This window comes from Siniperca chuatsi, linkage group LG16, assembly GCF_020085105.1.
Source record: "Siniperca chuatsi isolate FFG_IHB_CAS linkage group LG16, ASM2008510v1, whole genome shotgun sequence".
Lineage (NCBI taxonomy): Eukaryota > Metazoa > Chordata > Actinopteri > Centrarchiformes > Sinipercidae > Siniperca > Siniperca chuatsi.
Genome location: NC_058057.1, coordinates 20,971,775 through 21,115,953, shown reverse-complemented (window position 1 = coordinate 21,115,953; position 144,179 = coordinate 20,971,775). Strand labels below are relative to the sequence as shown.

At 39.5% G+C, this 144,179-nt stretch overlaps 3 protein-coding genes and 2 long non-coding RNA genes across 7 annotated transcripts; 1 reads left to right on the top strand and 4 right to left on the bottom strand.

Moving 5' to 3' along the window:
• Nucleotides 1-44,144: 44,144 nt before the first annotated feature.
• On the top strand, nt 44,145-56,929 carry thbs1b (thrombospondin 1b). The gene is made up of 23 exons (XM_044169311.1): nt 44,145-44,382; nt 44,564-44,648; nt 44,844-45,403; nt 45,641-45,716; nt 46,077-46,160; nt 46,360-46,469; nt 47,320-47,445; nt 48,389-48,485; nt 49,364-49,537; nt 49,735-49,911; nt 50,009-50,182; nt 50,443-50,570; nt 50,670-50,822; nt 51,094-51,312; nt 51,436-51,543; nt 51,947-52,106; nt 52,231-52,349; nt 53,412-53,646; nt 53,774-54,001; nt 54,151-54,422; nt 54,531-54,628; nt 54,713-54,852; nt 54,981-56,929. Exons 2-23 carry the CDS (start codon nt 44,585-44,587, stop codon nt 54,986-54,988), a joined length of 3,510 nt encoding a protein of 1,169 aa, XP_044025246.1. The 5' UTR covers nt 44,145-44,382; nt 44,564-44,584; the 3' UTR covers nt 54,989-56,929.
• An 8,177-nt stretch (nt 56,930-65,106) lies between these two features.
• On the bottom strand, nt 65,107-96,021 carry LOC122863145. Its single transcript, XR_006374928.1, has 2 exons — nt 95,560-96,021; nt 65,107-66,540 (listed from the first exon to the last, which is right to left on the bottom strand). It is a non-coding gene; the product is annotated as an uncharacterized LOC122863145 (long non-coding RNA).
• A 4,184-nt stretch (nt 96,022-100,205) lies between these two features.
• LOC122863143 lies at nt 100,206-112,377 on the bottom strand. Of its 2 annotated transcripts, XR_006374925.1 has the most exons (3): nt 112,288-112,375; nt 101,532-101,589; nt 100,206-101,143 (listed from the first exon to the last, which is right to left on the bottom strand). It is a non-coding gene; the product is annotated as an uncharacterized LOC122863143 (long non-coding RNA). The 2 variants fall into 2 exon arrangements; XR_006374926.1 differs by lacking the exon at nt 101,532-101,589 and having other exon boundaries at nt 112,288-112,377.
• A 10,758-nt stretch (nt 112,378-123,135) lies between these two features.
• On the bottom strand, nt 123,136-138,628 carry gpr176 (G protein-coupled receptor 176). Its single transcript, XM_044169694.1, has 3 exons — nt 137,339-138,628; nt 130,163-130,415; nt 123,136-126,074 (listed from the first exon to the last, which is right to left on the bottom strand). The coding sequence occupies exons 1-3, from the start codon at nt 137,565-137,567 to the stop codon at nt 124,838-124,840; spliced, it is 1,719 nt and encodes a 572-aa protein (XP_044025629.1). The 5' UTR covers nt 137,568-138,628; the 3' UTR covers nt 123,136-124,837.
• A 137-nt stretch (nt 138,629-138,765) lies between these two features.
• Nucleotides 138,766-143,579, bottom strand: acot20 (acyl-CoA thioesterase 20). Of its 2 annotated transcripts, none has more exons than XM_044169695.1 (4): nt 143,437-143,579; nt 142,007-142,561; nt 141,683-141,885; nt 138,766-140,952 (listed from the first exon to the last, which is right to left on the bottom strand). In XM_044169695.1, exons 2-4 carry the CDS (start codon nt 142,461-142,463, stop codon nt 140,362-140,364), a joined length of 1,251 nt encoding a protein of 416 aa, XP_044025630.1. In that variant the 5' UTR covers nt 142,464-142,561; nt 143,437-143,579; the 3' UTR covers nt 138,766-140,361. The 2 variants fall into 2 exon arrangements, with proteins under 2 accessions (XP_044025630.1, XP_044025631.1); XM_044169696.1 differs by lacking the exon at nt 143,437-143,579 and adding an exon at nt 143,300-143,429.
• Between the last annotated feature and the right edge of the window lie 600 nt (nt 143,580-144,179).

Below are 144,179 nucleotides of genomic sequence, written 5' to 3'. Positions count from 1 at the left end.
TCACTGCCCATGTAGACTTCAATACTGAAATTTAAACAAGAGGCTACAGAGAAGCTAATGGTTCTGCAGGTCTGTACTTAGGCAAAGAAGTCATTTGAGCTAAATGCTATCATCACCATGCTAACCAATCTTACGATGACAATGCTAACATGCTCATGCTAAGCAGGTGTAATGTTTACCATGTTCATCATCTAGGTTTAGTGCGTTAGCACGCTAACATTTGCTAATTAACACTAAACACATAGTACAGCTGAGGCTGATGGGAATCTCATTAGTTTTGCAGGTATTTGGTCATAAACCAAATATTGGACAAATAAAAGGAAAAGTCAGTAGGCTTCATACTTGTGGTCCATGAATGTCTGTACCAAGTTTCATGGCAATCCACCCAATGGTTGTTGAGAAATTTCGGTCTGGACTAGGAATGCATGATATATCAGTGGCCAATATATTATTGGGTTAAATATATTGGCAAGAAACCCCGCGTCTACAGCAAGAAAATTCAATTATTGTTATTGCTCCGATATAGGAATGTCGCTGATAATTATATTCGATAATGCAAAGGCTTGGTTGTGGACTAGGATGCCATTCGAAACCCGGTTCTGAATGGGGATTTTTGCCTGTCTGCCTCTCTTTCCTCTGCTCTGCTTTCTGTGTCGCTGCCTATTTGCACGAGGGCTGAGCTATACACACAGACAGCAGGGCAGCGAGGCCACAGTGGAGAGAATGAAATGGAATTCAGGTTGTATTTTACTCGAGTCAACGCCAACTCTGCCCGTTATCCATAAGTGCAACAAAATCCGTCTGGAAGGCAGACATAAACTTGCAGAAATGGGACATCTTTGAATGCTATGCTCGCTCTTAATCCACAGCTGGTACATTTTACACAGCCATACAGAGCTTGTTCTGTTAATAGCGAATTGTTATAAACAAGCTAGAAGTGAATGCTAATTGTAACGGTTGAGCCTAATTACCTATGTATTTGAAAATTTGTTGAATTCTTGTAAACCCTTGACATCAGCAGCAGAGGGAGGATGAATGATGCCACAGGGCTGTTAGACAGTTTATTGTAAAAGGCCTGCACCCTTTCTAAAGAGTGGAGTCCAATAGCTTCAGCTAACCATTAATCAGTCCAACAGTATGTAAAGTTATTCTAATTGAGTTTGTAGCCAATAATTGCTTGTCAAAAAGGAGACAATTAGTCTACATATTAAAATAATAGATGATGGTTATTACAAACAAGTTTACAATAAATGAATGTACTCTTTATTCCAAGCATGGTGAGAGCTCTCTAAACATTGGTGTTGTATTAGAAAAATAATCTTGTCAATCTAAAAATATATACTTTCCTCTTCATATTTTTGCATTTATATACATATACATTAGATTAATTTAATTGGTTATCCAATTGGTATGCATGGCTAAAAAACTTTCATGTACATTTTGTTGTTAGTTGTGATTAGAAGACATCCATCCAGCTGCTTGGGAAACTTCTGCAATTGCAAAAATGTAACACTAAACTGTTTCGCAGATGAAAATAAATATCCATCTTCATCCCCAAGTTGTGTCTGCTGTCAAATGTTTTCCTTCCTGCCAAGAAGGTTGTGCTCTGTCTTCTGGCCCTCTGCATGCCTCAACCCCTTGACCTCAAACATGGCCATGGTTTTCATCCTCTTCTTCTTTCCTCTCCTCTATTAGATATACATAGCTGGTCGGGTGGTTAATGACATGCTGTCATGTCACTAAAAACTGAAGCGTGGACATGTCTTGTTTGGACACATACAAAAATGCATTCTGCATTTCTGTCTTTATCATAAGACATTTTACAGCATTTAATTAAACTGTGAAATAAATGTAAAACAATATTTGCATCCAAGGATTGAGTGAAAGAGAGTACACATTTCAATCTGAGTAAAAAGCAGCGACTTAGGTTTGGGAATGTCATTAATTTCCTGCCAGTGTTGTCGGACTCGGTCAGATTTCTGTTCTGGAGTGTATAGTTTGGCTGAAGCCCTCTGAGATGATAGAGGGCAGCCGCTCGCCTCAACATCTCTTATTTCTCATCAGAGAGCAGCAGGAGGATGACAGATACTCTCACATGGCTAATAAAACAGTTGGAAAGCACTTGATTTCCTGCTACTGATTCTTGTGAATGGAAGGATCCTACTGAGGCGTTGTTTGGTCTGTGGTGAACTGTGGCTGACAGAAATGGGACTTAGATATATAGTTATATCAGTCAGTAATCAGAGAACATACTTTCTGTCTGTGTGAGTGTCTGTCCATGCAGCATATGTGTATGTAGTTAAGTGCTGTACATGTAGACATTTTCTGATGGAAAACATAGTATATTGTGCTCATTGTCAAAATAGATCCCATAATCACTTCTTGCTGGCTCTAGCACTACAACAATAGGGCAATATGGACAAAATTAATGTTAAATAATCACAGCAGTATGTCAAGAACAAAATATTATTACAACTATATTGCTATATTATGTATTATTTTCCCAAGGCGACACTACACAAATCCCTTCCAATGTTTTCACACTGATCGACTGTTCAACAGTTGGTGGCAGTAATAGACCATGAAATGTAGCAATGCGCCAAAAACGGCACGCAAGACGAAGATTATCAGCTAGCTGTGGCAGAAATTTGGGGGTGACTAAAGGGGCTTATGGGTGTAATAGAATTTATGACACTTTGACTAAAGTATAGTTTCACAAAGGAGGCCTCAGGCCCTGTGATTATGTTGTTTTGGGGTTATGTGGCACTAGATGTTCATAAGATAGAAGTGTCCCAGAAGTCTCTGTTCCTCTTGTACTGATAACTTAGGACAGAGGCAGTCTCTTTCTTTGTCTTATCTTTAGATGATGTAACCTGTAAACCACCACCCACCGTTCTGGTACAAGAAGTGTACTTTTTGGGTGTAAAGTTAAGTATTGTGTTGGCTTGGCCCATGTGTACAAGCTGCCACATTGCTCCTCTGTCGACAGATTTGTTTGTAATAAATACATATATTCATGTAACGACAACTGGGGCTCAACAAGTTATTCAGTCATTCAACTGAGGACATCTCTTCAGTGCACGTTTTTCATCAACACTAGCAAACATGTATGTACACAATGCTGGTTCTAAAATATCCCCCAAAAAATCGGGTTTCAGGAGGGAGAAAAAACATTCAACCTGTTTGTTAGACACACAATGTGTTCAGAAACACTGAAATCAAACTTTATTTACAAGAAAACTTGAGAAGGTATCTTTAAAGGAAGTGCGGGAGGTGTTTATGGGTTTAGGAAGGGTTGACTGAGAAACAAATCTCAAAGAAAACATCTTAACACACACAGTCACGCACATTCAAACCTATGAGCTGCGACACCTCTGTTCTCTACTGTTGACAGCTGATGGTGGTGAGTGTGCGTTCAAACCAGCATCTTACTCTACCAAACTCAACAGTATGTATTAATCAATCAAGTCTATTGGTATATTTAACGAGTTGTTTGAATAAAATCAAACCATATAGTATACACATAAACATCTATGGTGCTCACACAGACCCACACATATTTACACAGATTTTTGGCATAGCTACGTCTCCTGTCACAGGTCTCTTGGGATGGCAAACACTTCATCTCACAGCTGAGCTCCTGTTCCAAACACATCCTCCGTCCCGTCACAACACGCCTTCTTCAATCAGCTCACATTTATTTCCCTCCTCTGCTCCTCAATGGGCCTTTATGGACCATTTTCATCACACAAAACCCACCTTTGTCCACCACAGCCCCTTTCTTGAAAAGTCAATCTACATTTTTTTTGCAAAGAAAGTCTTTGATGTGTGGATGTTTCCACTGGAATCAACGTAGTTCAGGAAAGCCAAATAACTCTTCATGTGAGCGGGGTCACAGGTCCTCTGCTGTTTTGTATATTATGTAATTCAGCCTGTCAGCTGGGGAAAATAGATGGGAGCAAGATATTCAAAAGTAATAAATCAAACAAAAGTGAGATAACCTGTGTTTAATCCCAGCGTCGTAACCCACCACTGACACTTCCTCTTTGTGGAAGTAGAAAAATACTCGCACAGCTGGTAACGAGGGGCTTCTGTTCTGGGTTTCACAACACCAGCTGTAATTGATACAGCAAGCAAACACTAAGCAAATTAGGGACTAGCCAAACAATGCTTTGAAGCCTCTTTTAATCATCACCATTCCCCACTGAGTACAAATGTATAAATTTGAAAGTAACTGAGCAGTTAAACAAAAAAAAACAGCTTCCCTCCGCTGTGGGACCCACCGCAGTGAACAAGGTTAATGTTATGTTTACTTGAAAGCAAAGCCACTGTGGGGAGAGGCTCACTAAGGCGAGGGGTGGAGGTGAAGATGCCCAGAGGACACTCTTAGAGATAAAACTGTCTCACAAAAACAATGATTGGCATGACCTCGGCCATCAATCTTTTATACTTAACTGCCTACTTAGGCTATATAGAGTATGCAAGTTGCCTTGGAATGAGAGAATGTACAGTTTATGGTTACTTTAGTGCGCCACCATTGGCTCAGTGTCTTTTTATAAGTGGCTTGCAGGTGAATCATTTCTCAGTTTTCATGCATGGACTAGAAGAAGACAAGAAAACAGCTGGATTGAGTTACTGGCAACTGTGCCCATTAAAGCTGCACACAAAGACTAAAAAACGAACTCACGGAAACACTGCCCTGATGTACCACCTCCTTATAGAGTTATGTTAGCAAACAGTTGCCTACTCACACATCTAGCAGACACAGAGCATCTACCAACATCCCATTGGAGCTGTTTTCTCTCTCAGGATGATCTGAGCCTTTAACTTGTTAGATGAAGGGTTTTCTTAACCAAACACTTGTTTACTTTGGCTCTCTGCATTTATGTGCCGGACAGGTAGCATACAGCCAGCTTTTGTGAGCATATTTGCTGTAAATGGTTGCCTACATTTTAGTATAAGCAGTAAAACCAGTTCTAGCAGACCTTTCACATTATATGGAGTTATGTTATACGTTCACTGTTAATACCAGAATATTTCTTGATGAACCTTTAAAACAGCATAAATGTTTTTTTTGGCAAGTTGGGGGCAGCAGAGCAAGCTGTACACACAACAGTGACATATTACCTTATATGGTTGATATGGTAAACATGTTCGCAAACTGTTGTCTATTTACACATCAAGTGAAATTGACCAACAACCAGGATTCACTTTCCTTTATTTACTGAGGAAAATATCTGGTTCTTCAAATGCTTGATGTCATTTGTTCAACTGTTTGTTGGTGGCCAGGTAGCGTACAGTGGACATATCAGAGCTTTTTTCACTGAAAACAGCTGCCCGCCAAAGTGCGATGAGAGTAAACCGAAACAGTAAAGTTGTAGGCTGTAAAACTAAAAAAATGAGCTGAAAGATATTCAAATGCTCCATAGAGCTGAGGGGAGCTGTAGAGTCAGATGATAATTCTCTTTGGATTTGTCATTACAAGCGACCCCTTTCTCACTACACATCATTTGACCCATTGTTTCCAAAATTTCACATCTTTTTAGGGAGTTTGTCCCATTTGTCACATTCTCAATAGGATCTGTAGAGTCGTGGCACCAACAGCCTTTATCCAGAAGATAACTGCATCCAGTACATTTAGCTGTCAGTATGTTGAGTAACCAGTGAACTCACAAACAGCTGCACAATCCTTTAAAACGTATGTACATTAAGCTGCAAAAAGGAGAAGAAAGTTATACAAAGGCATTAAGTGTATGCATGCAAGTGGCTTGATAACAGTCAGAAAAATAATGCAAAGAGTGGCCAGTATAGAAATGTGAAAACCTCAAAGGAGATTTATTTCATCCTACTGTCTCCCTCTTCTTGAAGTCATTAATCTATAGATCAGAATCAGGTTTATTGCCAAGTAGGTTTTCACATTCAAGGAATTTGCCTTGCTATATTGGTGCACAACACTAAACATAGTAAGTAGAAAATATAAATAAAGATGAAAGCAAGTCAAGAAGCATAAATATAAAATTGACAATAAAATATGAAAAAATATTATAAAAACAACATGTACAATATGGCTGTTGTACAGTATGGCACATGAAGGGTCATTTGAGACAGTGACAGAAGGAGGCAAGGAACTGAGATAAAGGCAGATTGTACAAGTTAATTAAAGTCCATTCCAGGCATAACTGGGTTTGGTGAACGGGCAGTGTCAGCTAGCACCTGGGATCCTTGAAGCATGCAAGAAATGCAGTATGTGATCAAGTGCTGCGAGGGCACCGCCTCATTCGTGCTGTGGGGCCTGTATGACAAAGCAGGTTTAACTCAGTCAGGCTCTTTTTGGGTTATCTGGCTTCACTAAATTTAGCATTGGAGATAACTGGTGTCCTAAATCTGGTTACAGACTGGCTCTGTTGACCCGGGGTTTTCAAATTCAGCCATGAGTGCGTTCACATGGTGTTTGTAATTATAAGCCAGTCACATGCTCCATCAACACAATGAGTTGAGAAAGGTGAGCATTTAATATGAGGCAGAAAGTGATAAAGAAAGAATAGAAATCTGCAGAAATAGTAGAAATAATACAATGACCAAATACTCAATGTATTTAATAAGTGTGATTATTATTATATAGCCTAGGCCTTGTGAAATACATGATATGATATTTTCAACATGTTGTAGTAGTGTAGAGTGAATATGTGAAATCAGTGTTTTACTGATATTTTTGCTCTTATGTCTAAAGATGAACAAACATTTACTTCGTTTACATACACTAAAAAAAAGTGAGAAATCAGGTTACGCTAGTAAGTAGTAAGTACTACATCTGTAGTAACCTAGTTACCATAAATATGTGCATACACACAGCAGGTCAGTAATCAGATTTCTGACCTCAACCTTATTTTGGAAGCATTTCTTACTTATTTTAACTGTACTAGTGATAAAATATATGATGCATCCCGATTTTGGCATTAGTAAAAAATACAAGAACGCATCGCTAAGTGTAATGATCTTTCCTTTCATCCCACTGTTTTGTGCAGGACAGGGTTTTCTTGCATGCTCACATGTAAGTCGATTACTAACCCAGTTACGCATTTACATGGCCAAGAAATCAGTGTTCTTCAAGAGGAATCTAGCTAGGGAAGTCAGGTTTCTCCCATACCCCGATTATGGAAAAAAGGGTTTCTCGTTTACATTACGTTTAAGAAATCAGCTTACTGGAGAAAACTGACTTTAACTAGGTTACTTAATTGCATGTAAACGCACTGATTAATAAACATCAGAAATACAGTTTATAATAGTTCAAAGAATGCTGTTACTGCTGCTAAATTTAGAGAGGGAAATCAGAAACAGTCTAGCTAAGCAAATTAAATTGCTTAAAGAAAATGAGTTAATGTTTGATAAGGCCTATCTGAAATGCTCTGTGTATAATTTACTGGGCTCTATTTAACAGTTTGTGAATTAGTTTCACCACATTTTCTGTAATGTTTCTGTGTTAAAAATGACTAAAAAACTATCACTCAATATTGTGTGAGCAAATGTGTTAATAACAGGAGTCAAACTCATCTGCTTAGAACACATGGATGATTATGTTTTGTGTGCTTTTCCTTTATTTCTTTGTCCCCTTTGGCTTTTATTATGCTGTATGATTGCTGTTTCTCTCTAAGTTATTCAGAACCTCATAAAATGATTGAGATTGTTTTTTGTTGGTTGCCTTTGACGTGGTGATGAACCTCACAGATAACTTAGCCATGATAAATCAGGGAAAATGTCGGGAATTTAAATTCTTTGTAAACATGTACGAGAATCCCATTGTTAACAAATGTTTGAATGGTTACATTTTTCCTTTGATTCTGCACAAAATTTAATGGCCTCTCCAGATTAAATCTCTGGACCACACCAGGATGTCACCAAACAACAATTCAACAACAAATATTTGTCTACTGTCAAACCCCACTGTAAACTGTGGGGGCTTCTGTGGTGTGCTAATGGTCTAATGGTAAAAAACTGGGAAGGAACACATACACACACTCACATAAAACACATCACTTCATCACTCCCTGTGTCTGTCATATATTGCAGGAATCTGGATGCCTGGTCCAGTCTCATCCCTTCCAGCTTCAAGATCTAAGATTACTGCTAAAGTACCACAGACTTCCAGGGCAGAGAAGATATAAACTTTGGCTTGAAATTTCTCGCCAGCTGTATAACTTCTCAAAAGAAGTTATTTGATGGCTCTAAGACAATACATTTGCAGGGGAAATAATTACGTGTCTGGGGATTTTGAGCAAACAAAACTCTCTATTTCTCTGTACTTGCTTATGATTTTATCTTGAGGCTGGATTACAGGAGAACAATGTCCCTCTTTAGTCCATTTAAATGGATATAAAGCAGTGTTCTTTGTGTAACCCACTGGACAACAAGCATAAAAGCTGGTCCCTTATAATCTCCCTATCAAAGCTCCTGAGCCAGTAGACCTGCACTGCTCCCAGAGTGAAAGGTGTAGAGGGACCTTGAATACGTGTACGGTTGGCTGGGTATCGGTGTGGGTTTGTTAATTGATAACTCGACCCCCCACAAAGACTCTAATTGTTTAAACACTTACGGTTATGCAAGAGTGCCCTTGCTGCCACAACATTTTGTGACAAAGTTCACTTGCCTGTCACGGTTGCTTTTAAACCCTTGCAGTGATCCCTGCTTCCTAACTGTTTTTCTGCACAGTATTTTTCAGAAAACACTTCAGACAGAGTGGATGGTAGCGTGTTGACTTGTCCCTTGGACTTCCTTTGTTCTTTCTTCAGCCATGTAGGCTATCACTACTCATGCTAACAGCCCATAAAGCAAAAATGCCATCGATTGTTCCAGGACAGACTTTTCAGTACCTGAAATCCAGTGTTAGGAGCAGCAAGTGGACCTGCTGTGACAAACTGGATATAGGTCAACTGGAAAACGTATACTTGAACATTTATCTATACAAAATTGTGACTTTCTCTTACCTGTTAGCAACTAGCTGAACATAGTGGAGCATCTAGCAGCTAAAGCTTCTCAGGAGTTGGTGGAGACCAAAACAGAGCTATAAGGAGAATAAAAATAATACTTAAGCCCTTGTCACAACAGAAAGGCACAACAAAGTTCATCTGCATGTCCTTGCAAAATACATGGTACTAGAAGATTGGTGACGTACTGTAGTGACTTCATGCAGGGCTAGTTTCCAAACTACTGTAGCTTGCAAGCTATCTGTTAACATGTTAGCCGGCTGGGGATATGCTTGTACCAGTCAGTCACAATAGCTCTTTGAGCTAGGTAGCTTGCTGACTAGCTTGCTAACTGCCAGTTAATAGGGTATGATAGCGTCCTCTGTTTTTGTACTCTCCATTCCCTTAAAGGTCAGCACTGTCAGGACAGTTTGCTTTCTCACCAATTGCTGGTAGTTCACTAAAGCTGAACTTGACGCAAAAGATTTACATGGATTTACTTTACTGAATCTGCTAACCATGGCTATTCTGTTGAAATGCACAGATGTTACCGTGAAATTCTGCCATTTTAAATGCTGGTGTAAGACAAATTTCCAGAAATATGACTCCAAATGAACCCCAACACAAGTATTCAGTATTGTGTAATGGATTATACTTTGGAAGTATCCATCTCCACCTCATATAACAAAAGGTTGTAATGGAAGCTTTGCAAAGACTGGTTCGAGCAAAAAAAAAAAGTGTATGGGGGCAGGTGGTTGGCTTGGCATTGCCACAGTAGAAATTAATTTATCATGTGGGTGGTCAGAGGAATTAGCAGCTGCATGGCCTGATCCCATTATGATAATATTATACTGAGGTATTTCATCATGCAGTCTGTAATGACCTTTGTAAGTTTTGTTACTTGTGAGTTTTTTTCTTATTCCTCTCTCTCTTTCTGCTTTATAGTGGCTGACAGGACGTCATGGCCTCTTTTGAAGATTCCCAAAAGGTTTAAAAGTGTTGAAAAAAGAGGAAGTTGCCCTTTATCTCCTCTCCTCTCCAACATTTACTCTGTTTTTTCCTCTGCTCTGAAAAGTGATGGAGCCGCTGCCGTTGTCTCTAAGCACAACCTGTCATTGTGGTCCACATTTTCCCAAGGATTACTGTCATTGGCCTCTTCCTTTTGGCCAATCATGGCATCACTCACACTGTCCTTGATTACAGTGGCTGGCAGGTCAACATGGAGGTAGGCTAGGCTATTCACTTTCTAATCCCTATTCTCATATTTGAGAGAAAGACAGCTCAGTGGATCTTCTCACCCCCCATCACTCCTCTCACTTCTTCTCACTTTCTTTTATTTCTGTCTGTTCTCTCTCCCATGCCGGTCAGCTGCACAACAGGTCCATTCTCCTCCCTGTCCCTCTCCCAGTTAAATGCTTGGACAGGCCATTAAGTGCTTTAATGACGCACGGAGGCGTGAATGATTTCAAAGAGAAGCAATGTCACCTTTGAGACTTGTGAATGAGTTTAATCACAGATTTAAGGTATTAAAATCGCTCTGATGACAATATTAAAGTTGAATCAAAGGTAAACTGTATTCTTACATAAAACTCTTAGTGGGATCAAAAGTGTGCGGCCGTGGGAGTAAAAATGAATGTATTATCAAAGCTCTGATCTCATTCCAAGGCTTCTGTTTCTGTGATTACAACTCCATGAGACATGGAAAACAAACATGTTAAGAAATTTTGTAGAGCATGACCAGCAAACATGAGTTACATGATGACTAGTGGCTCAACAGTACCCATGTAAAAATTACACTAATAAGTTACCACTTTATTAGATACAACTGTGCAGTCTAATGCCATCCAACACAGCAACATAGCCCTGCAAAAATCATATCTTTGCAAAAATGTATAATGTTAGTATTTTAGCCTTTTAGCAACGATTAGTCAATTAATCAATTAGCTGATCATCAGAAAATTAATCAACACCAATTTTCATCATCGATTAATAATAGTTTTAGTCGTTTTTTAAGCAAAATATTTGCTGGTTCCACCTTCTTAAATTTATTTGATGCTTTTCTTTGTCTTACATGATAGTAAACTGAATATCTCTGAGTTTTTGACTGTTGGTCAGGCAAAACAAGACATTTGAAGACTTCACCTTGGGCTGGGAGAAATTATAAAGAGCATTTTTAATTTTATAGACACACACGATGAATCGATTAATCAACAAAATAATCAGCAGATTATTCGATAATGAAAATGAAGGTTAGTTGCAGCCCTAATTGTGTTCTCCAAAAAAGTATTTTCCTTTGTCTTTATAAGAATATTTTGTTTAATCTTTTGACGAAAGGTTTCAATTTAACCCATATTAAATTTGAGCTGTAACAACACAAAATATTTAAAAAGTCCAAGAGGTTGAATGCTCTCTGAAGGCGCTGTAGATACTTGAGAAGTTTGTCTACAAGACAAGGAGAAAAAGATGATTTGTCTTGACCAAATATTAAAATACTGGTTTGTCTCCTCTGAAGTGTTGGTTTCATAATGGAAATGTTTTTGTTTTTACTTTTTAGGTAGGAACAGGTCTTTAACCAGATTTACTGAGCAGCCAAAAACAATTCCTGAGCTGTGTTAAATAGCATATTTATAGATGGATTTTTATATTTAGCTTTTATTTATCAAACTTAGTTTGGTTGATAATTTTCCAGAGATGATTTATCAGATTCAACCATTTAACTTTGTTAATATGAGAGAGATCGTATCTGTTCAGTCTGTGCTGATAGAAACTGCATGTTGGGTCTCTCAGAGCAGAGTGGAAACAAGGTCAGGTCAGCTCCTGTCAGTGGAGGATTCACACACACACACACACACACACACATGCATTACACAAACACAAAACTGATTTTAGGTCAGCATTGCACCTTTACTGTTTTACAGTTGACACAATGGAATTTTTGGATTAACCTTATCTCCACACTCTAAGTACAATTACAAGCATCTACACACACACACACAGAGCTATCAGTGGAGCCTTTCAGACCTTTAGGAGGTCAGGAGGTGAGGAGGCAGTGATCAGCCTGTCAGCTCCCCTCTTCTCTTCAAGAGCCGACACACCAAGTGCACCCTTGAGACAAAATCCTCTGCACAGCCTGAGACAGGCGAGACTCATCTGTCTCCACACACAGACGCTGTAATGTCAAGTACTCAGCCTGTAGCACCTGTCAAGCCTGTGGCACCTGTTAATAGCTTCCTCCAATAGCTTCTAATAACCCTCCACTCAGCTGGAAACACACACACACACGCACACACACACACACACACACACACACACACACACACACACATGCTGCACATGCACACATAAGTACATTCAGGCAAAGCTGGTTGTTCACATACTGTAAAATACAGTAGTATGTATATACACAGTATACAAAGACTTGCACACAAGTTTTTACCAATGTTTACTGAGAAATACACAGGTTTTTTGTTTTTAAAGGATCAGATTTATTTATACCGACTTTCACACAGATTTTATGCTTTTGCACATCCAAAAGCTGTTGTGTTTCCTGGTGCAGGAAGACACTGATTGCTTTATAGTAAACAATGGACTTGCTCAGAAAATGCTTTAGGGATATAGGAAATGAAGAGAAATGTTGTCAAAAGCTGCTCATTATGCACTAGAGTCCCTCTAAGTAATTAAAAGAAAACAAGCAGCTAAACTATGGAGTGTTTCACTGCAAATGGTATGGTAGTGCAAATTTTTGGAAGTAATACAAATCTAAAAAAAAAGGAATAAAAAATTTAAAAAGAAAATAAGCCTGAAGTATCATGTATGCAAACTCATACATACACATCTGCCCCCAATATTTAACTCTTGACAAATTGACAAAATAAATCATACTGACATCATTTGGATCATCATTAGACACCAAAACATTGTATTCAAATGTTTGAGGAAGAAGCAAAAAAACCCATCATGAATCCTAGTGCTGGATCTGATGAAGACTGGTAATCATGGTCCTAATGAGACATTTATACTGTACTATGTAATAAACATATAAAGACTTGAATGTGTGAGAGGGGAAACACATGCATAATGGAGCGCAGACGTGGCAAAGACAAACCTTGAATATTAAGCTGATGTTTAAGAGTGTGTTTGTGTGTGAGTGAGTGTGCTCGGTAAATCTGAAAAAGCGATAGTCAGAAAGGCCCCCGGGTTGTGTTCGTCTCTCTGTTTGAGCATGTGTCTGTGTGTTATTGGTGTATTTGACTGTGTGAACAAGTGAAATCAATGGGAAAACCGCTTACAGCTAGTACAACATCTGTCTGTCTTCCAGATGTAATCCTCTGCTCTTCATATTCAGTGTCTCTATTTCCCACTGAATCTTTTTCATCCCTAGAGGGAAACACATGCTTCAGACTGCTTAACCTACTACTTGGTGATTAGTATCTCACACTGTGCTTGCATCTAGTAATTTAGCAAACATGCTGCTATATAATATGCTATGTGTTGGAATGATGGCATGCACCAAGGTTGCAAGCGCCAAAAAGTTCAGAATTTGAGCTCAAATTCCCCCCCCCCCCCGGTGCTGTAGTATTCAGTAAAAATTGTGTGGCTTTGACCATGAACACGACCTGTTAAATGCTTGCTGGGACCTTATTTTGGGAAAGATTCCTTATCTCTAAAAATGACTCATATGTGGCAGATCAGTCAGTTTCTACTCTTCACTTTCATAGTAAATTTTAGGCCAAAAATAAAATACATGGTTACAGTTATAGAAAGATCATGGTCATGGTTTAGGTTAGAAAAAACATCACCATCATTTTTAAAAGAAAACAATCTTGACTGTTGGTAGGATGCAAACTGCCCTTGTCGAAGTCACACCCTTTGTACAAAGTCGAAGTCATCCACCATGACCTCCTCCCAACAACAACAACAAGCAACTTTCTCCCATTGCTACTGAAGATTTACCACAAGAGCTCAAGGAACACAAACATAGGTCATTTTAAGATTTTGAACTAATGCTTTTCTGGTGAGGACAGTCTCATGATAGAATAAGCAGCACATCAGGAATTTAGTTTTGTGCAAAACTTTTTTTGTGACCAGAGTGAAATCGGCATTGCTGCTAAAACGTTTTAGCCCTTTTACAGAGAGGCATACCTTTGCATTTCTACAATTACATGATCATGTTGTGTCCTTTATTAAAATGGGTACCACCACCTCTCTCTGCAAGTCCAAGGGGATATTTCCCAAAAAGCATTCAACACTGGAGCGATGTGTGAACCACAACAGCCAACAGTATCAAAAGTAGGGTTGGGGTTCAATAGCATTTTATAGAATATCTGTATTGAATCTGAATCCTTTCATATGTATTATCAAACCTAATTAGTTGAAGCTATTAACATTTGCCCAATGCACTTGCACTAATCATCTAGGGCAGACAACAGCCAAAGTTTAACTTTGACCATTATGGAATGAATATTAATTAGTTTCAGCAGATAAAATTTGCCATTTGTCATTTGTTGCCTTTGTTACATCAGGATGAAGGTCATCCACCCTCAGCGTCTTACCACTAAAAAGGTTTCTAGCTACCACATAGACCTCTTATATGGAAACGCACTCTTATCTTGTCAAATATTTTAGTGGTATTTCCTGTGTGGAAGACATGTCTGTTAAATTTAGGAGCTCATCAAAGTTCTCCTTCCACATTCCAACAATATCTGCAGATGAACTCAGTGTTTGCCTCACCTTACTGTGAACAATTTGGGCAATATTCTGCATTAACCCTAGTCCACAACTTTGAAGGCCATTCAAACGTCATCCTTCATACAGGAGCCTCTCTAAATTTCTCGTACTCTAGGCTTTCACTTCTGCAAGTACCACAGCTGTACAATTCTGGCCTGCCAGTACCTCTGTGCTCAGCCTGGACTCACTCATTCCAACTAGGTTTGGGAGGTCTCTTTCTTTAGCATGGCCACCACCAGGTTCTTGGGTTGCTGCCATGACAAGCAATGACCACCCTCTGGCCACAGATCCGTGCATCTGTTTTCATGATGGAAGTTTTGAATAGGGTCCACTCTGATGTCATGTCCCCAACCTCCCTCTAAAACACAAGACAAGTTTGCTCAGAGGTGAAACAGAGGTGTAACTAGGAGAGATTAACACATTTGGGTCTACTGACTCTACTGAGTCTGGCAACCTCCAGTTATGTTTGATCCAACTCACCATCAGATGGTGATCACTCTCATTTGATTGTCCAGAACATCAACTTTTGGCTGAGGGCTCCTTCTACACTCCTGATATTCCAGTCCATAACAGGAGCCAGTGAGTGTATTTCCATGGCCCAATTTGTCTCCATTTTAAAGCTATTTCCAATGGAGCACTGATGTCCACTATCTCCGCAGTGTCTACATGTTTATTGGCCAAAACTACAACAATAAGACCAGTTCTTGATCTGTGCTACTAAGCTGGTTCTGTTGTGTCCAAGATAATCATAGACAAAAGTTGTAGTCACGGTATAGTAGCTGCAATGTGCCAATCTGGGTAGCGAATGTGATAAAATAGCTGCTTTTCTGCAGTGTTGACACAATACAGCTGTGGGTATTTTGACACATGTTGCATACAGCAAGTGATGTAAGAGTTGCACACTAATTTGTACAATCAAGGTTGAAAACACCAGAGTCATGAGTCAATTTGCACTGCCAGGGGCGAATTCATGTCTAGTTGCTTCTTTGACTTTGTATGGAATTGTGCTGCCCATAAAATTTGCTCTGCGTTCACCTTGACAACAAATTGTGGAAGAAACTTATTATACAATATTTGGCATGAAAATTAAATATAAAGATTATGAAATCCTGTGTGTGTGTGTGGAGGGGAGGGGGGGCTCATACTAAAACTATATAAGCATCAGTATCAGCGTCACCCTTAAAGACCCATACCAGTGGATCCCTTGTATGTTCATGTTAAAAAGCAAAACTGTCTCACAAGCGTATCCGTCATTGCATCCTGTTCTGACTTGCTCTACTGTTGCACCCACACTGGTCAAATGTTGTGCAGTCCTCCTATCCATGAGCAGATTCCAGCTCTGGATACATATAGAGTGGATGGCCCCATGTATGAAATGGTATTAGGGTTTATTAAACTAGTGCTGCTGTGCTCTGGAAGCCCCCTCTGATATACGATCAAGATTCAACATTCCAGTCTTTGATCTCGGTGCTAGTTTACTCCGAGAAAACTATATGGGGAGGAAGGGAAAAACAAGCCCGACATAATTATGGGAGAACTCATTTCTCCTGACTTCCTGTTATTGAGAACATGCTGCAAATAGGCTGACGGCACGGTATCAGCGTGTTTCCTCTGACTGGGTGACTGCCCCTTTGATCTGCTGAGAAATAGTCACACAAACTGCCAGTTCTGCAAGAAATAAAGATAGAGAGAGAGATGGGTATAGAGTGAGGGAGGCAGAGAGCTAAATACTAGAAAGAGAGAGAAGAAAAAGGAGAGGGAGATGCAGAGACAAAAGACTTAATTCATTAAAGAGTCTGACCTGAGAAATATCTGAATGACATTGAAACTTTGCTGACAGGCCTTATCATCTTTAATCACAATGTATGTCTGCAACGGGGAGAGTGACCCATTACCAGTTCACGATAAATTCAATTTTGGTCACTAAAGGTTAGTGCTGAAACGAAAATCTAAATTCACAGTATATACGTGAATAATCATCACGCCAGGAGTGGAATGTAATGTGTGGAAGCATTTTGGATTCAACACCATAGATGGAAAAATCATCGATAAAGGGAATGCCAGAAAAGTGTCACAGGGAAGTTCATCCTTGCGTTTGTGTGAAATAGGTGGTGCTTGAAGCTTGGTGATGTAGGCTAACCGCTAACATGCTAGCCAGCAGGGAAAATGCTGGCCCTAGTTGGTCTAGCTTGCTGTCAGTTAGCAAGTCAACAAGCTATTGACTCCTGTCTCATAACTATTGAAAACCGTGTCTCTTTAGTGGAGCAGGTTGCACTCCAGCAGAGAAAGGTTAAAGGACATTGGATCATTATGGGGAACACGCTTGTTCGCTTTCTTGCAGTGTTAGATAAGAAGATTGATACCACTTTCATATCTGTCTGCCAAATATGAACCTACAGCCAGGAGACAGGAGTTATTTTAGCTTAGCGTAAAGACTGGAAGCAGGAAACAGCTAGCCTGGCTCGGTCCAAAAAACCCCACCTTTCAGCACCTCTAAAGCTGTCTAATTTACATGTTATATTTCATTTGTTTAGAGGTATCATTTGGTATACTCCAATCGGCCTTGGAGGTCCTGCACTTATTTACAACATCAAGCAAAGTCATTGAATACAGCATAAATGATACCAAACATGCATGGGCTCTAAATTCTCTATAGCCACTAAACTAGAGGTGTACAGTGAGATGCTACTCTCAAACACACTGAGTTTTGATGATTTGTTTTTATGACATGCTTGGTCACAGAGTCTATAGGCAATACTTTAAAGCAATCTCTTCAGCTCTTCATGGAAACAACTGTGCCATGGTGTGGTACTGAACTCCAAACAATGCAACCAAAATGAGACTGAGACATTTACTGCAGCTGGTAATCTGTGGCTGACATCTTAAATGGAAAATGATAGATGCCACACAAAAATTAAGTGAAAAATAAAAGGAAAAGGCGTACCCAAATATTTATATTTAATCCCAAATTGATATGTTTGTGTATAACATTTCCCCAGAACTTGTGGTTTCCCACTGCTCCCTGGAGCGAGTTAGAAACGATGATCCAATGCTGTAGCGGCACGCAAGCTGTAATTTAAATGCAAACACAATTATAAAAGTGGGAACCTCCACTATCATTAGTGGTGAGAGTCTGAAAGACAGCAACGGACGCAGTACTGTATGTAGATGACATTACATTGCAGGCAGAATGAGTTGTAGTTGTAGAGTTGTCTCATCTGAGACTTGGAGACTGTTTGGGGCTGCTATGGTTTCAGTAAGCCAATCATCCCCAACATCCTGGAAGTCAAAGAAAGAATGAGCAGGAAAAATTTTTACAAAAATGCTAGACAACTTTGAAACCCTAAACTAGCCAAATTAAATAAGACCTCAGTACCAAACCAAGTTTAAGAAAACATGACGCTTTGGTGCAGTTCAGCCTCTGACCATCTGATATACTTGTGGTGTGTGAAGTCTTGATTTCTGCTGAAGTGTGGCATCTTCAGGCATAACAGACGTTATCATTTTTACGCTCTGGCAACACAAAACCTCAAACAAGGATACCGGTAATCCAAAACTCATTAGAGGCTGCAGGTTTAGGGCAGGTACAGACACCACGAGACACATTTATCATTACACAGAATATCATGTAATAACACTAAATAACAAAATGCTAAATATTTTATTCAGGAGAGAAACTAAAAGTATCTGGGTGGTTTGGTAGACATGGACATGTGCTCAGTTAGTTAGCGAATTTACTGCAGTAGAAGCATGCAAAGTTACCTAGTGTACCTTTACAATACATTTCTGTAGCATGTTCTTTGTCCACCAGGTCTATTGCTGAACCTTCTGCACTGGGTGTTGTTTTCCCTTTTCTAAAACTAATCAAGCAGACAGACTACTAGTCAAAGCATGAACCAATTATGACTCACAGACAACTTGTTATTAAAATTGTAATCAGAATCAGAAATACTAATATTGATCCCTGAGGGGAAACTCTTTTGTTACGTCAATGCACACTTGAGAATAGAAGGAATAGAAGTACTAAGCAAATCAAAATATAATACACTATAATACAAGTAAGATAAATTAAGTACAAGTGGATATAAAGTATAAAAGCTAAAATAAGTGTAAGTACCAAAGTGGATTTAGAGGTTGATAAGTATGTACAGTATAATAAAATGTAATAATATAAGTAATAAGTAATAGTGCAATAATGAGTACTGTCAAGTTAAGTGTAGCTTATTAGATGATTATGAGACGGTGGATATTGCACTGTAGTAATAGAAGCATGAATAAATATCAATAAATAAACTGAAAACAGAATAAATTGCACCAGAGTATTAAACAGAGAATATTGCACAATTATTTCAAGTATTACGGTGATGTTAATGATCCAATGTCCAGTTTAGTGACCTAGGGTCATACAGACTAACACTTAGAGGGAGGAGTTGAAAAGTTTGATGGCCACAGGCAGGAATGACTTCCTGTTGCATTCTGTGGTGCATTTTGGGGGGATGAGTCTTTCGCTGAAGGTGCTCCTTTGTTTGACCAGCACATCATGAAGTGGGTGGGAGACACTGTCCATAATCATAGATTTCCACCATCTCTTTTATGCCTGTAGTCTCAACTAGTCTATTATCTATTTTATCTAAGTCTATTACTCAAATATACATTACTCTCACCCATCATCACTTTTCAGCCCCAAACTGAGAGATGATGCATCTTTTCTGTCATGCTGACCAAGGGATCCCAAGTCATCCCCATCAGGTACATGTCAGTCTGGCACTTTTACTATGTGATAGGAGCTGCAGGGGAGACAAAATGGAGTACAGTGTAACAGCTAAACCTTGGCTCTGCCTCATCTCAGAGCCCCTTAAAGCTAATACCAGTTGGAAGAAGCGACGACCAATGAAAATGTCTCAGCTTCTACAACTAGGACAAGTAGAAAGGTAGTTGAGGCTGCTACATTGTGTGGCCATTTTGCTTTTCTTCTGGTTTATTATGGAAATGAAGATGAGAGGTGCAGCTGCATCTTGGACAGTGGGTGCAATTGATTAAATCTCAAATTTGGGTGTATTCACATATGTTCTTGAAGATTTTGCTGTGCTGTACATGTTTTGCAACAGAATACAAGTGATTCAGATATTCTGACATTCATTCAGTTTCCAGCTTTCAGTTCATGAGCCAAGAGCTTGGATTGCAAATTTTAAGTTGGAAAATATACCTTAAGTATTAAGAAAAAAGACAGCATAACATATTTGATACAATGCATAGCAACTATAGCTACAACAAGACATAAAACTGACATAAATGAATGAACCAATAGTTGTTGATTCACTAATGCATGCACTAAAGCCCTCTTCCTCTTTACTGTATCAGCTTGGGAATGTTCAGAATTCTCCCAGAAACGAGCAGGAGAGTCATTCCCAGCAGGTCATATCAGGACTGAAGTTCTGGTCTTAGGATGGCCACTGATCTTTGATCCTGTCTGCCAGGCTCTCTTCACAGTAGTCACGCATACCACAAACAGGAGTCATCAACAGTGAACTACACTCACTATTTTCTCCCTCTCTGTGTCTAACTTTCTCTCTTTCCATTTCTGTTTCTCTCTCTCCTTCTATTTTTCTTCTTACTTTTGATCTCATTATTGACCTGTTGTCAGCATAGTATTTTGCACAGCAACTGTGAGGGTATCTTTAGTGAACTTTCTCAGGGATTTAATGCAATTCCCAATATATGCCAAGTCTGAGAACAAAGTGAGTCATTTAAATAAAGTGGGTGCAAAGCTATTTGCATTCCAACTCCTGCTAAATTGACTGCATGCTTCAAAATAAGCTTCAATGTGGAGCAAAACGCTTAGTCACAAGGCCAGCAACGTGACCAGGGTGCATGGATCATGCCTTGAAAAAAAGGAAAACAGGAATGTTATAGGGATCTCATCCAATTAAAACAAGGTACGTATTTAAATTTGAATAAGTCACTTTTCATCAGCAGCAGAAATAAGAGACCTAAATGATAAGTGCTATTCTGCTCTAAAGTTAAATTCAAAGTAAAATCTGCCAACATTTTGGTCAATGAGTCCACTCCTGTGATGTCTTCTGGACTGTTTTTGTTGATGAAGTGTGAGTTTCTGTAGATAGAGCTCTTTTCTTTTTTAGCCACTGTGGCTACCACTGCTTATGTTAATTGTAGTTCTTGTCCTGTTTATTTCAAACCACTGCTGCTGCTGCTGGAAACACAAAATGCATCACTTCCTGTGTGACAGAGGGCCCAGATGGCCTGGATCTGCAAATGTAAAAGCTTTAAGAAGAACAAAATAGACAATTATTTACATGAAAATTAGATTAGTGTTTCAATTGGCTGAATTTCTCATAGTCTTGAGGTAAAATGTACTTCTTACAGTTCATTGTAGTCAGAATACTATGGGAAAAACTAAGCCAAGCCAAACCTTAAACATTTAGACACTGGTTTAAGTTTGAAGCTCTGCTCACATCAGCATCTCTGTTCTGATTCACTGTTCTAACCATAACTGTGACTGTTTTCAGGGCATCTTTTAATTTGAACCATGCATGCCAGTTGCTAAATTATGACACGAGGTGAATGAGGCCAACTGTATTTTGGAAAGCAAGGACCGCAGAGTCTTGGTGAGGATCAGGGGGCACCATTATATGCTCCAAGCACCAGGTAGTTCAAGGAGGTTGACTGAACAAATGAGGGAGTCAGTCTACGTTTGGGTTCACTGAGTTCATCTTCATGTGAGCCTAATTTATCGGTTCGAAAGACATCCCATCCTCTGCAGACAAAACATCCTGACCAATGTATCACGGGGGATTGCTGCATGTATATTTTGCAAGTCTTTCCACAGCCTTCACAGTAATAACCTCCCAACACTTTCTGTACTACATGGCATTTAAAAGTGTCAGGATAAGTCTCAACCAGATTATGGAGAAGTTTTCAAATTACGTTTTACACAAGGAGGACTGGAAACTGGGCACTTGACAAGAGGCCAAATGCAAAATATGGGCTAGATACAGTCTTCACTTATTAAAATAAAGGATATCCAGGTATTATTTAGTTTAACATTGATCATCATGTTAAATGGTCACAAATCATACAAAGCAGAGTAGGTGAAGTAAATTGCTATTCTGCACAGTTCTAGATTTAACCCTATTTCCCCAGATGGGGTCACTCCTATGTTCCCCAGATTTATATGGCACATAATGGAAACATGACAGACATTTTCAGCAGAAATGCACTACAAAACACAAGTCAAAGCGTTCAACTGTCTTTGAATTTGACTGCAATTTCAAAAATGACACCTCGTTTTGTTTTGGGGTGGGTATGATTGGCTAGCTGCTTCATTGTAATGCAACACAAAATTAAATAACACTAAGAGTCTAAAGCCATGCTAGCGGCTCTGTGAGGCTGTACTTAGGCACATCGTTGCTTTGAGCTCAGCATGCCAACATGCTCACAATGACAAAACTAACTTGCTGATGAAAACCAGGTATTATGTTTACCATATTTTACTGATATTTTCAACCTGTCCCTTGCCCAAGCAGCTGTGCCAGCATGCTTTAAATCCACCTCCATTGTTCCAGCGCCGAAACACTATAGTCCAACATGCCTGAACGACTACCTCCCGGTAGCACTCACACCTATTGTTATGAAGTGCTTTGAGCGGCTGGTCCTGGCACACCTAAAGGACTTCCTCCCATCCACACTGGACCCATACCAGTTTGCCTACCGCAGCAATAGGAGCACAGAGGATGCAGTCTCCATGGCACTGCACTCACATACTTGGACAATAAGAACACCTCCATTTGCAATTGGATTTTGGACTTCCTGACAAACAGACCTCAGCTTGTTAGGTCAGACCACAACTGCTCCACCACCATCACACTCAACACTGGCATACCATAGGGCTGTGTGCTGAGCTCCTTCCTTTACTCCCTCTTCACACTCGACTGCAGGCCTGTGCATGGATCTAACGCCAAATTCCTGGGGACCCATATTTCAGAGAACCTGTCCTGGACCACCAACACCTCCTGTCTGCTCAAGAAGGCTCACCAGCGCCTCTTCTTCCTGAGGACACTGAAGAAGAACCAACTGTCCTCAGCTATCCTGGTGAACTTCTATCGCTGCACAGTAGAGAGCATCCTAACCAACTGTGTCACAGTCTGGTATGGGAACTGCTCTGCTGCAGAGCGCAAGGCACTGGAGCGGGTGGTGAAAACTGCCCGGTGCATCACAGGGACTCCACTTCCAGCCATTGAGGACATCCAGAGGAAACGCTGTCTGTGTCGAGCCCGCAGCATTCTTAAGGACTCCTCTCACCCCGCCCAGAGACTGTTTTCTCCCCTGCCTTCCAGCAGGCGCCTCAGGTGCCTCCGGACAATGACCAGCAGACTGAGAAACAGCTTTTTTCCCAGATCTGTCTTCCTACTGAATTCTGCCCCCCACTGATTCCACTGTCCCCTCATATACCTTAACTTAAATGCTGCTATATTGATATTGTTTTTGCTACATGTACCACATGTTCATTTGCACTACCGGACTATTTATTTATACATATATTGCATCATTTGCACTGCAGTACTATGTACTGAATACTGCTATGGCACTATTTCCATAAATTGCACTACTTTATATTCATTGCACTACTGTTCTGCCCAGTCCAATTCATAATGCCATCTGTATATCCATAGTACCACTTGTAAAATATTTTCATAATACTGCTCTATAGACCTACATTGCTTTTATTTGCCTTGTACTTGTACATGTGCAATGACAATAAAGTTGAATCTAATCTAATCTAAAATGATCACAAGCTTAGTTTAGGATGTTAGCATGCTAACATTAGCTAATTAGAACAAAATGCAGCTGAGACTGATGGGAATGTCATTAGTTTTGCAGGTATTTGATGGTATTAGAGAAAAGGCATCAAGATTCATTAGGATTCATCCTCTGGGAACCATGGTACTTAATTTCATGGCAATCCATTTAATAGTTATCAATGTATTTCACTAAAATCCAAAAATTTCAACCTGCTGGTGGCGCTAGAGAACAAGTCAGAGGATCAGGATTCATCCTCTGAAGACCATGAATGTCTGTGCTTAACAGTTTAACAGCAATCCATCCAGTAGTTGTTAAGAGATGTCAGTCTGGACCAGGAGTGGTGAACTGACCAACAGACAGACTGACTGACCAACATTTCCATCCTAGCTCTGGAAGGTACAACTATGCTAACGTGAGATTTTGGCAAAAAATTATCAGCACTGTCTGTGTGGGACATATTAATTCCCATCTCATACATGCAATGGATATTTTATTTTATTTAATCCGTAAAGGGACATAGAAAGATAGGGATTCCCAGCATCCATCCTCTGAAATGGAGACTGTTTCAAAGGTTGCCTGGGACACATTTTATGAGCACCTTTCATTCAGGGACAAACTCAGACAGCAGACATTCTTTGCATTCCTGCTCCATTCCAGTAAACACCAGTTGGGTGTTCAAAGTGGCGTTTGATTTCTGCTCTGACTTTTTCTGCCAGCAGCCTCATGCGTCTAATGAGTCATATGTCCATTGTTTGTCTGGGCTGCTGCATCTTTCATGTGCTGCTCTGTATGCAAATCCACACAACAAGAGGCTGGAGCTTGGAGACACATGTGAGCCACATGCGCTCTGAATTTCATTATTTTGCTCTATCTTCCCCTCTTTTTTTCTGCCTGTTTTCTGGCCACAGTTACACAATTGGCTTCTCATTTTATGTAATCACTTCTCCAGTGAAAAACCACTGGAGTTTCCCAAATGTTTGCTTTTCACTGTGTGGAGAAGTGTCTCTTGTCCATACACTTGCTACACCTACTCACAGTAAATCATGCCCAGCATTCTTCAGAAGTCGGAACATATGCAAGTCATTCAATGTTGGCACATTCCTCAAAATTTAGTCTTTACATGCTCCATCATTGTGACAAATATCCTGCATACCTGTGGGGCTTATCCACCTGGGGTGTAAATGGCAGGTTGGAGAGAAATAGGCTTACCTGCACATAAAATAACAGGGCTGAAGGCATTGTAGTAAATCATTGGGGTCCGATGGCTTAGAAAAACTTCCCTGGTAACAGCAACGTACAGACCCCACTGGCACAAAGCTACTGCTGCTGAGTTCCTGACATTTATTAAAAAAGTTTCCCAGAACTTTACAGTAAAATTAATAATGGCTGACTTCCAGTTAGCTGCTTCAGTTTCAGGGTCTTGGTATTGTGCATGCTGGCTTATTGTCACACTGTCATGGTTTACTGTACTGGGACACTTGAATAGAACATACCCACCACTAATGTTATTAGTATCTATGCTTTTCCTACTATGAAAAGTCAAAATGAAGAGAAATACACCTCTGATTGTTTCCATGCTTAAAGTCATAATCAGAGACTTTAGACTAGTCCTCTGTTTCACGTTCCTGCTTGATCTTACAGTTCAAAACAGCTATGAAACTTGCAAGGATTCTGGTATAACAGCATGTGCAACAGCTCAGGAATTACTCATGTCTTTGAGCGGATTCTTTTTTTGATGCTGAACAGATTCAAAGGCATTATGATTCTTTGAACTGTCCTGATGGCATCCTCAGTCAATTAATATGCACAATAATAATAAGAATAACAAGTTTATTGCACAATGCGATGACTTTTGGAATCATATCCATGTGACAAAGTATTTTATGGTAGAACAGGCTAACGCAAATTTTATGAGCAACTTAATATTAATTAGCAAAAATCTAGCACAATCCTCAGCAAATTATCAATAACCTGCTTGTAATCTATATTTATTACTAATGGAATGTGTTGGATATAAATAATAATGTTTTACATAAAATAGACATAATGTATTAGAGGCCTTTTGGTATCCCAAGGTGCCTCAATAAAAAAAAACCTGTTTTGAATGATGAAAAGGTACAAACAAGAGATGCCAGAGGACAACTCCATATCAACATTAAAAACAATCTGAACAGCTGGGGCACATGTGTGTTGGTTATGCAATAAGGTATCTATCAGTAAAGGTATTGCTGGTGTGTGCTTTTCAAAGCCAAGTAGTGCAAAAGAGATGGTGATTCAAGATGTTGGACTTAGTCTTAAAGCCAAATGGCACTGGACATGACCTAGCAGTTAGCACATAGAGTAGGTTTTTCTTTAGATGGTCCAATAAAGGCAGAGACAGGAGAAATTGAACCCATATTGTGTCGTTGTCTCATGGCCCTGACCAGCTCATGCAGGGTGAATGCTGTCTCATCACACAAAAGCACATGGATGAGAAAGTGAAAAAATTGAGAGGAAGTTAGAAAGAATGAGCGAATGAGGTTGATTTCAATTTGTGCTATTGGCAAATTATCTTAAAATAACCTTAAACTTAACCACACATGTCGATCACGGAGGGCAGCAAACATGCCTTCTATTTCCTACATCGTACATTTGTTTACAGAGCAGCCAATCAAACCATGAGCGGATTCATCGCCGCATTGTTTTTATATTTAAAAAAAAGTCAACTATTTGTCTTTACCATCATGCCGTGAGTAACCAGGATCTCATGCTGTGTGAATTGCACGAGTAGTTTCCCACACAACAGCAGTTGTTGACTTTTATGACATCAGCAAAGAGATACAATTACAAACAGTAACACTGGACTCATGCATAATTTCCTATGAATTCCTTCTGCACGTGATGGCATTTTGAAGCCTGCACGGGAATGGCGGTCCCCACCAGTAATAATGAAAACTACTACACAGAGAGGCAATTACTGAATGTAAATAAATTGAATGGTTGTTGCAGAATAAATGCAGACCATAAATAGCATCGAATTTGAGAAATAATGAGAAATCCACCACACCAAAACTTAGCTTTCATAATCACTAAATATCAACAATTTAAGTGATACCAGAGCTTTGGTTGACAATGTCTGTAACTGTACACAGCGTTGAATGTGCTAGGCAGATGGTAGCATACTAAATATAAGCAAGCTTTAATGAGTAAAGAAAGCGCTTGTATTGACAGTGTTAAGGTATGTTTTCTAAGGGGCCACCAGTACCAAAAATATACCAAAGTAAAACATCCACAAAACGGGAAATTTAAAGCTTAAGTCAGATTTGCATCTACAGGTCTTAGAGGTGGAAATTCAATCCTAGCTAAATCCCTCCATAGATGCTGGTGAAAAACAAGACACTTTTAACCATGAAGTATTAAGATTTGCTATCTTTTCCATCAGGGCCAGTGTAACCTGATATAATACCCAGGACTGTGTAAATAATCATATCTCAGCAGGGTTTCCTATTCTCAGAGTCAACAAGCATTCCTTAGCGTTGACCGTGACACACTTTCACAGAGATCAGGATGGCTCCCGGGGCCAAACACAGCTCCATCCCAAACAAACAATGGCTTTAACTGATGCAGGAAAGCAGATTGGAAGGTGGGGCTGTGATAAGGGCCTTATCTGAGGTGTATCAAAACAGCCGAAACACCTGCAAAAGGTATGAATTTAGGATTCATATGGCATTCCTCTGGTTTTACACAGCGGGGTGGGAGTAGAAGGAGGTGGATAGAGGTGAAAGCATTGACTTCAGGTGTAAGCAAAGGTCATAGTGTGTGAACAAATACTGATGTTTACTTTACTCTGGTTTAAACGCCATTACTAACAATATAAATACGTCCTCACCTCAGAACACTGCAAATGTGACATTGAAATAAACAGCTGGCGATCAGGTAGACTTAGATAGGAAGTGTGTAGCCAGTTGGCCAGTAAGGCTAAATTCAGGTCTTCAGGTTCAATACTGACTTGCTTCCCCATATATCCCATGTTTGTAAAAAACATTTTTATATAATCAATAATAATAATAATAATAACACAATCTTGATATGATCACTTGATGATAGATGTTTTCAAAAACAAGTTACAAAGTGCTTTACAACAAAGCCATATGGAAAAACATACAAGACACAGAATAACAATAACAGATATCACACTCATTTTTATACGTATTCTTGTCACATTAGAGTTATGTTGCTTCTTTGACTGAACTGGTGTCTCCACAAACACCAATCAAGACACCCGTTTCTGTCTCTTAACATTATTGTGCCTTATATTCCTCATTGAAGTATTCCACTCATAATTTGGGCTGGTAAGTGGTATGCATCTAGACCACTTAAACACCAGGACACCCACCGATTTAAGCATTAAAATACAAGTTGCATGCCTAAGCTCTGAATCGGGACCATGTATTCATGTGATAGACTGGATCAGGGCTAGAATTGGAACAGCACAACACCATGCAGCACTTGCTGTTGATAGCCAAGTAAGGAAGTCTGAATTAGGACACTGCCAACCTCCATGACATCTTGGCGCTTGTCATATCACAATGTCGGTACATCCTGGAACACGCTATCCAACGTGCGTGACAAGGATATGATTCTGATGTGAGTTTCTGACAGGATCGTCCTTGTCAAAGCTCAGCTTACTTTATCTGAAGAAGTGAAACTAGAAAAGAAATTCCCCCCATATTTGACAGTAATTGGCCCAAAACCTCTCAGAAATTATTAGTGGGTAGATAGAATAAAGAAGATTTCACTTAACACAAAATTACATGTTAAATATTTTAGTAATTCCAGAAAAGTTACTTCTGTTTAGCTACTAGAAATATCTGAATGGTTTTGGGTCAATTACTTTCTAATTTGGGGTACATTTCTGGCCTGTAATTTACAGGGTTACCAAAACTTTTAATGTTTTTCATGTTCTTTACATCATCACTTGAGGAATGTGTGATCAACAGACTGTTTCAGTACAGTCAACAGAGTCTATCAGCCACTTGTGTTTTAACTCAATCTGCCTCTGTATTACTGCAAGGTCAAGCTATTCCAGCTCTATTGTTTCTCCTCGGGGCAAGATTATGGTTTGTTCATTTTGACATTTCCATGGAGAAACAAAAAAAATGACTGATTAGAGGAATTCAAATAGTACTTGTAGTGGGGATCATTTCAGCCTTCAGTGTTTCCAAACACGTCATACTGTCCTCACGTCAGGGACACTGACTGGTCTCGAGATATTTACTTTGAAAGACTTATTCCAAGTTTTTTATAAATGTTATTTGATCATTTCCATAACCAAAATCAAAATCATGGAATGAATAAAATCAAATTTAAACCTTAAATTGAGCACACTTTGGAAGGAAAACATTAAAAAAATGTTTTGAATAAGGAAATAATTTGCCAGACAAATAAATAAATCTTTGATTTGCAAGTAATGTCATGTCAAGAGCCTTCAAAAGCTCAAATTGATAATAACCGTAACATTTAATCAGATTACTTCACAACAACACAACTACACTTTTTTTTTGCATGCCAGTTGAAAACATCTTCCTCATATTTCATAATTATTTACAATATTTACATTGGTTTTCATACTCATATGGTATAACATTGCAGTGTCAGGCTGCATCATTATTTCACAAAGGGTTAAAACTACTTCAAATTGATTTAGATTCAGTAAGAGTGCTTTAAGAATTACAGTGCTCATGGGCGTGATACATTTGCTGCCTTTGACAGATGACTCCCCCATAATGAAAAATAACAAACACTAAATTACCTTTTCATTTACAGCACTACTAAAAATAACTTCCTGCCCTGTTAAGGAGGCTTGACAAAAAGCAACAGGGAGCCTGGCAGAAACAAATTCAACCTGCACCCTGTGTCACACCCTCTGGATCAAAGCGAAGACTTGACTGCTATTGTGCCGTAAATCCTGTTGATATCCATACAAGCATGACCCCCCTCTGACTCCCACAGCACAGAGGCAGGGCCATAAACCTCTCTGCAGACATTTCCATTCAAGATTCTGCTACTGGTGGGGCCGGGCCAGAGCACCATGAAGAGTGACTATTTTGCAGCTATTTCTCAGGAGACCCCGATAGAGACGGTGAAATTGGTTGGACGCCAAAGAAGCTGCAGAGAATGGTGCACAGTTGTTTTGTCAGTTGTTAGGTCACTCAGCAAAAAATATTAAATAAACAGCTCAAGTGTGCAAAATGGGGATAATGTGCCAAACTTTTTGTCACCTATTAGCATGTGAAAAATGTAAATAACATAGTTAATTAGTTACTTTAAACAATTTAAAAATCATTCCATCTGCTCTGGTACAGTATGTCATGTCCATGAATGTAAACACATCTCGTTCTGTTTAACAGTGATGAATCCAAATATGCTACATTACATTGATCAGCCCAGTATTTGCAAGACTTATGCTGCGTTCATGTCATATCAGAATTGTAAATAGCATTCATGACAACATCCAAGTTGTAATTACGTAATTATGTTTTCTTAAAGCTCTGATATCTCCAACTTGGTGCTTAATAATAATAATAATAATACGAAAGTGCCTGAAAACCAAACAAACATGGTCGTTCAAATTTTAAAAAATTAATAAACCTGCTGTATTGTCATGGCACAGTATTTTTTGGTCTCACATGACCTACAACCATCTTTAGTTGACCAGTGATGTGAATGCTTGCAAGTTGTTAAATGGGAATCTTTCTCATCTCTGCCATCCATCCCATTTGAAGTGAACGCGGCATTACGTCCATGTTTGCGGTTTACCAGTACCAGTGTCCAGTGGCAATACAGGAAGTGCTGTGTACTTTATGTAGCATGGGGGAAAGTAAAGGTGAGGAGGTCAGGGTGGTGGATGGGCATGTAGCGTGTCTGACTTTCAAGAATGCAGTTAGGTCTGTGTCAGACCTGCAGTTAATAAGGTTATAAGGTTTTCCGAACCTTAACCAAGTGTTTGGTTGCCAAACCCCAGGCATACTTTTACTGTAGTTTATTTGCCATAACCACAATCTTTCCCTAACTTAAACCATACTGTAGTTGCAATATGCTATAGAAAGCGAGAATTTTAAAAATGTTGACATTGAATGAAGTCAGGGGTTTTGCAAAATCGTCCAACATTGATGTTCTTGTCTGGCCATTATGATTGCATGTCAGTGTGTTTATCTGCTGCATCCTCTGTTTTATCAGGCAAAACAGATTCAAGATCTTATCTAAAACATCTTTTTGCCAGCCACGTAGAACCAGTAGCATTATTACAGTGACATAAAAAAAGGATGAATTAATCAAGACTGTAGTGTTGGGTCCACTGGGTGGTTTCCAAGAGTGAGTCTCAGAAAGATTAGCAAAGTCTGAGCCTAAAAAGTTAAACAGACAAAATGCTTTCAAGGAAAATTGAGGAAAAAAGTTGAAAAAGAGTAAAAACAGTTAACAAACACTTTATGGTGAAGCAATGTCCTTTCGAAAGAAACACTTGGTTCCAAAGGCTGTAAAATGTGTTGCTCAAAGCCACGTCCACTCCAGCGGCAATTAATGAGTTTCTGATTTGTTTTATTTGTTTCTATGTGAAAGTTCAAAGTCGTATTAGAGCCACTCCACCCAGTCATATTTCCTAATGACTTTCCTCAGGAATGTAAAACAGAGGAACCCAACAAAAGAACATAACAACACGCCGACAACTTAATGGCACAACACAAAGACGTTTACATAGCTTAATACATGTCTCTCTTTAACAACAACACTTTGTTTTATAAACCACAATCTTAATTAGGTCACATGTAGCTTAGGGGGTTTAGCACTGGCCAATAATTTGTCTTTATGAAAAGTCATTATGAAAATTGTTAAATGACTGAGCTTTTGTGCTTATTGTACGAGTCGTTGAAGTAGTAATATGCAACATGTAGAAGCTGTTAATTAAATAAACTGCGTTAAAATCGCAAGGAGCTACAGATACTGATGAATACGATGAATAAGAGGGTCACAGTTTGAGTAATGGATCCATGACTTTGAAGGCTTATCATATGCCAACACTACATCGGGGTGAACAGGATTTTATAACTTTGTAAAGTTATCCCAAATCAATAATTTTCTCCTCTCTTTGAATGACTTTAAAGTAAACAGTAGAAATAGTAAATGAGCAAAGTAAGTAATTTACCAGGAATGCCTGCTTGCACGCACGTATTTGGCTAACGCAGTGCGTTGATGAATGGCGATGCATTGCATGGCTGTTGTTTATGGCTCAACAACACTGTGTACTTTTCTGGGTTGGCACCCCCACTGGGCCGATGTAATGGTCTCATTGAGATGATTGAGGAGGGTGTGTTGTTTGACACTAATGTTAATCTGAACATAGCCTAACTCTCATCCACTGTGTGAGAGGAGGATCCTCTGAGTCTCTGCTGAACATCTGCTGGTGAATAAATAAAACCATCCCACCAAAACACAAAAAAAAGACTCTCTTCTAACAAGCATTTGCCCACTTTTCCCTTTTTTTACCCCATGTTCTATCCTGGTTGCTCTCAGCATCTGGGTACACAGTTGTGTTCTCGTTGTGCTGCAGGAGCACAAGTGTTGACATGAAATTACCTTTTCTGGTTTCACCCTTCATAGTGCCGAGTCTGGCACACTGAACTCATGACCTCAAGAAACGTGAGGCTGGCCTGCAGAAATGTTGAGATGGGTTGAAAGATAGAAAATGCAACCAAGACAGGTGGTGTTTCTTTGTGCTTCACACGAGAGGTCAGAGCATTGCTAGCGGCTGTGTCAAGATGGGCTGAGCGTAGAGAGTGGATAAGAACCAAAAAGGGTTTCAACTCTAGTTTTTCATGCATTTTTTAAAAAAGAATGTTGCAAGAACTGATAAATTAAACAAGTACTTTAAAAGATTTACGGCCTTTAAAACTGATTTTGAAGACTCCCCATGTCACGGTCAGGCGAGTACTTGTGAAAACAGTGTCAACAGAAACATCCATCTTGGTGTCACAATGAATCCTCAGGAGGGGTTGCAGAAGATGAAAGTAAAATGTCAGCTTACCTGACATGTTCTCAGTGAACTAGATATGTTAAGGAGCTTAAAAGTGGACGGTCGACAACATCTGAGCTCTGAAGTTCACTCACATGCTCAAGAAGAAATATTGCTGTCAAGAGTGAATGTTGTTTAATGGTTTATTTTCTTAAATTAATCAAGTAATTGTTTCTTCTATGAAATGTGAAAAATGCTTATTAGTACACAAGGTGACATCTAAAGACTGCTTATTTTATCTAACCAACAATGCAAAATCGAAAGCTATTTGATTTGCAATGATATAAAATTAAGAAAAGCATTAAATCCTCATATTTGAGAAGCTGGATAAAGGATCTCAACGTGAGAGATTATGAAAAATGTTCAAATAATTTAGGCTAAACACTACAACCAGTGCCTTTTTTGGTTTTTATTAAGTCTCACCCCTTAAAATGTGTGTATGTTTAGAAGATTTGGGGGAAAACAGCTTTAAACACTGAAACATACCAGACCAGCATAGCATTCATGTCAGTAAAATAGCAAATCTTAACTTTTACAATGCATTTTCCAAACAGACAGTATCAATTAGAACTTCGAGTAGAGTTTAACTGTGGAGTTTACAGAGTTCAAGCTCAAACTGTTTTATAATCCTTGGGACAACTGTGTACATGTATGTCAACATCTCAACCTATCGCTGTAGGTTTGTGACCTTTTCTTTGGGGTTATAATCCTGAAACAGCTCCCTGTGTTACCCTGAAGCCCGTCGCACTCCCTCCCTGTTGCTCGGCAACCTCATCAACATACAAGCCTGGTTTGTATCAACTGTGACTCAAGAGGAGGAAAACAATTAGACATTTTGGGAATCATGTAACATTTTTCCAAAATAAGCAGCTATTTATTGGGATACATGGTTTTAAGAGACATTACTGTAATAGCATTTCACCACTGTTGATGAAGTATTGGACTGGTTAAGCACAGAACCAGTTTAATATTTCCTGTAGGATTTATTATACAATCACTGTCCCACAAAGCTTAACATGAAGATGTTAAATCAAACTTAACTGAGTCAGGATGAAGTGAGAGATAAACATCAATGTGTAATTTAGTTGGAAGCGTCAGAAAAAGCTAGCACGAAGACCTTGAGTTAGGATTGTTTTGTAGAAATTATACTTGTATGTATGTATGTATGTATGTATATATGTACGTATGTATAATAGTTGTAATGTTCAAATCTGACATTTTTAAAGTAGCTATTAATCTCTTATTGCATTCTTAATACCTTTGTAGTCGTGTAGGTTTGATATGTGTATATGTATATGAATAGATGCATGTATATTTGACTATGTACTGTATATTTGTGTGTGTGTGTGTGTATGGGTATGTATGATCAGGTCACATCTGATTTGTGTTTGCATGCATACTTGTTCTATATAACATATTTTGTTCATGTTTTTCGCCAATGATTTAAATATGGACTTAGGAGACTAGATTTGGGGCTAAAAGAAAACAAAATCAACAACAAAAAGTAGTTTTTTAGATGACACCCCGAGCTAAACCTACAACAGAGAGGCAAAGAGAAGGATACTGAAGTGTGTTAAACCTTTGGGTAGCTGCAGAGCCTTTCACATATGTTAAAAAGCATCAACTTGTGTAAAACATATATGAAAATAGTAAGGGGAATCTGAAGGGTCACTTAGAATGGATCATTTAGTTCTGGCACCAAAAGAACCTGAAGCAGCACCTGGGTAAGTGGACTGTGGTGTTTATTGAGCCCTGCAGTAGTAGCTCTGGAAGTCATGTCATGCACTAATTCCAAAAACTGACTTACCAACATAATGAGAAACTTCCTTTTGTTTAAAGTTGAGCATTTCTACATGACGTCAAGCTGTTTCCATGCAGAGGCATTATCACAATCTACTACCCCACTACCATACTCCACAGGCAGTTTGGTAAATTTAATAATCTTACAAGCCTTTAAATAAGACGGTGCAGGTTTCTCTAAATGTTATGGGAGACCTCAGATAAATCCTTTTACCTTAAGCCTGGATGTTAGCCAGCATGACAGTTTTTGTTCAATTTTCAGTGTTGTCTGGCAGTCACAGATGTGAAAAAGAATAGCTGCTTCCAATGTGTGTCAAAATCTTTAAAACTGACTTTACAGAGCCCTGCTTTTCCGTTTTGTGCCTGAATAAGTCTAGGACAAAAACAACAACTTTGGAAACAGGTCGCCTATATCGAGCACAGTTTTAATGCTAAAGCCGGAGGATAAAATACCAAACATGAAACTACAAATGGGGAAGCTTTAAGTAAACACTTCAATGAATGTCTGCATGACATCTGTTTTGTCTGACGAATTTAATAAACAAAAGATTTCTCCCTCTGAGACCAAACACACTGAGAGGTTCTCAGCGTCAGAAACCCGCCTTACATAAGCCTTCAGCAAAGACATTAGACTCCAGAACATGTACACATAACCTCAAATATCCCACTAAATCTCCAATCCCACTGATAACATGAAGTAACATGACACTCAGGATGTTGCCTCCAGCTAGCAAACATCTTGATATTGAATGGAAGGTGACACTTTGCACGTATGTTGACAAAGTAGAAATACAGCACTAAAATAAAAGCTGAGACATAGCATATTTGTCTGGTATTGGGACTAAAAGATTATTTGCATATCAGCATGTTCGGGATGAAATTAAACTTACATGCCATATAAATAAGTTTGGACATGATCTCTTGTTGCACATTGCCATCACTCGACACTCACTTCGACCCTAACCATTTACAGTACGGTGTTATAGGAGGTTAAAAAAACAATACATTAAACACATATTATTAGATATTACTTCAAAATAGTTTTATATCTTATAATACCTTTCCAAAATGATGTAGGTAGCAGCTAGGGGTGGACAATAAAACAATATGTCAACTAAAGTCCCAGAACATGTATCATATTACAATTTATATTGCATTGATATCACAATATAACAATACCATGAAATATTTTATCCATATCACCCGACAACAGTGGCAGCCATTTGCTTTTCTTTTCAACATCTTATCAACATTTGTTCAATGTCAGAATGACTCAGACTGTTCTCACAAGCATTACCAGCAGCATTAGTCATTTGTTTAAATGCCTAAAATGACCTATGGACATAATAATAGTGTGAATTATTACCCTTGTCAGTCAGAAACAAACAAACCACACAACACATACACATACAGTAAGTGTGTGACTTTTACATGTTTCACATCCCATTTCCCACCAACAGTCAACGTTTCCCAAGTCCTTTTTTTTAACCAAAACTATGATCTTTCCCGAATCTTAACCAAGCACTTTGTTCACCTAAACCCAACCAGACATATCAGACAAAAGTCATATGAATGAACGAACAGCTTTGGGAGGCAAACAAATTGTGTATTTCGTCGTTCACTTTGGAGGATTTGATGGAATGTCTGCTGGGACACTAATGTCTTACAATGAGCAGCTCCTGAGTGAGCAGGTGGTAAGAGGATTCATTGAACCGTCAGTTGTTCACTCATGCACTAAAGGTTGCTGAAAGATGTCTCATTCAGAGGTTGGTGGTTGTGACCCTCAGTAGAGGTCACATAGGGGTCAAAGGAAAGGTTGTAAAAAAATTGTGCTAAATAATAGGAAAAATATAGGGTGGTACAAATTAATTAGAGGTGAAGAAGGTGCAGGACTTTAAGTACTTAGGGTCAACGGTTCAGAGCAATGGAGACTGTGGAAAAGAGGTGAAGAGGCGAGTGCAAGCAGGTTGGAACGGGTGGAGAAAAGTGTCAGGTGTGTTGTGTGATAAAAGAGTATCAGCAAGAATGAAAGGAAAGGTGTTCAAGATGGTGGTGAGACCAGCGATGTTGTACAGTTTTCATTTCTCTGTAGGAAAGGAAACAGAAGATGATGGTTGAGATGTCGTGACGAAGTCTTTGATTCAGAACCATATCAGTTTAATGAGTTTGTCAAACAAGTCTTTTGTTGATTTTCAATATAAAAAAAAGATCAATGAAAAGCACTGAGAATTTTAACAAATGTGAATGAAAATATTAAAATCACGCCAAAATGGCCGAAGATATTGCAAAAAAGGACAAGAACTGCAAGTGAAGCTGGTCCCTGAACATGAAGTGCACAGTCTGAGGGCCTGGGGCCATTAAAATGATCTCAGTCATCCAGGCAGAACCAACCACTTAAGGCTGGGTTCGCTACACACTGTCAGGCAGGAGCTATGACAGATTTGACTGTGAGACACTTGAGGTGTGGTATATATCCTTCAGTAAAACCATTACAGCTGGTGTAAACAATTTGAGGCTGCAAGGATGAGAAGACAGTACCTTGCCAGGCTGTGGAGTGTCCATACCTGCAAGCAGTGTGCAAACAAGGCCTCACTAAGAGGCTGTTTTTTGTCTTTGCGTGTCCCTGCCAGGTCCTGATCCACGCCTGTTCTCCGTAACTGCTGGCATCTGAGACACTCATCTAATTGTGTGTGCAGGTCTGGGCCGATCCTCCCTTTTGTCCATGCCCCTGTGTTTCTGTTTCAAAACTGTGGGGGTTTTTGGGGTTTTTTTTTTAACTCTCTCTGGGACAGAGCTTCAGGGACACAGTAACATTTACATTGCTCCAAATTGTGCAGGAAAAACACAGTTGAAAGTTGTTGCTAAGCAAAACCATGTAACTATGCTGCTTCTGAATGTGACAGGCTTTTTATACAAAGTCCATCAGAATCAGCTTTGTGAAAACATCCTTGATGAGCTCAGATATGCTTTCACTGATGACGCAGGACAAGGAGAGCTATTGTAGTGCCGCTTGTTGTGTTGAGTGAGCTGAGAGGCAATCAGAGTGATTCCTGTCCAGCTCTTAGACAGATTAACAGGCAGGGCATATGGAACAAGGCTCCCAGGATATGAATGTACGCTAAAGAGGTATGTCAGGAATGTGGACGTGGCAGGTGACCTCTCTATATCTCCAAATAAGGCTGGCTGACAGTTGTTTATTGCTGCTTTTGCCCAGTTCACCACAGTTTGTGTTTGTTTACCGGAGGAATGTGTTTGGAGCTGTAATTCCCCAAAAATGATGTGTGTGTGTGTGTGTGTGTGTGTGTATGAGGAGGGTGGGTGAATGCATTATATACACAAGTATTGAACCTGAGGATAACTCTAGCAGAGTTTCAGGAGCAGGACCACACCTCAAACATGCCCCTTCCAGCACTTCCATAAATACCCACCTAACCCATCTCCTCCTCTTCGCTCTCGTATTCAGCACCCCCAGTTGTAAGGTGTACAACTAATTTATTCAAATAATTGATTCAATTTAAATAAATTTACTATTCCTGATCCTGCTAGCATGCTGACATTAGACACAGTGGTGCTTCGAGCTAAATGCTAAGTACATCGTCACATAGCTGCTAGCATGGCTGTAGACTCTTCAGCCGGGTACGGCTCTTAAACGTCGCGTCTGCAAGCTGCTTTAGTTTCATCCTCCAAGCCTTCATACCCTTTCAGAAGCCGAGCGGTTGGTTCTGGACTTGATTTGGTCCTTTTTACTTGACTTCTACCATGGGTAAGTAGGCTACGTAGTTAAATGGTTTCTATTTTTATCTGTTTTGTTTTTTGTTTAGTCTTGATTTTTTTGGTTAGCCTTGTTAAAACAATGGAAGGTGGTATGGTGGGCTATGGTGTGTATCTAAAGCAATAGATACAAGCCACCAATTAATATCCTCTAAACTTGTGTGAAAGCTTCAAACTCCTTTTGTAAACTGTCTGCTCCTGTTTAACAGCATCTCCTCCTTAAGGATAGATTTAATACGGGAAATAATTTAGTAATGAGTGAAATCAATAAGGGTTGTGGATTCACAACATCACTGCATTGATTAAATGAGCATGTGTGCCTAATATTTAATGGATTCAGTATAAAGCCAATGACAAATGATGACAATGACAATGATTTGCTGCCAGTTTAACTCCACTGTTATGAGTATTTTCTGTAGCAGTAAACAGCTGGTTAACAGCTGCGACATTGCTAATGGTCAAGACAGGCTTCTGTATTAATTTGCCAAATTTGGGGAAAACATTTCACTGTAGACCCCGTTAGAATTAAATAGAATCGGCAGTTACGCTCTCAGCAGCAATTATATCAGATGATTCAGAACACCCAAATGTCTTTTCTCCCCAACCCACTGAGCTCTGGAATGCAAATTACATTGTCCATGGAAGCCCATGAAAAGAAGCTGGCACACCGTGACCTCCTAATAGGCTGGAGATGGAACTGGATCAAATGTACATTCCTAGACACTATTAGATATTTAGAAATCACAGAGTGGCTGAGCCTATGGCAACCAGTGTCTTTTCCCCTGCGCAGGACCCGGCTAATGGTCCTGGCTCGGGCACAGTAATGTCATGGGTGAACACTCCAATGAGTAGTTTATTGGGAATTAGTGGGAGCAGGGAGGGTGCCCAGTGAAAGAGACGCTCAGGTGGTCATCTGTGGGTCGCCATCACCGTAAAATGGATTTTGAGCTCAAGAATGCATCATATTTAATTGCATCTGTCCGATATGGACCGAAACGACAGACGGTCACTTCATTGTTCAGAATTATCAACCAAAACATTCAGTGTTTTCAACCAAAAAGTAACATACATTAAAAATGCCTAGCAAGTTTTTGCATTAACCAGGCATTCATATTAATAAGATTAAGAGCAAGGTTTTTTAAATCTGCCAATGCTGACAAGTGAATGTATACGGGCATAATTTGGCCATTGAAGCTTTGTGTTTGTGTGCTTTGTGTTGGTTAATTGCCGTAAAGAAGCAGAGGGGGTTGGTGCTGTGTGTGTGTGTGTGTGTGTGTGTGTATACAGGTGTCGGTCTGTCTGTCTGTCTGTGTGTTGTGGATGGAACAAAAACACCAGTAATCTCCCATGGGAGTGTGTGATCTCAAGCAGAGTGTGACCCAGCTGAACAACAAACACACACTTCAGCACCTGTGTACAGCTCCATGCACAGCTCCAATTTTCATTATCAATTTATCTAATTAATCTTTTGATGTATCTGATTGATTATTTTGTGTATAAAATGTCAGAAAATAGTACAAAAAAACAAAAAATGCCCCTCACAATTACACCGTGCCCAAGTTGTGTCTTCCTACTGCTTTCCTTCAACCAGTCCAAAACCCAAAGATACAATGATACAAAAGAAGGAAAAGCAGCATACACGTCTGCATACATGGACGTCTTCACATGTTTGTCAGCTTATACAGTCAAAATTTTTGGGCTGTGCGCCAGCTCTCACTGACATGGATAGATGACAAACACTGACATGGATAGATGACAAAATCCATGTTAAGTGGATCCTCACATCCATGTTCATGTGGAAATAATTATTTGGGGTTTTATACACTTAAACAAAATAAGACGGTGTAGTCCCTCATTCGTCCAGGAGTGTTCCATCGTAGAAAAGGTTTCAGTCGTAGTCATCTGGACACTGTTTTCCCGATTGAGAATGACTTCCGGATGGGAGCTGAAACATCATGATTCTGAATACAGTGTCCAGATCACTACGACTGAAACCTTTTCTACGAGTTAAACAAAAGGAGATCTTCAAATCACATCTCTTGCCAGATAAACAGTGCAAAATCCAAAGGCAGTCAACAGTACAAAAGCAACAAATGTTTTCCCTTTTTGCTTAATGAATAAGTTCTACTGAAACTAAAAAAGTGCCCCTCTATGAATATAATTTCTGGACAAAATTTACTTTTACTCCATGCAAAAAGAAAATTATTCCTGTTTTCCTGTTGGCGCTGAGTTCCTGCTCTGCCCTGACACAGAATCTCTGCTCTCTGATGGTGGAGCAGGGAAGAGCAAATGCAGAGTTCATGCCATATTGGATTTACTGTAAATATGAGCTGCTGACAGGGAAAAATTCCCCATGTCATCTTCTTAGTATTAATTGTGAGTAGGGCGTGGGAATAACTTTAGTAGGCTACGATCCCTTCAGGTTGTAGTCACAGATTGTAGAAGTGTGAGAACACAAGCAGCAAACGTGAGAGTCTGGGAAGAAAATTAAGACCTCCAGTTTACTGAAATTTGACGTCATTTGGTTCTTGCTCTAGTTTTTATGTGACATAGTAAAATTATGAACGAGAACATTATCGTCAAAAATGAGTGACCCCTGGGGATACCCAAGAAGGCAAATGACCACACCGTCAGCTTACTGTGTATCTTATAACCAATGATGAGTCTATCCTCTATAATTTCCTGTCCTCTTGAGCAAAGAATTAACAAGCTGACCGCAACACAGTCAATCATTCATTTGTGTGTTTCCAAGCAAGTATGACACAACTTCAAGTGTACATCAAACCCATCAGATCACTGGGAATCTGACAGCTGATTAGGCCATCTTTCTGTCAACTCAGATAATAAAACTGAAACATTTCATCACCTTTCATCCCCAACCCTTGAATCATCAGCTTTCTGACGCTGCATTCTGAGAAAATCTTGGCTGATTTAGAGCCCGGAAGCAGGCCTTGGTTAGGACCTGTCCTGACGCTGAAGCTCAGCAACAAGAGGACAGACAGGGGGTTATGAAAAGTTTTGTCAAAATGTTACTCGATGATTCCCTGTACCCGGATTCAGAGGAAACACAACAGTAAGCTGATTGATTATTCCATTCAGTGATTGGGCTGTGAAATAACTTGTATGTGCAAGTACATACCGTATTTCTCCTCTTTTTGGTTATTCTTTCCTTGTTTCTCCTTTTCTGTCCTATCCTTGTTTCTCACATTATTTCCTTGTTCCTCTTCTCCTCATTTCCCTTCCTTGGTACTCCTGTCCTCTCCTCTGCTCATTACTCCTCTACTTTGCTTATTTCTCCTTTATTTCCTTATTTCTCATTTATTGATCTAGTTTTTCCTCTACCTGTTGCTCCCTTTCTTTCCTTCCTTTCTCCACTCCTCTTTTCTCCTCTACTTCCTTGTCATTTCCTGGTTTACCACTTTTACCTCTCGTTTATTTGTTTTAACCTCCCCTCTGCATTTTCCTGCTTCTTTACTTGTTTCTCCTCTCCTTGTTGTGCTTCTCCTCTCTTTTGCTCATTTCTCCTTTCCTTGTTTCTTGTTTCCTCTCTTTGATTCTCCACTCCTTTTCTTGTTTGAAATCTCTTCATCTTGATTCTCCTGTCCTGTCCGCTCCTCTCCTCGTTACTCCTGTTTGTCTTTCCTCTCCTCTCCTCTCATTTGTCCTTTCATCTCCTTTCCTTGTTCCTCCTCTCCTCTTCTCATTAGTCCTCTTCTTTCCTTGTTTCCTCTCTCTTCTTTTTGTTCCTCTTCTCCTCATCCCCCCACTCCTCTCCTTTTCTTATTTATACTTTCTTTTCTTCTACCTTTTTATTTTCTCTCATTTCCTTGTTTCTCCACTCTTTTCTTCTCCTCTACTCCTTTTGGCCATGTAGCAAAAACAGAAAAGAAATGGAAAGGAAAAAGATGCGTGGTGTGCATGCGCACATGCCTGTTTACTGTACATGCGCACTTCATCACACCAACAGTCTTTAGTGAATGTGTGTGGTAGCATGTGTGTATTCAGACAAATGTTCTCTTGATCCTTTTATTTATATTTTCTCCTGCCAAAAACAGCAGGACATTTTTTCTGCACATATGCTTTCTTCTTCACAGGCTGAGCTTACAAAATAACAACCAAACACTAACATGAGTCTTAAATGAGCTCCCAGATTGTGCATCACTCAAACACAAGTCAGTCCATTTGCTCAATCTGGTTAACGCCTTTCCAAACTTCCAATCTTTATCATCAGTGTATCATCCGCAGGCTGAAACAAGCTACCTACAGTCTCCATCAAGGGTCCTGAACTAAAACAGAGACTCACAGGCACCAGAAGAGTGCAGCTCAGCTCTGACCTCAGGGGAGAGCTTCCATCCCCAGACGCCAAAACTACTTTTCAGCAGACACACCAGTATACGTCTGTTAAACTCATATCTCTGAAACCTGTCGCATTACATATAGGCATATGTCTTATGCATTAAGTAGATAAATTACACTACTACGTACAGCCTGAAGATCTAGAGTTTCTCTGTGTCAGTGAACGGCAAAAGGTACGATTACTTATCTGTCAAAGGTGGATCTGTCTACCGTCACCAGGTAGTCAAAACACTGCATGTTTTTACACAGCACAGGAGAGGGGACACTTGCAACCTGATTGGAAAGTGAATAAAGTGACAGAAATGGCTTGATATTGTGTCAGCTGGTTTACATTTGGCAGACTGATGTTTTTTCGCTGCTTCACTGGAAGTGCATTGCACTAAAGAGAAATAAATTAAAATTAAATCTGTGATTCAGCGATTACATTCATGTCACGCACTGGTAAATAAGAAGGAAATCTTCCCTATAAACTATAAACAGTGATTTTCCTATTCAGTATAAACAGTTTAGATGAGAGTGTTTGGATTAAATGATCCCGCCACATTTGAAGCGACAGTTCATGAAATGTAATGTCTGAAGCTGATAACAACAAACTAAGTCAAGATTGCCAGGAGGAGTTGCCTTACACTGCTTAATCACTGGCTAATACTGATATATTTTTAACTGATGCTGGTGTGAAAATTGTGCTTGATACATGGCGTAACATCATCTGTGCTGTATGTAACCTGAATCTTTAGTAGCATGCAGCACAGGCATTTCCTTTTCCTCAATATATATTATATCTTATATTTTATATATATTTGAATTTATTAGTGAATTTTATCTATTTCCTTATTTATTTCTGATTTTTTTAATTGCAGTGCCATATGCTTCAGTTCCACTATATGTTTTTTCCTGATCCTGTTGAGAAGATTTTTGTAATTTATTTTTCTTCTTCCCCTACCTATTCTTCTTCTTTGGCAGAAAAGAAATGCCTTTCTCAATGACACATAATCAGGAATGATCAGGAGGATGTCCTACCACTTTCATTGTTTTCAGAGACTTAAAATAGGATGCTGCAATACATTATCACCAGTGGAAATAATTTATTTTAGTATTCTTTTGTACAAAAACAGTGAAAATCTGAATGTCAGTTCAGGTGTGCTGCAGCACTACCTTGAACTGCCTCAGGCACCTCTCCAGTGAACTCACGTCGGCTCCTAGCGGTTGGATCTGGAACTGCAACAAGCTAAGGATAATACTGAAACTCACTACTGAAACTCACTACTGTTCAGACCTGATATATGACCTATTTGACATGAAAAAAAAAGCTGTTTTTTCTGAACAGTCTAAACAACAAGAAGTAGTAGTAATTCTGTAGTATATTTAAGGATACATAAGAAAACTGTAAACTATACATATAGTTGCTATAGTGTCTCTTAGGGGAACATTTTAGACAAGTAGCATCATATGAAATAAGATAAAACAATATATGAGTATTGAAAAAAAACGTAAAGATCTCAATGGTCTGGAAGGAAATACTTCTGAGGACTGATGGATGGACTCTCTCTCTCTCTCTCTCTCTCTGAGCTAAGAGGATAAGCTCGTCCCTTTTTCTCCCCTCACCGTGATTGGACGAGGCCACTTCTTAGGAATGGCATCAAACTATTTAAATAGCACTTTGTCCCCCTCGGCTTAAAAGGGAGTTTTTTAGCGGCCGATACCAGCAAGGACAAGTTTTCAATCAAGAAAAAAAAAACAAAAAAAAAACAAGCAAGATTTTATTATTTCTCTTCTTTTCACGGTGGAACGTTTTTCTTTTAAATAATTCGCCATAAATTCATCCTTGAGGATTATTGCTGGATTTCCACATATTTTGCAGGATTTTATTGCTTTTGGTCTGCTGTTTTCGTTAAGCAGGTGAGTAACAAATATTCTAAGGAATGCGACTAGGCTCTTTCTGCAGCTGCACTGGCATCAATTTCTGAGTTTTGACCGACTTTTATTTGCTTTTGCTTTAAACCTGTTGCACACTGACTTTGTTTGACATTAATGTTATAAATGGTTAGATTATTGGGTTTTTTGTCGTCATTTGTCACAGGCAGCAGGTTGGTGTTTCACCATGAAGCTGACAGGGATATTTTTGCTATTGATGCTTTGGACCTGCGAGAGTGCGCGAGTCGCAGGTGAGTTTGGCTTAACTAAGTGATTCAACTTGAATTAAAAAAATATCAGTTCTCTTTTCAGATGGGAAACGATGTATTTTTTTTATTATTATTATGAGAGTCTGGTGTGATTTTGCAGTGTACTGAAACTGAAAACAACAGAAATCCAATGCACTGCCAGACAAAGGCTGACTGCTTATTATTATTCACCCGCAGAGAGTCGAGATGACAATAGCGTGTATGACTTGTTTGAGCTCATCCAAGTCCCCAGGAAGAACCACGGGGTCACTCAGGTGAAAGGAGACGACCCGTACAGCCCCGCCTACAAGATCCTCAATCCGGACCTGATCCCCCCGATCCCCGAGAGCGCCTTTAGGGACCTGATCGATTCCATACAGTCCGAGAGGGGATTCCTCCTCCTGCTCAACTTCAAGCAGTTCAAAAAGACCAGGGGAAGCCTCCTGACCGTGGAGAAGCAGGACGGCTCTGGACCCGTGTTTGAGATCGTCTCCAATGGCAAGGCGAACACCCTGGACATCGTTTTCTCCACCGAGAACAAGCAGCAGGTGGTTTCCTTTGAAGATGTGAATCTGGCTACGGGCCACTGGGAGAATATGACGTTGTTCGTGGAGGAGGACCGGGCGCAGTTGTATGCGGGATGCGAGGAGGTGAACACCGCCGAGTTGGATGCGCCCATCCAGAGCATCCTGACGTTGGAGACCCCCGCCAGCGCGCAGCTCAGGATTGGCAAGGGAGCCGTGAAGGACAGGTTCATGGTGAGAGCACGGACCATTATAGACGGGAGATTGACATTTTATTTCACTTCTCTTTTTAATGTTGACAGCGGAGAGTTTTGTTTAAAACGCAAATGTATAATTATGTCCGAAAGCGCAAAAACGCACATATGACAGGACAGAGTGATTATTTTAATGCTTATAAGGTGATGCGATGATGAGCGGTTTTATTTACTGATGTACCGGATTGTAGACTAAACTGAACTTTGATACTTGCAGGGGGTCCTACAAAACGTGCGGTTTGTGTTTGGAACAACACTGGATGCCATCCTCCGCAACAAAGGATGCCAAAGCTGTGAGTGATAAGACATCTAGTGTGTTTACTCATCACTTATCTGCAAGTCCTTGGAAGTCCTTATCAAAGAAATGTGTACATACTTCATTTCCTTGCTGATTTCTACATAAACCCCTCCCTGGGAAGCTGTTTACCACTTGTCACACAGGAATGCCAGTTTACAAATATCGCAGGGTACTATGGTCTCAAAGAATGTTCTATGGGCTGTGCAGTATTAACTTATTACTTTTCATAATAATTTATAGCAGTGTGGGATGTGTACCATTTTGAGAACAATATCCTTCCTCATTAATAAATCAACCATAACGATGTGTGCAGATACTGTATGTAATTTGATTTATGCTGCTGTTCTTCTTTCAGCCATGACGACTGACAGCATGATGCTGGAGAACCTCAATGGCTCCTCAGCCATCAGAACAGAGTACACTGGACATAAGACTAAAGGTAAACACTACTGCATGTGACTCTGACATGTTGTGGACTTCCCATTAAACCATGTTATACTGGCTCATGTCTAATGATTAGACTCCAGCCTAGAGACTGACCAGACTAGATCAAGAATGAGAAATCTTTTTTTTTTTTTTTTTTTTTACCTTCACTAGCAATTAATGACCTTTCTGCCTGTGTTTTTACCCCGGTGAAGACCTGCAGATGGTCTGTGGCTTCTCCTGTGAGGACCTGCTCCGGATGTTTAAGGAGCTCAAGGGCCTTGGTGTGGTGGTCAAGGAGCTGTCCAATGAACTCCGCCAGCTGGTAAGGAGGAAACCCACCAGACTGTCTGGTGGCAGAGTGCAAGAGACCGTCTGCCTGTCAGCTGCCTGTCAGCTGCCTGTCTGTCTTTGCATGTGTTTGTGTGTTTCTTAGATGTGTCTGGTCTCTGGGTTACCAGGAGGGAGGGAGGCTGTTGACCATCACCACCTGCTGTCCAGCAAACTAACATTAGACACATATTGTATATTCAGCTAAGGGGATGTGGTAACTCTAACATATTTCTCAAGTTTTGCACTGTAAAAGAACATTCATTGTTAGTCAAATGGGGTTAAGAATACTTTTGAGTGCTTAGAAAACAAGGAAGCCTGTTGAGTTATTGTGCATTTTGTAGTGTATAGTGCTATACACTCTGATTTTCAATTTAGTGATGACCTGCACCAACACTGAAATGTGTATAAGCTGCAAAATGAAACTTTAAACGACATCTTTAATTATCCATAACTACTACTTTCTTATTTTAGAAAGTTAAATATCTTTATGGCATCAGTTGAAAATTGTTTCCAAACCTATATAAAGTTCTACTTAGACATATTTTCTCTGTACATCATATAATGTTTTACTTGTTTGGATTAACAATGAACTTGTCTACCTCTTGAATCCTCTTAACTATTTTCTGGGTATAAACACATAAGCAACACTAAACTCATGCTCTTATTTCTTTACAGTTTTATTTACTGAATGCGGTGTAAGTTTAAACACATGTTGATTATACAGTAAATTTTAATACGGACCCCAGGAAAAGTAGTTTTGCCAAGGTAACGACTGATTAGGATCCAAATAATCAATAAACAATATTTGTGTTTTGTCTATTTCTCCTGCACCTCCTTCACAGACGGATGAGAACAAGCTGATTAAGAACCACATTGGCATTCACAGAGGCGTCTGCATCCACAACGGCATTGTGCACAAGAACCGAGATGAGTGGACCATCGATGACTGCACCGAGTGCACTTGTCAGGTGAGATACTTAAACACATGTGTGAAGGGGATGCACTCTATGATCTGACTTGTTTGTACTTGCACACACACACACACACACTTAACACCACTCAACTGATCTGGTCAGTAATTAGTAGTGTGAAGACCTGACAGAAGGCCAACAGCCTTTACTGTTGTAATGAGAGGTCTGTTGTCAGAAGTTCAACTCAAGTGTGGCCTAGAGGGACTTTACCAGACATTAAGTGATACATTGCCCATAATTAAGAACAAGACCTTGGCTCTGACAAGTGGAAAGGAGGGATGGGTTCGGGTGCAAAATATTCTTTTACAGATACCGAAGGCTGTATTTCCTGATTTCCTCTTCTACTGATACACTAGTTATTCCCATTTTCCCTTTTCTTCCCTGTCAGTGATCAGATCCAGGAGGGAGAACATTAACATGCATAGTTAGAGGCTGTTATCCCTGAGTCATTCACAGTGCACCCACACAGGTTGTGCTGGCAGGCTGACTTTACTTGTTTGGGGATCAGTGCCAGTCCAGCTCCACGGTGAAACCGACTTCCATTATTAGGACTTTGGCCTCATTCCCACCCTCCCCTGACCCAGTGGGCAGGTTGTCTGCAGGGGTCTCCGTTCTCAGCCAGAATTCTGCTTTTTAGTTCTGGCACAGTAAATCTGTGCAAACTCAGATGCTGAGCAGAGAATTTAATGAGTTGGTTGCACGGACATGGACTAAGACTTGGATAAAAAATTACCCTGCAACACGCACTAATTTAAATAGGTTTACACAACAATCAACTCTACTTAGTGACATGGTTCTGTAGTGTCTCAATTCCATTTGGAAATGGGGATTCAACCCAGCACCTGGACACAATTTGGAGGAAAATTGCAGAAACATTTGGGTGATATCCATATATCTGAGCATGTGTTTAACCATACATTTGATCTCTGTGCTTATTCAGAATTCTGCTACCGTGTGCCGCAAGATCTCCTGCCCACTGATCCCCTGTGCTAATGCTACTGTACCTGATGGAGAGTGCTGCCCACGCTGTGGAACACGTAAGCATTTCTGTTTTATGCCCAACTCATTGTTAGAATCTGCATAGCTATAGGAAAGTACACTGTAATTACAGTTATGTAAACATGCACTATAAGCTACTGTATAAATGGCCCCCGTAAGCTAGAATGCATATGTTTCAACTAAAGTCTTCAAACACTGCCCCATTCACTGAGAGAGCCGTTTCTATGCTATTTGCCATATAAAACAAAAAGCCACAAATATTTCCCTAGATGTAAAGGTTTCTATTCAAGAGAAAACACGTTAATTTTAGAGATGATTTAACTGCAATAACATCCGAGTAAATGAAAGGGCACTTATGTTTTTGGAACATTGGCGCTTTGTGCTCCAAAACTTCTTTGAATCTTCAAGTTAAAATGGCTGTAATTTGCCAAATTGGTTAAAGCAGGACGGAAAATTGGTTGGTTTAGTGAAGCCATCTTCTACATGAGGAGAAGTGACATGTTCTTCATACCTATGCAGGCTTGGCTGCAATACTTCCCTAAAACCTAAATAAACAGGAGGAGCCGCATTCATCCAGACCTCAGCCACTTGTTGAAGTCATTACACACCCAGCGCCATGTTTGCAAAATCAGTTTCCTCTTTAGGAAAACATAAGCCAATGGGGCATCCCTATGTATCCTGAGGACAGTGGCCCTTTCTATTTCGGCAGCTTCTCTCAGTATGTTAGTCTCCCTCCCTCTCAACAGATGGCCTTCTCTCTGTCCCAGCTAAATCCACACTATTAGCCTTACGCTTTAAGAGCTTTCCCTCCTCATTTAGGCTTGGGGGTGTTTGTGAGGGGGTGCTGCCTTGTTGGAATAGCTCTTTTATTGTCTCCCTCTTCCCCTCTCTCTCATATTCTCTCCCTCCTGCTCAGCGAGCGACTATGCAGAGGACGGCTGGTCGCCATGGTCTGAATGGACCCATTGTTCCGTGTCATGTGGGCGGGGCATCCAGCAGCGTGGGCGCTCTTGCGACCGTATCAATAACAACTGTGAAGGCACCTCTGTGCAGACCCGTGACTGCTACCTCCAGGAGTGTGACAAGCGCTGTGAGTTAACACAACACACAATCAGCCAAACACAAATTAATAAGCAGCCCGCCTGATTTATATGTATTTATCTGTGATTTTACTTTGAGTTTTGCTAGCCTGTCATTATCCGTGTGCCATAATGTATGAGAGTGCCACAGTTGTCCAATGCTTTGCTTCCTGGTAACTGACCTCTGACCTTTCTTTGCAACCTTCAGTCAAGCAGAACGGCAGCTGGAGCCATTGGTCACCCTGGTCATCCTGCTCTGTCACCTGTGGTGCTGGTGTCATCACCCGTATCCGCCTCTGCAACTCCCCCACCCCTCAGTTTGGAGGCAAGGACTGTGAAGGAGAAGGCCGGCAAACCGAGAAGTGTCAGAAGTCTTCGTGCCCCAGTAAGTCTCACCATCTGATATTCGCTTCCTGGTTGCATTTCTGAGTTGTATACAGCAAGGATAGCAATTTATCATGTTTTCTTCTTGTCCCTCTTAGTCAATGGTAACTGGGGACCCTGGTCACCATGGGATGCCTGCACTCTTACCTGTGGAGGTGGTGTCCAGACTCGTAAACGCCTGTGTAATGACCCCGCACCAAAATACGGTGGCAAAGAGTGTGTTGGTGATGCCAAAGACACCCAGATGTGCAACAAGAAAGCCTGCCCAATTGGTGAGGCTTTTTAATCACTTACAGAGTTTCTACAGTCTAGTTCTATGTATCCGTATTATTTTAAACATGTTTTTACTGTGCTTTAACTATATTACTATTGTTTTTGGCATCTTTTTCTATTTTAAGTTTTCTATTAAATTATTAACAATGAGATCATTACTGGAATGGGATTTACCTGATTAAAAAAAAGGTTACATCTGAGTGATACCTTTCATCTTGCAGTTAATGTCTTGATAATGAGCCAACATTGCTGTTTTCAGATGGGTGCCTGTCTAACCCTTGCTTTGCTGGAACCAAGTGCACCAGTTTCCCTGATGGTTCCTGGAAGTGTGGAAAGTGCCCGGCTGGCTACACTGGCAATGGTATCAAGTGTAAAGATCTTGATGAGGTAAAAATTCCTTAGATCTTGTATTTTGATTTTGTCAGCTACAAACAGCTGCTGTCAGCTTAATGATCTCAATGATTGTTCTTTTCATCCTGAAAACAGTGCAAGGAGGTCCCAGACGCTTGCTTTGAGTTTAATGGTGTGCACCGCTGTGAGAACACAGATCCTGGTTACAACTGTCTGCCTTGCCCTCCTCGCTACTCAGGACCCCAGCCGTTTGGCAGAGGTGTGGAGCAGGCTGCTGCAAAGAAACAGGCAGGTTCAGTCTTGTCTTTGTGTTAAGCAGCTGATCAGAGAACAGTAAAAAGCAAATGCTCTGACAAAAAGAGATGCAAGTTGATCAAATGTATGATAAATACATATTGGTGTAAGGTACAAGTTCACCTTCATTTCCAGGGCATTACCGTGCTTATTTATTGTGATGAATGTCTGCCTTCTAAAAGAACAGAATGTCATGAATTTGGACTATGCACAGCCAGTCTGATCACTGATCATTCAAACTATGCATCCCTCCTTCACTCTACAGGTGTGTACACCCCGTAATCCTTGCCTCGATGGAAGCCATGACTGCAATAAAAATGCCCGCTGTAACTACCTCGGACACTTTGCCGATCCCATGTACCGCTGTGAGTGCAAGCCCGGCTATGCTGGCAATGGCCATATCTGTGGAGAGGACACAGATCTGGATGGATGGCCCAACGCTGACTTGGTTTGTGTGGAGAATGCCACCTACCACTGCAAAAAGGTACATAGTGGGGAAGCAGCAAGGCTCTGTAAAGCAAAGTCACTTTTTTTGCAGAGTTAAAGTCAAGTTACTTGTACGTTTGTTAGAATCTCTGACTGTTTAACTGTGTTGTCTGTTATTCAGGACAACTGCCCCAACCTCCCTAACTCCGGGCAGGAAGATTACGATAAGGACGGCATTGGAGATGCTTGTGACAATGATGATGACAATGATGGAATTCCTGATGATAGGGTAAGTGAAACTCTCCAGATGTGGCCATAACAGTGAACAAGGGAGTGTGTGTGTTCTTTGCTGTGATTTTTGCATTCGTCATTCATGCTGTCTAATAAGAAGGCAGGTGGAGAGGTGGAAGGGGAGGGGAGGCTCAGCAGGAAAGCAAATGTTTCTCCCTGGCCTGAGCCAAAACCTCAAATTCCAACGCTGAGGTACAGCTCTGAAGGAGCTGCACTGTGCGTTTGCTAATCCCAACATTAGATTGGGGACAGGACCTAAAAATAAAGCACCTTTTCATCCCGCATCACTCCCTCCCTGTAAATAGATCTGCTCAGGCGCAGATGGCAAATGACAAGCACTGCATCTGAAAACATATCCTCAACTCTCTCTCTTCCCCTTTGTCTTTCTCTTTTTGAAAAAGGACAATTGTCCATTCGTGTACAACCCCAGGCAGTATGACTATGACCGCGATGATGTGGGTGACCGCTGTGACAACTGTCCCTACAATAGTAACCCAGACCAGACAGACACAGACAACAATGGAGAGGGAGATGCCTGTGCTGTGGACATTGATGGAGATGGTGAGGACTGGAAACTTTAATAAAAACAATCCTCAGGAAATCTACATCTTTATGTCTGTGCTAAAGTGAGGTCATAACTTTTTGTGCTGGTTTTTCATATCACATGTTTCCATTCATTCCCCAGGTATACTGAATGAGAAGGACAACTGCCCCTACGTGTACAACGTCGACCAGAGAGACACAGATCTTGACGGAGTGGGAGACATGTGCGACAATTGTCCTCTGGAACATAATCCTGATCAGGTGTGTGGACACACACACATAGCCCTTCCCCATTTCCTTCCACCTCACCCACCAACAATAATCCACATTCATCTCCCTGCCTTTCTTCATAGCTCAGCATATATCTTTCTTTCAATTGAGGCGAAGCCTCAGTAATTAGCCCTGTGTAGCTGTCTAAGCTTTATCACGCCATGTAAAGGTGGAGTAAATCCTGTATGCACCTCAAGGGCACATCAGTTCAATAAGGCGTGGTGGGGGGCTAGGGGTCTTTTCAATGGCCCATTGACATTAGCTGGCTAATGTGAGGGAAGAGGCCCTAGGCTGGATATTACTGAGGAATGGGCTGGCCCTGGGCTGTGTGCATGCCCTGTCTGCACACCACGGGTCTGCTCAGTCCACCTGTGCCATGCTACACTGATAAATAGGAATGTGTTGAACAACGAGACTCAGAAAAAAGATGGGGGAAGGAGGGGTGAGTCTAAATCTACACTGATGTGGTCTTTAAAGAATGAATTGCACCTTGCTATTAAAGGCCAAAAGAGACAAGTCCAGACATGGACGCAGCAGTCTTACTTGCTGTTCCAAAGACTACAAAAACTACACAAAAATGTCTTCAAAAGTTGTAGGCTTATTGAGAATTTTTGATTCCATACAGTTACTCAAATCCTTACATCCCATCCCTGCTCCCTCCCTCCATTTATCCCCCTTGCACCTATTTTTTCTTAGTGCTGCAGGGTGTGTCTAGTCCTGCCAAGTACGGCTAGCATGACTTCACCCTATACTGCAGATGCTGGAGGTGCTCAACAAGCAAATTGGAGTAGGAGCAACAGAGTCTTGAGGAGTGATGTTTGATTTTCAGTCACTGAAAACTGCTGACAGATCTTGGACAAATTAAGCTTGGCAGCTTTACAGAGACTGAGTGATTTCAGCTTAAGGAAAGTCCTTAATGAAAGCAGGAGAGGAGAGATATAAGAACAAGCAGGAAATATACATAGTGGGATGTAATCACATGTTAATATTTAATTTTCCCCTAAGCCATACATTAAGTCATAATTCTGACATCAAAACATTGTACCATTGAAGGTGGATTCAGATGATGACCGTGTGGGAGACAAGTGTGACAGCAACCAGGACATCGATGAGGACGGACACCAGAACAACCTGGACAACTGCCCATACATCCCCAACGCCAACCAGGCTGACCATGACAAGGATGGCAAGGGAGACGCCTGTGATCATGATGACGACAACGATGGCATCCCTGATGACAAGGACAACTGCAGACTGGCCGTCAACCCTGACCAACTGGACTCTGATGGTAAGCAAAATGGGCCATGTCTCAACCCTAAAGGACACAGGTTGTCCAAAACAATTCTAAAGCAGTCTAGAGATCTTCAAACCACCATGGATATTATATTAAAGAATATGTAATGTATATTTTTCAGGTGATGGTCGTGGAGATGCTTGCAAAGATGACTTTGACCAAGACAACGTGCCTGACATCTACGACGTGTGCCCTGAGAACTTTGACATTAGTGAGACAGACTTCCGCAAGTTCCAGATGGTTCCTCTGGACCCCAAAGGCACCTCGCAGATTGATCCTAACTGGGTCGTCCGCCATCAAGGCAAAGAGCTGGTTCAAACTGTCAATTGCGACCCTGGCATCGCTGTTGGTAAGTAAAAAGAATGTGTTGTGATTGTCTACAAAATGCACCCAAATTTCACCCAAATAACATACATTTAATATCTGAGTGCATAAAGTTATTGTTCAGTTGAAATTCTGCATTGAAATTCTGGGCTCTAACTTTCATTTTTCCTTCAGGATACCATGAGTTCAATTCAGTGGACTTCAGTGGGACTTTCTTCATCAACACAGAGAGAGATGATGATTATGCTGGCTTTGTGTTCGGCTACCAGTCCAGTTCCAGGTTCTATGTGGTGATGTGGAAGCAGATTACTCAGACGTACTGGTCAAATAAACCCACCAAGGCCCAGGGCTACTCTGGCCTGTCCATTAAAGTGGTTAACTCCACCACTGGCCCAGGAGAGCACCTCAGAAACGCCCTCTGGCACACAGGGAATACCCCAGGACAGGTAAGAAATTTGGTGGACTTTTGGAGGTTTTATCCCCCAGTGGATGATTGTAATATAGGGATAGTGTAAAAAGATAAACCCATGACTGTTTATTTCCCCCTGCTTTAGGTCCGCACACTCTGGCATGACCCTAAGAATGTTGGATGGAAAGATTTCACTGCCTACAGATGGCATCTGATCCACAGACCGAGAACAGGACTTATTAGGTAGGCAGAGGATACTAATTAGTCCACATCGAAATTGACATCTCTTCGAAATCCCAAGCTTTAATTTTTCCTTTATTCCCACAGAGTTGTGATGTACGAGGGCAAGAAGATCATGGCAGATTCTGGTAACATCTATGACAAGACATATGCAGGCGGCAGGCTAGGTCTCTTTGTCTTCTCACAAGAGATGGTATACTTCTCAGACCTCAAGTATGAATGCAGAGGTAAGGATTTATGTAAAATCAACTAAAATGTGATTGTAAAAGCAGCTTCCCAGAAACAATTTGATGTTCTGCTCTTAAAATCGATGTTGCTATCCAACTCCATTTATTATGTCTCTTTCTTTTAACAGATACCTAAATGCACGGCGCAGGAAGCTCTGAGGAATGCACCTTTTTTGTATAAAGTATGAACTTATATATTCTGATGCAAAGTCCAGGGACCGATTTATCTCCGCAACTCTTTCTTCTGCGGCATGCACACTCGGACGGTGGGGAAGGGCATGTGGTCAGCCTCAGGGTAGCTTGAAGCTGGTTTGGGCAGAGCACCAACCTGTTGACTGCCAGTTGAGGATCAGAGAGCCCCTTCTCCTCCAGCCTTAGCATCCACAAGAGCAGGAAGAGCTGGGGGGAACAAAACAATCCCTCTAGCTTTGCCAGTAGGACACAAACACCTTCTATCCCAGCTGTGCCTGCTTTCTCGCTCTCTGAAAGACCTCATTCATATCTGCGCGGGAACGGCTCCCCATAGACAACTATGCACTTCCAAGCCTTTACATCTCTCTCTCTTTCTGTTTCACTTCTTCAGCCTGTGTGCCTTTCTACCTTACCTTCTGGATGGACATCCCAAAGAAAAAACTGATGAAATATTCCCTCTGCTATACCAGATCTGCTACCAGATCAGGATCTAGATTTTGAATGATACAACTTTTGAGGACTCAAAGGATGAGACAGCAATAACATTTTGTAGGAATCTTTGTTGTTGAAGACTTGTGACTTAAGAAAACTGTTGGGAATGGAGCGAGTTAGAAATAAGGGGAACATGATATTTTGTGTTCATGCATGTACTGTATGTGGAAGACTGGCCATGAATGGAACAAGAAAGTGCTTTTACCCATCTACCTAAGAATCTCAGTAGACAATTATGTAAAAGAGAAGAACAAAATTACATTTAGGTTAGCTATCAAGCTACAAGTACTTTTGAACATCATGGGCTTTGTTGATGTTGTCTGGTTAACTAAACAACTCTCAGGGTGAGATGGAAGCGATGACCTTCCCACATCAAACCAGTAAGAAAAATTTTGAGGATTATATTTTACAGAAAATTGATAAAGCCAGTGATCCCAAAGCTAGTATTCCCTATCTTACAATCAAAACCTTAGTCAATGAAAAAATTTATCTCCCTCAGCTTTTGAGGATTTCAATTTGAAATGATGTAAATACATGTAATTTATTGACTCTTGCCTACAATGTAGGCAGCAATGGAAATTTGAATGCTTTGAAAAAGTAAAAAAAATCCATCCAATATCACAGTGAAAACTGACCCAAAATCAGGTACAGCCAGTGTCTATCATCTCCGCTGTACAAAGTGAATTAGGTATTCTTCAGATAGGGCTATTTAGCATGAAGTGTATGTGACTTGTGTACCTTTTCTTCAGAGAGAGATGAATAACAAAGGAAATCTTTGATGTACAAATATTACCTCATTGCTGTTGTATAATTTGATCAAACAAAAACACAACCTAAGTACTTTTTCATATACCTTTCAAAATGATGGACATCTTAGTGCTACTGTAGCATGAGCTGTAAATAGTATGACATTTCATATCTAAAAACACAACAAGCTCCCAATCCCGTGACCAACCCGGTGAGAATGAACGATGTAAAATGGGAGATTTCTTTTTTATAAATAATTTTGCTTTTATCATGTCCGATGCTGTTTTTAGCAGATAAATTATTGTTCTGTTTTGTCTTAGCTGTTTGTGAGAGGTTGATTTGTGCGTGTGTGTGTGCGTGTGTGTAGATAAATGCTATTTAAATAATTTATCAGGATTTGTTGCCTTACCCAAAGGGCACGTGTCCATCTGTATAAACGGTTTGCACACTGACGTGAGGATGTTCTGTTCTTTATCGTTTTTACCTTCTTTGTTATTGTGTATCAATGTTACCATTATTTTTGTACAATTAGTTTTGCTTGTCTGTAAACATTTTCTTAGTTGTACAAAGCAAAAATGCTGTTTTTATTCATAGCAATTATTTTGTTACATACTTCAAGACAATAAATAGTTGTTAAAATTCTCAAGCATGTCTGTGATTTTGTTTGTCAGATTGGAGCTATTTTACCATTTATCATCCAGGTTTAAGTTCAAAGTCAAAAACTTGTTTAGATGATGTGGAAATATGACATGTTTTACATACAACTGGTGGATGACTCAGACAAGACTTACCGTAGGCCTCTTCCAACCAGAACACATCACAGAGACAACAGGCTTTGATTAGGTCTACTGTAGCCCCAATGCACAACATTTGGATATACTGAGAGTCAAAATCATTGCCCATTTAATGCACAAAGTTGTACTTTCAGGTCTTTCTCTCTGCAGAGAGACACACATCGCCTTTGTGATAAAGGCCACATGAGGAATGTGACACAGACGTGCTCCTCAGCTTGATCTGCCTGACCTCTCTGTGATTTGCACTGACCTCTGCAGAAGGTGAAACAACAGGGAGGGCAAATATTAGACCGACACAAAACTTGACATTGGCTGACTGGCTTCGAGACAGAGAGGCTGAAAGATCCACTGGTGGACAAAATAGCAGGAATACAACACAGCAGAACCTCATAGTGTATCAACACCACTGTCAAGTCTCAACAAAATTTGACCATGATAAGTTTACAAATGGTAGTGTCTTATTTATTGCACAGCTTTTAGGGTGTTCCTGTTCCTGATTTTGTTCACCCATGTACATCTTCACATCTATTTTTTTCTGCTTTTTGTGCAGTAACATTTCCTGTGAGTGGTGATCTGTAACCTTTTGTGTTTCTTTTTTATTTGGCGATACTTATGTTTTTGTCTCCATCTATAGTGGTAAAGCTGTCACTGTTGTGATGTGTCCGCACTGGATGTCCTACAGATAACTGGTAGAGGTCTTTGTGGGTCCAAACGTTTACAAAAACAATCCGAAACAGACCTTTGGAAAACCTACCCGAACCCGACATGCATACAGTAAATACATTTTCCAAAAAGAAAAGAGACCTGATCCAAACAAACTCAAAGACCCAATTAAAAATGCTGTCAAGCAGAACAGACGTAAAACAGAGAGAGAACACCAAATCTGGCAACAGCCTGATGTGCCACCAATTAATGAGCAGCAGGGTCCAAAAGAGTAGCAATACATGTCATTTTTTCCTTGTACTTCACAGTTCACACTTTCCTGAGACCCACTGCAATACAACGGGACACTACTCTATTCTACTAGGAGACAGCCCGACTTGGAAACTAGGAACCAAGTGGACCTATGATGACCCCTTATCTATGGTCAAACAATGTATCCTGCACAGTGGTTCCTTCTAACATAGCCTTTCTGTTAATGTTTGAGTTTCTGTGACTTTCTTTGCCTGGTTAGCCATGGTGGCTACACCTCTGCTCATGCAAAAAACCAAGCTCTTCTTCAGTGTAATCTAAAAAAGAAAGAAAAACACAATTTTCTGTTTGCTAGGGCTTTTTACTGAGGACAGATCTACCAGACACAGTGTGTTCAGACATGTTCAGTAAGACCTTTTTATGAATCGAGTATAGGATAACTCACTGTTATTCTGTAGCAATCAAATGGAGAGAAGCAAATAGACATTTATGGGCTACACATATACAAATGTTTGCCTTTTTTAATCCAGGAAGTCATTTATAAACTCATTCTTATTAAGGATGACAGCTCGGCATGAGTTATTATGGATTATTACATTGTGGCAACACTGAAGGCTAGACATCTTAACACCAGCTGCAGTTCTCACACATCTCTGCCAACTGTCTACAAATACCCACATGTTTACTCTCCTCTTTGCTTTTCTACATAAAAAAAGTCACAAGACGATTTTTGGAAACCTTTAATTCAGATATCTTACTTTTAAGCCCATATCTAAGAAGGCATGTTAATTGAGATATTGTAGGGCTGAAACTAGCGATTGTTGTCATTACTGTCTTCATAATTAGCTGATTGTTTTTTTCAATCATTCAATCAGTTTTTGTCTTTTGTTTAAAATTTTTGAAAATAGTGTAAAACACCCATCACAATTTCCCCATTGCCTAAGGTGACATATTCAAATAGATTGTTGTACAACTCACAATCCAAACCCCAAAAATATTTTGTTTACAATCATATATTACAAAAAAAAGCAGAAAATTCTCACATTTGAGTAGCTGAAACCAGCAAATGGCATTTGTGCTTGAAAAATGGCTCGAAATGATTAACCAATTATTAAAAAAACTTACAGATTAATTGTCTGTCCATCAGCTAATCAATTAATAGACTAATTCAGCTCTAAATTGAGGGCACATTTTCAAGGAGATTACGCATTTTGCACACACTGCATGTGTCTTACACAGATACAGTGATGTACAATTATTCTGGTATTACTAGCTTTATCCTATTGGATTGCTGGTGAATATTTATGGGAACCACAGCATGTCTTGTTGCCCACTCTTAGATTTTCCCAGCAAGACCAGGACTTCAAACTGGTAGCCTTCCGGTTGCAAGTCACAGCCATGATTACGTGCCACACACCCACTGCTCAAATAATGACAGACCGAAGCTGAAAAAGACTCACCCAATTACCTCCAGCAATGGGTCTGCAAAAAGCACCTTTTACAGTAAAAGGATAATACATTAGCCTTGAAGTGTAGTGACTAATGCAAAGTGCTGATGAATGGAACAAAGACCATCCACTCTGGAGTTACAACAGCTTTATTTAGCTCCTGTAATCCACCCAGGGAAGTGGAGAGACTGCGCTCCATTTGCAGGACCCACTGCTACAATTGGCCTCAAACCTCAAACTTCAAACCTGAAATGCTACATTTGATCTGGCCTCCCTCCTCCTCTAGTCTGTCATTCAACACCTTTGTGCTTCATGCTGCTGTGTATTGAGGGGTTGAAGTGTTATGTTAAGATGGAGGACCCCCCACTGAATACTGCTGCATTTACCCACCATGCAAGTCTGTAAGCACAGGAGCTGTAGGACACCACCTGAACATACAGTAATTTGAGACTCAAATAAGCACTCTACTGTTTCTAACAGAAAACAGCTGCAGGCACCAGAATTTTTAAAATCATCACTTTAAATCACCACAACAGTTATTGTAACATCTTGAGTCATCTGTGCTTTCTGGTTCCACACGCTTGGCTTTACTCTTACTAGAGATCTCTGCATATTGGAGGCTTCAAATACCTGACGCATCCATATGCAGAAACCAAGAGACACAATACTGTAAGAGCTAAGAGGCATAAAAATAATATTGGTCAGTCCTACTTGTTACATCCTCTCTTGCTACTTTTTAGGAGACTTTGTGTTTCACTTAGGGCTGTACTTACAGATCAATTGCATTTTTACAGTGACAACAGTACAAAACACAAAAGGTAATTTAATCAACCATAGGTAAAATAGAGAAGAGCAGCAGATCTTCACATTTGAGACGCTGGAACCAGAAAATGTTGATGAATGATTCAATAGTTAATCTATTATCAATATTGTTATGCAATTAATTTTCACTACTAAAGATTAATCAATTAATTGTCTAATGGTTTCACCGCTAGTTTAATCAGAGAAGGTTGTGATATATCACAGCGTAGGTAGAGAAGCGTACATGATTTTGTGCTGCAGCCCTACCTTATGATTTGGGCCAATAACAGCTGTATTTTAGGTGTTAGGTACCTCCTGGATCCTCTGGAAAACAACTATTTATTGATCAGTTTATATTTATGAGTCATTTATATTATTTTTAGAAGCCTTGCCAATGCTTACATGCTGTCACACTGAACTGGTTTATTCACTTTCCTCCTCTTTAACACTGCTGAGCTGTGGAGAGTGCTTCATACTTGAATGAATAAAAATCTTTCCTTGTGAAGCTTTAAGTATCAAACAGCTGGACATTGTTATTCCATATCAGTGTTCAGTATATAATGGCACACTTTGGAACCTTTGCTTTAACAACTAAGATTTTCTGAACAGGGCGTTTTTCAAATCCAAAGCCCCACGACACCCCCAAACACAACTAGGCCAATTTAATGAGTTTTACATTAATCACGGCATCAGTGAAACAAAGTTCTTTTGATTATGTCACACTTAGTGACATAACTGTGATATAATCACATAGGACGGAGCTACAAACCACACATTTGAAGACAGCGAGGTGAAGATTCTTAGTAGAGAGAAGAGTTGGTTTGAACGGGGCGTCAAGGAAGCCATTTTTGTGAAGAAAGAGAACCCCTCTTTGAACAGAAATGGTGGTCTGAGATTTAATCTGCCCAAAGTCTATCAGAGTGTATTATCACCTTGGTCACGCCTATCACATGCTAATCAGGCACTTAGCAGTGATGAAGTAGATGCAGCCAGAGAACAATAGGCCTGATTACTGATTACTGGGCCATCTTGAAACTATTAGGTCAGTTTCAGGTGAAACTAGCTATTTACAGATACTCAGGCAGATTCCTTCCTGAGGGCAGGGCTTATGTAACTCAGAGTAGTTTAAATTTCCAGTTCCCGTCCAATTTTTTCACAATTGAGAATGACTTCCGGATGGGAGCCGAAACGTCTTGATTCTGAAAACAGTGTCCAGATGACTACGACTGAAACCTTTTCTACGATATAATCACATAAACACTTTGGCTTTTTTTCTGTAATTCATTTCTGTAAGCCCTCATAAAATAATTCCCCACAGAGAACAATATGGTTCCTGTGATTGTTGGCAGTCGCAATATGATTCCTGACTAGGATGTGCTATGACCTCTGATCCCTGAGCTGGCTGCACCTGGCGAACTCAAACAGGCAGTGAATGTTTTGGTAAGGTAACCTTAATCACCTTTGACGCATAGCGATAGGTAAAAAACCCATCTCCAAACATAATTTTAAGGATGTCATAAATCTTTGCTCTCATGTTGGCATGCCTCCAGGACGACAAAATGAAAGGTTATGAAAAGCAAGTTCACAATTTAAAAACAATCACCAACTTTATAGTGAGGTTTTGACCGAGACATACGCGTCATACACATTTGCTGTACCTCTCACATCTGCTTGGTGTGTTCTTTGTTCATTACTACTGTTTGTTTTTCCTCCGTCTTCTTCTGGACACAAGTGAGGCAGAGCAAGTGTTTGAATAGTAAAAAGATTAATGTTCCAAAACAACCCAAAGGGGACCATGTTGGCAACAAGAATTCTATTATGGATGAAATTTCTTCTTGTTCCCTATTTTATTGCTCTGAGACAAACGCCAAATCCCTGCTTTTACTCTGCAGTGTGGAAATACCAAACACATGCTCTCCTTGACTTTAATATACAAGTCGTCCACTATCCAGGTTAACTACAATGAGACAGAATCTCTTTTTCATGTGTGGCTTGTTATTAAAAATGTTAAAACATAAAAGTATACACAAGAGAGCAGTCATGCAGGTTTCCATGGAGAGTACCCTGCATCCAATGAAGGTTCACAATTTAAAACAGCTTTCCTTGTCTCTGTGCTAGATCTTTTTGTTTGCTTTAACTCATTATTTGAAATAAGTGACCTAAAGTTCTTTCCTAACTTTGCTTGCTTTGTCAAAAGTTGTCCAAGTTTCCAAAATCATCACGCATGTTTTGACCTTATTTTGACATGTTTTAGCAGGCACCACGCAAAAAAGAAATTCAAGTTCTAATCCTGTGTCCCTGTGTTAATTGTTCAGTTATCTCTTGTTGTATGCAGAATATATGTCAAAAAATAAGTTGAGTATCTTCATATAAAAATCCCCCTCTTTTCTCTTTCTGTAAAACATTATTTTTGATGACTTATCTTGAACTCAGGAGTGTACATACATTTTTCAAACCAAACCAAACTAGCTAACCCCTCTTATCAAATAAAACTGCACTTGACGGTAGTAGCTAGCTAGCAAAGCAATATTAAAGCAAGAGGAGTGTGTTTGGTTGTCAGTTGACAAAAACTTTGTTTACATTGCCAAAGAGCGTGGTTGGGGTCTAATTGATTTATTTCTCCCTCGTCCTCCTGATCTAACAACATGGGTGAGGGAGGTGTGGGAGAATGCCACCAGGCCTCTACAGCTCCTTATCTCACTACAGCCACAACCACTTTTAAGCGATCCAATCAAATCTAAAGGATTTGCTTTAAATCCCTCGCATAACTACACAGCGCACACATATACGGTTTTATTCTGAAATTACACAATACAGGAGATAAAGAGGCTCTAACTGCCATTTCACTGTGACTTTAAAGGTATCATTTGACATTTAGAATTATCCAAATGTGTCCTAAATATTAACACCAAAAATTTTAACCTAACTTCTATAAAGAATGATAGTTGCTAACCTCTGAGGAGGTGTTGGAATACAAGGAGGTTTTTCTCCCTTTTGGTTTCCAGAATTCGGGATCTTTGATGAGTATTTTTGTCACTACTTAAAAAGAAAAGTGACTCATCATAATGTAAATGATATGAGTATGAGGGTGAATGTCCTATGCAGACAACAGCAGAAAAGAAAGACCCCAGACACTATTAGTGTGTTATTCATTAACCGAACTGGCAGCAGATGAGAGGATAGGGAGACTGAAGGAAGAAGCAATGGCTTTTAATTTCCTGAAGGGAGCACGCCCTGCTACTCCTCTACAGCTTCTGTTTATCCAATGGCCTGTAATTCCTCCTGGCCTCTGCCTTGTGTTGAGTTATAGACACAGCTTCAAACACACAGCACCCCTGCCAAAACAAAGACAGTGGGTGCCGGTGGGTGACGGTGGCTACTATCTGTACCAGTATGACTCAGCTGCACATTAAATGTCACTGTAGAATCCACAGGCTCTGATGAACATAATATCCAGGGGACCAGCTGTGGAGGTTTAACAGCACTCCAAAAGGCAAAGTACAGTACATATCAGATTCAAACAATTATACGTGGATTGGCCACCACCAAATGTGTGTGAAGATAACAACCAAAAGAATCAGGACACTTGCCCTGAAAATGGACATGATGGCTTCTGTTTAAACACTCACAGCAATGAATGACTACCTAGAGGAAGTCAAGTATTCCCTGTGTTGTTGACCACAAATTGTCCACCCCCACTCTCTACACAGAAGTGTGAAATATTAGAGATAGCTGTGGCAGACAGATTTCCACACAGACACTAAACTTCCCTATAAGGTTTGCGTGAGAGACAGATGTAAACAGTTGAGATAGAGACACCTGTGTTTCCTTTACGTGTTGCTACGAGGATGAAGTCTGATACTAGTTGAGACATATTTGAATTGATGTTATGATGGTGCAAATTGGCTGAAGCTAACTGGCTTACATGTTAAGTAGATCATAAAAGTCAGGAATAACCCAGCAACCCACTTTGGTTGCTGTTATTTAAGCCATTTTCATTGCTTTTAGGTACTTGTTTTTTCAGCCTCCAGGCTTTATTAAACAGCAAGAAACTTGTAATTCTTTTCTGTTCAGGCTGCTGTAATTTTGCAGCCTGTCCTCAACAGAAAAGTACTAGTGGTACACCTGTCACTGGTACTTTCCAACGGTCATATATGTCGTTTTGGGAGTCATTGACAATTGACCTATTCTGTTGTTTAGGTATGAGGACGTGTTGCAATTTTGCCTATAAAAAGGTTGAACTACTGGAGGTTTAGCCCTGCAGAACTGTGCAGGAAAATAAGTGTACTTTACCTAGAATCATACAATTGTGTACAATTCTTGTTTTTTACTTACTTACTGTGGTCTCTTCTGTACTTCATGAGATTATTTGTCAATCAGGTTTCTGTAAGTGGCTTTCTTTTCACAGAAAATTAACTTGCATGTAGATTGACATATCATAGTTTCTGACTGCACACCCTCACCCATGCTTGAAATGCTGCCTTTTCAAACATTTGACAAGAGATAAAAGCCTGGCTTGAGTCTGTTTTCCTCTGCTGTCAGGCCACTCAGAGTAGAAGCTCCTGTGGCAAAGCTGAGCCAGGAAAGAACAAACCAAGAAGAGAGACGGGCAAACTTCCAGTCTCGAGCTCCTGCTGATGCTATGACAAGGTTTGCCGAAGTGACTAATGTGGGCTACAGGGCCAAGCCAGACCCCAGGTTTCCACTCAGGTACAAAAGCCTCCCATGGGCCTGTGCCAGGCTGTGTGACAGTTGGAAGTGGGGAAAATTGATGAGGAAAAAACTCCTTCTAAATGAGGCCGACTGACAAGTGGGTGCCAGTATGTCAGTGAGCATCACATGGGGAAAAACACAGAACTGAGACATGCTTTTATGGAACCATCAAGTTAAGGCACTATTTATGCAGTATTCATATTTGTATACATTCAACTTCTGTATAGTTAGCATGATACAGAGTATAGAACCATGATTGAAATTAATGATAATTTATTGGTTTATTTGACTGGGCTTAACATGTTTTTTTCCCCATTCACATCAGCTGCCCTGAACAAACACAGTCTTCATTTGTTTACTAGAAGTTAACTGCTTTGCTCAAGGGACATTTATTGGCAGTTGCTAAAGAAGACAGCAGTAGTTGCTTTAACACAGCTCTGTCACTTCACAGAAAAAAAAGGTTCTGAGTTGGAAAGTCTTTGGAAAAACTTTTACTTAAACTAATGAGGTCAAGTGTCTTTGAAGCAACATTGCATATTATGATCTAGTGTATATAATGTAGGACGGTATGTAAAGTCCTTTAAGATACTTGTGAAAAATGGGTTTGGTAAATAAACTTTGTATATTAATCTGTATCCTAAAGCATTAAGCAGTGGATATGACAATATTCATAGAAATTGATATAATCAGTGTATTTTTCAGTCACATTTTATGATGGAACTACAATTATAAACACATGCAGTCACACGTGTGCATATACAGATACACACAAACACTAATCCTTTCAGCTACTGGTGTGTTATCTTGCACAGGTATTGTATCCCTTTGATAGTGAAGGTCAGATTTGGTACCACACATATCTAATGGCAAATCTGTGTTTACCGCAACATTCCTTCACCAAAAAGCTCCACTTACGAGCTTCCGCTGTGATTGGCCTCTGTAATATTCAGGTCCAATGCTTGCAGAGCAGAGCTACTCAGAGGAAGGCATTCTGCTCACATTACTGGGTCAGTGGCATTGCTTTACTAGGCAGCCCAGCTGGGACAGTTTCAAGTATGAGTGGGAAATATCTATTTAAAGGTTATGGGGAGATGGTAGCACTGTATCTAATATCAGGTTAAAGGTGATGGATATAAAAGTTGAATAGGTATGTATATAAAAACAGCATTTTCTATATGCATAATGAGTTTGCTTTTATGAAAAAGATGCTAATAAAATAGCTAATGTTTTTCTGTCTCTCTTTATGAAAACAGCTTTGATTTTTTTTCATTCCTGTGACTGTAGCTTCTACAGGGGCGATGAGAAACATGAGGGCGCGGTGTTGGGTTCCATCCAGACCCATTTTGTGTCCTCAATCGGTGGCGCGAGACAAAAGGCCCACAGAAACCAGAGCTCGAGGTAGTGCTGCACTTTTGCCGTGAGTCAGGAGGGGTAGAAGAATGGAGTCCTTTTTCTATTCGGCCTGCCTGGCTGTACTGTACACCTTGGAGAAGCACTCAGCACCGAGGGGAGATGGGTTGCCTTGATAATGGACACACACACACACACACACAGGCCCCCTCTTCACAATCCCCTCTGGTTGCCAGAACCTGAGAGAGAGAGAGAGAGAGAGAGAGAGAGAGAGAGAGAGAGAGAGAGAGAGAGAGAGAGAGAGAGAGAGGCAAGGGAGGGTTTGAGGCATTTTGTGTTGGTGTGAATTCACCTGCTTGCTGAGTCACAACAGTCACATTTGTGTGGTGGAAGCACTGTGAGAGGGAGAAAAGCACAGTCCTCGTCTCATCTGACACTGCAGCCTTTTGTAGAAAAAAAGCAGACTGTTCATCACTGTTTTTTGTAATTTTTTAGTGTGAGTGGGAATCCTGGCACAAAAACAGCACTACATGTCCATGTAGCTATTTGAGCTGCGTTGTCTCTGTCCTCTCTTTTCACGTGCGTGTGTACGCGCGCACACACACACACACACACACACACACACACACACACACACACACACACACACAAAGAAAGCGTTGAGATGCTTTGAGAGAGAAACTGGCACATGTATTGTACTCAAAACCCAGAAGAAAGTTCTGCAGAACATCGTGATGATCCCATGAGGACTACGCGCTCTAAACAATGGCCCTTGCATCAAAGAAGCTTGTACCACAAATCAGTCAAAACAAAAATGAGAAATTGCATCGCGAGTCCTCAGCCAGGTGGGCGAAAGCCAAGTCCTCAGTCAAAAAGAAACACAGTGAATCCCCTTGAGGAGCTGCCTTGGAGGACTACAGTATGACTGTCGCAGACAGACACCCAAAGGGAGTGGATAGACATCTCTCAGTGCTCCGTCTATCAAGCCTGTTTTTATCAAAGACACCTGCCCACATTCCTGTTTCTGTCTACCTCAATAAAGAGATGGAAGTTGTAGGATTGCCTGGATCAGGAGGTCCATATGTGCTGCTTACATAATTGGGAATGTGAGAAATGTTTTTTGCCTAATCAATTAATCAACTGAGACTTATAATACAATACATATAATACAACCATTTTCATCATTGATTATTATCATTGTTGTTTAAGTCACTTACATTGGTTCTTGCTTGTCCTTTGTGAGGATTTACTGCTTTTCTCTGTTTTTAATCATTGTAAATTAAACATCTTGGGGTTTTTGATTGTTTGACTGAAAAAGAAAGCAATTTGAATATGTCACCTTGGGCTAAGGGAAATAGTGATGGGAATTTTTCACTATTTTCTGACACTTTAAAGACTAAATGATTATAGCTTCAACTAACGATTATTTTCTTTACAGATTAATACGACAATTTTGACATTTTGGCTTAAAATATGACTTAGGCAATTAATCAATTATCAGAACTGTTGCTGATTAATTTTCTGTTGATCAGCTAATTGTTTAATCGATTAATCAAAAAATATTATCAACACATTAATTGATGATGAATCAATAATGAAATAATCATTCGTTGCAGCCCTACATTTGGTCATCTTTCACTTTTTGTTAAAAGATAAAGATTCGACTTATTTTGTGTCCCTGTATGAGATGCCTTTTTGCCATTAAACATTAGTAAAGAGTACATGTTGGTAAAATGATGTCATCTCTACATTAATGTCACCACTACCAATTCCCCTTAAAGTTATCTTTGGCTATTTGGTAAACTAAGTGTTCCTGATTATGTGTTCACATATTGAACGGCACAATTTTCAGGATGCTAAGCTAAATGCTGGTTGCTGTTGCAGGTAAGATCAGATGCCTATTGTTCCGTACATCAACACCTACTTACGCAGGTTTCAGCATCAAAAGGTGGATAGTTTTAATAGTAATAACCCAGTATGGATTTGATCTGAGCTGAGTCAGAATAGAAGAGTAATTATGAAAACCAGTTAAGCTCCATTAAGCCAGTTCCCTATTTCATCTCACACACAATATTTAATTCATATTACACTGTAGATAATAGCATCTGCTAAATGCCTCAAATTGTATCTGCTCCAGTCTAGTCAATTAACTGTAAGGCATATTTAAACTTTGGTTTTCCATTTGTGATACACTGAAAATATGAGCCTTTTGTTTCAACTTAATTTGAGGAAACCCAAATTAAAGTAAAAACCTCAAATGTAATGACTTATGCAGACCTTAAATTAATTTATTTAAAAAGGGGTGTGTAGCCTTAATATCCACTTTATGATCTGGTTACCACAGACTCTGGATACATTCTAGCAGCACGTTTATGTTTTTTAAGCTTTTCTAGTAAAACTCCTCTCAGACTGGACCACGTTCCAACAGCCCTAAATATACCTGTTGATATGTTGCTAGCTTTAACGTCACTATAAAACCAGCCACTTAGAAAGCCATAGTAGTGCAGACAGAAGACATTCACACAGCGATAAAGTCTGTTTTCCTGCAGATTTCCTAAAGCTTGTGATTACTGAGCTAATTACTAACATTCCTTGGAGAACTTACAGGCTACTGCTCAAGAACGTGGCAGCTTACGAGAACAGTGGGCTCCTTATACAGTACTGTAGCCAGACATATGCACACAGACAATATGCTGTTCTGTCTTATAAGATGTCCCTTAATGAACCATGTATGGTTTATAAAAGAAAGAATGTAGCAGACAAACTCATTTCAGGGGTACTGAAAGCACTTTACACTTTTAAAGCTGCATAAAGCAACATTTTTATGTAAAAATACACCTGTCTTAATCCAAATAATAGCATGAAGTTGCATAAGAAAAAAGTAATTCTTTCCCCAAAGGTCTTTCGCTATCTTTGTTCTACTGGCTTTCTTTTGTTTGGATGTGTAAAGATGAAAGGATACATATTGGAAACATACATCAATACAGAGAAACATACAGCTGTGGTATGTTTCCATTATGTATGTTTGTGACAAAAGGCTAATTCACTGCAACAAATCCAGCTCTCTTAATACATCCATGGCAATGATACACATCCCTGTTTTTGGTATAAAGCATGACAGACATGTTCGGTTACCAACCATGAGTGTGCTGTGTTTACTCACATTATATTACATGATTCCTAGGTATTTACGTCCAAAATGTTCAGTATACAATTATTGTTACAGATTGGAGACGTGAAGTTACGTGGTGTAACGTATCCTAATAGGATCCTGATGCTAGTGTTTTAGCCTCACAGATCATAGCCATTAGCTTAGGAAAATAAAGACAATTTGAAGGGACACACACTACTCTATAAGCATTATTCATAAACCACCAAACCAAACCCAGATTTATGTCACCAGTTTGCAATGAGATAGCACTTCTTTCAGTGGAAATATATTGCTCTTAATAGGATGCCTTTATCCAAAATGAATTCCTCCTGAAATTACACTTAAACCGTCACAGTTTTCTGGATAAAAGCACACCATAGATGACTACGCAAAATGTAACCATTCAGCTAAGGGGTTAAGAAATATAAATTATGGCAGAAAAATGCAACCTCTATAAAAAAAATAAATAAAATAAAAAAAATTACCCAATCGTCTCCAACAAATATGAATATAGGACCATTAGATTTCCCATTTACAGTTTAGGTTGTGATCTCGGTTTGTGGTAAAAACCTTTGCAATACTGATCCAATATTACACAATCCAAAACACTGGCTGCTTCCCATTCACACGAAACAGACATTGTGACCTGATTCACTAGTGTCAGGTTAGCAGACTCTGAAAATGACAGGGTAACATCAATACAAACCTACGATGGGTTGTAACGGTACAATCCTGACAGGCGTCTTTCATCTACTGTACACTTTGTTGTTTGTGTCATCAAACAGCTCAGTAGTAGAAAAAAACATCTCTGACCTTCATTTTAAAAGAGCCACTAAACAGTTTCAGCTGTCATCTGCTGGAGTGGGACACCCCTCATAATTACACAGAGACTCAGAGTTTATGGCCACGTGATGGAGGCCAGGTAAGTCAGTTGGGGTGTGATACTTTATTATATTTAAGCTGAATGCTAGTTAGAGAAGTGTAATTTGGTGAGAATGTTGCCTTTACCAGACTTTGGATCAGATGTCCGAAACAGTAAATTGACAGTAAATTAATAAACAAACATTGATAATTGCAGAGTTTCCTGTAGTTTTATAGCTAAAATCATAAAAAATGTATATACATTTATGAAATAAAACATTGACCTTCAAGCAAAAATACTGAGGAGGATTTTACAAAGTAAGTGCCATATAAAACATTTTTGTTTAACACTATTGTTTAGGCCTTGACTAAACAATAGTGACTAACTAAATTGATCACAATATGAGATATGTCAGGATCTGGGTGGCATACACCTCTGCTAACTCCTGGGGGACCCTGTGAATCAACCAATAAAGTAATTTATCCAACAAAGATGCAACAAAATACTGGCTGCAGCTTCTCAAATGTGGAGACTCTGTTTTTCTTTGTTCTACATCATTGTTAACAGAATACCTTTGGGTTTGGATCTGAAAATATCAACTTGGGTTCTGGGAAATTGTGAGGGTCATTTTTCACATTTTATGACATTTTGTACCATTAAATGTTAATGCATTAATTAAAATCAATAAAATAACTAGAGGGGAAAACACTAAATGCACCCGCAGACTCATTTAGAAAGAATATGGAGGTCATAGGAATAAAAATGGCTCACTCTAAAACTGTAGATTTGTGTTTTCAAGTGTTTGCATAATTCCATAAATCATTCCAGTGACTGTACCAAAACACTTACATATTTGCTATTTTTATCCCTAACGCTCCTGTAATTGCGTCGTTTAACATTTAAAGCGTTCCGCTCACTTAACAACCATGCATTTATGGTGTTATCTACACGGCAATTTAGGAATTAAAGAGTTTTAGGATGCCGACCACAAAAAGGCATAGAATTGCTCTCATTTTTCCATCACCTCAAAGCATGCGTGCAGCCTTTGCTTTAAGACAGTGACCAAAGAGTACATAGTGGGTTTAAATGTGCTGGCTAGTCATCCCCACTAAAGAAGCCATTTAAAGCACACTGCCTGATGAGGGTTAAGCCTGGTGTAACCATCATGTCTGTAAACTTGTCCAAAGAAATTAGACTCAAATGTGTCTCCAGTCCTAACGAGGCCAAAGAATTAGATGTAATCTAACACAGAGATCTTGGTTTGTGATTATTAGTGTGGAAATGAACCTTTTCAACCTGTAGTTGGTTTGTTCGTGTGAGGGTTCATCCAGAGCTGCGCGGGCCATGTGGAGGGGAGTGAGTGGTTTCAGTGAACCACAAATGAGCTTGATAGGGTTTGTAAGAGCTAAAAACAAAACAGCTGTCGGTCAGAAGTGTGTGGTCCCAGCCTCCAGACAAACATGAGAGACAGTAGGTAGACTAACTAAACTACTACTTCCTAATTTGTCTGTATGGATTTTAAATTGTTGGATTACTTTGTGTTTACACATTCTCACACTGTAATCACTTTAAAGGCCACATTAAAACTTTTCATGTTGCATAGGAAATTTAGCATTCCAAATTGGGAGATAAAGTAAATCTAAATGTCAAAACGATAGAGCGTGAAAAGTCATTCTTCACCTTGAAATTTGTATAGTAGTTTGTAGGATAGTAGTTTGATAAAATAATGTTAACTCAAGTTCCACTTACTAGCTTTTGTTGGAGTTTTTAACTGCATTTCACAGTTCTCATCCTCATATGGAGATTGCTCCTAAAAATACTTTCAGATTTCCTTGATGCAGAGAGATGAGGTTACAGAAGTTGTACTTTTGACTAAAGCTTATAAATTGAGTCTTTTAGTTATTCTACTTTTACTATTTTCCTCTGTATAGCTCAGTCCGCAAGGACTTGGCGTGGCCGGTTCAAGTGCTCTTGAGCAAGGCACTGCTTGGGGCGCCATCCTATGAGGCACTCTGGCATCTCTCCATACATCAATGCATGTGTATAGGTCCTGTTTGCGCATGGGTATATTTAAGGCTGAAATATACAATATACAAATATATTTCCCTGATATTTTGTACATGTCAGTAGATGTTATAAATTTGAGTCATGAATTTTTGTATTACAAAAAGCTCAAAAACTAAGCATTAGTGGGTTTATTCTCCTTTACACCCCTGGAAAGAGTTAACGAGATATTGTTTGACTTGTTTCTGTCTGCACACGACACCACTGTGCGTCAGTCAACACTGCCCTCTGAGCAGGGTCACCACGCTACATCAGCTTCTACTTATCTCCACTTCCACTGACATGCTCTGTTGTCGTCTTTCTGTGTGCTTCACTGGACAGAGACAATGCCCCTCCAGTGGATGACTGAAATTTATGTCTTTTATCTTAACACAGATGGGAATTGATCAGATGCCAGTGCTGTCATTAATTGTCATTGGCTTTTTAGTGGGACACTATGTGAATTAGTGTTGGACTTGTGCATTCAAAAAGAAGGTATGAAGAAAGAAAGAAATAAATTGTAGGGGAGATGGACAGTGGGAATTAGAGAATTAGAGAAAGGAAGGACAGATAACTTGGCATGCTATACAGCTGGAAGAAAAAGAGAATGAAGGATGGTTGGATGATGGAACAGAAGGAGACAGGGAGGCAGAGGCAGAAAGGTAGGAAAGGCAATAAAGGAAGAAACAAAATAAGGGAATGAAGGAAATATTGGTTAAGAAAGGAGGGAACAAAGGAGGACAACAGTAACAGTAACAACAGACATAAGATATATACCAAACTATACATCTTATATAACTTCCAACTTTTCTTGCATGCAAGTTTGCAAGGTTTTTGAGTTAAAACATCAACTTCACCTACTGTACATGAACATAGATTCTCCGTATTGTACTATTTGCATGCATCAGCTCTCACTATTAAGGAATACTGTATGTGTTTGCACATAAAATGTAGTCACTGATAAGTTCAGCAGGTTCACCAAACAATAGTTATGCTACATTTTAAATGAAAAGTAAGATCAGAACTGACAGCTGTTAAAGAGAAATTTCCCCCAACGACCTCCTCTTCTACTTTACGTTGGAGTCATGCAGAGAGCAATATTCATTTTTTACTGTGAGCTGTAAAATCTGTGCAAGCGAGAGTGCATCGGCCTGTATGTGTATGTGTGTGAGCGCTTGTTCGAGCCTCAGCATTTGTGTTTTTCCCTCTGCCATTCACATTAGTTTGAGTAATATGGAACTGCTGCTGCCGGGCCAACTCTCTGGACGTGCCTGAGGAAACCCCTCTCCATCGGCTACTGGACGGCCTGGATGCAATTAAAGTCCAATATGAGACAGAGAGGCAGGCATGTCAGACGTGCCCAGTATAACCAGGCTGTGGCTGCAGTGGCCAGATGTGATCCTGCTCAGCCTGATCCGGGTCTGGCACAAACCACTTGCCTATTAATGGGGGAGAATGCCACAGCTCCAGGGTGTTCCAGGTGGTAAATGGGTGCTAATAGAAATCACAGACCACATCCCCCCTCAAGCCAAAGGTTAACCAGATTGGTTTTACACACCTAAATAGAAAAAAAGCTTATACATACAAGGCTGAGGCTCAACTTGGGACTTGGGCTAAACATATAGCTTGTGAACATATAGTAGCTAATGTTTCAAACCTGTGTAAATACTAAGGGTGAGTATTAAACCTGAATACGTTTTTGGTACAAGAATGTCTGGCCAGGTTTGTAGGTTTGTTTATTTAATTTGTGATCAGATACTTCTTGATTTAAATCATAGTTTTGCAAATTTTAGACTGTATTATGTTTTGGTAGAGATCTCATATGGCTTCTTGTGTGTGGAGCCCCAAAAATCTGTCTGATTACTCTCCATTTTAGTCATTTAACTAACAGCATTATTCATTGATGTATTCAGTTGTCCATTCACTTGTCTGATAACCTTTTAACACCTTTTGTTGGTTCTGGGGCTCCATACTTGAGTAAGGACAACATTTGAAAAGTTTTGCTTCTCATGCGGTTCTTTGTAATTCTGTTGTTTATATTAAAGGTATTAAAAGTATACTTTTGGTATTGGTAGCAAGACTTTGATATTGTATTGGCAATAGTATTCAAATATTTCAAAGGACACCTAGTCCTAATAAATACACGGCCAAATTTAAAAGTATTTGACTATAGATGCTTCCTGTTTTGTGAAATAAATATCGTTCTATCATCAGCTCCTAGAAATTTTAAGATCATTTTGGATCATTTTTAAGCCATGCTAAAGATTTTATTGTGAAAACTTTGTAATTGTTTCAGTTAATACTGAACTCCAGCACAATGCCATCCTACGTGCCTACGTGCTTCCTGAGTATGAATCCAAACCCCTGATCTGCAGTAGGAAATGTTTTTGTTTGTCTGAAAAATAACCCTCTTTGCAGGTAGATTAAGGCCTTTGTTTCAGGCTGCACTCCCACAGGGAACTCCTTTTGACAAAAGAAACAAGCAAACACCTAATTGCCACTTATACATGTCATATCAAGGATCAGGTCAAGGCAAGACTTGACCAAAAGTGATTTACATCGCTTCATTGCGCAGACTCACAGTTCAGTGAGGTGATTACAGTCTGCTTTGCTTTACCATTAAGTCCCAAAACACCCACTCTGTGAAGATTAACTACGGGATCAACACGATTAGCTACTGGTAACACAAGTAAATCAGATTGGGTCCCTGGAGCAAACAGACTCATTATTCTAAACAAAGGGTAATTTTAAAAGTACAAGTATTCATCCTGTAAACAAGGACCTTATGTCTTATACGGAAGGAACAGGAGTGCCTTCTGGGGCAAAGATTTTCATAACTTTGTTGGCATTTCAGCCCTGTTATATAAAGCGATCATCTGCTATTTAGAGCTTGACATGCACTTCCTGCATATAACCATGCCACTAATTCAACTGTAAAAGAAGAAAGGTTTAGCAAAATAGCTGCAGGAAAGATTATGTTAGGTTCAGAGTAAGTATTAACAACTAGTAACTGTTTTTAAAATTATGTCGGTGTCACGCGTATGTTCCATTTATACTATTGAATTTTAATTTATGCTGTTTTAATTTAGTAAAAATTAATAAATATCACTGCATCTCATCTAGGCAACAAGTTAGGGCGTTCAAATTATATTAAGAACAACCAGGTTGGGTAGAGTCCCATTGTATTGCCCGACATCTCTGGTCTGTGTGTCAATATAACTAATACCAGAATGGATCCAGGATCCATGGACTTGCTATCAGCTCTGATCACACTGTACATCATCATCATCATCATCACACCAGACAGTGTAAACTGTGAAGTACAAGAAAAAAATACATCTTTTTTTTTTACCAAGGCTGCTTGTTAATTGGTGGCACATCATGCTGCTGCAAGTGTTGGTGTCTTATGTTGGTGTCCTTTTATATTTGGGTCTGTTTGTGTCAACTGCATTTTGGTGTCATTATGCTGGGGTCTATTTGGATCAGGTCTCACTGCTCTCGTGTTTGGATGTTTGGGTCTTTTCTTATTAATAATTAATTTATGCATGTCAGTTCCAGTAGGTTTTCCATGGGTCCAGTTTTGATCAGGTCCAAAATTTTGCAACAAACACAAAGTCTGCTTGATATAAATGAGATTGGCTTATTGTAATAAAATAAAAGCACTGCATTTAAACAATTATGTCAACATATTTCAGGGTCTAGATGATGATTTAAACAATCACCTCACTCATTAAATACATGGCTTTTGTTGTTTGATGTAGCACCACTGCTCATTTTCCCAGAATTGTATTATTTCTTCTGACTTTAGCGGAGGCGATCTTTATTTCAGGCGAGGCGGAGCACCTCTACCATAAAACGCTGCAGGAAAAAGCTGCATTTGGAGGCCATATTGCTACAGCATGTTAGGTAATGCAAAACTTAAATTGCTAACAAGAGAAACTTTGTACAGTAACAGCAACGTAGCTAAACAGTCACATAGCTGTAAACAGCAGCCTTTAAGGAAAACAAGAATTGATACTGTTATCCAGCCATTTTCTCTAGTTTGTTAGATTGAGACAAAAATTTCACATGTGTTTCAACAACATCCTTTGTGTGTAGTGTCTGAAAGGGGACCTTCGGGACCCATTGTGCTATCCAAAACCAACCTCAATGCCAAGAATTCCCATACAACACATGAAAACTCACAAATGTCAGCATATGGAGAAATCAGGCCACTAATCGTCCTTTGTCACCCGGCGACATTCCTGATGTTCACCCCTGGCAACTAGGACTTAGGGAAGCGCAGAGATTTTGTTTGACAGCCGTGTCACTGAGCTTAGTGCTTCTCAGGGCGGGGCTGACCGCCTCTCATGGGGGACCCTTATGGACTGTGTTTGGGTGAAGAGGGGGAGGCTGTGGTGAACTAATATCACAACACAATATAGTCCAGCTGAGGACTCAAAAATGGTTATTCTGCAGAAAATAAAACCAAGGTAAAGAATTTGATTAATGAACCAGCCTTTTTATCCACTTCGAGCTGATGTTGACAGCTGAAAGACATATTTACAGGGTAGTGCCACAACAGACAGAATATGTTCTTCACTTGATCACTTCACTATTTCAAAGTCTTCAGATTCAAGTTCATGAGTGTCAAGCAGCTTTTAACTGTCAGTCAACAACCATGCGTCAGTGAAAGGGGTCGTGTTTTGATCTATTTAGTTTTCTGTTTTTGTTAGTGCACACTGCATGATGAAAATCTAAATATAATATTTGTTCCAAATATTCTTGATGTGATGGTGGATTTCCGAAGGGTACAGGTTTTCTAGCTAATTTACTTTATACATTTTATAACTTTGAGATTATAAATTAAATTTCAAGTTTAATTTGAAGTTATACAGATTATTATGTTTTAATTCAAAGTATAAATCTCACATCACAATATAAGTAATGCATAGCAGAAAGCAGTTGTCAATGCTGCAAACGTGTCTGGAAAGATGGAGCATGTATGCAGATGTTTGTGCAAGATTTTTGAGGATGCCACTCACAACTGAAACCACCTGTGATGTGGTGAATTTGTTTCCAAAATGAACGGTGTACATTAAACATGTAAAACTTTAAATCAACAGATAAAAGATGGACTTGTTAGCATAGGTCAAATACTGATAAATACAAAAATGTAAATTCCAAGAAGAGAACCCCTAAAGTTTCCATTGAAATGTTAACCGTGCCACTTGACTAAATGTGAAAAATATCCTGTCAGCATGTTTTCCTTAAAACCTAAGCAGCTGTGCTGAAAATCCCACTATATCAACAACTCAGCAAAAACTTAACTGCTGTGGTCTTTGATGCCATTTTTATGTAGTTGGTACTGTAATTGCCCATTTACAGAATACAGCGGTTTTGATCCTTTGATTAGAGACAGGGCCAGTTGGAAAGGCTCTAAAATGAGCACAGAGGTTCCTGACCCAAAATAGCCAAGTCTAACTCTAGCTATACTCTGGCCAGCAGAGAGCTGTTTCATGTTATACTGCCTTTGGCTATTCCTGTCATTTCTCCACGGGGTTCAGATAAACACTTCCATTCAACAATCCCAAAGACATAGTTAGGAGACCACGATTATATCCTTGGGAGTGTCATAAAAATATCTCCATTGGGAGGGAGGGGCATCCTGACAGCCACAGTTTCTCTTCCTTGTTTCTATTTACCATGTTTCCACAACTTTCCTCTCTCAGGCTTGTTGTTGACCTGTAAGGTGAACTGTTGCTGCACATGTCGAGAGTTTCCCTTCGACTAAAAGTAGGTCTACTCAGACAGCCTGGCTCCCTGTCTACGCCTTGGGCTCATAATTTTAAGAGCAAAGCAGCTATATTTATTCTTCTGACTGAATGTGACCCTTATGCAAATGCTTTAGCATTGCCACTTATGTTTGCATGACACTGTATGGCAAATTTATAGTTTGTGAGTGATACAGTGAGTATCAATGTAAACAGTGATACAGTGAGTATCAATGTAAACATTATCCTTTACTTTGGCACAAATACAATAAAACATGTCCAACAACATTCTCCACAGTGTATGACCTATACACTGCAGTCCTAACTTGAATCTTAACACATTAAAACTCACTCTTAGAACACAAACCCAACATTACATGGGGGGCAAACAGGGGGACAAATTGTGAGAAGAAATATGACCAAAACCCTGGATGCATTTGCTAGGTCCAAGCCTGCGGCTGCAGTTGCCAGGTCCTGGAGAAAAAACAATGGGAAGCGACTGAGCACTGAATGTGGTCGGCGGCAGAGAAGCCGCCCCTGTCCTTTAATGTGGCTTCTAGCTGTCTCATTGGCCGCCAGCTCCTTGCTGATTTACACCACAGCAGCAATTCACAACCCAAACAAACCCCAGACAACTAATTATGTCAGGTTGACTCTGTCGGCTTATCATGGAAGCAAAACAGAAAATAAAATGTTGACCACAAAGGCCGCCATCTCTGGAGTGTAACTCCAGACAATATGATGATGGAGCAATGGTGCTGTGTTGTGGCCTGGTTGTGGATTTATTGTACTACAGTGCATAAGCCCAGGGAGACTGAGCTGTATATTTTATGAGGGAGGAAAAGGGATGCCTGCAGAATAATTCATATCCCAACTCTAAGAGGTATGTGTTATTTTTAAAATCAACATTGATGCATATTTGTGCACAAATAACCAGGACTCAGGGAAGAAGCCATCAATGGTTATGAAGTCTGTGACAGTGTCGAAGCCAGAGAAAACTAAATCTTTCCTCCTGTCAAATTCCTCTTAATGAGCTTGCAAATGTAGAGAATGTGTATGAAAATTAAAACACCTGAATTTCATTATACTGCCAATTATTAGAATACAAGTTAGGACATTGCCATGAAATATTTTGTTTATTTTTCTATTATTAATAATGTTAATTGTTTTGTTTTTTTTTAAGTCAGCGTTTTAATCATCATTTTAATTTGCAGTTACTCTGCAGGAAGTACGTCTAAAGTCCTCTGTCATACATCTTCCACTGTATATTTGCCTGAAAAATACAAAATACAAGTCTACTATGCATTTGGTAAGCGTGGTCATAGATACAATAGATACAACTGTATGTACGCACATAAAGACTCTGTTGGATGTTTGTCCCAACGGGTATAACAAGTTCATTTATATACACATTAAAGTCAGGCTTAAGTTGCAGGCCTGACGAACACCTTTTCTCTGGGTGAAGAATTCAGTTTGTCTGTCTCCAATTTTTACAGCACATCTCCAAGTCTTTTCTGATGGTTTTGCATTCTTGATCAAAACATTTGTCGGTATTTTGCTTTTTAATAGGCTTCCGTTTTTGTCTTATAAGGTTAGCTTTAATAGCTGCCTTATAAAATATCATAATGATATCAATAGCCCTTTTTTTTTACACCATCTCTGGTAGGGACATATTGATTTTGGTTATATACTGATATGTCATTCATCAGATCAGGTGAGTTCAAGGCCATGATGAATTTGTCTCCACTGTCTTGGGCCCATCTGTAAATAGGGTTTAATTTATACAGCTTACTGGGTTCCCTTTTTGTGTCACTCATTTGACCTGAGAGTTTAAAGAACACATTTATTTGGTTGTGGTCTGAAAGGATGGATTGCTGTCTGACAGTGAATGCGCTAATAATGGAGGGGTCCATGTCAGTGATTGCATAGTCTCCAACACTAGACCCAAGAGCTGAGGAGTATGTGATTCTCCCTAAAGAATCCCCTCTGAATCTACCGTTAACTAGATTCTAAGGCTTAAGGCCCAACGAGAGAGAGCGAGAGAGAGAGAGAGAGAGAGAAAGAGAGAGAATTAGTGTTTTGGGGGGGTAGTGATATAAATGTGATATAAAGTGATATAAATGTATGTATGACAGATGTTGACATTATGTCTCTGCCTTAATGTTACCAAGATTAATAAATTAAAGTATAATGTGATTCTGTTTCCTTTGTGTTAGGTTCAAGCTGAACCCTCTACAGTGAGCACTGAATATCAGTGTAAATACATCACCAAAACAAAGCTACAGTCAGAAAAAAAAAACACCATTTCAAATGTGACAACCTATCATTACCAAAGTCTAGACATAGTGCAGATATAACTGAGTGGCTTAAAATCTACATTTTATACCTGCAATAATCCAGTCATTGTTCGCCACAGTTATGTACTGACTACAAAGGAATGCAGTCAAAAAAAATAGCAGTCATTAGTTAAATCAAGCCAAACAAGAACAGGACATAATGTAGTGCTGCAATCAATAGTGTTTGTGTAAAAGCAGAAGTAGTACTTTGCTGCAACTTTTTTTATTCAATATATCTAATGGCTTTACTCTATATTCGGATCCCCAAAGAGACTCTAGATGGTGTTTTTAGTATGACATATCAGAAACATCCCATTAGCAATAACCAAATAACAGATTGGTATTTGTATTGGTATTTATTATTTCTGCCTTCCTCTGGATGTCAAGATTTATTAGTCTAAATATGGTAGAAAAGGTTTCAGTCGTAGTCATCTGGACACTGTTTTCAGAATCAAGACGTTTCAGCTCCCATCCGGAAGTCATTCTCAATTGTGATTGACTGAGAATTGAGAATGACTTCCGGATGGGAGCCGAAACGTCTTGATTCTGAAAACAGTGTCCAGATGACTACGACTGAAACCTTTTCTACGATAGAACACTCCTGGACGAATGAGGGACTACACCGTCTTAGTCTAAATATGTTTTGTTAAATAGACTAAGCCTCTGTAAAAAAAGTTGCTATTATTGTATAGCCTTAACTTAAAACCACCTGAAAAGAGCATTGCATTCTTCTTAAATTATTTAATCTCAGTTAGCCACCTGACTGACCTTTCAAGTTCAAACTAGACATACTAGCCTATAGCTATGTTCTATCTATCTATCTATCTTAGGGCAGTGGTTTTCTGTCATGCCCCCATTCAGAAGCTGAAAAAATTTCATGCACCCCAACCACACATAAACAGATTGAATTCTTATCAATCATTAACAATATTGGAGGAGCAGCAAATAAAAAAGGCCAAGTTGAATTAGATTTAAATAAAATAAATGATTCAGGTCAGCATGATGGCATCAGCAAACTCTTTATTTCCCTACATAAATCATATGCATTCAACTTAGTTCCACTCCATATTTTCCCCTAGTCATCCATGCCCGCCTGTAGTGGCTCTATGCCCCCCTTGGGCGGCCTGCCCCGCAGTTTGAGAACCATTGATAAAAAAGGTATTTAACAAGTTGACCTTCCGCCACAAAGAAAACTTATTTTGATGCTTTTTTGCCCCTTTCGAGCTGTTACTTAACTAATGTTTGTACCCAAAAATGTGAGGTTCTTTGGCTCTGCTTTTTGAGGTTTAACTCAACTAGTTTTTCTCTGAGAAACATTTTTTTCAGTAAAAGTTCAGTCTGCTAGAAACCCCAGCTTTCTGTTTAGTAGCCTGACTCCCTGAGTCCTCGTGTCTGGCTCTGTGTCCTCCCTGCATCAGTTTGGGCCTCGTTCAAGCCACCTCTCGCCTGTTATAAAGGTTCTTTTTACTGCATATTTTCCTATACACTCCTGGCCCTGAGGTTTACAAGTTTCCCAGTCTTTATGGCACCACTGAGGCATTTTTGGAGCGTCCTATTTTTTTCCTATTAAAATGGTCTAAATGAGAATAAAAAGGTATCAGGAAAGATTTTGACCAGATCAGAAGATAACTGTTCTTATTTCTCTTTTTCTTTAGGAAAGGCCATGCCTGTTTATCATTATAGCTTCAACATACTGCAAGACTTCTTGTCTTGCTGCAAGACAATTTCATATCTACACTGGATAATGCTCACCTCAACATGTTTCTTTCCAAATTAAAATCGGAAAAGCAGATCCAGCACTGCAGCTTACTGATACTCAGCTACAAAGGGCGCACAAAGCATTTAATATGATGCAGATCTTCACTGCCTATCTGAAAAGGATGGGAACAGTCAGGCTTGGCTCTTATGGGAACTTCGGGTATTTCCTTTGGTCTTTGCTCCCTTGGAGACATAAATAATGATATCTTTTCACCTCAATTTGTCCAGAAACCAGAACAAGGACTGGTGGTCCAAGGTGACCCTTTTTCATATAAAACAGACAGAAAATTACATTTGCTCATCCAAGGCAAGCAGACTAATTTTTTTTTTTTAATATAGGACAGCAAAGAAAGATGATGAGACAGAATAGTAATGTAATTACTAGTGATGCATAGTTACATAGTTATCATTATGACTACTGACAGAGAGAGAGAGAGAGAGAGAGAGAGAGAGAGAGAGAGAGAGAGAGAGAGAGAAAAAAAACTGTCAGGGCTTTAATTCAGAGGTTTACATCACTGGAATAGTATTTGATGGCAAAATATGCACTGAATTCAAACAGTGTGTTTTGTTTTTGAAAAACAATCTGATCACAAGCATAAACATATGTGCAAAAAATTCAGTGTTTCTGTCTGTGTGCAATATGCTGATGGTTCAAAAGCATGACATATTTAATGATTCATAATAGTCTTGATGTGGCTTCTAGGGGGTGCTACTGAGCATATTCCAGCTTTTTCTGACACCTTAGTTTTGTTAATCACAAACATTCTGCCCCAGTTTCCCACTTTCATTCACAGACCTCTAAAATATAAACTGAAAAAGCATGTCTTAAAATCTTTTCAGGAGAAGTCTATACTTAAATTCTACTATTTGTTTGCTGAGAACAAACATCAGAGATGTAACTGATCTTCTGACACAGTGAACTTTGAAATGCACATGCTTTAATGATGCACGTGGGTCCAAAACAGAAGTTTTAACAAGACAGATTAATGTAAAGCTGTTTGATTAAACAAATTCAAACCACAGAGTTGTCAGGGAAAATATACTTAATCTTTGTTAGGATTCAGGCAAATACAGGAGCATGGACCATAAACACTGCTTTAGAAACTTGAGAACAGGCCATATTGGTTTCTTCAAGTCCTAAACAACTGACACAAACACTATTTATCAAAGTCTTTTGTTTAGGCTAGAGACTTTGACTGTCTTCACAATCTAGCGGACATTAAAAAGAGATGTTTGCAAAATTTTGGTTTATTTTTGGTTGACGTCCATGCCATCACTCAAAATAAACGGAGGGCTTTTGTTTGTCCATTGAACAGTCCTTTTCATAGCAGCCTCACTGTGCTGACGGAGCTGAGACAAAAACACAAAGGATGATGAGAAGAAAAATTACAGTGAAACAGTCAAATGGTATCTCTGAGAATAGGACAAAATTTATGGAATAATGCCAGGTTGTATAAAACGTAGCATTAAATGAAACTATTTCAGAAGTGCTGTTTTTACTTGCAGGGAAATCGTGGGAACTGACTTGTAAATGGATGCAAAGTTGTATCAGGTTCAGTACGACTGTTTGTGGTAATCTTTGAATATTTACAATCACAGGTCATTGCCAAAGTTGCAAGATGTTGATGTATCTCCTCTTAAAATTACAGTCAATCATAAATCCCTATAGGGAGTAATTCAAGGAATCGCCTGCTGCTCATTCAGGTCTGACTTCCATCTAAAAATATCAGCCTGCTTTGTAAACAACTGACTGTCCTGTAAAAAGTTGAAGAGTCCTCGGTTCTAAATCTGTTTTGCGTTGGGTTAGGCTGTAAATCTCGACATACAGTAAAGATGTGGACACAGTGTAAATCTTTCGCTCCTCTTTGCCCTGTGGTCTCCTCTGAATGGGGCTCAGTGTTCCAGACACACCTGCTCACCTTTCCCAGCCTGCAGCCCTGGGACATGGGTGAGCTGAGGCTGAGGTGAGAGGAGAAGAGGGGAGGCCTTGGACAGCTTGGAAAGGGGCAATGACCCTGCATACCCCAAGAAGTCATGGTAATGCCTCTGGCTCTGTACTTTGTGAACCGCTGGTTGTGGTTTTTTGGTCATGTGCGAGGGCGTTGTCACGTGCTCAGGAAAGATTCATGATCGGTGCATTTCAGAACAGTGAATGCTGGCACTCTTCGAACAGAAAGCCACACAGCATGCAGTTTGCAAAGGCTTAAATAAACACACTATATAGTCTCAAGTAGCCTTGCAGAGTGCCTTTACAAATACACTGCCATGTGACTGGGATGTCACTTATTCTGACTTCCAAGAGAAGGGAAAAAACTAGTGCCTTGTGTACTTACTCATTCTTAAAACCACTAACAATCTCTCTTATACTGTGAAGCTATATGCATACAGAACATGCTGTATTAGCCACGGCATGTCTAACATTAGCACGCAATGCTTTTGCAGACAATATCAAGCAAGCAAAATATAACTTTTGGAGTCCCCTTAGTCCAAGCATATAATTCTCTTGTAAATTTTGCCCTGCTGTCTCGACATTATAACCACAGAGAGTCTGTTTGTGTTGAAACTTGCCCGCAAAATTATATAATAATAATATATTATAAACACTGGAGGTGGAAAAAAAGATTTAAATGTTATGAAGCACGCTCAGACTGGGAGAGTATGGAAGTACGTTAAGAAGTACAGATGATTGCCTTAACTAATGCTAACCAGGCAGTGTGAGCGGTAGGCAGAGTCCTGCTTTTCATTAGCACCAGCTTGCTAACTGGCAAGTGCAGCCATCTTAGACTTCCCAGATGTGCCTGTCCTTGTATGATCCTAAGCACTCCTCTGAGATCTCACCTCAGGGCTGCAAACTGAGACAAGGAAACACACGCAGCAAGGGAGCTCACTCAGCCAGCCAGCCTCACAAAGAGTCGTATGTATGCAGGAAGCTGGACAGACGGAGAGAAGGCTGCTCTGCAGAGGGTATGCCACGTTAACACCACATCTCTGCAGTCAATGACTGGCAACGCTGCCTGAAAAGATGCCAGTCTTGTTTTTTCACTGTGTTTTTTCACTCAGCACTTTAATGTCCCATTTTCTTAATGGCTTGCTGTGCTTTCAAGTGTTGGAGAAAGAAAAGTCTATAATCAAGAGAAAACATAGCAGGTCATATCTGCTCTTAACAGCCCGTTCCTATCACCTGACACACTTTGTGTTAATTACTGTTTTAAACATCAACTTACATAATCAAACACATTATTGATTCAGTTACATTGCTGACAAATGCCTTTTGACCTACAGACATAACAGCAATTTAAGTTTTATTCCAAACAAAAGAATTAATTAAAATGGTCTTTACTGATTAACTGAAATTTGGGTGGCCTGGATGCGAGAAACTATCTCATTGAACTCTTTTAGAACTAAATGTTCAGTTCTGAGAGCAGAGGTGATTGATTCCAGTTTGAGTCAGATCACTGCCTGTGGCTTAGCAGCTCACCAAATCAAACACTCTCTCAACAACGCGTGAGCCCAAGTACATTAAGGCTTTTACTCTCCTGGCAATAGTGTTTGGGATTTCAGGCTGACAGCAATCTGCAAAAGTTGCGAAAGGAATGCATCACCAATACAAAGACACCAGCTGTTAGCAGAGCTGCTCTGTAGCCCAGTGACACTAAAACTTTAGCAAATTCTAATGGTACAATTAATGTAAATCACACATACGTAAAATATCAATTTTGAACTTAAATCATTAAACAGCTAAACATATTCTAGATAAATGAATGATTAAATGTACCCACTAAAACTCAAAGTGAACTTGACTTTTAGACATAACTTGTAAACTAAATATTAAAAACTACTAATTTAATCAGCTAAAAAAAAAAAAAAAAAAAAAAAAAAAATCCTACTCAGCCAGAAAACATCATGTGCATTAGCGACAAAGATAATTGGCATTTGGATAAATCTGTGCTTGGTGTGCTCTCTTGAATCTAAATGAATAACAAATGGATCTGCCAGGGAGTGACGAACACTGGCTCAACAATAAAAAAACTCTTCATAACCGACTTTTCATGTTTGTCCAAATCAAGATCACACTCCGTATTAATGCCATACGGCCAACTTCTTGCAAGGACAAACACACATTTGATTGTCAAAACTGTCCCATATTTCAGATTTTGGCCTAAGCTGAATTATGTCGTCATGCTTTCTCTTTACTGCTGAAGCAGGCCAGGACAAAATGAAATTATTAGCAGGCAGAGGAAGAGAGCAGAGAGGTTGCTCTGCACATTAGGCCAATCAGAGGGGATAAAATGATGACATCACTTCCACAGAAGCTATTAAAGCATTTGTGTTTATGGTGAAAACATGAAACCAGGTCTGTCAGAAGATTATATATCACGCAATTTTGAGAAAAAGGACAGCACATAAAGGAAGGAAAGAGATGTGTGAAGTAGCAGTTTTTCCACCACAAAGTTTGGAATGCATGAAGTGGAAACATATCTACAGATGAGAAAAAGCATGAACCAATGAACCACAAGCACAAGATGACACGCCCAACCCCCCTCAAAGTTGATGTCTAAGTGCCAACTGGAAATTAGGGCTGCACGTCACAATTTTCATTTTCACTGAAAAAACTATTAACATCATGATGATGTGACATTTGTTGGGGTCTGTACCAAACAAACATGTTTTCTTACATCTGGGGAACAAGACTTGTAGGCCAGGGCATCTCAAAAAAATTGCAGCTTCTGCAATTTGGATAATGCACTTGCGATTTCGATATTATTTCAATTAACTGTGCAGCCCTACTGGAAATCCTGATTTGGGGACAGCACTAATTCCAAGCAAACTAGTGATTGTCACATGGACTTACAAATAGAGATGCCAAGTGGGAGAACTTATTTTGGACACTTCTGGTTTCACAAGTTTAAAGTCCAATTTATTTTCTGTGTAGAAATGGTAGCTGACTGACAGTTGGAGTGTTTCCAAGGCTTGAATAGGTATCAGACTTTAAAAAGAAAATCAAATTCTTTAAATGAAGTACAAGCCTGTATACATGAAAACGTATAGGGCATTTCGGTTAGGCTTGCGTCATTGTGTGCACATCTGCATCGACCCATCAAGCCCACTAGCCATTGGCAATTGACGATTCTATCGGGGGGGTGCTATTGAATCACTTTCTTAATATTATTATCATTGATCTGTTTTGCGTTTCCACCACAGTACTCTTACAATGTAGGCGGGATTGTTACCGGGGCTTCGGGGCTAACCCCCTTCACCTTTTCCAGCAGTTGGGAAACACACAAGACTTTTCCTGGTCTTGAGAAGCTGCAGCATTTATTAACTGACACACTGTAAGCTACACTGTACATTTACAGCCATACTGATAACTTACTGCTAACCTTATTCTCTGCTCCATTCACCGTCACTTTTCTGCCGCTTGCTCTCTCTCTCTCACTCATTCCTTGCTCTCTCACTTGTACTCAACCACACACTCGCTACGCACATATGTGGTTGTTTACTAGCCTACAACAAGGAGACAAGCTTTCACTGCACTTCTGAGCTCTGCCTTAGCATGATCTGTTCTGCCCAACCACGGTAAATTGTGCAGCCGTAGTGTTGCTAGGTAAAAGACGCATCAAATCGTAAATGCATGGTAGGCTACAGACAGAATTAATGAAAATAAAATACAGCATGCAAGAGAAATACATAAAAAAAATTATCAAGCATTGGCAGCTAGATAGGCATTGTCGATTGATTCAATCCATCGTCAATTCTCAATTAAATTGACAATCGGCCCGAGCCTATTTTCTATAAGAAACATCCAATCACATATTTAGAAATTCAGTTTTGAAGACCATTAACAACTGGTGGAAGCTAAAGGTTACACTTAAGAAAACCTATGACACAATCTGCAGTTTAAATCAATTCATTTCGGATTCTGGGTCAATTTTGGACGAATTTGGAAACTATGGCAATGTGTTTTGTTCCCAACTGTGTTTTGAATTTGCTACAGCTCTAATTTGATTTGATTTGCACCTCTGACTGGCTTCTTCACCATAACAACACTGGCCTCATGAGGCTCATGGGTATCGTAGTATTTAGAGCCATCTGGCATACCAAACTGAACTGGAAAAAAAACATGATTTCTCAGAAATGAAGCTGGAATAATTCAAGCTGGTGATCATAAGACTCCTGTGTTTGTAAGTTGAGGAGCATCGAGGAAGTCATTGAAAGAAAAACTAGGCTGAAACAGGTATTTGAGTTTAAAAAATACTTTATAAACCAGCGTCTCCTCCTACTTTATAACTCTATTGCATGTTTATTGGATGCAGATTTAGTTTCCTGTCAGCATGTAATTTTAGCTTTGGACTAATCTGTGCGCTAACTGACCTCAGGTGCTCATACAGTACCACAGAAATTCCTTGGCATATAAACTGAGCAGATTTCACCTCATGTGACTCCAGGTTCATTTTGTTATGCTAAGCTTTCTGAACACGAACTTCCGGCTATCAGATTTCAACATCTGTTTCTTTTGCATTGTTATCTATTGTTGTTTTGTATCATGTTCTCACGCCAGAAAAACAATGCAAACAAGACCAAGTGTTGCAGCGTAGCTATCTGGCATAATATGAGTTTGAACTGCGTTGTTCACACATGGCAAAAGGGACTAAAAGAAAGAAGTGTGCTAGAATTTGAATGAACTTCTCCAAAGCAATGTTTCCATGTTGAGCCATCTACATTGAGGGAATGTAATTCCATTCAGGCTGCTAACTTGATCCTCACCCGAATTATTATTATTATTAAAAATGTACATCAATTGGAAAAAGTGAGAGCATAAAAATAACAACAGATTAACACATCAAATTTCTCAAATCCAGCTGTTGTGGTAGTTTAGGTGTTGTCACTTCCTGGTTTATTTTGGTGGTATTCTTCTTCCCTTGTGTATCTTGTGTTTTTACTTCCTGTCTGTGTTTTCCCTCCAATTTTGATTGTTGGCCCTCCCTTGGTTGTTTGCACCTGTGTCTCGTTGTCTCACCTCCCCTAGGGTATTTAGTCTGGATCTTTTCTTTGTTCAGTGTTGGATCATCGTTGTACACATGGTGTTGTTCCTGTAAGTTGTGTTGGATTCTTTGTTCTCCCATGGACCATTTTTAGATTTTGGATTTTGTCTGCTCATTACCTGTCTGCTCACCTCTGCCTGTTCTTGCCTGCATTCCACCCCACAATAAACACGGTAGTCATCCGGCTACTTCACCCTGAGACCGCTTCCTCGTCATCTGCTTTTGGGTCCACATACCTCCATACAGCACCCCTTACGACAGCTGTGGCCTTTTTATAAAGAGACTGTTTCCTTTCCTACAAAGTTTCTGAGCTACACCAGACACGGATGTTGTTGTCATCCACTCCCCACTTCTATTTAGGACTACACAAACCAACCAGCCATTATCTTACAATGTCTCCATGAAATCATATGCTGCTCGGATTCTTGATGAGCCTCAGCGGGTGATCATACCACTTATTATTACACAGCACATAACCACGTGGGTCACAATTACAAACCCAAATGGTTCAAAAAGGTTCCCAGCATATCATGGCTGCCAGTGACACAGACAAACTGTGTTCATAAAAGACCACACAAACAGCAAGAGATCCATTGAAATCTGAAGCAGGATGCCAAATTCATAGTGAAAGCAGATGGATACTGATATCAAGTTGAAAACAATTACAGCATCACTTCATAAATAGCAAGGTCAAAAACAGTGCATTCACATGTATATTATGTTTTCCTAACCAGAGTCAGACATATATGATGTCTTTTTATGTCTTTGCGTGCGGTTTAAATACGAGCTGAATTATGAGATTAGTGCCACCCACTGAAAAACTATTCTTTCACTACTGCTGTTGATTTGTGTTCACTTTACTGACTCACCAGTTTCCCACCACAAGAGTGATTGACCGAGCTGTTGACACAAGCGCTTATGCAGAATGACAGCTAAGTGTTCAATGAACACAAATGAATGAGGATAAAATGGAAGTTGAAGAAACCTTACCCACAAAGACAGTTAGGACAGTTAGCATATTACAATATACTATACTATATATTATACAAGCAACTGATTGGACCCAAGATCAGTACCAAGGCACTAGTGGATTTTGGATTCATAATTTCACATTCCAGTTCTTAGTGTTTTGGTACAAAAAGTACCAAATGTACCAAAACAGTAGAGGGAATTTCAAGTCCCCATCCTTCCCTGCTAGATATTTCAGCCCAAGAAGACAGAGGCAAATTTTCAAGCCCAAAAAACATAAGATGTTCCTGTTGGATCTGTAGTTTCCTTTTGTTCATCGTAAAAATATTTGTCTCCAATACAAGTCACTGTACTGTAGCTCAAGGGTGGAGAGGGATTGGGGGTCAGGCTACAACTAATGATTAATTTGTGATTCATCATGTATTCTATAAAATTTCTAAAAAGAAAATGTCCATCACAAGTTCCCAGATCCAAAGGTGATGTCTTCACGTTGCTTATTTTGTCTGACCAACAGCTCAAAACCCATATTCAATTCGTAAAGATCTAAAACAGAGAAATGCAACAAATCTTTTTGCTTACTAAAAGACTTCAATGATAATTCCATTGTCAAAATTTGAGCTGACACGATTAGTCAATTAATTAGTCTATCAACCTAAAATGATTGCTATTTTGATCATTTTGTTATGCATTTTGTTATGCATTTTTCAAGCATAAATTTCAAACATTTGCTGCGTCAAACTTCCCAAAAACATGCAATTTGTCAACATATCACTTTGGTCTCTGGGAAGTGAGAATGGGCATTATTCACTATTTCCTGACTTTTTATAGACAAACTGATTAATTGACTAATTTGAGAAAATAAACATTACTCAATAATGAATATAATCATTAGTTGCGCTAGTTGTGCTAGAGAATTGTTAAGTTATGTTCATGCTGTCACAATTCTGTTGACATACATTATATAGATTATGTTAGTTTCTTCAAAAACATACTGGATGTGAATGTCTATAAAATGTTAATGGGCATAGTGCAAATTCTCAGTTGGTTCTAAACCCAGCTGAGCCAAATGAGGGCTCTGCTGCTTATTAATAAACATCATAACCAATACTTTGATGGTGTGCTTAGTTACTGTGAGGAGTGGTGAATAACAGGGCTTGCTGTCTATATGGGTCACTGTGGGGTTTGAATGTGGCTGAGGGAATGTGAGCGAATGAGGGATGAGTGGAAGTGGAGGGCTGCCTCTCGTTCCATCAGCCAAGCCACAGCTGGCCAGATTACAAGAGTCTGGATTAGAAGCCAGAGAATGGGGTAGGGATGTGGATCCCATTGATGTAGGAACTCAAACACAAGCAGAGGCCACATATTGTTCAAGCATAAATGTCACCATCGAGACACACACAAGCTCGAAACTGCCAAGGCGTTCAACATTGTGTTAAACTACGAACCAAGCAGCACTTTATTCTTTGAATTGGGTTTTATGTGGTCACTTTGTTGGGTGAATGTGATTTCAAGCAGGTGAGTTTTCTCATTTCCTCTTAATCATAACAGACCTCCCAAGCCGCAAGGCCAGAAAATAAGGGAATGTAACCTTGGCCTAACATTTACATCATTGTCTACAAAACAAAAAAATGCCACCTTTTTATTATCTTTGCATTTGGCACACCATTGTTTTCAGACAGATAATAGCTTCTCGTGAAGCATAACCACTATAAATGGGAGAATGAGAACAACGTGCAGAACACACTGAGCCTCTGGCCACTGCTGGCAGGGCATGAAAGCTGCATCACGCAAAACAAGATGAGCTTTGCGACTGTATTTTGCATCTTCAGCCTTATTAAATCACTTCATCAAAATAATGACTGTTAACTGAGAGCAGCTGCATACCAAAACAGGAAAAGTGTTGCTGATGCATGTTTAACATCAACACCAACATGGACATCCTGTGTCTTATAATTCATATGAACCTAAAGAAAATGGACAAATCATTTCCAGGAGAAAGTATATTTCATACAAATATTATGCGCAGAACAAATGCTGTAAAGCAATTCAAAGGCAGATTTCAGTCATCAACTCATGTGGAACAGATTTATTTATGACAATACCTACAAGCCTATGTACTGAATTGATATTTGGTATTTCGGCTCTGACTTCGTCACTCCCTGCAAGCGAACAACAAGTTCAACACAGCAGAGGTTGGGAAGTGACAAAAACACAACTAAAATAATAAACAATAAAAAACTGACATTTTGCTATTCCCCAACAATTGGCCTCCAGTAAACTGAGATCGATAAATCACATGATATGTAGCAGCAGGTTTACAATGTCAGCCATGCAGCAAATAATTCTTAATTTAAGCATAAAACATAAAAAACAAACATTCATATAAAACAGTATACAAGTGTTGATAAGCAGCAGATCACACATCAGCACACATCAGTGCATGAAAATGAGCTCATATGAGTGTAGCTGCAGTGTAAACAGTGAAATAGCAGTTTAGATGTAATCATATGAGGAAGAATGTTAAAGCAGGCAGTCACAAACTCATTTCTATGAATTTACATGAGAAAATATGAATGTAACCAGCTATCCAATGTGAGACAAAAGGCAAGTTTCCCACAAAGCCAATATTACAGTAAAATGATTGCTGGTATGTGAATGGTAACGTTATTGTATGCAAGACAACTGTTGTTGTTGTGGTTTATATCCCTTAAGCCAACATACATTATAACTTACTAGAGCACTTAAGAGTAAAGTGAGGCACCCTCCAAAATCAGCAACAACCAAGAGGCTCAGACACTACAAGGAATTAATCCACAGTCTACACAAACACAAATAATGCACATGAGCGGATGTAAGCAGCAAAAATTTGCAGCCAGATATAAGTAAATAGTGAATTATCCAACCGCCAGACAACAAGCAGCAGTTAACAACTGACTTTAAACTTTAGCAGGTTTGGCAGCGTTAGCTTAAAACCAACTAGCTAAACACAGCTTAAACATGGACTCACAACAACAACACATACTAGCACAAGCAACAAATACTTATCTTGTTGAAGTGAAGCAGTGGTCCTTGCATCTCAGCATAGAGTAAGTTAAATCCTCTAGAAAGAGTCCAAAGCAGGAGAGGAAAGCTCAAACTTCCAACCAACAATTGATAGATAGGACCCAAGGTTGAAAAGTGGCAGGAAATGCAAAACACAATCCACATTCTCTAAGCCCCGCCCCCTTAGTTCCCACACCTGTCAAGAAAGCTTGACAGGTGTGGGAACTAAGGGGGCAGGGTGTGCTGTTCTAGAATGTGTGCACATTCTAGGACAGCACACACAGCAGTTTACAATGATACGGGTTGGAGATTAAGCGTTAAACAATTCTTACACATTTTTTAAAATGTGTTTCAGACAGAAGAACACAAAAAGTCTCTTATTTCTAGCCACAACCATCGAAAATGATGGTTCCTCTCAGATTCTATCAGCTGTAGCTAGTTAACTAATTAACATTAGCCCTGTGAGTTGGTTGATAAGGCTGTCTTGAGAATCCTGTAAAAGGGTCTTTAATTTGCACATATAGGATATCATGCTAAAAGACTGACACTAAAAAGGCCAGGCAAGTGGTTGCATAACCCGTTGCCAGATTCTCCCCAGTTGTGCCTTTTATAGGAGACAGGTCTCTCCTACCACCAGGTGTATCCAAACAAAAATTTGGACTTGCATTGGCAGGTTTTGTTTGCAGTTCAAGGATTGTTCTCTGTCACTGGAAAAGAAAGACAAAGCTTATTTTTGATGAATGGTTAAAATTAATGACGAATTGAATCTTTAAGGACTAATAATTACCAAGGAAAGTTTTATGAAGTCGGGTCTAATTTTTTTATGTATATAAAGAATTTATTTACATTTTGTGCCCCTCTCTTTGTCTGTCTTTTTTAAAATTGTATTTTATATGTGCCCAGATTTGTTTTGTTCCGTTTGCTTTGTTACCTGTTCTTGTACTGTGATATGTTGTCTTGTGTTGCATTATCTATTGAAACATTTAATAAAAAACTTGAATTACAAGAAGAAAAAAGGCCAGGCAAAGACACAGCATCCTCAACAATTGAATGTCTCTGTAGTAGACATGGAAATTATTGAGCAGCATTGTTCTTGTATAGCAGGGTAGCTAGTTAGTCTTATTATTACAGTACAGTAGAAACATGTAAGTAATATATGTAGTTTAGTACAAAACTTTAGAAAAATGTTATTTCATTCTACATTAACTCTGCTTGGATGATGACTACAGAAAAATACACTTGGACACAGTGAGATTTGTGGTTTATTGTTTGGGTTTTCAAACAGTATGTTTCACTTTTACAAAAGAGAAAAAGGCTTTGTGTGTGATCACTCACCGATGTGTCTGGCAAATGTAACGTTACCTTGGATAACGAGTTTTGCTGGGATTGCTAGAGTATGGAAAATAAGCTTCCCCTAATCCAATCATGAGCAGGATTTAGCCGCTAACGTTACCCTAGACTCTGATATAATTGTATCCAGTGGTCCTTCCAGTCCTGAACTGGGTTTAATCAAACACAACCCTTAACCCCACAGATTGATGTAGTGTAGTGGCCTTTGAAGTAACATGAGGTTGCTGAGGGTTGTAAGATAGTTAGCCAGGTATGCTTACATGTGCAACTTATGTAAGAGCAATCAAACACACTGTTAAATCCATTCCTTAGGATATAGACTATATCATGTGCAGCAGCAAACTGGAGTTGTCCACCTGAACTAGCTTTCAAGCCTGCTCCATAAATATCCTATAAAGAATGAAAACTGAAATATCATAAAGTCTGGAAGGTTTTTGTAGTCCAAAAATCCCAAGATGGGCAAACGCAACATTTGGAAATCAACCATAATATGATTTGCCTGGAAAGTCAGATTGTTCTGATCTCCTGGAGCACCTGACACACACAGTACATACACATACACACTTTAGATCTGTGACCCTGACATTAGTGTGACCTGCCTTGGCTTAAATATAGCTTTTATTCCACATCAGCAAGCCACCATCTTATTTTTTTCCCTAGTCCATCCAGTGCTACTTTTAGTAGCAGGTTTCAGTGACAGGCGAGTGATTCTGAGCAGATGCTGTCTTCACCTAGCTCCTCCAAGAATCTGACAGAGAAAATTAATTCATTTTTGTCAGCTGGCTGGAGTCTAACTGCCCTTTCAACAACAATTCAATTTGCACTTGACCAGGAATGCAATCATAGATCCACCAGAGCTGAGATATTGCATTTTTTCCCCTGACTGACACAGCTCTGTGCTGACAAATAATTGATGCATTACAATATATTAAGACACAGGTGTCCACTTACTATATTGGAGAGACAGGTGAAGCTTTTAGGACACAAAGTGTCAAATGCTTTCTCCATGAATAATATTTTCCAGGATGTCTATATCCAACCAGTATGTTATTACCTAGACATCAGTGCTGTGTTGGCTGGTAAAAATCAAACCCTGGAATGATCAACTCCCTCTCAGTCACTCAAAATCCAGTGATAGCCATGATTAGTCCGTGTTAAAGGTCAACAGGTAAATACTGACAATGATTTCTAGTTGCTAACGATGTTGACCTTATTGTTACGCAGAGCAGATGGAGTCCATAAGAGGAAAGATCAAAAAGATAACTGAATTAAGACCACTCAAAAGGACATCCATGAAGTTTTCAAATGTACAAATCATCACACACATCCCTTTAAATTTGGACTTTTTCTGTGGAAGTAAGCCAGAGTTGGGATTCATCTGGGACAGACATTTGCAATGAATACACACCAGCAACTAAACTAATGTCAGGATTGTCAATCTTCCACAAAGCTATTTAATGCGATTCATGCATGAAGAAATGTCATGGTAATTCAATTTCAATAACATCGTATTGTCCTTAAATTTCTTGTTTGTTGTGTTTCCATGAACATTTAAATTTCGGACCCATCATTATGGTCAGCTGGAGTCAGAGCCGTTAATTGGATGCTGCCAAGCCATTTCCTACCCACACAACCCATACACTCAGCGGGTAACTGTGACTTCATAACCACATGTATGAATGCAGTCTGCAAAAAGAAAACATCAACAAGGTTTCTATATAAACGCTTAATTGTTTATAGGGAATTCCCAAAAGCTAGCATTTGCTCATGATGCAGTTTATAAATGAAAACGTGAACACAAGTATGTGACTCACATCGACCACTGGTGTATGTTTATAACACGTGATATTGTTGCTACTTTAATGTGATGCCTGTGTTATGATGTTGGCAAACAGGAAAGACCCAAATGCAGACAGAGGAGGCAGCACGATGATTTATATGATTTAATAGAGCTTACAGGTAGGCAGACAGGTAACAGGTCCAAACATCAGAGAAGCCAAAAGCAACATAGCAACTGGAATAAAGTGAAGGACACAGACTTAAATACACTTAGGTGAGGGAGACAATGAGACACAGGTGAAACCAATGACACAGGTGAAAACACTCAAAGCAATCAACGACAGGAAGCAAAACTGACAAACACAAGAGGGAGGGAGAATATTATAAAATAAAACAGGAAATAACAGGACAAATCCCCAAAACCATGACAGCCTGAGGTTACATAGAACTTTTAAGTTGAATTGTAATATAGCTGCTGCACTGGCAGGAAATCTTTTTCAAGCTCAGCAACTTGGGAGCCGCACTGTGGGAAGAGTCATATTTAGAGAAATACTTGCCATTTGATCTTAATTTTACAGGGCATTTGTGCAAAATAGAGCAAAATGTGACAAGTGCACAAATGTAAAAATGTTACTCCAATGTATACTTTACACTGGGCTATGTGAATCATAACCCTGAGAAAATTAAAATTTTACTCACTGAATTACTGACTTATGCTGTTCATACTCTGAGCTGTCATATTTATTTTATTTTATTTTTGGTTTAATGTGAGCATTGTATTTACCCATCAGAAATTTCAGTGTGATTAAGCCTGACTTCTGCATTAACTGAATGGCTGCATTCTTGGTCTGTTTATTTAGGTACAATTTCCAGGACTGGCAAATTGCTGAACTGGAGAAGTCACAAGTTAGTTAAACGAAATTGATCTAAACTCACAGTTGATGATTAAAATTGCATCATTAATTCTCACTTTTCTGATCCTCCATCATGAGATATTGCTCAGGTCAGGCCCTTGAGTTGTCTGTGTGTGTTTGTCTGAGGTGGTCTTGATTTTATCATGACTTTCTGTCCATTTGTGGCTGATGCCACCATGACAACTACACAAACTAAAGACCACAGCTAACAACAGCCAGCGTTCTGTATCTCTACCCATCATTATTCCTCCTTTACATTTCTCTATCCATTACTTTTTCCTTTGCCAGAGAAGTTCCCATGTGGGCACAGCCAAGCTTTCCAAAATAGAAGCGTACCACCCAAAACCAGCAGTCAGCCAGTCGTCTCAGTGTCTTTCCACATATTTTACAGATTTTGACCCCTGGCTTGATGTGGCCCTTAACAAGAGGGTGGTGGCACAGCACACCAAGACTTTTCCTGACACTGTGCATGTGTTTAACCATCAGATGACAGCGCTTATTATTTGTTGATGTAGACAGGAGAGGAGAGGGTTCATGGGAAATGTGGTCTTCAACTGGAGAAAAATGAGCATTAACAATATCTCTGGAGTTAGAGAGAAGTCACCAATCATCTAAACTATCGTCTTACAGTTTTTGTAATTTTCAGAAAGTTTACCAACTGGTCTTAGTTTTAATTTTTAAAACAGTAACAATGCCTGAAAAAAGGGAACAGGAGCCAACGTCGTATCCCAGGAGTAGTGCAAAGACCTTGACTCAAGCAACAGGATTTGATTACGAATGAATGGTGGCTTTGGAGTAACTAATGTGGTTTCACTGGTTTACAGCATCATAACTTACATATCCCCTCTGGCTCAGATACCCCTCTCTCTCAGGCTGCATATGACCATAAATGCCCCTTATTAACCCACTGTTCCAAGTCCATCAAAGTAAGGAGCTTATTGACAAAGACATCTGAAAAAATTATAATGGTATAAGGCTGCTCCTCTGGACTGCTTCAAGAAATCCTGATATACTGTATGGCATAGCTCTTATTGTGCTGGAATGCAAAGACTACTTAGAAAGAGAGATATGTACATATGTATATATATGTAATAAAAAGGTCTGTTGGTACAAGTGAAAGACTTTTTTGCAAGCTACCTGCTGTTTGATTGCATATGAAGTGCAATATTTCTCAAATTATTGACTGTGAGGGAGGAGGTTTTAGATCTTTTCAGACAGATTTTCATAAAGAAGAAAATAAAATAAAAGTTGTTCAGGGACACATGTAAACATAAACTGTATGCTTACTAAAACCAAAAGATCATGAATTCAGACCAACAATTTGGAATCCTAAAATGGCTATTGTCAATGTAAAGAATTAAATAAAATAAAAAATAGACCAAAGAATAGAATATTTCTCAGTTATCAATATTGTTTTTCACCCTTCATCATTGCACCCTTGTATTCCCTACATGCAGCATCCCATTCAGTGTACATCAGGTGTGATAAAAGGCTTGGACAACTCTGTCCTTCTTCAGATGTCAAAGGTCACTGATTAAACCTGCCAGGAGACGACTGCTCATCATTACATCTCACAGCCCACAGCGTGCACGTTGCTAATCAACAGCTGATGAATGCTAGCCTGGGGTCACTCTGCAAGCTGCCTAATGCCTGTCTCCTGGCTGGTAACCCTCAGAGATGAAAGGGCTTTCATGGATGATGTTCCCAGACTGACTGCTGAGGTCAAACTCCTCCCAAAAAGTCCTTGGTCACCTGTGTGGATCTCAAGGGGAGACTGTTTCAGTCAGCTGGTGATGTGCTGGAAAATAAGTATGACCTCCAGTTGGAGATAATAATGAGACAAGAAATACTGGTAACGCTTTAGATTACAGCCCGCAACGTTCAGGGTAATTCTTCCCAATTCACAATGTAATTTTGCCTGTTTGTAGATATAAGTACTGGTAACAAAGTTCCTACTACTTTAATAGCGGGGAATTCAATAGTAATTATTAATTAACTAATTAACTAGCATCAGCCATTTGTTTTCCATTTGTCTACTGGGATTATACATAGATTTTGCCATTTTTTATTTAGCTAAGTGATATTCTTTCATCCATTCTTTGTGTGTTCTCCTGTTCTAACTTCCCTTTTTAACTTTGCTTTCTATTCTTTCACACACACATACGGGTATTTGGGGACGGTGGCTAATCGGAAGTGCAAACAAAAAGGTCATCAGCGTTGAGATTGCACTATCATGCAGGTTATCACTGAAATATTACTATTTTTGATGGTGCCAGTGCATAACAAATGGACTGTAAAACCCATTAATTTAATAGCAGCCAGATTAATGATTTTAGTAGTTATCTGCTAAATGTGCCCCTTTAAAATTCATAAGTGTAGAAAAATTGAGGTCACAGTTAGCTTAATCAATAGTTTCGGGACAGTTTGCAATAAATGCAATTCAAGTACACTCGAACAGGTGTAAGTATCTAACATGTTACAATGTAGTATACTCACATTTTCAAATTCTAAACAACACCATTATGAGTAATCAGTACATCAGCCACACATAGCATGAGCAAATAATGACATATTTCGAGATTCCTTTAAGTAAATTTGATATGTACTAACCAGGAGTGTCCATGAGGTAAACGTAAATATTTCTGAACTCAGCTGGTGGCCATTCGTGAGGACCATTTAACCAAACATCACCAGGCAAACTGTAGGGACTAGGGTTGCCTACTAAACCTGAACTCCAGGAGGGTCTGTATGAGAAACCAACCTAATGATGATGCAGTGTGGGATGAGAGAGGACATTAATTAGCGGTGATTGCTGTGTTTTTTGCTCACTCACCAAACTTCATTCATAAATCCTACAGTTTCGTTTCCTGTTGATGTACAAAGGCACACATGTAGTGAACTTGCTTATTTTAGATGTTTTATTAATCAAGAGGGAGCACAGAAATGTAATCGGATGACATGTTGACATATGTACTGCGAAAAAGGGATAAATATTAACTCATTATCATCTTCGCATGCTCGAAAAGGCACCTCTTGAAGTGTTTGTTTGCACCACCAACAATATGGCGGATGATTTTGCACTGCATTGTGGGTAGAGTGTGACATTACTGTAGGTAAAAGAAAAGATGACAATCAGAATACAGTAAGCTATGAATTGTATTGCTCTTAGTGCATATGACAATAAAGCTTTGAATCTTGATTCTGTAAAAAGTAGAACTCACCAAAGATGGTTGAACCTCTTTCCCAGTGCAACCAATAAGAAGAGGGGGTGATTATGTTTCAGGAGTGCAGTTGTTTCATGTTATGTTACATGAGTTCTGGGTATTTTTGTTGAGTTACTGCCATTCATTGCCCAGTAAAGCTTTAATCAACTGCTTTTATATTATTAAAACACACTGTATTGCTATAATCTTGCACATTAGTGTGATAAGAGGTGTAAGAGACAAAATCTAATTTGAAAAAGGCTGTTAACCAACATCATGCAAATAAAAAATTGCATTTACCCTGCAGACAGCCACACATTTGGACAGAATGTGCCTTTTTCATTTTCTACAGATCATCACACTCTGACAGCTACCACCGGCAGCACCACTTCCCTCCTATAGATGTGTTTTTGCACTGAGAGCAGAAATGACAGCGGTTCACATTAAACATCACAGCATGTACCTGTGGAGAAGGTCTCGGCAGGTTTGAAAACAGTCGTAGCCCTGCACAGGCTCCTGCAGAGCAGAGAGGCCACAGACCGCGCCGTGTTGTTACTGCAGCTGCAGCCAGACATTTCCTGGACGTCCTGCACGTGCCATGGAAAAACACTGTCCGCTTCCAACGTGAAGTCCGCTGCCCTTTTACCAATCCACAAAAGAATGTGAGTGACGCATTAAATTCACAAAATTAACAGACATACTTAAAAATGACTGGAAAAGCAATAAAAGAAGGACATGAGAAAGTACAATCTGTAAGATGTTTTCAATTTTGAAGGTTGGTCCCATGATGACCACTATGGAAAAAATTCTGTGTTTTATTTTTATTTTATTACATATATTTTAAATGGAACACCTGGGCAAAAAAGTAACATCATGGTAACCAAAAATGAAACAGTGAATATGATTACATGCTCAATGAATAGTCAGTCTTAACCATTTACACCAATACTTTGATGAACTGAATTGTTATGTAAATGACCCTAATTATCTTAAGCAGATCAAGATTTTAACCACAGTTGGAGCAAACCTTTTTTTCTTCTCAGTCTTTTTCTTCTAAAAGATTATTTAGGTTTTCCAAACTGTACCTGCCAAAGAACACCAGACACAGAAACCCAATCATTTGTATTTTCAATGCAAACAACAACTACCTGTATTGACAAGCAGTAGACCAATACAGTAAAAAGAGAAGTCTTTACTTTAAACCATGCAAATGTAATAACAGAAGATTGATCAGCAGTTTTCATAATGAAATCTACTCAACATGGTTTCAACATCTTTGAACCTCGACAAAGACTGATGGTGAATAGTTCAGAAGGTGTGTGTCGACTCTACGTATTTAGGTGTGTGTGTGTGTGTGTGTGTGTGTGTGTGTGTGTGTGTGTGTGTGTGTGTGTGTGTGTGTGCATATTTATTTGCACATTTATGCATGCATGGTAAAGATAAGTGTGCTGGTATGTACGTATGTGACTACCAAGATATACCAGAGAAGAAGCACTTTTAGTTAACAGAATTTTTATGTAAGTATAAATATACTTAGAAAAACCAATTTAAATGTAATCAGTTGCCAGTTGTAAGTGTGCTGTACATTCAGGCTGCAACACCACAAACTGTGTGGAAAAAAATAAGCAGCTTCATCTTAAACCTGCAATAATTGAATTTTGGGTCACTTGTGGGCAGTGGAAACAAGCTGTGAACACAGTGACATATATCACATTTTTAATTTGCAAATTTGTTGGCAAACGGTTGCTTAATTACACATTGCAGCAGACACAGAGCATCATTATCATTTATGTTTCTGGCCACCTGATGAATGTAAGTCCAATAGTCACTATTTTTAACTCTGCTTTGGTCTCCACCAACTCCTGAGAAAAAAATTCAGGCTCATTAGCTTCAAAATGCATCACTTTGTTCACCAGCTAGTTGCTAACTTTGGCTGTCTGCAGTTTGCTGCTGGGCAGACAGCATACAGTGGGTTTTTAGAGCTGATGAGAGCAGTGAGAGTGAACCAAAACATTTAAGATGTGGGCCAGAAGTATGCTATAAAGCTTCATAGAGCTGAAGGAAACCGCAGAGTTGGATGATTTTATATGTGGGTTTGTCACTACGAGCGACACCTTTCACATGAACACATTTATGCTAATTGAAAAATATTGACTACGGAGGCTTTAAGGGATCTAACTAACTCAAAAACCTACTTAGAAAAGTATCTGGAAACAAAAAGCCACTCATTAAAAATAACAAGAGTCAAATAAAGTCTTCACAGCCTCAAAGGGCTTTACAATCTACACAGCACATGATACCTTCTCTCCTTAGACCCTCAATTCTAAAGAAAAGTGGTTGTATCTAATTGCTTCCAGGCCAGTTGTCAGTGTATAGATACTGTATATGCATTTAGCTACCTGCGCTGTGTCACCTCCGCATTTCAGTTAAGTATTGGATGTTAAGTAGGAGAGATGATAGACGAGCCTTCCCTCGCCTCTTCTTCAGAAACAGCTGCAGCACTCTAACCAGATGAGTGGCTCTACTCCAAGAAGAAGATGACTCAAAAACACACAGCTGGTCATCAGTGCACACTGATCAGACACAGACAACCTGAGAGGTGAGTTATTCATTAAGGGTCAGTACCTGTTAACCTCTTGGTTCAAACAATATGGATGGTTTTTTAATCACCAGGTGTGGCGCTGACAGGTGGAGTTACTGTATATAATAATATAATAATATTCAGACATAAGGGAGACAGGGTCAAATGCAAGTGGTCAAACACTTTCACATGCAGTATGTCCATGGGATTTTAAAGCTGTTCTAATATTTTGTTTTATATTAACAATATATCAAATCACTACATGTAATGTGAAAGGTGTCGGTTGACAATTATCACCTGACGCTGCAGTTACCCTCAGCGTGTTTTAGCATCTTTCAGCTCGTTGTTTATGTTGTACAGCCCACAACTTTACTGTTTTGGTTAACTTGCACCGCTTTTCATCAGCGTTATTTCCAGACACAGCAGGCAGCTGTTTTCAGCAAAAAAAGCTCTCATAAACTCACTGTACCCACTTGCTCAGCACCAAACAGCAGCCAGACAAAGTTAACGACGTGCTGGTGAACATAGTGGAGCTTTTAGCAGCTAAGGAGGCATATTTCTCTCAGGAGTTGTTGTAAACCAAAACAGAGCGAAAAGGAGAGTGAATACTGGACTTACATTTGTCAGGTGTACAGAACAGAAACTCAAATGAATGTTAATGTTGCTCCGTGTCTGCTGGACGTGTGAAAAAGCAACAGTTTGCTAACATGTTCCCCATAACGACTTTATAAATTGATAATATGTCCATGTTGTGGTTACAGCTTGTTCTGCAGCCCCTGAGTTGCCAAAAAAAAAATCAAGTAATACTGCTTTAATGTGATCTTGAAGATGAAAAAACTGGGCAATGAAAAGAGATGAGAATGACAAGAGATGACAATGAGAGGTGTATTATACAAGCTTAATCATCATATCATGGCAGTTCCATGTGTAGCAGGGGACATGATAGTCTCCATCTCTGTGACATTAGTCCAAGTTTGGCCTGATTGATTGATTCATTGTAGAGCTGCCAAAAGAATTATAGACCAGCGTTGGCTCAAGCAGCTGGCTCTACTTAAGCACACCAGGCAGGTTTCTCTTTTGTCGGAAATGCAGGGACCGCCAAGTCCCTATGTCCCTGACCTCTGCTGGTGACATGGTCGCAACCTAATGTAACCCCATCCCCTGTTTTTGAAGTCTGTCCAAAAAAACTTTGACCTTGAAGATACATATTGAAACAGTTTCTGCACTGCAAGGTATTTTTCCTGAAACATAATCTCACAGAGAGCCTGGTGCATATGGAGGGCAATGTGAGGTGCTGTGTGGCACAGTGGCACAAATGAGTCTTTGTGTTGCCTTACATCATTTCCAGACTCCAGCTCCAGGACTGACTGCTGGAGGGTTTGGTGGGAGATCCCTGCGGTACACTTGACCCTACACTGAACCCATCTGATTTTTACCTTTCTCACAGAAGCTGCTGTTAACTCCATCACAACCTTATATTGTTCCCATGCAAGGTTTTCCAGGTCCTGTCAGGCCAATCGGCTAAAGTCTCACCTCCCTGTCCCGTGTCGGAGCCTTGCTGCTTTGAATCAGGAGCTGCAGGAAGCTAAGCCCTGCTAGCTGTCAGGTCAATGGCCTCAGTGTTGCCACACGACAGTATGGCCGCTTCTGCTCCATCTCACCCTGCCTGCCTGAGCTCAGCTTTTCCAGCCGTAACTCATTCCCGTATAATTAGGACATAGGCTCTTGCCGCTTTCACATGGGAAGCCCTTCGTTTGTTTCCACCTCACAGAGGAGAATAATCCTTCGGCTCTTCTCTGAGGTCACCTTCACTTGGCAAAAAAAAGTTCCCTTCACGTGAGCTCTGCTCAGCCAAATACATAAACATAAACAATCAATGGAAACACGTATGAGCTGCTCATCCTTCATCCAATAGACATTTTTACATGATCTGTCTTGACACAGAAAAACTACACTGTGAATTATTTTCCTAAACCACATATGCTTCTAAACAAGGTTCTATTGATCAAAACCAAACACGTTACAACTCGCTGACATGCTGGCTGTACCATTTATGACTCATCAATTCCAAATCTACACTTAGTTTGTCGTTACTGAATGGTAAAATGGCTGTGGCAAGCACTTGTTCGTGGCTCAGGTAACCTCTGTTCCTGCTCTGGTAGAACACAACTAACTCCAATGTGGCATCGATCACTGAATGATTCACTTGATAATTGAAAATGATTTTAACCCTCAAAATCAGTCTGGATAAGACTGTAGGTCTTATGTAAGTTTGTTTTTTTGTTTTTCATTTTAGTACTGTTTTAAACCTGCATTAATTTATTTCTTTGGGCACTTGGGGGCAGTGTAGGCACTAAACACAACATTAACATATTTTCACCTTATAAAGCTGTTATATTGAACCTTCTGAGTCATGCTTCTGGCCTCCTGGTGAATTTATTCAATATTCACTCTCCTTTAGCTCTTTTTATGGTCTCCACCAACTCCTTTTTGGTTGCTAAATGCTGCACAATGTTTACCTGCTAGTTGGTGACTTTGTCTGTCTGCTGTTTGGTGCTGGGTAGGTAGCGTACAGTCAGTTTATCAGAGCTTTTTTTGCTGAAAGCAGCTGCCTGCTGCAGCTGGAAACAACGTTGATGAGAGCAGTGAGAGTGAACCAAAACAGTAAAGTAGCGGGCAGTAAAACCAAAACAATGAGCTGAAAGGCACTAAAACACTCCATAGAGATGAGGGGAACTACGGAGTTGGGTGATAATTCTCTGTGGGTTCATCACTACTAGCCACAATGTTCACATTACACAAAGTCATCTGATCAAGTGTTTTTATATATATATATATATATATATATATAGATAGATAGATAGATAGATAGATAGATAGATAGATAGATAGATAGATAGATAGATAGATAGATAGATAGATAGATAGATAGATAGATAGATAGATAGATAAGTGCAGCTTATCAGCCCGCCAAAACTAGGGCTACAGACACTCACCAACGGCCCGACACTGGCCGATGGCCGAATGTCATCTCGGTGTGTCAGGGCCTTTAAAGACACTTGGCGAATGAATTTGGCATCCCCCAGTGGTAGTATTAAAAGAAAACATTGTGGTATACAGCAATGCACCCCTGCTATTCAAAGATTCGACCTAGAGATATTGAAAGGAATGAGCTGAAAACATCAGTATGCATTACTTTTTATGTGGACTTTTTCATCTTACTACAAACAACTTATGCCACCAGAATAATAATGTTAAAAATCACATAATTATCCCATATATTGGTTTTATGTTATTTTAAGTATAATGCATGACAAAAATGTAGCTTCAACCTTTTCATTTTGAGTATTTTATGCAAATGCATAAAAAATGAGAATATCAGGGACACTTTGTTTTGGCATACATCTACAAAAGGAAAATAATTCACACATATCAGCTGGTTACACTTTCATCTTATATGCAGCTTAGATCAAATGTTGTATTGTATTGTTGGGTAATGCCAACAATAACAAGACTGTAACCCTGTAGTCCCCCTTTTTAACATGCCACAAAACGTGTGTTTTCCAGCTGATAAAATTGTACCTTGGTAGCAACAACACTCAGCCCCGAGAATGAGACTCTGAGAGCCATTGTGCATGTTTTTATATGAGACACAGTAAAGTTATGTGGCAGAGTGAAGTGACTGGATGGAAATAACAAGAGGCACACAGCCTGAGCCGCTGTGGGGAATGGAGAATGCTGGTAAACCAGAGAATCTCCCTTAAAATTACAAGAGGCCAAAGGAACAAGAGACGAGGATTGGAGGCCAAGGCGGGAGAAACAGAAAAAGTCAATACAAGAAGGAGGCAGCGGTAGTTGAGAGAGATCATAAAAACTGGAATACACCTTCCAAACATCCATACAAAAGGCTGTTCACTGTAGAAATTAAGAGGAGCATCAGTAAATGTGTTTAATTGGGACACCCTTCTGAGCTGTCTGTTGTTAAAACTGTATATTGCTCTGCAGGCTCCATAAGGTTTGAATAAAGCTTACATCATTATATCATAGTTATGTGAAAACAGGCTTTTTCCGGTTTCTTTGGTCAGAAACATTTAGCTATAATGGCTGGTATTTTAATGGTAATGCTGATTTTATTGCATGATAATAAACACATACAGACATGCATCTTAAAGGGTTATGTAAAAAGAAAAGGAAAGGACATTTAAACTATATTTAAAAGGTCCGCTAAAAACAGATTTCTGGGTTGATGTTTCTGCCACTGAACCAAAGGATTGTCAAAAGTCTTGCGTTGTGCTTGTTTTTCTGAGACTTCCTTCCTAAAAACAAGTCCATTTGGTACCGAGGGGGTGTTTCTGGCACCAGGGTGAGACGCTGTTCCATGCTAGTTGCAAATGTCCACTCTGCTCTGTGCCCCAGAATAACAAATTTTTTTAAACCAGACTTCTCTCCAAAGCAAATCTAGTAGTAAATCTTTCACCAGGCTCGTGCAACAAAGCCATAAATCAGCATCATGCAGATTCTGAGCCAGTGCACGTACTAGAGCAGTGTCAAATAGTTCTATTGTCATTATCTGCATTCATGTTCGTCCTTTTTTCTCAACCCCTTTCAGTGATATAGATGTTTCTCTCATCACATTTGGCCTCCAGACTTTGTCATATTGGCCTGTGTGTCAGATATCCTGATTGTTGGCACATAAAGATGGCAGTCCACATTAAAACCCTCTCGTTGCAGTATGTAAATGAAGTGTTTTACCCAGTTTTATCCAGCAGATGGGGTTAGAAGTCCAACCAATCTGAAGTCCTTGAACAGGGATAATTATGACTTTATTCTGACTGCTTTGTGTATAAATTTACAAACCATTCAGAGCTGTGTTATTTCAGGAATTCTTATCTTATGCAGTCATATAAATATAGAACTCTGACTCTGAATAGGTCTGAAACATTGATGGGAGTGGGAAAATATTTATACCAAAGCACACAAATCCTAATTAAATTCTAATGATAAATTCCCTTCAGCAGCACTATTTTCAGCAACATTTTTGAACCAGAACCCATCCACAGACCAAAGCCTGTCTCACTGGATCCCACTGGATTTATACATCTGTGTGTAAAGGCTCTGATAGGGGAAGAGAATCAATATTTCAGTGTGCTGCTGCAGGAAAGCAGCTCAGCTCAAATTCAAATCAGTCAGCTACATATACGAGTCTTGACTGCATGCACAAAGTTCTATTATAAATGTGTTAGACCACATGGCTTGGGTATGTACAGTATGGGTGTTTTTACCAGCATTTAATTAATAATGTGGCATTAATATTTTTTACAGTTGTGGCTCACAACTCTGTGTTTATTATGTGAAACTATCATTAACTAACTTTCAAACAATTTCTGTTGACATTTTATTTAAAAAATATTAATATTATGGTTGATAACAATATACTTTGTCTTATTGCTTAACACTGTCCTGCATGGCTAATGTGTGCAAAATGCGGTTATTAATAGTATTGCTCTTTTGTGCTTTTTTGCTTTGTATTGCATCAGTGTTTTGCTGCTTCCTGTCTTGAAAGTGCCTGTGTTTGTATTTCTGTTACTTCTTTAGTTTTAAAACATCTTACAAAAGGACTGCAGTTAAAAATCAGCCTGCTGGCTAATACAGCAAAATTGGGCAACACTGTAACAAACACTATATGATTTTGCGCTCTTTCCGGTTTCTATGTCGTCCATGTGACTTGTGAAAATAAATTAATAAAAAATACAAAGAATATGCAACCTTCCACTTTGATTTATTTGTTTAATGTTGTGAAAGGCTACGAATGGTGCCAGTTGCTGTGTGACATTGGTTTAATGGTGTTGTGTGTGAAGTGCAACCATTTACATGACTATATAATATGATGTATGTCTCCCTGTCAGCCGACTGTCAGGTTGTGTAGCTTCAATCTATAGGTCAAAACAATAACAGATTAAAACCGGGGCAAGGCCTTTCCTTTCTTTATGTCGAAGGTCAAGTAATTCCAATGTCTTTGGCCGTAATTATTTAGTTGTCAGTGTATCTCCATGGTGATATCGAACTGTAGGGGCCCGTCAGGCATAACAGTGTGAAATGAAACTGACTGCAGACCAGGAGCTACCCAGAGAGCCAGCGCTAATTAGCCCCCCTTGTGGCAAAAGTACAGCTATAATGTATGATTATAGCTTTTTTGCATACAGGTAAATGCTTCAAAACCACTGGGTTAACAATTGCTCCGGCATGGGTCAATAACACTTATTACACCCATGTGTAGAAAACTAACTAGAAAACACTTCTAACACAGGGTCAAAACAACCTATTGGTACTGGGGAAACTTAACTCAATATTGTGTTGGGACTATATTGACCCACACTGGATTCATTTTCAACCCAGTGATTCTTAGTGTGTAAATTATTTTACTAAGGGGGTGTGTAATGTCATTGGTTGAGTAGGAAACTTGCTAAAAAGACTGCATTGTTAAAATGGGAATTTAAACTGACTCCCAATGAAAGGGCAAGGGATAAGAGACGAAGGAATGAAGTCAAAGTTTTGAAGCTTTGCTGCTTTAAAAAGTTAAAGGAATAATTCACCATTTCAAGAAATGAGAGGATAGATGTCAAGACATAGTCTGGCACGCTTCAGTATTTGTACAGATTGAACATACAAGATATAACATGTTAATTATTGAGTTTTAGATGTGCTGGTTAGCAGATTTTGTTACCTTTGGACAGAGCCAGGCTAGCTGTTTCCCCCTGTTTCCAGTCTTTATGCTGAACTAAGTTAACCAGCTGCTGCCTCAAGCTGCATATTTACCTTACAGATATGAGAAAGGTATCTTTCTCATCAAACTATCAGCAAGAAAGCAAATAAGTGTATTTCTCAAAATGTCAAAGTATTCCTTTAAGCCTATGTTAAATGATTTAACTGGGCCAGCCAAACTGATTAATGGACAATGTACAAATAGTTCCCTAGAAATACTAACAGAACCTGCAAAATGTGACTCACATAATATAACATGTAACATTTGTTGTTTAATAATACTATTTATTTATACATAGATGGATGGTTTAAGTAGTACTTTGGCGAGTACTTTTCCCTATTACTCACTGTGCTTACATTCTTACATTCCAACAACTTGTAATAGCCGTCTCTCAAGCACCAAGCTTTTATATCTTCCACTGATGTTGGAGATTCTCGGGTTGAAAGCCCCTGAAGTTGCACATGCACTTGGTTTTTTAAATCCTGTTTAAGTTCAGCATAAAGATCACACTCTTACATAATTTGGAGCTCGCTTGGCCACTTCTGTATGAACTGATGCTTCAACCTGTTCAACATTTAGCATCAAACAGCTGATGTTGTCACATTACAGGTGCACATTACCATGCATAATGTGATATATTTTATGCTCGGTTGACTTGATGTTGAACCTACACATCATCTTAACACACACACACACATAGCCTGCACAAAGCCATCCATCCAACGCCTGTTAGGTAGTGTTTGTCTGTGATCATTGGACTGTTTAAATTCGATGGGCATCTGTCAGCACATCAGTCTGCCTCGCTGTCATGCTGCTGTTGCTGCTGCAGTGGCTCACATTCCACCTGTGAATCTGCTTTAAATCCTCCAAAATACTGAAGCTTTGATGGTTGCTGTCATGAAAACATGAAAATGTGTCAGTCTCGTGTGTGAAAGCTGTTCTGTAATGTATGTTTAATGGTCAGGAATGGAGAAAGTGCCTGAAGGATGGGACGGCATGTTATCATGACTTGTCATCACAGCCAGATGTCTCTAACGCCAGCAACATGACCTGGGGAAATCTTACTGGTTTTATCTGACCCAGTTTACATTCCTCAACACTTGACGGTTTTGTTACCATGAATCATGGCCCAGTTATTAAGGAAAGCTTAAATATATCAGATATCTGTCTATTTATTTCCAGTGTTGATACTAGAATATTTGAATGTGGTGCATGGTTTCTTCTATCTGCAAAGAATGTATAGGACATGTCCATACCTTTGTTATCAATAAGCAAAAGCAACTGAATAGTCAAAAGGTGTTTCCTATGGGGCACTACCGCCCCCTATTGGCAGAAGAGCCAGTGTTTTGATTTGTTTTTGCCTAGAACTGTGTGTGCAGTTGACTTTCTAGTAAGATTTCTCAGAAAAGGGTTGTATTGGGAAGATTTTTTATTTTATTCAACATACTTAATTATATACTTTCTTTAAAGCAGTTCAGTGTTGTATCAGTTTGTTTTTTAGTGAGTATTCATCAATAACTGTGTGAGCGTGAGCACACAGCATCTATTTTTTTTATCATTTGTAAGTCCTGTTTTTACTGTTGCTAAATTTCTCTGCAGGGATAATAAAGTCTACTCAGTACCTTGCAACAGAGAAGCTGTTTAAATAAAGGTCAGGTAAATTAAATGAAAAAAATAAAACACCCAACCATGTCACATAATGGCTCTGCTCAAGTAGACACATTTAAAAAATGAAATGTCACACTGGATTGGTGCCATGTGTGCTAAATGTGTAAGGAACAGGCTCTGAGCAGAATTAGGAATTACAGTCATGTTCAGGACAAAATGTCAGGTGTCTCGCTTGGCAAATAATGAGAAAGTAAAAATGTTCAGCCTTTCAAATCACATTCAAATGAAACTAGATGAAATATGGACTGTGAAATGCAGTGATGTAACTGAAAAGCAGTTTATAGGCTTGTTTTTTAACTCTTTTCAATACTTCTTAAACCTGGCATGCATTAACTCTGAATTAAAGCATGAATAGCATGGATAATCAGCCTTCTTGGTTATGAGAGCAGCACACTCATACGATTGATAGAGGGAAACTGTATAATCAGAATTGTTTTAAAACAAACATCTGAAATGAAGGGGTTTGTAAATGTAACTGATATGTGTCTTTATGTCCACCCCATTGCTTGGGATTGAATTTGACATTAAGACTACATCCACACTAAGACACAAACGGCTAACAGCAAAAGCGGTAATGATTCTGAATGTGTCGGAACAACCAGCAAGGAGACATTTTGTTAATTTAATAACAAACAACAATACAATAACAAACAAACAATAACGTCACACAAGTCTCATTGTTCAAAACACGAGAATAAATAACTCCCAACTTCACAAAAACAAACACTCGCAGATGTATCAATATGATGGATGATGTGTAACGTTACTTACTCGCTCCTCTCCGGCTTCATCACACTCCTCTGGTACTCCGAGCTCCCAGTCCAGGTAGAGTCAGCTAAAATGCTAAATTAGGTAATTAGCTAATGGCAGCTAGTACAGGCGTTATTTTTTTCACACCTGCTTTCCACCAAATCCCCACCCTACTCTGCCTCTGATTGGCTATCCCAAACCCTAACCCCACCCTAACCCTAACCTTAACCAACCCAACCAACGGAAACAACGACTACTAGCCAATGAGAGGGAGTGCTGGCGGAAAGCTGGCAGGAAAAAAAATAACACCTAGTACAGTTAGCAGCAGTGCGCCGGTAAGTGACTTCCTGTGTTACAGGAGAAACGGTGCGTGTTGCAACATTCCCCTGAGAGTTTCATTGATCTGGAAACACCAGCTTTATGTTTTAGTGTGCACGGGTAAAACAGAGTGTTTTGGAAAATGGGGACGCAAATGTAAAACTGGCCATAGGCTGTGTGGCAGTAAAGTTAAACCTACAAAATCTGATATTTGGCCAATTTGGGGGCAGCTGAATAAACAAGCTGTGAACACAATGTTGACATATTATCACCTTATAAAGCTGATATGGCGAATGTGTCCATCCAGCAGATACAAAGCTGCATCATGATTCATTTGGAGTCATGTTTCTGGCCACCTGGTGAATGTAAGTCCAATATTTAGTCATCTTTTTGCTCTGTTTTTGGTTTCCACCAACTCCTGAGGGAAATATTTGGCTCTTTAGTTGCTAAATGCTCCACTATGTTCACCAGCTAGTTGCTAACTTTGTCTGTTTGCTGTGTGGTGCTGGACAGGTAGTGTACAGTGTGTTCAACAGAGATTTTTGTTGAAAACAGCTGCCTGCTGTGGCCGAAAACGGCGATATGAGAACAGTGAGAATGAATCAAAACAGTAAAGTTGCGGGCCATACAACCAAAACAATGAGCTGAAAAACGCTAAAACGCTCCATAAAGCTGAGGGGAACTGCAGTCGGATGATAATTCAATGTAGCCAATCACTTCATACAGGTGTTTTTAGTCAACCTGTATTCATGTTGATTTTGTCAGAAGACTTTGCGATCATAAAATAGTGTTTAGTGTGGATGTACTAAGACTTACCAAGACATTTTGAGACATTAAAGGCAATCATTTTGTAACATTACTGTTAATCAGATTTAGTGAGAAAAACTCCTCTGAAACACAAGAAGTGTTTTAAATTTTTGGTTTGTTTTTATTTAAAAGTACTGCGATGACTGCTGTTGATTGACAACTGATTTCTAGGAACTGCATTGCAGATATTATAGATTTAGACCAAAGGTCATCATCATCTGACAGTCTGCCGACACTATTGATTATTGATTCCTTAGAGTTTCTCTGTTGTCTCTGTCTGTTTCTCTATGTGTGTCTGTGTTGTGGGCGTGGCACTCCCTCTCTCCACGGGCTCCTGACTCATCACCCAACACACCTGCTCCAAGCTGCACACCTGCAACTCATCCACTAATCAAGCGCTGCAGTATATCAACCCTGGTCTTCCTTCCTCTCATCACCCAATTGTTGTCTCAACCCATGTGGTACTTCATGTCCCCGGCTCCTAAACAATATATTCTACTAACTTTGTTTGCTTGTATTTTTGGCTTGTACTAACCTTGCTCTCCTTGTGCTCAGGATCACTGCCCTCCTGTCTGTCTGCCTGATTCAGCAACATTGCCTGCCTGTCAGCCTCGCTTGGTTTCAGCCACACAGCCACACGCACCTCTGGACTTGGACCTCGGTCATTCCTTATACCCCTGGGTCTCCGTCCTCTGGCTCCCTTCCCTCAACCCCATCAAGTCTCTGGTGAACTGTACAATAAACTCCTTACCTCTTAATCACCTCTCTGAGTCTGCCTTTGTGAATCATGACACCTCTAGTTTATGAACTCATCACCTGAAGCAGGCTGTAGTGCAGTGAGACCTCCTATTGATTTCTGTACGTGTTTTGCTGTCCTCATTCCTTGAATCACCATCTGACACAAACCCTGCATGAGTCCCAGTAGCAGGAGACGCCCTGGGCGAACACTGGACTCCCAGAGGGATGATGCTCTGTCGCTTAAACATCTCTGACAGACCGGGAAAAGCTTAGGTTAGGTCCTGACCTGCGCTCTCTGTCTGTCTGTCCCTATCAGTTAAATATTGGTGACAAACTTTAGATGTTTTTAACTGAGATTCCCTGAACGATATTTGAGCTCAGTATTCCCCTTGCATATAAAAATTAAATTTGCTGAGACATGAAGTGCAGACTGAGAGAGACTAAGAAAGGAGAGGAAAAAAGAGGTAGAAGTTGAACTTTACCAGGAAAGAAGAATCTAGCATGTATTTTTCCTGTACAATCTTACAGTACAGATTGTATAACAGGTCGGTCTATTCTTTCTTTTACCATCATCACCATTATTCTGAGAATTGGGGGAGAGGTTGCCATGGGGATGTTTGCTGGTCGCCATTCACCAGCACAGGTATTGTTCCTCTTCACTGTCTCTCTCATGTCCTCCTCCCTCCACTGATTCACCACTTTACTGACAGTCGAGGGTGTTCTTCAAAATAAACAAAAGGGTACAATTCTTTTAATTTGAAAAGGATTTACTAATCAGGTAAAAAAAAAAAATGTTTGTATATACTTTTTGCTGCATTTTTGTGATATTTGTGGGTTGTTTTTTTTGTTTTTTTTTTTGTTTTTACCTGATACTGAAATATGAGACTCAGCTGCTGAGTGTGGTGTCAGGAAATCACACCTGGAAGACAAACAAGAAGCAAAATGTGTATGTTGTGATAAAGATCCTGTGAATTAATTTGTTTCTTGTATTTAAAAAGGTTACTATTTGGCAGTGAACTCTGAAGTCTGAAAGCACATTAGTATACAAGCAAGTAAGATTTTTCTAAAACAGTCCCTGCTTGCATATCCATTAACAGCAATAACATACTGTACTGTATCCTTGACAAAAACTAAAAGTGACAACTGTCGATGTTCACTGTTACAATGTTCACAGCAATTTACATCAGATGTAATTCATTAATGAATCTTTTTAACTGACTGTATTTTCACTATGTATTTACGTTTTTTTGGTCTTAGTGTTGTATTATGTGCCCTGTTTTATGTGTGCTAAATGTATGCATCCTACTGCTGCATAATCAATTGTCCCACTAGAGGACTGTTGATAAAGCCCCTGCACATGGACTGCATTTAACGGTAAATGGACTGCATTTATATAGAACCTTTATACTGTGCACAAAAGGTTTTACAATAACTCACACACACACACACACACTTACTGTTGGTGGTAGAGCTCCTATACAAGGTGCTGACCTGCTCATTGAAGTAGGTTGGGATTCTGTGTCTTGCTCAAGGAAACTTCACAATGCTGTTAGGAAGAGCTGGAAATCAAACTACCAACTGTGTGATCAATGGATGAAACACTCGGCAGAATGGGACGTTCATGAGAACCTCCCGCTATTCCGACTTGGGATTGTTCGTGCATTATTCCATGATGGTTACTGCTAACCTTGTAGTCACACCATGAATAGTGCAAATTAGCAATTTATTAATAAATGAAACCAAACAATTGTGTAGTTCATTTTAAATTAGTTGAATCAATTTTATTAGTGTTAATATTGGATTTTATTTAGATGTAGCTGCCATCAATGCTTTGCAGTCGTGTTGCAAACAGTTTGTTGACACTTCTGCAATTCCTTCTGCCAAGTGGGAGATATCGCAGCCATCAGAAATATCTGATATCTTGCTATGGACCTTTGTTGCATGTCATACCCCTTTCTCTCCCTACCCATCTTTCCTCTCTCTCAAATAAAGGCAAAACAGCAACAAAACAAAAAAATAAATTCCCAGTAGCTCAGACTCGGAATTACAATTTGACGTGTTTTTCCCACTCAGCTGGTCATAAGTATGGTTTGAATGGTTTGACATGAACTCTAATTAATACAAAGCAGTGGCAGCTTGGAAAATGTTCGACAGCAAAGTAAAGTATGTGATTTGTAGTTAAAGGAATAGCTCAGCATTTGAGAAATACGCCTATTTGTCCTTTTTTTCCCGAGATTTACATGAGAAGCTCGATCACTCTGTGTGTTAATTATGGCGTTAGAGCCGGGAGGTGATTAGCCTAGCTTATCATAAACACTGGAAGAATAAAACAGGTAGCCTGGCTATCTCCAAAGTTCTCCCAAACTCCTTATTATATAGTTTTGAAGAGTAAAGACTATACCAGCATCTACACTAACCATAATGATATTTGCATGTACGTTTTTAAACTGTTTAATGAGCTGTAGCTGCGTAGCTAATTAGCAGCTGACTAGCCTACAAACTGATGTTAGCGGTGCACTTTTCCCTCGTAGATGTTTGCGTGGTCGCTCATTCTGCAAGCCAATGTACAGGACAAGACATGTAAGTTTGTAAGTTAGATTGGTAAGAAGTTACATAAGAAGGAGATATCATGACGTCATGCAAATACAAACTGAAATAAATCAATTTCATTGGCTGTATGAAAACAAGTTTCCCATCTACGTGGACATATTAATGACATTCGGACTGGTTAATACAAAGACAGGGGGCCAAACAATATAAACCAAAACCACTAAATGTAAAATATAAATTTTCCCCTTGATTTTTTTCTCAAAGGAGAACACAGGACATGTAATTTAATGTGCAGATGTATGTGCTGGAAAAAACAAACAAATGTTAGTTGGACTTTAGAACTCATGAGAGCAGTATCGATCTTCTCGTCTCACTTTTGGAAAGAAAGTAAATAATTTTCCTTTAAAACATGAAAAAAACACCATTATGGTTAAAAATATGCAAACAATTGTCAAAAGCAGTGCACAACAAAATAAACTTAATCTGTAATGCTTTCTCTATCATATATAATACCCATTTGTATGGAGTGTGATCAAACCCTAAAGATTGTGCATTTGCCCTGGTTGTAGACACTATAGATTAATGTTGATCAGGTTTTCCATCAACTTCACCACTGCAGTAAAGTTGTGTTCATGTTGTTTGGCTGTTCACACATTCAGCAATACAAGCTCCATTATCTTTACTGTAGGCTAATTTAAATGTGCAGAAAGCTCCAACATAGAAATATTTCAAAAATTAAAAACAGAAATGTGTTCATTGCACAGTTGCACACATGTACAGTGCAGAATACTTGCTCATAGTAGCTGCATCAAACGAAGCTTCACTGGTGATTTATATCCCTCAGGGAGGAACAGGGTCTTTGTGAGGAGGAGAAAGGAGTCGAGATGGTTCTACAGTACCAGCATCGGCTCTGCAAGAGCCTCCATAAAACAGATCTCTTTAGAAAAATGTATTTAAAAATGTTGGTTCTAAAAAATGTTATGTGGACGGCAAAATGTGTTTTGAAAATACTGCTGTGTGAATGTCAAGCTTTCACAGATGTGGTCGAGTGCCAGAGTCAAGATGACCCGACACTAACAGTGATCACACCTGTCACACACACATTCACACCTACACACAGAACCAGCTCTTGAATCTGCAATGCTGAATGAGACTGTGCAAGCCTGCTTTATATTTTTTCCAGGTGATTTCAATATTATTCCATTATTCCTAAATTCATTTCGTACCTCCACTTACTATGTTTCATCATTCAAAACACTTTCCTCTTGGGCTTAATAATAGAGCTAACTGCGTGCTGCTGATGAGTTTCCGGACGAGGTAATTGTTTGACTCACTTAAACTCAGGCAGAAATATGAGAAGTCAGGAGCAGGAACTGTGAATCACAACATTTTCTTTTCCAGGCTGTCAGACAATCTGAGTCGAGCTGAGAGGAAAAGTTGGGTCTCTCTGCCCTCCGGCACTCAAACTGCTTCCTTCCACCTGTCAGATAGGGCTGCATTTATATATTAAGGTCACAACAACAACAATTGTGAAATCAGACAGATGCCTTACACCTTTAGGTGTATATATGTATATATATTAAATGTATTGCATTGGTTTTTTTAATCTCTATTTAGTTTTTTTCTGTCTGTTTGTTTTGGAGCAATTTGTTTGACCGTGATATGATATAGTGGAGCAAGAGGAAAACTGTTCTAATCAAAATTGGCTTTTCTTTATCTTCTCCGAAGATTATGTAATTATTATGAGATTACTGATTTCTGAGCTGTTCTTCCTAAATCCACTTCCAAACTGGTATTTTTAGGTGAATTGAAGAGTAAGGACTACACCAGCATCTAAAATAACCATAATGACGTTTGCAAGTACGTATTTAAGCTGTTTAATGAGCTGAAGCTGACTAGCTAATTAGGTTTGACATGAACTCAGCATTAACACAATGCAGTGGCAGTTTGAAAATGTTCAAAAAAGTAAAGTTTGTGATTTACAGTTAAAGGAATAAATGAACATTTGGGAAATACTTATTTGCCTTTTTTAGATTTAGATGAGAAGATTGATATCACTCTTAAGTCTGTGTGTTAATTATGAAGCTACAGCCGGGAGGTAATTAGCCTAGCTTAGCATAAAGACTCTGCCTGAGTAGTGACCTTCGAATCCACCCACTCCATTGAGTTGACTGAAACAAGTTAACAAGTCTGTCTGATATCAAGCTAATAAAGACTGGAAGTAGAATGAAACAGCTGGCTTGGCTATCTCCGAAGTTCTCCCAAACTCCTTATTATATAGTATTGAAGAGTAAAGACTATACAAGCAGCTAAACTACCCATACTGATATTTGAAGGTACGTTTTTAAGCTGTAATTAGCAGCTGATTAGCCTGTAAACAAACGTTAGCAATGCACTTTTCCATTGTAGAAATTTGTTTGGTCACTCGTGGTGACAATGTACAGGACAAGACATGTAAGTTTGTAAGTTAGATTGGTAAGTTACATAAGAAGATCAATTGAAGCATAAGCAAACAGACAAAATGTCACATTGATGACAAGCTCAGTTCTGCCGAGGAGAAACTGGCTGGACTAAAATTACATCTTTGTAAAGTTCCTTTCCTCTGGGATCCTCTTGAAATGAAATGAAAGGACTTTGCTACCATCTGCCACAGCCAGCATTCACTGAGTCATTCTACATCAACACCATCAGTCTATATCATGTCCTTAGCCTCACACTTGTACTGGCCTCAGCCCTGTGTTTTCAAGTCAACAGTGAGGGAAACACTATGGCTGCAATAAAACCTGCTCTAAAGCATCTGGGTTACCTGTTGCCTAGCAACCATGCTAATTAAATCAGTCTTTGCTTCTAGTTATTAAGACTAATGGCTACCAAAAAGGCAATTATTAAAATTTTACCTCACACTGAGTCTCTGCCTCCCAATTACTATGTAACTGAAGTCTCTGGGTTATGTTCAAGGCTTTTCTGTCAGCCAAGCTCAGTAGCTGATTGGTAGTTTTCGGTAGGATTCGGTCACAGTCCTTGCTGTGAGCATTTTTCTATTGGAACAATTTTCTACCATAAATACTGTTTACAATTAGGTCTGTGGATTATCCAAATTTACAAGGACATCGCTCCAGAAAAGTTGAGACTGTTCTCACCAGAACAGCAGCTTTGGTTGTTCCTTGGCTAGCGACCTCTGGTGGCCCTGACAGTAATGGCAAAGGCAGAAGTAGCGTGAGGTTGAAGCGCATCAGACTTTGACACTACCATTAGTATTTATTTATTTATTTTAACCATCTTTCCCTAACCTTAGTTTTAGTTACCTAATCTTGACCAAAACTTAACCATATGGCAGATCAGAAAACGCTCACATTTTTCCAGTGGTCATATACATTTTGGAAGGCACTGACAAATAATTTAGCCATGATGAGAAAATGTTTTTATTGATCATTTTAAATGTAATTTTTCATTGCCGCTTGCATCACAAACAAAACTCCATTCACCTCCATTGTATTGGAGTGGATGCAGAAATCTCAGACAGATACAGCATCTTAAAACCTGGACAAATAAAATCACATTTTTTCCCCCAATATTTTTTGTTCTAAATTGGGTGAACTGACCCTTTAAATCAGCTTACCTGTTACGTCTCCTTGCTGTCATTGCACTGTGCGCCCCTTCTCCTCTTCACCAGGAACACTGCCATCTGATCGCCTATATGGCTTCCCAATGGGCGATCTGAATCTTAAACTAATTTTACTAATGGGGACAATGCCAAAGTTTTAAAAAAAATATTTAAAAACTGCCTTTTGCTCACCTTTGGTGTCTTTGCTGATTAAACTGTGGTTCCGAGTAAGAATAATGGACTTCATTTTGTTTTGAAGATAATGGAATTTAGTTTTAAATTTAATTTGTTACTGTAAACTGACTAAATATAAGGAGAAAGCTGTCACAAAACTGGACCCTGAATGGCCAAGAGTAGCATCTCTTCTAATTCAAATGAGAAACATCAACATACTGAGTGAAGTCATTCCAGTTCAAATGCGGACTGGATGGATTTGCATAATGCTTTAGCGTAAAAAAAAACAATTAAAAACAAATCCAGTGTGATGCATTTCCACAGGTTAGTCTGAAACAGCGGTGAAAAAAGGAATATTTAAATATGCAATAACTCTTATCTAATTTAGCAGCTCAAAAATAAAAGTAAAGAGTAGTTAAGAGAATGCATTTGCTATCAAAAATAAAATATAAGTCATATTATACAGAGCCTTTTAAAGCCTTTTTGTGCATTAAATCCTTATGTTGTTATTTATCACGGGACAATTTGTGCATGTCACTGTGAATTTCCATCCTTTAGCTCTTGTGTGTGGTGAGGTGACTGCTTCTATTGAAAACACCAGTGAATTGATTGTGTCCACTGCACCAGTAATACTATGCCATTTTCCACAGCGGACTATCCATGAAGATCAAGACTGGGGGTAAAAAACAACAACAGTGACGATACCTCTGACGACAATTCCTGCTTAGGTTACAATAAACCAAAGCTGATAACAAACACAGACTTTGTTCTCCTGCTTCTGTTACTCAAAATCTCCTCATGTGCTCCTTCTTACACCGCAAAGAAGATTAAAGCCTACTTTTACACATTTTTACAGTCTGGATTGCAGCAGCTATAATTTGCTATAATTTAAAATGTTGTAACCATGATTTCTTCTGCGGCTTGTGTGAACGAATTAGATGAGGAGAGACTGTTAATAAAAAAGCTAATAAAAGATGGTTTTAGAGCAACTCTGACAACCTGAATTGGGAGTTTTATTGCTAACATGCTGCTGAACGTCCAAACCCAGTGGTTGTGCTGTTGACAGAATACATTAGAGCTTTTGCGTTTAGACAGTAAGTCTCTGATTGCTTATTAACACATCTAGACGTTCACTAGCCCACCAGTTGCAACAACAAAATCCTTGAAAACAGACAAAAACCACTGCTTTCTCTGAAAAGTCACTGGAGAAAACATTATACCTATTGGAGTTTTACTGCCCATGTACAGTGGTTGTGTAAGGACCCGGAGTCTTTTATACTTGGCGTATTATGTACTGTAGGTTATCGCTGTAAAAGTGGCAAACATGTGCAATAGAACATACAAATGGAGCACATATTGTACTTTTTCTCCACTTTTTTTGGTCAACAGCATTGAAGTATATTTAAACAATAATTACTTTGAGAAAACAATATCACTACACGGCCCATTTAGTAGCTGTTCTGGAGCTTTCAATCTGCTAAATTTTTTGATTTGAACAACTACAATTCCGTGACAACTGGGCCGACTCCATCTGCTGATGAAGATCATATGATGTGATCAAAAGCTCCAGAAGAGCTACTACATTGACCTTGTGGTGAGAGTGACTGCTCTTTCCAAAGTCAAGGAAACTCAGTGATGATTTTGTTCAACATTGGCCTCTAATGGTAATTCAAGAAATTTCAGGCTCCTTTAAAGCTGGAGTGCGTAACTTTTGTCTCCCCCTTCTGGCTGTGAGAGTAATTACATAAACACTGTCAACGCATGCTTATGATGTATGCCTACAGTGAGCTCGCCCCAGGCTCGTGCTCAGAAATAGTTACAAAAATACAGAGACGTTTCCACAGTTCCAAGACAATAATCCATTATTTAGGTAGAGTAAATGTAATAGCTACTCCAAATATTTTACCAACCTGTCCAAGAGCAGTAACGTGACATCTGTGTCTGCTCTCAGTCCCGTCTCTCAGCGCTCTCCAACAAGGAAAAGCTAAAGCTAAGCCAATGGTTGTCCGTGTTTGTCCTCGCCGTTGATCGCTTTCTTTTTTTGACAGTAATCCTTCCTCTGAACGCTGAGTTTCTTTTTTATCTGGAGCATCAGATACTTTTCTTGGACGTTTCTTAGGTTTTACTCCTAGTTGCTGTAGCCTACTCCGTCGCTACCGGTTGCTCCAGAGCTATGTAGAGAGAGAGCCGTTCAATTTGAATAAAGTGGCTTTATTGGCGTGAGTTCATACAATACAACGTTGCCAAAGCATATTTACACAAACTATACAATCATAATAAACAATGCTCAATAATAAACATTCTCTCCAATGGACCTTTTTTATTTTTTACAGCAATAGCGGATCGTGGAGCTCTTTACATGGGTTGCTCCACGCTTCTGCTGTGGCGAACCAATCCTTGCTGGTTGGCATAAAACGCGGCATTACCAGTGCACCAGCGCGGGAATGTCGCCACAGACACCAGATTTAAAAATTCAGTATACTGCAAAATACAGAGAGATTTACCTGGCGGTGATAGGCTTAATCAGCCTTGTGTGAACTCGTTTGGTAAGGGCTTGAATGTAACAGACGTTTTTATGTAAAAGTCCCGCACTCTATCTTTAAAGCCCATGAAAATTTTGTTTAAATTCTCTGTAATATTCATGACTAATAAGAAACAAAGTTAAAGTTTGGGCGGGGGAAAGCATCAGTTATTATTTTTAAAACAAGAGTTTAACACGTAAAAAACTAATTTATCAGGACTGTGTGGGTGTGGTGTGATCAGATTTGACTGACAGTGCTGGCAACATAAGCAAACAACCCACCAACGGTCATTGCATTTTCAATTCAAATGTTGCTTAATTCTGATTGGTGCACAAAAATACATGCGATCACCCTTTTCCAACTGAGCCAACTGACGCTTTGAATTACCAGCAGCATTTTGGGCTCAGTATTTGTTCAGTGCTGTATATCTACCACAGCAGCTACTGTATTCAGCAATAACTGTCCTAATGCAGTCATTACCAAAGCAGACGTATAAGAATAAACATATTACTCATCTCTTTCCTGCTTTTAAGTTGTAGCAATGGATACTGTTTCCAGTCAGGCGTGACTGCACAATATTGCCTGATAACAGCATGGGTAGGATGCAGCATAGATTCAGGTTCTTTGTGGACATAGCAGGGGATTGTGGGTAGCCCTGAAGGGAGTTACGGCTTGACAAATATTTGAAGTGCAGCCTGGCTCTGTTTACCTCAGCCAAAGCTTCAGGTTGAGGCTGCTACTATTGAATTATGCATCACAAAGAAGACAGAGCCAACAATGTCAGAGTCAGAGAAATTTAAAATTGAAAACCATTTTACAGAGCTTCTGATGATACAAAAATGTTTTCGCTCTTATTTGCTTTATTTTACAATCATTTGAATGAGCCATTGATTTTCAGGAAACCTGGTAAAAATCAATAAAATTGATCTAAGGGGACTAAAAGATCCCGACCTGGATGATTTGATGCACTTTGTGTTCCAGAAAACAATTCTGAACACATAGTTAAACTCTTAAAATTTCACATTTGTATAACATGTATTTGCATACTGTACATCTGCATTTTTCATCTTATCAGATCCACTTACATTTAAAATACAAATGACAACAACAGCTACCACATTAGAAGAATTGTGAATATTCCAAAAGTGAGACTTGAGAAAAAAAGGCCAGCAAAGAGCGAGTTAATCCCAAATATTGAAGTAAACCTGGTCAAACATGGTTACAAAAAACAGTCCCACAAAGGGTAAAGTGAAAGGACTGAAAATGAGATGTGTTCATTTACAGAGTGCAATCACAGCATAACCATTTTACAAAATGTTTTGTTAGGAGGTTCAATATCCTGGTTTGATTATTTGCTATGGAAATATATTAGTTGCTGTCAGTGCATCTCTCTGGATAATTGGATTTGTACAATGTTCATTTAACTACTGATGCCAGTTGTAATTAAAAAAGGGAGATTCCACAAGGAATCTGCCTTCTCAATCATGTAGACATTGAAGGAGTCCTTAATCATGGAATTGGGTCTGTCCAAGTCGTAGTGCAGTTGGACTGAGCAGACACATTTCTCAGAGCATTGTAAATATTTGATATCAAATTGATTTTTGTCCAATAACAAAGCTGCAGTGCCTCAGGCGTCTACCTTTTGCGCAGTAAAGTGTAAAACCTGGACTTCTACAATGGCTATTACTGCATCTGAGAATTTTTTTTTTTTTAAAGGTGAAAAGGTTTAAATGAACCAAAATCCATCTCACGGAGCAGCTTGACACATCGATATCCTGCCAAGACTTTGTCAACCCAAGAGGCCTACCCTGTAAATGAGTTGTGTCCATTGTTGCAGATCAGTGCCAGCAGGAACAGTTCATGCGTCCACAGTGGGGATGGTGCTGACCTTGTTGTTCCTGCTGATTCTCCGTTCAGGCCGGGGCCTGGGCAGTTTGGTCTGGATCAGCTCCTCAGGTGTGTTACCCAGTGGAGGCAGCAGCCTCTTCTTGCTGTTCCTGGTCTCTGGTAACCACTGAGGTGGCAGCTCGAAGGGTCCAAAACCAAACTGTGTGGAGTCATCAGCTTCTGTAGGTGTAGCTGGTGCCACCTGAGATGAAGAGGCATAAGCACATGTGTGGACCGGAGAGGCCCGGAGTGCTATGATTGAAGGAGGGCAATCCTTGGTGATGACTAGCCCTCCCCCTGTCCCCTGCAGAGGGTCCTTTTTGGTGATCACCTCCCCTCTGAGGCTCCCCAGTCTTGACACTCCCTTGTGGTCCTCTGTAGGCCCAGAGCAGCCTCCTGATCCTTGAGAAGGGATCTCATTCTCTACATCCTCTTCTTCCTCTTCTTCCTCAGAGGGCCTGAAGATCTGCTGCTGACCAATGTTAAACATCTCCAGAAGCTGGCTCCCAGAGCGGCCGGCTGTCTCCAGTCCCACCGGCTCCCCGATCACACCCTCTGCTCCTATAGAGGCCAGACCCCCGGTGCTGACCACGTTACGGCGGCTGTAACGTCTGTGAATCCTGGCCAGCAGGTCCATCCAACTATGACGCGCTGAGCGGTTTACAGTCAGAAACAAAAGTGGGTTGGTGAGCAGGGACACCTTGGGTAGCCAGAGGGCTGTTAGATAAAGTGAGATGGGTAGCTCTTTAGTGTCTGCCAAAATGGTGCGATAAACCACCAAGACCCCATAGGGGGCGCTGCAGGCTGAGAAAGCCAGCACCACAGCCAGCAGAGAGGCGTGTAGCTCAGCCTCTCTCTGGGACACATACGGGATGGAGATGCTGTTCTGGGGAGTCCGCAGCGCTGCGATTATCACCTTCTTCTTCTGGCTGGCGCTGAGCGCTCTGCGGATCAGCAGCATGAAGAGGAAGACCAGAGCAAGAGGGAGGATGACCGTGGTGACGTTGTAAATCAACACGTACACCATGTGGCCCAGGGAGCGGGCGTGGTCATCTGAGCAGGACGAGGTGACGTACACATCCGTCACATTGGTCACAGCAAACACAGGGAGGCTCGCCACCACCGCGTGGACCCAGATATAGATGACCAGATCTCGGGATCTTGCATCTGAGATCTTCCTCTCTAACGGGTACAGCACAGAGTAGTATCTAGACACAAAAATGGCAAATAATTTCAGCATAAATACTTACATATAGGCCTTTTTCGAGGAAGACATTTTGACATGCCGCAGTAGGTCAAGCCCAGGAGTAAAATAAAATGAATGATGTCTGAATTTCATTTAGCTGTTTCAGTTTCAGGGTCCTGGTATTGTACATGCTGGATCACTGTCATGGCTTACTGGGACACTAGAAAACTGAGCCATTGTTTCATGTTATTAGTAAGCCACGTCCTTTTCTTTCTATGACAAGTCAAAATTTCTGCTGTTAAAAAGGCCTATTGTCTGACTAGAGTGTTGCCTGAATGCAGTCGTGCTGATACGGCTTATGAAAATCTCTCTTGATGATTTACATGAAAAAACGAATAAACCGAGTGGAAATTAAAAGTGAATGCACCAAAAATACCCACATCAATAACAGAAGCTGAAGTATCTGAAAATAGATTTCCAGTATTTTAAGTGGTTAGTTAATCAAGTTAAGTAAAACTGAAACTATGACCCTCTCACCAAAGTAGAGCTTCAAGTGGTTTTGCTGGAAAGACAGTACAAACCCACCCATTCATGCACCCATTATATAAGCTGAAATACTGATGGAAAGAGGTGCAGTTGCTTTTTAGTATAATCTGTAGACACCAAATTTATCTTGCAGCCTCTTAACACATTTATGGTGATTACTGTATCACAGGGGCTTATTATTTGTCACTGCTAGTTTGTGAGGTATTTTTCTATAAAGAATAAAAAATGTTTAATAAATGCTTATGTAAAATACATTACAGGAAACTGGACAAATATGAGTTGAGAAAACACATTTTTATTAAATAGTAGCTAATGTGAATGTGCTAATAACAACCAAACTCATAATCAATCAAAAAAAACAAACAAAAGGTATCTCTAATAATATTGTCTTTGTCGACTGAATTGGGCTTCTGAAATTATGCTATAACCCTAAAAATGACAACATAAACATGTTAAAAAATAGGGGGGAAGAAAAAGTGTGCATATTTAACGCTCATAATTTCATTGGAATGGAATGAAAGGATTTTCTCTACATTTATCTGTGGTGTACTACCTTATGCAGAGGTTGAAATCACGTAGGTGTTTTTTAATGCACACCCACAAACTAGATCTCCTCATATCTGTATCACAGATAATAGTATGTAGATTGTCTCTCATCCTATTTCTGTCTCTAAATAATAAGCAAAACAAATCGCATGAAGGACTTGCTTATTTCCCTGGATTGTCTCTTCATCACCACATGCTAGGGTATGAGTGTGTGTAAACATGAGCCTATAACTGCTGCAGTCTCAGCCTGCCTGTATATCCACAGCCTCGATGGTTGCCCTCCTTGAGAATAAATTATTCATCGGTTTGATAGCTTCCTGACTGTATTAGTTGCTATGGAGGCAATATAATCTTTGTAGCAGTGAAACTAAGGCTGAGATGAGGCTGCAACAATACAGGATCTGCAATCTGACTGCAATCACCATAAGAAAATAAATTAAACCCACACTTAAATTTGTTGTGCTCAGTGTGGTTATGCTGACTCGATGAAGTCCTGCGTGGTTTATAAATTTTGGAGAATGAGGCTTAATAGTGAAGCAATGTCAGTCATCTTTTGTGAAACTGTCTACTGTATAGCTAGTGCAGTTATCCAAAAATTGTTTGGGTTTTTTTGCACCGATATAATATCTAGCGTCTGATACATTTTGAGGAAACTGCAGAATTTTCATACATGCATGTATGATATAAATGCATATATGAATTAAATGTCCAGAATTAGGTGCTCTTAACTTATGCAGCAGGCAAACAACAGGAATTGCATGTATGCTAACGTTACTTTTTTATGCTAACGGGATAGTGCTAAATTTGTGTAGCCTGGGTTAGTGTTATCACTGCTAGCCTATTAGCTGCCAGAGCTGACAAATGTCTACTAAAGTCTGCCATGTGGTAGAAATGTTTATTGCAAGGATGAGTGCCACATACAATTTTACCTCTAAACAGTAATTTCACTGGTTTATAGCAAGTTGCTTTACTTCTAAATACTGAAAATGAAAATGTCCATAGGCCTATATGCTAATGTTATCTATTCAGTGTCTGTCACCATTCACTTTTATTTAACCTCCTCTGTCGGCAGTGTTGTGTATGAACGCGCTCAAGTTTGGTGATCTGAACATGTATGTTTACAACTAAGGAACGTGAATGTGAGCATCGTTCACTCCTGCAAGAGTTAACGGCATGCCAGTGTTTTGGGTCACAAATTTTTGAAACGACACATCGAACTGAAGCTTCCGACCAGCATTTGGAAAAATCTGCGAGTGAATGATGATCACAAGAAATCATTAACAAAGGGTAACACCACGATGCTAGAGAAATTAATGTGAACTAGTTCATTTTAATCTGTGTGAACTGAACTTTGAGCTAGCTCTTGTTAAGTGTGAGCTTGCACAACACTGTCGGAGTAAAGACTGCTCCACAAAAGAGTAATGGTTTGCAGACAGTTATGAGACAGTAGTCGATGGTACAAATACATTTTTTTAAATAAACTGTGTGAACTTATTGTCAGTGACAGAGGTAGCATGATAACTGACAGTTAGCAAGCTTGCTATAGCTTGGAGAGCTTTCCTTTCCTTTCAATAACTCTTTATTTAATGAAAATGAGGTAGACAAAATGTCAGGGGGGAGTAAACATAGAAAGAGGCTAAGAGAGCTATTGTGACTGACTAGAGCTAGCATGTTCCCGGCTGGCTAGCGTGTTAGCAGTTAGCTCGTAGTTACAGTGGCAGTACAGTTAGCCAGCTAGCCCTGCCAGTAGTCACTATGTCACCAAGCTTCTAAAACCAAATATGTTTAACAGAGTGCTTGCTTTATTATTCGTAATGGGGGCATAATATTTAAAAAAGATATCTTTAATTTGGGTTTTTTATTATAGACAGGCGGATATTGTTATTACTAGTAGCAGAAGCAGGAACAGACATGGCAGTAAATAGCAGCAAGCAGGGCTGTAGCTACCATCATGGTCATGTCCTCAGTACTACTTCTCTTTACTTGCTGAGTTTACATTCTATGATTTCACATAGATTCTGATCTTTTTTAGATTAAATATTAAGTTTTAGGCAAGAAACATATTAAAAAGGCTTTAAATATTTAGACAATTTCCCAGGGAGATGCAATTTACAGAAAATGTAATTAAACAGTTAAATTAATAAACAAAATGTTCAATTTTGTGATTTTTCTTTTAAATACCCAGAACATTTTATGAGTTTGGTTGGTGGCTAAACATTTCTTTTTATCACTGTGTTTCTAAACTCCTGATTACAACTGGCAATAGAAGTGGCAACAGTGCTTGTAGAATTACTATTTTAATACAAAATATACAAAATACAAAAATGCTGTTTAAGAAATATTTAAAGTGACTAAGAAAGATACAAATCACAAAAAACAAAACAATTACTTTTAAAAAGTGGTGTGTGTGTGAGACCTATGTAGGCAGCAGCAGCCATCTCAGGCTGCTTTTAGCTGCAGCGTTTAGCACTGCAGGGAGGCCGCTCAGCATGACATAAACATGCTCCATTGATCGCGGCCCCCCAACCCCTCTCGTCCACGCCACAGGGTGTAGATGGAGATTGAAAAAGACTTTCTTCCCTACAAAAAAAAACAATCTTCCAGAGTTTAGCCCCAGTTTGATGTTGCTCCATTTGTGCAGTGTAGATGTTTGTGCTTCCATTTTCAGGAAGAGAATTACTCCAGCTAATTCGGCCTAGCAATGTATTGATAAACTGATCAGAGAATCGATTTACACCATCCACTTCTCTTAAGTGGTACTTTCAAATCTCGTGAAGTAAGTGGGAGGTACTCACTAGCCTTTTTCAAACACATATTTTAAAGTCAGTGGTTCTGGCTGCAGAGCTGAGGTGAGCAAAAAACAAAACATCACTCTTGTCCTACTCAGGGACAGAGTGCTCTTTTGGTTTTGTAAGAGATGGATTTTAATTTCAAGTGCAAGCCACAATTATCTATCACTAAAAAACTATGTGCATAAATTGGTAAGTATTTTATGTCAAACATGTTTTCTGAACTGACCTGTCGAGTGCGATGGCACTGAAACTGAGCACAGTGACCGAGCAGAAGAGTTTGTGGAGGAACTTGATGGCCTTGCAGAGCAGCAGAGTGTGAAGCCACCAGCAGCAGCGAGGGCTGGCTCCGAGCGCCATATCGAAGGGAACGCACACCAGGCCGGCACAGATACCCGAGCATGCCAGGTTCTTGATAAATCTGTTGGTCACTGATTTAAAGACATTCGTGCAGCAGGTGCACCACAACACTGTGGCATTTCCTGTGGGGAGGAGGAAAGAGGTGCAGAGCTTTAGAATGAGATCAAACACACAGTTTGTCTTCTGATTTCCAAACCTTAGTAGAAGAATTTAATTTGTTGCATCTTTTGTGTTTGTCCAGTTTTTCTTCTTCTTTTTACCTAACTTACATAACCTTTAACATGCCACATAAACTCAAAAGTATCATATTTGGACATAGTAACCTCCAGGATGGCACGCAACCACAGAGAAAGGCAGAGCAGCTCAGAATGCTGTTTGCCCTTGGTTTATATTGAGGTTTTCCAAAGATAAGGGAATGCTGGCTTAAATGTTAATGTATCTCATTAAAAGTAACATTTAGGGTTGATTCGTTTTTAATTAATTTTTCACTTGTAACCAACCATGTAAAAGGACCAAAGTCTACATTTTCAGAAATATTAATGCCATTATTTTTGCCACCTGAATTCTACTGTCATTGTTGTCACCTGTACAACTGAATGGAACTAAAGGAAGAAACCCTTTAAAGTTGGAGGAAACCACTCTGAACATTATTGTGAATGCTAAACTAAAATATTTTAAAAGATTGAGGCTCCGACTCGTTCTGTATCCTCTTCTCATGCTTGTTTTGGTTTCCTTCCTCCAATTTCCTCCCACAGTCCAGAAAGAAAATAGTTGGGTCACCTGGAGTATCTAAATTGTGCATTGGTATGAAAGAAGGGTGACTATCTCTCTAATCTATGTGAGTTAGCACAGATGGATGGAGGATTTATCCACCATGTCTTCCTGACTTCAAGCACAGAGACTGTGATTGAATAAATTAAGGATTTAAAAGGATTGCATGGACCAAGGAGTAAGAAGTAAAGATTTAACCATATACTTAACAACGCATTGGTTCCAAGCTCCTCATTTTACATCTTTCACCATCAATGAATTGACCTGTGAACTGGCGCATTTAGGCATTACATTTTTAAGGCCAAACCTAACCAACTACTTAACATTTTTGCGTGACAAAGCACAGCAAAACAACCAAGATAATGCATGTTCAGTGTGGCTTAAAATTCAAACTCCGTAGTAATCAATAATACAAAAATTCAAGGACATTTGGAATTCATCACTCATTTTTCTCTGCTCGTTGCAAGAGGACCTTGTTTATATTGTGAACAGTGGTGATCAGTATCTTCTTGCTGCAGGAAACGCAACAAGTTTTGGACACATGGCCATATCAAATCCAGACTGCAGACAGTTTGAACAGATTTACTCCTTTAAAAAGTACTTTCGGGTGAAAAAACTTGAAACTGTACATGAGAGAGAGTTTGTACTGCAAAGACCTGATGGCAGGGCCCAGGTATCTCTTCATAGAAAGGCCTTCCACTCTGCTTCACCAAATCCCATCTAAATATGTTTTAAAAAGCCAGATAAGGATTATTCTGTCTTAAATAGTGGTTTTGTGAAGACTGATCCGTAACGGTTTAAAGAACATTGTAAGAAATGTTTGATTATGTGCTTTATTTTTACACACAAGTAATCAATATAATTTTTAAAAACTACTGCAGATAGAAATCATAAGGAGCTCTTTGCAGGGTGAAAACATCTATTTAATCTAAACTGAGTGAGACACGATCGGGAGCAGGGAAACTATGGCATTTTTATGTTAAGATCCTTCCATAATTTTAAGCCATGACACAGTAATGATAGTTAATTAGGTTTAAAAAGGTGAACTTTATACTCCCTGTGGCTGACTGATGTCAGGTCACACAGGGACACGTGTGATACCAGCCTCTCCAAATGTAATTACCCACAGAGTGTTAGCTGTGCTCTCATTGTCAGAAACAGAGCAAGATGTTCTCTGGTGAGGAACCTAAGGTTATTTGTGTCTGATGTCTAGAAACAGTCCGCAGTCAGCCTGAGAAAATCAAATACTTATCATCAATTGATGTGCAAGAAAAAATATGGTTATGGCCTAAAAATACAAATGAAATGGTCCTAAAAGAAACTATGCACTATAAAAGCAAGGTTAGATTTAAAAATCAATTATCGTGGATTAGGTCGTTGAAATTTGCCCTGAAAGGTTTAGATGGAGCTGGAAGAAGCTGTTTTTAAAGGAACATGGTGTGCTTTACTGCTGGTTTCTAACTGTGCAGGATTTCAGCAACACACTGTGTTACAGAGCGGCACACAGGGGTAGTATTTCGGGGAAACCCTAATGTAGCGGTAATTAATGATCGGCCTCTGCATTCTGTGAAGCTGACAGCACAAATACTCATTGTCTAGAATGCAGCATTACATAAAACAGGATGTTTACAGCAAATCCTACATGTACAATTCTACTATATTGATATTTTATCTTCTGTTTATTGTGGCTGATGATTAAGGCGATGATAAGCTGAGGTCTCAGCCAACAACTTTTCAAGAGAAGAATAAAAGCAATGAGAGGTAAAGGGATGAGAAGAAGGCAACACACCCTCCAAACTAAATGACAAAATAGGTCCTTTGTTACTGCCTTACAAAACAACCCATTAGTGTTTTCTGATCTGGCACTCATATTGTCAGCACAACATCGTTTTCCACTGCCCTTCCAAAACCGTTACAAATGACTGTTACAGAAAAAAACTAACTTAGTTGTCACCTCCTGCTTCCAGTTGTTATGCTAAGCTAAGCTAATCACATGCTGGCTCGAGCTTCATGTTTACCATACAAATATATTGATCTTATTTTCTAATTCTCGGAAAGAAAGTGAATAAGTATATAAGTATATATATTAATTATTTATAAATTATACATTTTCACTGTACATTCTGGTGGTTCATGGGTAAAGCTCATTGGACAAAAGTGATAAATAACTGTTTTGTAATTGTTTTGTTTTGTAATTATTCAAAATACACAGTTAGCAACATGGTCTAATACTTGAACAACAAAACAGGTTGTTTGTCAGTGAACTGCAACACAAGCAGTATGAGCATTAGTGTGAAATTACTGTTTCATGCAGATGAAACCAAACATAGATGACTTAGCTTTTAAACACCACTGATTTGCCGCAGGTCAGTCATTACAAACTCCGAACTTTGTTCAAACCCATAAACCTTTATTTTAAATTCTAGTGGAGATCCCAAAGGTTCCAAAGATGCCAAATATGTCAGGCCAAAATAGGGGGAAATGTACTGTTTATAAAGTTTCTGTCTTCATTTTGAATATTTCACTCGGTGTAATCATCCTATCGCTTCAGTGATGATCTGGAACAAGCCAGTACAGAATATACTACACTAAACTCTCAGTCAGTGTGGAATAAGATGAACCTTAAAGCTAATTGTGGGGTAAAAGGTTAGAAAACTTTATAATATGAGATTAACACCAATACAAAATACACATACTAACAACACTGCCAACCATCCATATCACTGCTCCAGTTGAATGAGCACTGGTTGTTGCCAGTGTGAGACCTTTTATGTGAGTGTGTAGTTTAAATGACATGAAGTCCCATTTTCCTTTTACCTCTAAGCATGTCTGTGAGCCACAGACAAGGAAATTAAGTTATAAGGACATCCATGAAGCATTTATTTATAACCCATAACTTCATCATATATCAAACATGTACGAAACATGAACTATAATCTATCTAATGCATCATATGCTATTTGATCTGTAGAGATATTAACGTATGTGAACCCTGACCTCATTTATCAAAGGTGTATCGCAGATTTGGACACCTCAGATACTTTGGCTATGGACATTTAACAAGAGAATTGCTGGCTTCGTTCAGTCACGCATTCAGATTTCCTTTTGGAGATGGAAAGAAATTAAACCTACATGATGGAAGCAACTTGTCTTGTGCACCCCTGATAATAAGTGCTCTATGAATATCAAAAAAGATGTATCCTGGCTTTTATCATGGTACAAAAACCTTTTTGATGTTTTGATGAGAGTTGAGGACACATATTTTTGAAAATCTAAACCTCAAAGACAGCCCTCTGGACCATCATCACTTTTATTATTCATTGTTTTATTCTCTGGGTTATTTATGTATTCATAGTCAGGTCGAGAGTTGCCTGCTGATGAAATTGCTTTGATTTCATTTTATTTTTTTACTGTATGGGTGGACTGAAACGACTGCAGTCTTCAATCAGCCTTTCGAATAGGCGTTCGAATGGTGGCTGTTCCTAAAACTGATTCAAATATTTGATGCATTTCATCTTTAATGTATTCAGTGACAATACTCTTGCTTTCCATAATAAATGGTCACACTCTATGCAATTGAAAATGTAAAGTTCAAGTTTTAGTTTATTCTCCTGAGACAATTATTTCATTAGCAAAGGGCAACACTTAGTATTAGTATTTTACATACATTTGTAGACCCAATCAGTCTGTGTTGCTGTCTCCTACAGTGTCTTTTTGATGCTGCCACTGGGGGGCGCCAAAATCAGAAGTTTTGATATTCTACACATAGTGGTTTTAACATTTGCTACAAAACACTGAATTCAATATCTAGGTTTCCATCCAAATGTAGCACTTATTTTAACCACATTTCGAGAAAATCTGCAAAAGAAAATGTGAATAAATGCGCGTTTCCATATACTACCGTTATGTGAATATTAGGAGCTGGTTCGTCAATAAAGAGCTGGTGACGCTCCAGCTTCCAGGCGAGTGCCATTAAACCATTGTAGAAGAAGAGGGCCTGACAAGGCGACGCAATTAAATGAACACCAGTCAAACTTCAAACACGATATATAAATATGGCATTTATGTTTGTTTCATGTATTAATTTGAGGAACGTTACAGTCTCATCGCCCTACACAGAGCGGATGTTTTAATTTGCCGCCATTTTTGTCTCTTCAAAGGAACGGTAGCTTGGGTTTCATTCACTAAGTCTGTTTCCACTGCACTTTGTCACAATTTTTTTTTTAATCGATAAACCAACTTTTCCACCCCAGCCAAGCATAAAAACATGCCATTTACTGCATTTCACTTGTTGTTCTCCAGTGGTGCATTCATGTACTGTGGGAACCTCTTCCTGAGGATTTGAGGCTTGCAGAATCAGTGACATTTAAAAAAGCTTTTTATTAACGCTAGCAGTTTTATTTCCAAAGTGTCCAATTGTCCAATTGATTTTATTTGCCTCATTGCAGCCCTGAAATGTTGTAATCCTGGTTTAACCATGTAAAGCACTTATGTAAGAATAATGTGCTGGATTTCTTACTTATTTTCCATTTTTTGGTTCATATAAACAAGGTTGTTTGAAAAGGAAAATAGATGTATTATATGTTTTCTAAGCCATATACACAATATAGAGAGAAAGAGTAGGCATTTTTTAGCCATGCTGCCAAAAGGCCATTTTTTGCAGCCATTCATGTCATGCTTCCCTGCCACATTGCACTGCACAGCAGGAGGTGATATTGAGTCAGAACAATTTGGTAATTTGGTAATTTTTTGCCAGTTGTGGTGTCAGTTTCGCCATATTTCATCATGGTGAACTATTTGTACAAGCTGCACAAAGTCCAGCCTCTCAGTGAGTCCATATAAGCTCTAGCAATCATAGCTGAGTGTGCTTTGTGCAGTGAGGAGATGGATGTTGGATGTTACAGCCATATTTGTGACAAATAACACATTCATTTTATAGGCAGGAGGATTATGTTTCTGGCTGCCGATAAGATGAAGGGGATGTCAAAGCCAGGACTGTGTGAGACTGATGTGCTGGTGCGATCCATCAATTCACACAGCTCCTTCCTCACTTTCATCATCATCAGCAGCCTGTGCTTCTATTGGCACAAGCAGGAATATTTGTCACAGAGCCAGTACAGATTCAGCTTGAAAGAAGCTAAAAATGTGTACGGTAAGTTATTGCTAATATTTGCCAATTTTATGATGAAATATGTAGCTAACACCGGTTTACCATCACAGCCCAGACAAACTTGCCAATGTCTGCTTGGGTTGCCAATCTAAAAATTCACTTTAATGAAAGAAGGCACCAAATACATATCATAAGTTTTGCTTAAATTCATGTTTGCTTCTTGTATGTTTTTGTGTTTGATTAACATTCATGTAATCCTGTTTAACATGCAATATTCAAATTAACCTCAAACTAACATATGAATGCAAAACACACACACACACAGTTAGACAACTCATAGGCACACAATTCAAAACAAGATGACAAGTCCTGGGACTTGGTCTCCAGTTATGTACTGTATGTCATACAGTAACTTATGTTACTCCATAGTGCATCAGCTGTGGTGCTATGGTGTGGTGCATGTCTTCCCTATAATTTCAAAATAACAGAAGGAAGTGGCATTCATTATGATGAAAATGTGGAGGATGTGCACAGAGAGTCTGACAGGATACGCATTAAGGGAGTGTGGGTCAAAATGAGCACACCAACCTGAACATTTTGGGGATGACCAACACTGGGGGTGCATCTTAGCTTTTTTTCAAGTTTAAGTGGCTGTTGGGCAGTGTCGCAATGTTTGCAATTTAACAATGTCATAGTAACATGACCATTGTAACATTCTTTAGTAAAACTAGAGATGTAAAATATGAAAAATAACTTATATACAGTATGTGTTTTGGATGTAAGACCTACAGGCATTGGGCTATTAAGATGAGTAAGATGACCAAAAATGTATACAATCCAATTCGGGGTCTATTATGACAGTGTCCATCTTTTCAGTTACAGAAGACACCCTACTTCCTATTCACCCAACATCTCTTAGGCATTGATGATTAGGCTACTTTTGGAAGACTTGTTTGTTGTTGCAAATGTCCTCAGATAGGCCTATTTTAATTATTCTGGCATAAAGGGCGTCCCCATTGACCCAGATTTAGGAATAGTGAATGTTTTAATCACGCAGTTCCATAGAAAAAGTACAATGTTTTCATGTTTTGCTTCGTCTGTAGGTTATTTTGGGGCCTTTCTGTCAAGTATGCACAATATGTTTATTTGTATGAGGCGACTTACCGAGTAGCGAACTTATTAGGATGAAAACCTGAATGGTGGTGGTGAAGTCCCGGTAGGCTTGCTCTCGGACGAGACGCTGCTGCTCATCCAGCCCGGTCCCCTCGGCAGGTGGGCTGCTGTCCCACCGAGTCGGCGGGCTCGAAGCGTTCAGGAGATCCAGCCTCAGGTTGGCTGCTGTGAAATTGGCTGCACCGTCCCCGACCGTCGCAGCCCGGCTCCCACTATCCATGTCGGCTCACCCCGCGATCCTAACGGTTTTCAAGCAGGCTGGCGGGATGTCAGCAGCCAGCATCGAAGAAGCATTTCTGAACTACTTGTGGGGATGATGGTGATGCCTTGCAAAAAAGGAAGAAATCTGCAAAACACAGCTTCGCCTATGTGCAGAGATGTCAATGGAGATGTAAGACGGACACAGGTAGGGAATGCTTGCAGCTGCCAGTAATGTTTGTCAGTAAATATGTCTGTTAGGAAAAAAACATGGTGTAATAATCATTCATTAAAGCACAGGGAAATGACAAGCCTTGGCTGTGTGTCCCATAATTTCCCAAAGCGGATGCATGGCAGGAATCAGTCAGAGCCACTGAAAGCCGTGCGCAGTGAGGTTGGCTGGATGCTGTACTCTCTGGCATCCAGTGCACCTAAAACCACACCGGGTTGCGAAGTGCCAATTCCGGGAAAAAAGCTTGCAGCACCGAGAACACGCTACCATCACCTCTCGCCGTGCAGAAAAAAAACATTGTGGCTGTCAGACTGTTACTCCTGCCCGCCGCTGCCAATCGTGTGCCTGCAACTGAATATTTCACAGCGTGAGGTGCGAGACTGGAGAGGAGAGCCCCTCCTCTTATTATAGCACCAAGAAACTCCACTGAATCTTGTGAATGACAAGCAGGGGAGGAAGGGGAGCGGGGTTAAATTACACACGGATCTGTGATGCTGTTGGTATAGAAAGATGGTTAAACTTCCTATTGTAGTCATCATCCAAACAGACAAAAATCAGCTATACTTTCAGAAAACACCCTGTATCCAGAGACCCAATTAAAGAATTTAAATGGGCTGAAATTTTATAATAATCAGGAACACTATCATCTATGTCAACCCCATATATGGTTTTCAGATGTACTGTACAATGGTGACCTGACATTACTGTACATGGGGTTTACCCTCAACAACCATGTCTTGCTCCGTCTGCTCTCTCACAGGAGCTTGTCACATTCCTCTTTGGTTTGCTGAAAATACCAAAATAGGAGAGGACATACCTCAGTAAAACAAAGCAGCATTTTATAATTTACACTACGTTTTAATAAATAACAGTGAGTCCATTGTAGTTTCATTTGTATAAGCCAGTGAGGAGATGCTCATATGGACCCATTGTAGAGAAAGATCAATGCATAAAGGCGTAAGAATGAAATAATTACATAATACAAAGATTACTTAGTTCTTTTTTTTTTTAATGTGAACATTTAAATAGAAACACTGTAAAATAAACCTCTCTGGAACAGGACTAGAATTAGTAAATTCCTTCTGAAAACAAAATGAAGTTATGAAATATTAACATGTTTGATAATGCTTATTGTAGTGCTAAATACATTCCCTGTTTTCCACTGACAAGCATTCGTATTTGTTAAATCAGTACAAAACAGACATGTCTGAAATTTTACTTAGGCTAAGAGGATTGGCGCAACAAATGACATGTCTTTTCCTTCATTGTGTGATTTAGAAAGATTTCATGTCCGTGCCAGATTCTATAAAGACTGTGTTCATAAAGGTGGATGTGGTGGGAGAGATGTCATCGTCTTTGTCTCCTAGTTCAGAAGCTGACTCCTTTCTTTGATGGGCTACATTGTTAATACAATCCCTAAGAGGAAATCTTACATCATCAAAGTAAATTCACTTCCCTTTGAAACAGACAACAGCCTTTCATGTAAAAATTCCAAGGTTTTGAACTTTAACATGGGAATAAAACAGTCGGATTAATGTTATTTAAAATATATGCTTTTGTTTCACAATCTTTCATCATGAAAGTTCTCCTCCCGATCTGCTTCACATTATATTGTATGTGACAAAACATCCCTCACATTATGTGCAAGAAACATCCAAGATAACTGTAGGAAGGCTGAGCCGCCACTAGATGCCAACATTTGCACAAATGATAATTCACATTCATGGAGTTTATGCCTGGGAGACTAAGGAGGCATTATAATTACAATCTATATATCATATGGCAAATGTAAGCACAATCACATGCAAAACAATCATATTAATGTTCAACTGTTAGGCTGAAGATGAGACGATAACTCATTTTGTTTCTTGGAATTTTTGTAAAACGATAACACAATGATAATATCGTCACAATATACCATTCAATCAAATATAATATTAAATTATTACCCAGCCCTTTTCCAACCACAAACAAAATAATGAAACTTTTAGCACCAATACAATACACACAGAGGCAAGGAGTGTTATATACAGAGAGCTAAAGTTATTAGTGATTATGTTACTCACTCTGATTTTCTCTTTGGAGCCCAGGTCATTGTCACAGCACACATTTTTGTCATGTCATTGTAGCGAATAGCAAAGATGTAATTAATAGTAATGATGGCTGCATTCCATTTAGATACGTCAGTTCCAGGGTCGTGGTATCGTGCATGCTTGCTCACTGCCTTTGAATGGAGCAGAGACATCATTAACAGTATTAGCTCTACTTGTGATTTTCCTGCTATGACAAGTCAAAATATCTGCTGTGAAAAATAATTATATCTAAATATATACTTCTGCGTCATGTGACTCATGGCACATTAAAGGTTTTGTGAAACAAAGCCACTTGGAACCAAGACATGCTGAGTTTGTTTCAGATATAGAAAAGTCATTAAAACAAAGCTTCAACATACTCATCCAGTATTATTTAATACCCCTTTGAGCCTAATGACTGTTTTTATTCGTTAAGAAACTAAAGGCAAGGCTAAGCATTGCTGAGGACGTCCATTCTGGGATGCTTGATACACTTGATGCAGCATTGCTTGCTAACAAGTACTCTTGTTGTCCAAGTGGCTCTTGAAAAACTCCTGGACTCTTTCCCACAGGTCCAGCTGAGCCTCAGAGTGGGCTTTTGGCTCCCCACCAAACACCACAGCGCTCCCTACTGCTGCATGAAACCCAGAAGGACAATAAGGCATGTGAGGGACTTCCAAAAAGTGTCCAGCTTTAGGATATGTTACCACCTGAAAAGACTCTTTGCCATGATTTCTCAGCGTTGCAGCAGCCTGCTTGGCAAAAACAGCACTGTTCCAGTTGTGGTCATCTTCAGCAACAGCAAACAGGAACTGGCAGCTGGCACGTTCAATTGGAAGCAATGACGCCCTGTTCTTTTCCAAAGAAGGGTCTGATAAGACATCGCGTATATCTACAAGCCCAGAATCTGTGATTTTAACATTCTTCATGACAGGAGGTAGCGGAGTTATAACAATGTCTTTGTAGTGTAAAGGAATCACAGTATTTGCAATGCAGGCATTAATACAGACGGTCGCTGAGATCCCAGAGAGGAAAGATGACATCGACAAAGCCAAACCGCCACTGTGAGAGATTGATATGATGCCAATCCCAGGACCTTTAACCTGCGCAGAGAAGTATTGTGTTAATAATCATGTTTATAATATTTTTTTCAATAAATGGTAAATGGTGCGTGATGGAATATATGGTTCATTAATACATACCAACCTTGCCTCAATTCTAACCGAAAGCAGAGCTTAAACAAACTGAGGTTGCAATTAACTATTATTTTCATTACCTATAAATCTGCCGATTACTATCTCAATTAATCAATTTATTGTTTCATCTAAAAAATGTCCATCACAAATTCCTAAAGCCCAAGATGACATCTTCAAATTTCTTGCTTTCCCTGACAAACCTAAAAGATATTTAGTTTATTGTCACGAGATGAACAAAAACGGCCAATTCTCTGGAATTTGAGAATGTTTGGCATTTTTGCCAATCAGTTCAGAATAGTTGCAAATCAATTACCTGTCCTGTGACTAATAGATTAATCAACTAATCGTTTCAGCTCTTAAATATGCATAATTTGCAAAGGACCTTAAAAAAATCTTTCGTTTCTGTCACAGCCACAGAAAGTAGCCAGTTGATGGCAACACTGACACAGTAAATATAAATAAGGGCCTACCTCGCTGATACTTTCTCACTTTATATGTTATGAATTCAGTGGACAGTTTTCACATTATTCACAATAAGTACAAAAGAAAGTTAAAAACATCACATGAGGGTGAATAAAACAGAGATTCTAATATCCTAATTATGATTATCTTTACTGACTTATTCTTCAATACTAACCTCTGGCTGTCTCCTCAGATATGTAACAGCCTCTTCAAAGTACTCCAAATCCAACTTTTTAGGGTTTTTTGGTAAATCCTGGAAGCCATAATAGGCTAGTGCCAGAACAACATAACCTTTATTTGCCAGGAGGCTGGCTCTGGGCTCAGTCAGACCTCCACCTAATGTGTACAGATCCACTATTCCTGGGAATGGACCCTTTCCTGGAGAAAACAAAAAGAAAATAAAAAGACAGAGGGAAAATTAAGTAGAATACTGAAATCTATCTAATCTCTATGTATCTTTCTCAGCCTCTCATCAACTGACTCACAGTACACAACTAACCTGGTGGTACGAAGAGGACTCCTCGTATTCTTCCCTCTTGCACAGGTACTCTCTTCATCCCCTCTGTCATGTATCCTCTCTCGTTCGTTTCTGAGGCTAAGAGTTCACCAGTATCTCCACTCAGTGCTTCTATCTCCACCAGTGTTGGGGTGAGCACATTCTTCTTCATGAGTTTGCTGTGTGGAGTCTCTGGTGCCATGGTCCAAAACAAACCCATGGGCTCCACTCCGGTGTAACTTCCTCCAAGAGAGGGTGCACGGCAGACATCCACCTGGCCACTTTCATCTGCTTTGTACAGGGCAGAAGCCTTGAAAATCACCCCTCTGTCATCAACTAGTTTCGACCTCAGTTCAACTGGTTTGTGAGGAGCAAGTCCCTCTACTTTTACCTGCACCAGTTTATCAAACAGACAACGAGCGCTGGGGAGAATTTTCAGGCGGATCTGTGAGTAAGCCATTTCACCTGAAGATGGGAGCAGTGACTCACTACAATGGCCTGAATGTCCTTTACCTTTAGTCCAGCTTTTATTTTAGTTCAGCAATGTTGTCACTGCATCTGTCAAGGTAATCAAGAAAAGTTATATTTAGAGTGACCCAGGCACCTAAGCTCCTGAATGCCACATTAACTACCATAATATCTACTTTAGCATATTATCAATAAAGGCATAAACATTCATGAAAATACTGAAATGTATAGAACTTAAGTTGTTTTTCTAACATGCCACCAACCTTGTTTTACATTTTTGGCATTTGACATTAAGGCTACATTGTTTGACATGTTTGCTTGTAAGGAGTTCCTTGAACCTGGGCACAAAGTATTGCAAGTCAAGTCACGAACATGATATATTCTGCATAGAATAAGGCACTGACAGCGCCTATTCCTTTGTTTACAAGGTCAAAAGTAAACTGCATGAAGACACTTAATCATATTACAATTCCACGAAAGAGTCACATGGGTAGCACTTAGGTGTTCAATCTTTTGGCCTTTGGCACGCTTTGGCCTGTCAATGACAACGTGATTGAGCTGTTTCTGTAGGTAACTGAGAAATGCTGTGAAGGTCTTCAGTTGATGGAGAAATACAGTCTAACGTTAACTGGGTGAAAGGTCAAGTAACACACCTCACTATTTTCAATATTAAAAAAATAACCAGCGACGAGTAATTTAACCAAAACATGAAAGCTAACTTTACATTATGAATGTAATAGTTCTGTAATAATTCTTGTAGACATAGCTAGTAGCTTAACTAGCTAGCTAGCTAGCTAACGTTAGTTAGCAAGAAAGTAACTTTGAGACCTTGGTCATCGTTTTTGTTTTTGTTTACCGCCTTTGTTTTGAACAAACTGACTATCCGTAGACTAATTTGGGGTCACACTGTAAAGATATATCAAAATATTATCTCCCACTAGCCAGAAAGTGACTGAATAGCATACCGGTACAACTACGAAGCACTGATGTTCACATAGGATGGACAGTCAACCTCGGAAGCAGCAACCACCAAGTTGGAAGCAACTGGGCGCAACCACTTTGCCAAAGGGGGAGCCGGTTTTAAATCAACTGCCTTCGGTGTTTGTGTATGTAGTCATTGTACCGCTTTGTGTACTCAACGTATGTAAAACAATTATTTAAAATATATCTATCAAATCCAAGGAGAAATGTATGACAGTTCGACAAGGAAAGCAAGGGTTTCATTCCCCCTGTTGAATGTAACTGCCCATATGTTTAGCAGCGAGAATTTAAGTTAGCTACGTCCAAATATGAGATAAAATAAAATTAAGATTGTATTTGTTATATTAATAATTCGTAATTATTTACCAGCAAATATGATCGACGCAGGAACCTATTCGTGTATGTGGGAAGGTGAAGCAGCCACTAGATGTCAGCATTGACACATTAGTATTAACACTTGGGAAAGCTTGAAAGGTTAAGACGCCCTTCCTGTACAAGAGTAACATTTAATTTTGGTCTCCTAACACAGTATATGGCATATGGAGTATGCCCTAGTGTTATCGTGGTGAACACAGTTAGACAAGAGCCGTACATAATAGGAAACTCATTTACACCACATGCTCCCCTATGGAATAGATTATCTGATTGGATGTTGGACCACCTTGCTGCATATATTTTCATATTAATGAGCAAAATGGTAGGACACTGGGCTCAGCTGCTTCTTGTT

Coding starts and splice junctions, on each gene's coding strand:
- thbs1b (XM_044169311.1), top strand. CDS start 44,585: ATGAAGCTGACAGGGATATTTTTGCTATTGATGCTTTGGACCTGCGAG. Junction 46,161..46,359: donor CACTGGACATAAGACTAAAG/GTAAACACTACT, acceptor ACCCCGGTGAAG/ACCTGCAGATGGTCTGTGGC. Junction 54,002..54,150: donor CGACCCTGGCATCGCTGTTG/GTAAGTAAAAAG, acceptor TTTTTCCTTCAG/GATACCATGAGTTCAATTCA.
- gpr176 (XM_044169694.1), bottom strand. CDS start 137,567: ATGGATAGTGGGAGCCGGGCTGCGACGGTCGGGGACGGTGCAGCCAAT. Junction 130,416..137,338: donor CCTAATAAGTTCGCTACTCG/GTAAGTCGCCTC, acceptor TCCTCCCCACAG/GAAATGCCACAGTGTTGTGG. Junction 126,075..130,162: donor AGTGCCATCGCACTCGACAG/GTCAGTTCAGAA, acceptor TTTTGTGTCTAG/ATACTACTCTGTGCTGTACC.
- acot20 (XM_044169695.1), bottom strand. CDS start 142,463: ATGGCTTACTCACAGATCCGCCTGAAAATTCTCCCCAGCGCTCGTTGT. Junction 141,886..142,006: donor AGTCCTCTTCGTACCACCAG/GTTAGTTGTGTA, acceptor TGTTTTCTCCAG/GAAAGGGTCCATTCCCAGGA. Junction 140,953..141,682: donor ATCTGAGGAGACAGCCAGAG/GTTAGTATTGAA, acceptor TTCTCTGCGCAG/GTTAAAGGTCCTGGGATTGG.